Genomic DNA, 121,896 nt, shown 5'->3' with positions numbered 1-121,896 from the left:
TGTTTATCTGGAGGAAGTTGGGGCAATTCATGAACTAGGTAAACATAAAATCTTCAAGTTGGGAAAAATATTTTCGCGTTGCTTTTAATCCATTGTTTGGCCTATTGCGTGTACATGTTATCGTTATTGTTTGTATGATTGGTTGCTTCTGAAAGTTGAAAAAAGTCGCTATCGGTTTTTTCTGATGAAACCACAGCCGTATCGGAACCGTTCCGCTATAAATATACGTTTACACACTTAAAAAACGCAGTAATATTTGTCTTGCATGAAACGTGCCGTGCCGGTTACGTTACGTGCTGGATAGTATAATATTACCTTAGAACCGTACTTTTGAGTTATCAATACGAGTAATCGAGATGTTTGCTGGCTTGGCAAAGCAGATCTTTCGAATTTCATTAAAACGTTTTTTTTCTCAGTATCTGTTCCATAGATTTATTCATTGAATGTGGTAGAGTTATTTCTTTCTTGAATGAATACCAATTTACACGTAATGGTCTATTTATTAATCACTTATAATATATATCGTATCTCTATTCTCCTCTGATATAATGATTACGGATGGGAGATGTTTCCAATGTTAGATTTTATTCCATAGCTGAATTTATAAAACTTCCGAAATTGTCGTATTACGACGTGTTTGTGCATTGATTTGTTTCGAATTCATGTCTGAGTTCTGAAAATGGAATAAGTAAGATACATATTTATGTGTAAGATATTTTATGATGGAGTCATGACTTTCTTAGAATTGTTAGTTTTTAGTTAATTATCAATTTCACACGATAAAAATAAAACGGCGTATACAGTAAACCCTGTTTTTATGCGGATTTTTTTCGCGTATGAATAATCTCGTGCGACTTTTTTTGTGCGGTATTTGAAAAAAAAAGAAGTCATTTATTTATTTTTTCTATCTTATCTTTGATATGTAATTCATCGCTCTACATATGGACTGTGTCATCTAATTTCTATTCACATGTTTTGTTTTGTTTGTTTTATGATGTCAGGAAGAGGCACAGAGTTGATTTTATGATCTGCGCAAGCGAGTAAGCCGCTTATTAAAGTGAAAAAAGGGAATGTTGATCACGAATGGAATCATTCGGATTTGGGTTATTTTCTTAAGGAAACTTTTTTCATAACGTTCCTATCTACCGTATAAAAAAAGTCGCATTACAGGTCTGTCCAATTAGCCAATTAGCTAGATGTCCAATTAGAGGGGAATCCATTTATATGTGACCGTCAATCTCAAGAACTCGAGAATCGGATTGATAGATCTGCAATGTTCCTCCTTTGTTTTGTACCATTGTGAAAGATGGAAAATCAAGAAAAATTAAAAGCCATGAATCAGCCACGTATGCTCGATACGAAGACGTGAGAGAATTCGCTGTTCATATATGTCCTTCCATTTGCTTTAATTTCATGAAACTGCAAGTCTCTTTCTAGATTCCATTCAGCCTCTCAAGTGAGGAGAATGAGGTCCTTACCAGGTATACCCATGCTGATAATGGAACCTCACCGCCCTTCATTAGCAAGCCGATCGGCTTCCTCGTTCCCTGGGACCCAGTGTGACTCGGAATCCAACATAGGGTCACGTTATTATCTTTCAGCTGCTCTTCAATTTCTTGAATGAGGGGGTGTTTGATTTTACCACCTTCTACAGCTTTGAAGACATTGCCCGAATCCGAAAAAACCACAACGCTATTAGCATCGGTGATGCTCTCTTGTGCCAACTTAACCCCTTAACGTTTTATTTCATATGTCACACATCAAGTGATTTCACTACTATGCTGAGCGTGATTTCACTACTATGCTGTGATTTGTCTGAAAAAGTTGCTGGGTTGAGCCAGAACTTGTATGAACCTCTATAAATCTGAAACCGTTTATCACGATTGTGTTTTTTTTCTCTTTCCAACGATTGTGTTTTTTTCCCGCCCAATTCCAGCTTCACCTATCCGGCAAAACGATCCAACACTTTATGTTTTTCAAATACCTGGGTGTATATTTTGATTCTAAGTGTACCTGGGGGAGACACATTGCGTATTTGAAACAGAAATGCCAGCCAAGGATCAATTTTCTCCAATCAAACAATTACCGGAACATGGTGGGGTGCCCATCCAGGAGACCTCATTCAGTTGTACAAAACAACGATATTATCAGTGTTAGAATATGGCAGTTTTTGCTTCCGATCAGCTGCCAGGATTCATATTCTCAAGCTGGAGAGAATACCCACGACGTGCACCCTTCACCAGGCATCTCCAACCAAGTTTGCTTCCCATACTTCTGCAATTCCTCTGTCATTTTTTATCTGTCCATGCGACAAAAAATCCATGGAATCCCAGATCACCTACGCTCCGATTCTATTCCGCCGATATTTTCGGCAGAAAATGGGAAAGTTAGATCTGATAATGAATGAGAAAGCGGACTCGCTAGCTAAGGTGGGCGCTTTAGAAGGCACACTTTTTGAAAGGCAAATTGCTTATAATGAATTTTTCCACATTCCACGTCAGTATACGCTCGTAAGTTGGCAGCGCATGTGGAGTGGTGATGAGTTCGGTCGTTGGTTACACACGATTATCCCTAAGGTCTCGACGAGTGCATGGTTCAAGGGATTGAATGTAGGTCGTGATTTCATTCGCGTGATATCTCGGCTTATGTCCAATCACTACAACCTAAACGCGCATCTCTATCGCATTGGGCTCGCAGCAAACAATCTTTGTGATTGTGGCGATGGCTACCACGACATCGAGCATGTTGTCTGGTCGTGTATCCGGTTCCATGCTGCTCGCTCTCAGCTCTCTAGAGCACTGAGAGCACAAGGCAGACAATCGGACATCCCCGTCCGGGATATCTTAGGTAGCCGGGATCCTGATCTTCTGCTTCATCTATACCTGTTCCTCAGAAACGCCGATGTCAACGTTTAATGATGTTTCCTTCGTTGTGTCCCCGTTTCATATCCCTCCTATCCGATCGATAAACTTTTACTTAGTCGCGGCAATACATACACACACTCTTTACAGATGCACGGGCCGATGGTTGTGCAGTCCACTGATCATTCAACAAGAGCCAAAGGTTGTACCGCTCATGACAACTCTACACGAGCTGATGATTGCGCCGGCTAGTGACCATTCTATCCTGGATTCCTCGAGTCGAGAAAGACGCACCACGCTAGATATGGGGTACAGACTAGGGGGGCGTTGCTGATTAATGGTCAGCTGCATCCCAATAGGAAGTATCTCGTGTCGGGCACACGTACAGAGCATCGAAGACTGCAACATACCAATTATGAGAACACTTGTAATACTAACCTCGAGCCAACCGCGAGTAATCGGTTACATATTACTAACATAGTTGTAAGCAAACATTGTCGAAATATTGAACTCCCGGCCCCGTTAGGCTGACGCCATATGAGCCTTAATAAAAATATATATTTTGGATAAAAAAAAACGGTGCTTAAATTTTAGGGATCGTTATAACGAGACACGGAGGCGATCTGGCGTAGTGGTAACATCCATATCTCTCACGCTGAAGATCACGAGTTCAATTCTCACTCCCGACATTTTCCAAAAATGGAAGTAAAAGTGACGAACCAGCCAAAAGTGTTGAAAGGCACTATAATACAGATAAAAAAAATATAACGAGACATGTGTCGTGATCGAACGATTGTTATTGGGAATATCGGTTTCAGAAGAAGCGATTCCAAGCTGCAACGATACCGTAGATTATGCCATTCCCGAAATGTGGCAAAACCCATCATTTCATAGTCCAGTGGAACCAACCAACCCAGCAACGGAACCCCACAATTAGATCAAAGGTATACGTCCAATATATGTGCTATCACCGAGAACAGAGAGAGTCATCCATTGAAATGTGTGCTGGTGCATATCCTAACTTCAAATCAATCTCCGAGAGTTAAGATGTAGTTACAACTGCCTACGTAAAGGACATCAGAGCAGTGACTGCAACTCGATCCAAACCTGCTAGCGGTGTTAAGGTAAGCCCCACACAGTGTTGCATTTTGACGAATATCCATATTCTCCGCCATCCATGCCTGTTACCAATTTCAATCCTTCTGCCACTGATGTGGTTCCTATATCCACACTTTCCACCACTTGTTCAGTAAGTGATTCTTCCCGCCTTGGAAATAGCCTTTGATGGCTGACCAAGGACCATGATAATCATTAGTAACCAGAAACAAAATGCGCAAAGGAAATTGTGCAAAATGTTAACCAACATTCATATGTGTAGTAATGATACGTCCCTACTCCAAAGCCATGATCTTTTTCCAGATGATAATTCCATAGAATGGATGCCAACTTTGGTGTCATTCTCGAGACCGCTAGGTGACTTTCCCGAAGTTCAATTTGTTCCTGTCACAATTTTTCAAAACAGATTGCTAGATGAGAAACATATTAAAGGACTTCTGTTGGCAACCCGAGGTTATCTGGAAGTGCACCCCTTCCATGATCTCTATCATAGATACTGGCTTTTTGTTGTAACTCCTACCCCTATCTTCCGCGGTGTCGACTGGAGTACGAGTAACCATAGGACCCAAGTGGGATTCCGGGCGTAAGCTAACAGAGGAGGGTGCATATCGTCATGGAGGTGTGGCTCAAAACAACGTCTATTCCCTATGTCAGGGGTGGCTCATCACAGTCATCGTGTCAGCGTAGAACTCGGAACAGAGCTATGCACAACGGTTCACCACCGACACAGGAATTGATGTAGGTTAAAGCACAGGAAAATTTACTAATAAATTCGAGACAGGACAACCGGGCTAGAGACACGGGATGTAAACCGCAAGTTTCTCAACTTTTTTCCGGAAATACTTTCTACATCGTAGTACTGGAAGGGTTCGATGGTGCGATGGTTTCGAGTTGGTTAGAAGTCGTGCACAAATTACGTAATGCGAGAAGGGGGAGAGGGATCGATGTTGTGTTACTTATTTTGTGTTAGAGATAAGAATTGCGTATGATATAACGTACGTATAATGGGGGAGAACGCAAACACATCTCTTCTGAAAAAAAAAGTTCCTCCAGGAAGAGAGTGTTAAAATATGGAGCTTATCGTTCTCGAGATTCGCGGAAGTTCTTCAAGAGACTAAACGCCTCACACAAAGGTTTTGAGCCGCGGACCGGAATGTGCAGGAACAAAGAAGGAAGCATCTTACTGAACGAACACGAGACCACCTTGCTCTCGGTCTTCCTCTTCAGCTTCTGCTGCACTTTACGGTCGCGCAGCAACAGCGGACCTCCAGAGCCAGCTTCTGAGAGTTAGACTCTCGCCTTTCTCCAGAAGAAAGATGATGTTGTAAATGCCAGATCGGTTATATGCGGCGAATGCGAAGTGTCTCGCGTATCCAACTTCTTCGTATCGGGGTGGAGCTGGCAATATGAACAAAGCACAGAGCGTAGTTTTTCGTCGTTGCTGCTGCAAATCAACTGTTAAGGGGGTCGAATCATTTTTGTAGAAGGCTTAACATATTAAGGACCGCAAAGAAATCTGTAAGACATACGCCTGGGAACGCACGATTTGGGGCAAACTTGTACGCTTCATTTGTTCGAATTCCACGAGATCGTTTCCTTCGGTGTGGATGAAACGAAGGCGAACCATCGGTAGGCCTTGTTAGATTCTTGGCAGATCAAGTGTAGAGTGTAGTATAGTGTAGTGTAGAAGACACGAGTTATTTCGTGATCCATCGGCAACAGACGGAACGCGAAACACGAGAAAACTCGAGAGCGGTCCGCAACAGATGAGATGCGAAATACGAGAAAACTCGTGAGCGGTCCTTAATCTATATATATATATATATATATATTTCGGATGGATTTCTGTCTGATGTCTGTCTTTCTGATTTATATGGACTCGGAAATTACTGAAACGATCGACATGAAAATTGGTATGTAGGGTTTTTTGGGGTTGGGGAAGGTTTTTATGATAGTTCGAGACCCCTCACCCCTCTCTAAGGGAAGTACGACACCCCTCCCTCTGGAATGGAGAGGGGGTCCTATAAAAATTATACACTTATTTCAACCAAACATGTATCAATCAACATGTCAATTTAAAATTTTTGGAAAACTCTGAAGGAAAATAGGAAAATTTGGAAATTAAATTTGCATATGTTCTACAATTACATAGTGACAAGCGATGTTAGCTAATTTGATGTCTGCGCTAATGAAATTGATCTTTGTTCGTAATTGGAAATGTATTTGAATGTGATAAAACGAACTCTTATATCTTCTACTATCTATATAAATAAAAACCGAATGTGTTGATAAGAGCAAGTAAGAAAACGTGAATGTGATAACGAAAACAAAAATTTTGGGCAGGACGAAGGATTCTAGGAAAATACGTTCTATTGAATTATGTTTTGTTGTTTTTTTTATCGCCATCCGGAATAAGTTAATTTTTTAAGGGATACGTTATTCACGAATCTGTTAACATATTGAGGAGTTTTCTCGTGTTTCGCGTTTCGTCTGTTACGGATGTATCACGAAATAACCCGTGTTTTCTACACTTGATGGTAAAATCCTTGGTCTGTCAAGAATCTAACAAGGCCTACCGATGGTTCGCCTTCGTCTCATCCACACCGAAGGAAACGATCTCAAACGTGGATTCCGAACAAATGATGCGTACAAGTTTGCCCCAAAATGTACGGTCCCAGGCGTATGTCCTACAGATTTCTTTGCTGTCCTTAACCCATTAACGACCAAGCTGTAAAAATTTTTCTTGAACGAAAACCATTGATGTAGTTTTGATTGTTGGTGTTACAGAAACCCCCTCAAGAATGTATTTTTCCGTTCTTCCGTTTTCCGGAAAAAGACAAAATATTGAAAAATCGCCAAACAGAAACATTGGACAAAACCTACGTTTTAGTTCCTGTAGGAAGTTCAATCGCATGGTTTTTTCCTACATCACAATGTAACAGTTCGGCTGAAAAGTTCATAAGGTTGGCGTCTAGATGTCGCCTCTTGCAAAAATATACTTGACTATCACAAAGCACCATCTTTCAATGGATTCGTGTCAAAATTTGACAGTAGTCGGTCGATTGTTTCGTGAGTTACAGCATTGAAAGTGAAGCATCTGTTGTTATTGTGAAAAAAATGGAAAAACCACAAATCAATGAAAACGATGGCAAAATTGCATAAATTGGATTTCGAATTGCTTCCGAATCCACCGAATTCTCCACATCTCCAATGACTATTTTCTGAAGAGAATGCTCGCTGGTAAGAAATTTAAGACCGATGATGAAGTAATTACATTTCATGTCATGAAAATCAATAAAATAAAATTGTGTTGATATCAATACAATTATTAGTTTTACGTTTAATAGGTCTATAATGTAAGTTTTGTAACTTTAAGGTAAAGGTGGAAGCTAGCCACAAATGGCTGCCATAATGGCACTCATTTCTTTCATTTCCCTCGCTCACCTAAAATCAATAATTTTGCGAAACAGTGTGAAGAAAATTATCGTTTTCGCACACTTCTCATTAAGTAATATCAACCAAACTCTAATCGATTACTCACAAGATATTAAATTTTCATCAGCTGTCACACTGTATAGTGAAAAACGTCGGAAAACTCGAGGAAGTGCTCTGAAAGTCAAATTTTCATTTTTCAATCTTCGGCAATGGTTTTGTTTGTATTGGTAAAAGCATCGTTATTTTTTCGACACTGATGCCAGACAACATCATCGAAACAGCTATAAAAACTACTCAATAAAATGTTATTCCTGAGTCATAGCGTTTTATGTCATGAAAATCAATAGAATAAAATTGTGTTGATATCAATACAATTATTATTTCTACGTTTAATGGGTCTATAATGTAAGTTTTAGCAACTTTTACATTGGGTAAGAAAATTGTATTGCAGAGCTCGGAACACTGCCACGGCTGCCTATGCTTTCAAAAACATTACACGGAAAAGTATTACATCCAAAAATGCCTCGGCCAACGAAGAGAAGGGTTAAGCCTCTCCAACGTGAATATGTGAAAACAATACCATCAACGAAGGGAAATATTAAGGAATTATCAACATCGAGTTACTATGCGGAAGAACTTGTTAATACCAAAAGAGCCCCAATTCGCATGCGATATAAATTTGCTCATGTTACGCTCGCGTATAATCAGAATTTTACTTCATATGCAAATGCACCTTGTATATATATTTCTATTTGCAATTGTTCATCGGTGCATATAGTTCATACATTTTACTTTAGTATTGAATTGTTTTTTTTTTTTTGAATGTATTCAAAGACTCGTGTCAATGAAGCGCCACACAGTCTGATAAGTGAATTGACTATTTACATGCGCTTTGATTTTCTCTCACAAACACTATTACCCCATTTTTACACGTGGGTTTACCTATACTACTACAATGGCTAGCTTCCACCTTCACTTTAAGTTGGTTAAGAAAATTTCATGCAGAGCTCGGAACGCCTCTGCAGAGCTTGGCTGCCTCTACTTCCAAAAACAGTATACGGAAAAGTATTACATTCAATCAAAATGCCTTGGCCAACGAAGAGAAGGGCTAAGACTCTCCAACGTGAATGTGTGAAAAAATACGACCAACGAAGGAAAATATTAAGGAATTATCAACATCGAGTTACTATACGAAAGAATTTGTTAATACCAAAAGAGCCCCAATTCGCATGTATTATAAGTGTCAGTGAAGCGCCACACAGCTGATAAGTGAATTGATCTTTTTACGTACAAAAATCAAAACAAACGCTCTTCTCTCACAAAACTATTACCCCATAAGAACACATGGTTTTACCTATACTATTACAATGGCTTCCTTCCACCTTCACCTTAAGGTGAAGGTGGAAGCTAGCCATTGTAGTAGTATAGGTAAAACCACGAGTAAAAATGGGGTAATAGTGTTTGTGAGAGAAGAGCAAAGCACATGTAAATAGATCAATTCACTTATCAGACTGTGTGGCGCTTCATTGACACGAGTCTTTGAATACATTTGAAAAAAAATAACAATTCAATACTGAAGTTAAATGTATGCACGATATGTTCCGATGAACCAAGCCAATTGCAAACATAAATATATAGAAGGGGTATTTTTGCATATGAAGTAAAATTCTGATTATACACGAGCATAACATATGCCAATTTATAACACATGCGAATTGGGGCTCTTTTGATATTATCAAGTTCTACCGCATAGTAACTCGATGCTGATAATTCCTCAATATTTTCCTTCGTTGGTCGTATTGTTTTCACATATTCACGTTGGAGAACCTTAACCCTTCTCTTCGTTGGCTGAGACATTTTGATTGAATGTAATACTTTTCCGTTTATTGTTTTTGAAAGCATAGGCAGCCGTGACAGTGTTCCGAGCTCTGCAATACAATTTTCTTACCCAATGTTAAAGTTGCTAAAACTTACATTATAGACCCATTAAACGTAAAAATAATGATAGTATTGATATCAACACTATTTTATTCTATTGATTTTCATGACATGAAAGGCTATGACTCAGGAATAACATTTTATTGAGTGGTTTTGATAGCTGTTTCGATGATGTTGTCTGGCATCAGTGTCAAAAAAATAACGATGCTTTCACCAACACAAACAAAACCATTGCCGAAGATTGAAAAATGAAAATTTAACTTTCAGAGCACTTGCTCGAGTTTTCCGACGTTTTTCACTATACAGTGCGACAGCACATGAAATTTTGATATCTTGTGAGTAATCGATTAAATTTTGGTTGATATTACTCCATGGGAAGTGTGCGAAAACGATAATTTTCTTCACACTGTTTCGCGAAATTATTGATTTTCGGGCGAGGGGTGAGGGACGGAGATGAAAGAAATGAGCGCCATTTGTGGCTAGCTTCCACCTTCACCTTAAACCAAATGTATTGCCCAATAAAGTTCACCTTGGCAAAAACTAGTAATTTGCTAGGTATCTGGCGATTGAATAAATTTATGAAGAAACGCAGGGTGAATGATTCGTCTATGATTATTTAATCAACATTATAAGGATAGTACCAATTTATAACAACAAATCGCATGTATCAAATTTGAGAAAATAGGAAATAGGCGCATATATCATATCATAAAAAAAACAAATAGAACAAGTAGTAAAAACACATTCTAAATACAAGCATATCATACATTCTACAGTACTTGAACGAAAATGTATATCCACTACAATCTATAGTAATAAAAAAATACAATCTATAAAGAAAACGCAATAAAATAGTTTTGAATATGTTTTATTTTCTTGTAAGAATCCTTATATAAAAACCGTAAAACAAATAATTTGTCTATGTTTACTTGATAAACACAATAATAATAATAACAACAAATTATAAATACCAATTGTTTAAACTAAACTTTAGTTGAAGAATAGTACTTTTGGTTCTGGAAGATAAAAGTCAAATTTAATGGAAAATAACAAAAAGCATTTCAACATAAGCATCATCTAAATAAGCAACAGAAACACACATAACGTAGTTTACACATTCTATTGAGCGGAAATGTTCATGAATTACAAATTAAAACTGATTGTTACAACAGCGACATAACCACAACAATACTAGGGTTCTAGTGAATTCTACAAATGTGTGGATTTCAAAGTTCCATAAATCGCATAACAATTCTGGCGCATATATCGTTCATTTTTCGTATGTTCTCGAAATTCGGAATTGGGGTATAGTACGCAAAGCAAGAGTTTCGGTAGAATGATTGATTTTGGCGCGACAATTAGCACATGCGTTTATTCACCGTAGAAGTAGAAGTAGAAGATGACGGGCGAAGCAGGTGTCAGAAAAGATGATAAAATTCAACGGCTTAACAATTAACTATATCATCGTATATTAGAAACCATTACCCGACGAAATATTTTATAGAGTAAAACTCATTGAAGGAATTTGCATAAATAAAAATTGTATATCAAGGAGTTTGTGTGATGAAAATGGACATCGTGTCAAAAATGTTACAGCTATAGGAATGCTCCACTTCAAATAAGAATTGGTTTCACTTTCTTTGGCTTTACCTGATTTGACCAATCTCCAGTTGGAACCGTTGCTTTATAGAAACGAGAACTTGTTTTGTTGAATATTGGCAATAGTTCGTTTGCCTCGTCAGACAGAGCCTAGAATTAGTATCCACTTTTATTTTCTGCGGCATACATTTTTTTCGTCTTACAAACCTTTAAATATATTACAGCATCCGACCCGTAACCTTCACAAGAGAATAGAACCAGATCACCATGAAAATATCGGGCATAAAGTCTCGAAATTGGCAAGCCATATCCATAACCTGTAAAAAAATGAATCGGATTAGTGTTTATCTCATTTTCATCGATACTTTCAAATTTGATACATTGCTCATACAATACTTACCAGCTAGGGGAACAAGAGGCAGGTCTGATTTGGTTTTAGGAGGTTGCGGTGCTGTACTGTACATATATTTGAAAAGTTGATCAACCTGAGACCTTGGAATACCTCCGCCACGGTCAGACATCTTCACGCAAATATCCTCCTTGCCCTTGACAATAGTAACTTTGATTGGTGGGATGTCGTTCTCAGCTCCGTGATATTCCATGACTGCACGCATCGAGTTTTTAAACAGCTCGAATAACATGTGATAAAGATGTGACGGTACATACACAATTTTAATTGATTTGTCTTTCTCTAGATCTGTAAATAGATTTGTAGATCGCAAACAGTGTCACATTGCGAATTGAAAATATTATTATGATATTAAGGAACAAATTAATAAATGGGAAAAAAGCAATGAACGATATTATATTGATAAGATTTATTATTCAATATATCATATGGAATATCAATGCTAAATACGCTTTTAATTGTACAGGTAAACCTTTTTTTCGTGCGGGACTGCACAAAAGGTTTGCAAATGACTCTTCTGTCCCGGGTGCGAAAGCTTCACTCGACGCCACTGTTCATACGGAAGCGACTTCGGAAGAACTTTCTAATTCAGGCAGCCCGCAGACATAAAAAATATAATTGTACAGAATTTATTGGAGTTTTCTGCCTGTTAGCGCTACGCATAGCGAGCGCATACGTGTTCTGACCAATGTTGCCACATTGAAATCTGTATTTCCGAGCTAAAAAATTGTTTTTATCTGTAGAGAAAATAGAAAATCTGTATTGGAATCTGTATTGTGGATTTTGTACCTGATATGATTTTACGTTAGAAATAAGTACGAATTAATAAGTGCGATTCACATACAACATCCACGTCACGTTCACGTTCCGTCACGTCACGTTGCGTCAATTATTCTTCCTTGGAATTCCTATTGAAGCATTCACATACACCAACAACGGCAAGTCGAAGTTCCCGTTGCCGGTGTATGTGAATGTTTACATGAGAACTGCTTGGAAGAATAATTGACGCAACGTGACGGGACGGAACGTGAACGTGACGTAGATGTTGTATGTGAATCGCACTATAATTGCATACTTGCAGTAAAGTGTATATATTCTGATAGATTTTGATTATCCCGATTTTTAAGCTTGTGATCACTGGTATAGCTTGCTAATAGTTTTCAGAATAAAACTATTTTTCAATTTTCAAAGCGAATTCACATCGCTATAAGCGTCTTTGCCCAGTCCTGGTGGTACTAGGGACTAGAGATGGGCAAACCGTTCATGAACTGTTCAAAAGAACTAATTCACCAAAAAGAGTGAACGAACGGTCGTTCTTTTCTACTGGGCAACAGTTCATATGAACTGTATACCCAGTTCAGAACGAACTGACCGCTGACTGAACTGTGTATACAGTTCAGTTCAGAACGAACCGTGTACGGTGAACGATGAACTGTGTATGCAGTTCAGAACCAGTTCAGAACGAACTGTGTACGATGACCGCTGGCGGAACTGTATATACAGTTTAGAACGAACTGACCGCTGGCTGAACTGTGCATACAGTTCAGAACGAACTGTGTGGGGTGATCGATGTATAAGAGGAAAGAAAACGATCGAGTGATAGATGAATGGTGTTTGCAAGGTGAATGGTCTTCAAATTAATGAAGGGAAACAAACGATAGCCCCATGAAACAACAAAAATAAGATGTCTGTATTGTCGTTTTCATAATAAAACGCAGCATTTCAGGATACGATGGTTTTTAAATTGAATTGTTTGATTATTGATCAAACAAAATTATAATTTCATATTTTTGATTTGAGAGTTGAGTTGAGTTAACATTTCAGTAAGATGATATGTGAATCGACCTCCCCAAGAAAATACAGTCGAAAACGAAATGTTCCAAACAGTCTTGTTAAACAGTAAATGAATATTCGGGTCGCTGATATGAAACATTCTTTCTATCATATCATATTGTGCTCCATAATTTTGAGATAGGCGTTCGTGTTTTGGTATAGTTTTACTATAGCAGCTATTGCCAAACATCGCAAGAAGAGCAAGGCTAGTTTGTGCTGAGAAAAGTAAATCACGGTTCGAACTAAATCAAAATTTCAAAATCAATATTTGATTTGAGATATTTTTCACAAAATTCGGAGAATAATTATTTGCTAATAAATAGCATTTTATGAATGAACAGAACAGTCTTACATAACATCCCACACTTTTTTATACTTGCTTTGACAAATCCCTCTACTGTGCAAAAGAGTGAGTGAACTACTCAAAAGAACTAGTTCTCCTAAGTGAACGGTTGGTCAGTGAACGGTTCATTGAAGTGAACCGTTTTGCCCACCTCTACTAGGGACGTAAAGCAGCAGTATCACGATGGTCCTCCTGCGAGATAGTGAGACTAGTCGCAGGCCTTGCAAGCCGCCACTAAAACACTAAGCAACGAACGATTCACAAGAAGATTTGAACCAGACTAATCGGCACAGACATTGGCGACGAAAACGGACTAACGATTGGAAACTCGGGACATGGAATTGTTGATCTCTCAATTTCATCGGAAGTACTCGTGTGCTTTCCGAACTATTGAAAAACCGAAAGTTTGACATCGTACCGCTGCAGGAAGTGTGTTGGAGAGAATCTATAGTACGAACATTTCGCGATGGCCATACCATCTACCAGAGCGGCGGCAACACTAACGAGTTAGGTATAGCTTTCATTGTGATGGGCAATATGCAGAAGCGTGTGATTGGATGGTGGCCAATCAACCCAAGAATGTGCAGATTAAGGATTAAAAACCCATTCTTCAACATCAGCATCATTAACGTGCACAACCCTCACCTTGCAAGTCCCGATGAAGACAGAGACGAATTCTACGCGCAGCTGGAACACGAATACGAACGCTGCCCAAAACATGATAATAAGATCATCATCGGGGATTCCAATACCCAGATCGGTAGAGAGGAGGAGTTCAAACCAGTAATTGGTATGTACAGCGCACACCGGTTAACAAATGAAAACGGCCTTAGATTCATCGACTCCGCCACCTCTAAGAATATGGCCGTACGCAGTACCTTCTTTCAACACTTATTCCTCTATCAAAATACCAGTCACCAAATCAAACAGAATCTCAGATCGACCATGTTCTGATAGACGGTCGGCATTTTTCGGACATAACTGACGTCACAACCTATCGAGGCGCTAACATCGATTCGGACCACTACCTAGTGATGGTTAAGATGCGCCCAACACTCTAGGTAGATCTAGGTAGAAATAGGTAGTGGACCAATTTGCTCTACCTTGGCTCAATGGGAACGACTGACAATGATACCAGCCGTGAGATCCGGAGATGCAAAATCAATGGGAGTCGTACCTACTATGGTCTCCACAAACACTTAAGGTCAAACAGATTTAGTAGTCGTGCGAAATGAACCCTGTATAAAACGCTAATAAGACCGGTTGTCCTCTACGGGTACGAAACTTGGACAATATTCGAAGAAGACCTGCGAGCACTCGAAGTCTTTGAACGACGGTGCACAGGAGGACGGCGTATGGAGGCCAAGGATGAACCACAAGCTCACGCAACTCACCGGCGAACCCAGTATCCAGAAAGTCGGACAACTATCCTACAAAAATGGTGTTCATCGGGAATCCGACTGGTACGAGACGACGAGGAGCGCAACGAGCAAGGTGGTTAGACCAAGTGGAGCATGACATAGTGAGCACGGGGTGCCCGCGGAATTGAAGAGAGATAGCCACGGACCGAGTTAGTTGGAGAAAAATTGTAAATCAGGCCATGTTGTAAAGACGTTAAGCCAAAATAAATAAATAAATAAATTCAGTCATCGAAACACTTTTAATAGCAGTATTCAGGAATTGCAACGAGTTCACGCAGCGAATTCGTTTTAATATCTTCAATGCTGTTGAAATTGGTCCCACGAAGCGGTAATGTAGAAATACAGGAAATTATTATTATTCGATTAGGGTTTCTGTAACGCCAATGGTCAAAATGACACCAATAGTTAAAAAAAATAATTTTTACAGCTTGGTCGTTAATGGGTTAATGACGCTTTAAACAAAAACTAAATGACAAATCGTGCTCAAAATTGACATTAAGACCACTGACAGTAACAAAATAATCGGCGGGAAGATTTACTCCCTTATCCTGGCAACACACTAGACAACTCTCCCGCGCGATTTTCGCAATGACAAGTCGCAGCAGGAGCTTGAAGTAAAACACATTCAGCGGCTTGAGCATGCGAGAGGATGAGAGAAGTTGATCACAAACGTCTGAAATATTACATTTAATTAATTTGGTTGGAATTCGAGGATCCGCAGCTACATGACCGCAGAGTGGTTTTCACGTATTGGCTCACCTGCTAGTACATTTCTTATTGCCTTGCCTAATGTGTACCTTTCAAAAGCGCATAAACACTAATACTCTCACAAAACCGTTGCGGCGCATCATTTCCATCGAACCAGCGCAACAATCATTCCGCGCTGAATGCGCATCTCTTCCGCATAGGTCTTGCTACTAACAATTTGCGCAATTGTGGTCAAGGATATCATGACATCGAGCACGTTGTTTGGTCATGTAATGAATTTTTCAATGAAAGAATCAAACTGGTTGCCGATTTAGAGGCTCAAGGAGTACACTCATTCCACTCCAGTTCGCGATATCTTAGTTACTCGCGACCCTAACTTTATGTTTCCCACATTTAGGTCGCATCTCCAACTCCCACTTGTCCATTCTCCCAGCAATATCATTTCATAATCAAGAAGAATGGAACGTGGTACCTGGAATGTACTAAGATATTCAACTAAGTAATCATCACGAATTCTAATGTATTATTTTTTCCAGAAATAAAACGTTTAACTAAAGGACTTGGCGATGATGATTGTGGACAGGTTAAAATCTGGCCTGACTCCTTCAAGATGTTTAGGCCAGGAGCCAGTAATGCCGAGTTTGGCCAAGAAGCTGAAATTTACAATCTACTTATCATCGATCAGAATACATTCGAGGTGCTAGATGTACATCAAATCATGCAAACGAATTATACTATGTCACTGTCACTTTCTGCGAAGTTGGATAACGATTCGAATACTTATTACATCGTCGGCACAGCACTGGTTAATCCAGAGGAAACGAAACCCAAAGTAGGACGGATCTATCACTACGCAGATGGAGCCCTCAAGTTTGAGAGAAGGAAATTAAGGGCGGGTGCTATTCTCTCGTTGAGTACAACTGCCGTGTATTGGCTAGCATCAATTCAACCGTACGCTTGTATGAATGGACTGATGATAAAAATTTGCGACTTGAATGTAATCATTTCCATAACGTGTTGGCATTATATTGTAAAACCAAGCGTAAACTAGATTAATGCAATCATTTAGCTTCCTCAGAGTAATGTTCTTTTTTTAACAGACTACAAACGTTTAACTAAACGACTGATTTGTATGACTCGGAACTTGGCGATGATGATTGTGGACAGGTTAAAAACACTAAAGCCGTCAACCTGTTCAACACCAACGAGTAGTATTTCATTTAATCCTCAACGACCAAATGATTTTCTCTGACAGCAAAATTCAAAATATCGGCAGACGAAAAAATCATCTTTCCTTCTGCTTCAATAGAAACTTCCCACCGTTTTTAACATAAATATCAGAGAAAATCAATTTCAGTATTTTTCACATACCTCATCGTCTAAACAACAAAAAACATAAACATTGGACCTGATCATGAACATCACTGTCACAAATGCTTTCACGTCACTTACACTTCACTTAATCTTTTTGTGTCTATCATCATTGTCACGGACAGTTGCGTGTAAAAATAAACTCCGTGAAGTGAAAGAAAGAGTTCATTCCCGTTTACGAGAGACATGTCAGTTGCATAGTTTCGGGCGTTTGAACTTTATGTCGGTTGCATAATTTCGGACGTTTGAACGTTATGTAGGTAAAATTAATAAGTGTATCTCATATTCCATTTAATTGAACGTATGTTTTAGAATGACAAGTTTGCGATTATACCTCGATGATTCGATATTTCAATCAGTTTTGGTAATGGTTACCATCGTATCACTAATTATGGAGACGTATGTGTTGTGTCATTAATGAACATCATAACATGAACAGTCAAAGTACCGTCGACCTAAAAATGTCATATGACATTTTGGTTTTTTTCCGTCTTATTCATTAGCTGTTCATCGTCCCGTAATTAAACAACAGTGTTCACGGGGAACGCTCACCTCTTGAAACGTTCATTCAACACATTCGCACTTGATAGGGAATAGTTTGTCGGTTGCTTTGATCAAAACAAACCATCTAAATGTCAGCCATCGTGTATGGATGTGTGAGTGAGAAAGTGGATTTATGTGTGCAGCTACGCTTGAATGCAGAATAAAGAGAGAAGAAGAATGCATACCACTGCAGTTTTAATGTCAAATGACATTAAAAATACAGTTAAAGTAGCCGGAATTAAAGGATGGTTATGAGCACGAATGGTAGAATGGAAATAGCATATTTTCACCGCTCTTCTGGGTACGTTCGACAGAAAGAGAGAATTAGAAAACGTTCAATTGATTGTCGTGATTGCGGCTGTGCGTTTATTTCAGAGGTGACTGTTCGAACCGAGCAATGCTTTCTTGGTCACATTCGCAATACATATTGAGCTGTGACTCTCGCGCAAGAGAAGTATGTGATGGTTGAGAGAAATGTCGACCGTTTACAACACTGATTTCAATGCCAACTATTCGGACTTATTCCATGAATCATTTGCTTGGTGCGTTAGTTTGCTGAATCAAACGCTGGCTCAAAGATGAGGGGGAATACTTGGTTGCTCTTGAATGATGTAGTTTTTGAACATATGGGGATGTAATTTTATTTCCTCTTCCTATAAATTACTCTAGAGATAAAGCAGTAAAGTAGTTCTGGTTATGTTATGAAATAATATGTACATTAGGGTGCCAATGAATGTATGGGAAAAAATCGACCCTAAAATTTCAAAAAGTTACCCTATACAAAATGTTCACCATCTCGAAAAAACGCCCTATGCCAAATTTCAGCTCAATCGGACTTAAGGGAAAGTGGCGCAAAGCGGTCAAAGTTTGAGTTTTTTGAAAATCGAAAAATCACCCAAGGGGATAGTAAAGGAAATCGGGGTTTTCGAAAAAATGCCAAATGTCTTAAAATTGCATGAAACGTCGAGATCTAGTGTTTTCTCGAAATTTTTTTTTGTCAAAAATCGGCACTCTGGGACTTATTTTTTTTTTCGGCATGCGAAACGAAAAGTATGAAAAAAAGACATTTGGCATCAAATTTTTTTTTAAAACCTTGATTTTCGGTGATTTTTAATTTAAAAAACAGGAAGTGGGTTATATCTATGGTATAACCGCAAGGGCGACGTAGGACTATCGTTGATTTAGAGATCATTTGTTTGAAGTTGAATCTAAATCCATCCTGAATGAATGAATAAATAAATATTTGGGTGACTTCAAAAACGAGAGTGTTACGTTGGAGACTCAAGGTTTTATGCATCCAATATTGGATACAAAAAACCTTGTTCTGAAGAATAATCTTCAGAAGCTTTCCTGCTAACTGCACTTGATTGACAAATCACAAAACCAAATGTATGTGGTAGCAGTATTATATGGATAGAAAACATTAAAATAAACTCGCTTGAATGTAATTCTCAATTCCAAGGGGAACTGGCAGATTATTTTTCAGCAACGATCATTTCTTTCCAGGTTTCCTCTCGATAACCAGCAAACGAAAAGAGTTGCGCGCGTGTATGTGTGTGTGTGGCGGCTGCTTCTATGTCTTCCCGAGGAACCGTATTTCGATGCTGATACTCTCTTGGTCACGAGAGTATCAGCATCGGCTTTTCTGCGCTCCCTCACAGTTAAAACAAACTGATTGCATTTCAGGTCAGGTCAGGCCAGGTAATGAATCCCTCGATCCCTCGCCGTTCAGCTCGTTCAGTAACGATGTTGTCTTGTCGATGTCCTCAGGCGTCGTGCACAAATTACGTAACGCTAAAAATCCGAATTTTGAACCGCCTCTCCCCCCCCCCCCTTTCGTAACGCAATTTCCTATCTCTAATAAACAGAAAGTAACGCAACATCTACCCCCTCCCCCCTTATCGCGTTACGTAATTTGTGCACGATGCCTCACGAAAAATGAATCGGTTTCACCACCAGAATATCATTTCAGTATGCTTTTCGTGCGTGATTGAATCGAGAGAAGGTGTGGTTTACGATGGCAATTTGGAAGGCAAACTAGAGGAGAATGAACTCTCTGAGTATGAAAATTTCGGCGACTGAGCAATAATCGATTGAAAATTATATAATTTTCGCGATACGAAACATTTTCCGTTTTTCATGTTATGCATCCAATATTGGATACGAAAATATCCTACTGATGGGAAAGAATAATCTTCAGAAGCTTTCCAGCTAATTACACTTGATTGAAAAATTACGAAATCAAATGTATTTGGTCGCTGTGTTCGCCATATAATTAGAAAACATTAAAATAAACTCTTTCGCATGGATGTATTCTTCAATTCCCAGGGAACTGGCAGATTATTTTTCAGCAACGATTAGATCTTTCCGGAATTTTCTCGATGCTGTATGGCATCCAAACGAAAATTCTCGTTTCAGTTTGGCCTGCAAAAAACTTTTCTAAACTCTAATCCATCAAATTTGGAGCCCTGAAAAGGGCCGATGATTATATGCTAAGCTAATATAGCACCCTCTCCTTGGATTCGATGGGCCAGCTGAATGTCCTTGGGCATGATGTGACGCGTTTTGCGTGGATAGCACACAAATTTGTATCTTCGAATAAGCCTCCTGCAGCGTCATAACCGCGGAACTTTGGAAGCGCAAGTCGGTTTTGAAGTCCTGAGCAATTCCACGATCCAAAAGCTGCAAAGGTAGCTTGCGGATCAGCAATTCGGTCGACTTCCGATAGCGATGAATTTCACGCAAAGTTCCCGGTCGATAGCGATGTGGCTTCTTCACCTATCCTGCGGCTGGTGCGCTTATCCGAGCTGCTTTCGTGTGCCTTACCACTGAAAGACTAACTATCTATCTACTTGGTCCCAAACAAACGAGTCGTCACGGTGCGAGAGTAGAGTAAGAAATGAACGAAAGCAAAGGAAGCGTCATTTTATAAACCATAAATGTATAGAATCTAAACCCCACCCTTATTATATTCGTTGCTTACCCTGAGAGAGAAACGAATAACATCGAAGTAAGTATACAGTAATGTATTTGAATCCGGACACTTTACGTTACATTTAATACCATACCGCAGCCACAACATTTTCTGCATGTTGAATTAATGCGATTGATAAGTAACTATCAAGAAACTATCAGTAACTATATTAGCAACTATTAATCGCATAAATTCAACATGAAAAAAATGTTATGGCTGTGGTATGATGTTGAATGTAATGCAAAGTATCCGGATTCAAAAGCATTACTGTAAAAAAGAGTTAACTCGACTGAAATTTTTTCGGTTCGGCCTGCAAAAACGAAATTAAGAGCCCCCGCCGACTGCAGACTGACTTGTCGACCGATAGTTCGGTCGGCTTCTTAATCAGTACGGAGAAAAAAAGTCTGTAGTGTACAGCATAATGCATAGACGTAAGTATGAGCTTCCCCATCTCACATTCCAATAAGATTAATGGGTTTCCAAGTGGGCGCGCTACATACGGATACGAATGATTTCAATAACCTGTTTTCGAAGCTATCATTAAGCTATTGAAACAATTTTTCGACTCAATAAATAGCAATCATATAACTCTTGGACATTTTATCTTTTGTATGAAATGATTATCATACTGTTCCGTTGATCCGAAGCAGAATGAATCACGCTTAAAGAAGGAATGGATTTTTTCTTGGAATTTAGTCAGCAGAAATAATGCCCTTTCCCAACAATTAAAAACGACAAACGATAAACAGTTTCATCAAAGTGATTTCTTCGATATGGGGATATATTCACTACATCATGTCATATATTTCATATTTTTCATTATGAAATCCATATCCATGGCACCTATCGGTATCGAATTATCATCGACACCACGATTTTCGCTAAATGCTCCTTTCAGTTCGGCCTGTAAAAAACTTTTCTGAACTCTAATCCATCAAATTTGGAGCCCTGAAAAGGGCTGTTGATTATATGCTAAGCTAATATAGCACGCTCTCCTCGGATACGATGGGCCAGCTGGATGTCCTTGGGCATGATGTGACGCGTTTTGCATGGATAGCACACACATTGGTATCTTCTAATAAGCCTCCTGCAGCGTCATAACCGCGGAACTTTGGAAGCGCAAGTCGGTTTTGAAGTCCTGAGCAATTCCACGAACCAAATGCTGCAAAGGTAGCTTGCGGATCAGCAATTCGGTCGACTTCTGATAGCGACGAATTTCATGCGAAGTTCCCGGTCGATAGCGATGTGGCTTCTTCACGCTTCCTGCGGCTGATGCGCTTATCCGAGCTGCTTTCGTGGTGCCTTACCACCGAAAGATTAACGAGCTGTCTGCTTAGTCCCGATGAAACGAGTCCTCACGGTGCGAGAGTAGAGTAAGAAATGAACGAAAGCAAGGGAAGTGTCATTTTATAAAACATAAAAGAATCGAATGTAAACCCCACCCTCTTTATTGTATAAGCTTACTCACGAATATAATAAGGGTGGGATTTAGATTCTATACTTTTATGGTTTATAAAATGACACTTCCTTTGCTTTCGTTCATTTCTTACTCTACTCTCGCACCGTGAGGACTCGAGCTCGTTAGTCTTTCGCAGACAGCTCGTTAGTCATTCGGTGGTAAGACACACGAAGTCAGCTCGGATAAGCGCACCAGTAGCAGGATAGGTGGAGAAGCCACATCGCTATCGACCGGGAACTTTGCGTGAAATTCATCGCTATCGGAAGTCGACCGAATTGCTGATCCGTAAGCTACCTTTGCAGCATTTGGTTCGTGGAATTGCTCAGGACTTCAAAACCGACTTGCGCTTCCAAAGTTCCGCGGTTATGACGCTGCAGGAGGCTTATTCGAAGATACCAATTTGTGTGCTATCCATGCAAAACGCGTCACATCATGCCCAAGGACATCCAGCTGGCCCATCGTATCCGAGGAGAGCGTGCTATATTAGCTTAGCATATAATCAACGGCCCTTTTCAGGGCTCCAAATTTGATGGATTAGAGTACAGAAAAGTTTTTTACAGGCCGAACTGAAAGGAGCATTTAGCGAAAATCGTGGTTTCGATAATAATTCGTTACCGATAGGTGCCATGGATATGGATTTCCTTATGAAGAATATGAAATACATGACATGATGTAGTGAATATATCCGAAGAAATCACTTTGGTGAAACTGCATTATAAAATTATTTGTGTACGAATGCCGCAATCGATAGTCGACTCTAATTTGCGCTGGGTAATTTCCTCGGAGGACTCGATTCATCCTTTGAGCATTAATAATCTCTTTCTGGCAAAACGATGTGGTATGAATCACATTATTTGAATGATAGAATGAAGAAGTTTCTGCCAATTTCCTTCAACCTCCAAACGTATCTTTCTCCCGTTTGTCGTTTTCGCGTTCGCTAATCCTCTCTCACAACACCCATTTCTAGTTTGAGAAATTGTTGAGTAAACATTGTTTGCTAGTGCGCGTAGAGCGGGAATTCCTAAAGATTCATTGCACCTCTAATAAATTGCCGAAAGACGTGGTCTTACGTTGATCGCACTTGATTGAAAAAATCCAAAACGAAATGTATTTGGTCGAAGCATTATATGAGTAGAAAGCAAATAATCGCTCGAAAATGACTTGATTTTCGCGATGTGAAACATTTTCCGTTTTTCATGTTATGCATCCAATATTGGATACGAAAATTTCCACTGATGGGGAAAAAAATATTCAGAAGCTTTCCTGTTAATTGCGATTGATTGAAAAATAACAAAACCAAATGTATTTGGTTGCAGTGTTATATGGATAGAAAACATTAAAATAAACTATTTCGCATGAATGTATTTTTCAATTCCCAGGGGAACTGGCAGATTATTTTTCAGCAACGATGATAGCAACGAGAATTCCACGCGTGTATGTGTGTGTGTGTATGTGTGGCGGCTGCTCCGATGTTTCAAGCGGAACCGTGGCATCACTCTCCTCCTGATGGATTCCCTTTTGGCCTTAGGTGCACAAACAGGCTCTTGGTGACACCGTTCATCAGCGCATTCATGATAAACGAAATTAGCTTCACAACAACAGCGACAACATGCTCCAATCGCTGTTCAATCATAACTGAGTGGGTTAACGAGCGCCGCTCGCTTATATACCGATTTTTAATTTCAATAGCCTGTTTTGAAAGCAATTTTAAGACTATTGAAACAAGTTTTTGGATGAAAAAGTAACAAGTATATGACGCGTAGACATTTTATCTTTCAAATGAAGTGTTTATCATACCATTTCGTTCAGTTGTTTAAGAGCTATTAACGCTCAAAATCTCGGTCTCCAGCGTAACGCTTTCGTTCTCGAAACTTTGGTTTTACACCCCGGTATAGAAATGAAAGACATAGTCCTACGTCAAAAAAAAAAATCAAATTTTATGGTTTGTGACGCCAGTAAATGAAATCCGAATGAGCTAATATTTTGCATAGGGTATATTATTGTGCAAATCAACATTTCGTAGCAAGTTCCGAATGAAAAATCGAGATAACTATTTTTATTGGCACCGTAAACCATACTTTTCGTTTCGCATGCCGAAAAAAAAAGTCCCAGAGTGCCGATTTTTGACAATTTTTTTTTCGAGATGACACTAGATCTCGACGTTTCATGCAATTTCAAGACATTTGGCATCAAAAAAAAATTTCGAAAACCCCGATTTCTCAAATTCAAGCACCCCCCTTGGGTGATTTTTCGATTTTCAAAAAACTCAAACTTTGACCGCTGTGCGCCACTCTCCCTTAAGTCCGATTGAGCTGATATTTTGCATAGGGTGTTTTTTCGAGGTGGTGAACATTTTTATGGGGTAACTTTTTGAAACTCGAGATGACCATTTTCATTGGCACCCTAATGTACATGTTTAAGTAAGTTTGCATAAGTTACTCACCATTATGCTCTATAACCTCTAATTCAGGACTAGCGAGATAGTATTGATCACACATAAATCGAGCGTTTTCATATGCATCACGAACAACCATGTGCGGATCGCAGAGAGGATCTATGCATCCTACATGTCTACCAGACTGTGGTATTTCGCCAAACAATATAGCTGTAGGACGGCACAGGAGAAAATACCGAGTAAATCATAACCATTTCTCATAGCGAGATGTAGGTGCAATTGGAGCTTACTGTGTTGATTGATGAGCATACGAATGCTGATACGTGACATGTACAACCGGTCTAAAAAGTATTGCATCGAGAGTTCTGTTGATGGTTCGATGTGACCGTTTCGTGATTCCTTCAATTCCAGTATACCCTGAGCCATTGTCTGTACTACATCCGAATGCCTTTCACGTATTTTGATGAGAGACTTGCAGAATCTGTTTGCAATAGGGAGATGTGCAAGAAACTTATTATAATAAAACAAATCTTAATACTTACTTTTCTAAATTGTCAATTGATGGTTCGATTTTCTCAAATTCAAGCACTTCTTCGAAACTCTTCACGTACCAAGCGCTGACCAAACCCACCGAAGGCATCCGTAATAAACTTTCTGGAAGCAATGTGATTTCTTTCATAATATTGGCCAATCGTACTGGCAACTCTTTACGTAAAAATATATAGGACTTGGTAGGGCAGGCATTGAGACCTAGAAGTAAAGTTAGAACATTATTTAGATTGAATTGAAATATTTCTGAATGCTGAATGCTGAAGACTTATCGAGACAGTGTCCGAGAAAATATGAATACAACCCTTATTTTTGTAGAGATATCAATGCTAAACATTTTGAGGACTTTTGCACGAAGCTCAGTTTAAGAACTACATAAGTAAACTCATACCGGGTTTAACGTCTAAAACGATAATCTACATAAATGTTATTTTAATATGCTCTTGAATAAGCATAAAAGCTTAAACGTTAGGAACTGAACATATATTTGCGGCTCGCAGCTGCGCGATCCATCAAACTGCTCATGTTCTGGCTTCATTATTGAAATAATCTAATGATAACAAATTGTTATCATTCAATATGATAGAGATGGGATGCTGCAATACATCTGCATTATGATGTACCGTTCACTTGTACACTCACCAAAATCAATGAATTGTTTGATACTCAAGGGCGATGGGTTAAACTGGGAATAAAAGTCCAGCATCTTGTTGACGCTGGACAATCGTATGGGAAACAGACGCATTTTGTTACTTAATAGTATTTATCTTATCTGCTAGATTCTAACACTTTTCAAGAACTCTGCACATTAAATAAGAGCACTGCGAACCCAAATTATATCTTACAAAATAAATGCAAATGACAATTAGTTTCCCTATATTTAAAATAAGTTTAACCAAATGCGGTAACAAATTTGCCGCCTCTAAAAATTTACAATGAAATAAATCCTTTTGCCATAGCTCTTTGGGATCTCAATGACATTTCAAAAACATATAATACTGAGACTGTGCGATATGCTCCATCGGTTTCAATGGTTTCAATACAATAAAGATTATTTCTCTCTTGCTTTAGCGCCGATGTTTGATTCAAAACAAATCGGTGACAGTTCAAATTATACGACCAAGGTTGATAATAGATACGAAATAAGTTTATTTCTCGCATAACTTTCGAAAAGGTACAATGTTGCGTCAACCCGAGAAAAGCGAAGTTGATGATCGGAACATTTTGACCAGGTACTATGTCTAACCTTTCAGTTTAAGGGCCCATTTCAATGTTTCGGGTAAACAGTGAATGATTTTGAACGGTAATATCTTTTCAATTAATGGATCATTTTTAGCCCAAATTAAGAGAAAATATCCACACCTATGTTTTTTTCGAGGCAATAGCAATTGGAAATAGTTAATCAAGTGAGCGAATAAAAGAGGTCGATTTTACTCATACATGCTTCACAATGCAACAACCATTCATTCATTGCATTCATTCTAGAGTTAGCTACAATACAACATCCTCGCCATGCCACGGCAAGTTCGCCGTAGGCAAAATAAATCAAAAAGAATAGTTGACAAAACATTGACGGAACGTTGTGTGTGTGGCGCACATAATTGGACATTTTTGGGAATTCGCGATGACAGTGGCGGGCAATTCGCGTTGACGGCGGAATTGTGTCGATATCTGGACACGACATTAGTTTGTATGAGGGCAACTATTCTCTATCAAATTAGTCGGCCCTAATGCAGTTTTAAATTGCTGAAATTTGTATGTTTTTTTTTTCTTGGCGTTATTTACCTACTAGAAGTATGTTGTTCTGACCCTACCCAGCAAACATTAAATCGCATAACAAGCGTATATATAATATCATATGCCCTAAAATTTGGTTAGCATATAATGCGCCTAACTGGCATATGCATGCAAAAGTGGAGGCCATATACATACATGGCAAATGCCTACCGAATTAGTTTGGATGAATATGCAACTTTGACCGGCTATAATAGCGATTATGTTGAAATTGAATTGCGATCTAATATGAATATATTCATGAATTGTCAAAGCACCAAATACAACATTTGCTATACTCTTATACGATTTATTACATATATAGAAAAAAAACAAATGGCGCAAAATATTTTGGTGAAATGTTTATTATAGCCTCACGAATTGCCATTTTTATATATGAGTATTCATGTTTGTAAAAATAATAATTGTTTGATTGACTTATGTTGGGAGTGGAATATGAATGTTTAAAATGGCACAGATTGATGTTTGGTGAAAACTGCTCCGATGTGGGTTCGAACTCCGGTCGTCTGGATTATCATTCACCAGCTATCTCGCGCGGCTATCTGAAGCTATCTGAATTTAATTCAACAGCGGTTAAAAGTGCATCAGCATTTCATTGACATTTCAATATGATGTAATATGTTCTTTATTAGGATCTAATATGATTTACTGTTTCATGATTTTCTTCAGCATGCAACATGATTTACTACATTACTGAATCGATTTAAATTATACGCTTATACGACACACAAACTGCATCAGCGTAATATACGCATATGATGCGGATTAAATATATTTTACGACAATGTACATCATAAAATTGATGTTTATTATACCTAATTGCGACTTGATTTGATGATAGTATTTAAAATCGAGTTTTTACATTTAATGCCATTTCAAATATACACGATACATATTTTGATTGATATTATATGCGATTATGATTTATTCGGATTTCTTGTAAGACTTGGCAAGTGCAAAATTATACGATTTAATGTTTGCTGGGTAGCTTTTAAGCTACCCTACTATTAAGAAAATAGTTTACTATTTTCTATGAATTTTCAGATATTCCCACCAAAACTTACCATTACTATATGAAATTATCTTTAGACACAATTTTTGCATGATATTTTTTCACTATTTGCAACCAAAAGTGATTTTCATTTATATAGGTTACTAATTGGATTTGGAAAAAATAATTTTCATTCGTAATTATTATTTTAAAAGTGTGTTCATTTCTTCTGCAAATCCATATTGTCATGCCTACTCCCTCATTTCGTAATATGAAGCTCAATGCCGTCAACGCGGATAATAACTCTGAAAAACCAATCGTAAATGTTGCAACGTGATTTTAGTTTAAAGTTGGAGCCTCTGAGTGAATGTTACATGTTACGTTGTACGACAAGAATTTGAAAATAACTACTAAACAACAATCCAAATAACTGAATTTCGTGCTAAATGTGAATTAGTATTGTTATTACTCGTTGAATTGCACTAAAACGATAACAACACCCGAAAGTAACCAAAAATCAAAATGACCGAAGTACGACCTTTCGAGCGTTGGAAAAAACGGCGTGCGAAGTAACATTTGTTGGTTTCAACCAACGGGACTGGAGGGTTGATTCCGGGATTATAATGCTCCAAATAATAACACACGGGAACTTGGTGTAGTTCAATGGAGATTATAATATACCTAATTTAAAATATATTTTTTCTTAATAAAACGTACATAATTTAGCGTTTCGATAATGTTTGTGATTATGATAAAATGTTGTGAATCTTTTGTTCTTATTGCTTCCCAGCAAACATTAAATCGTATAATTTTGCACGTGCCAAGTCTTACAAGAAATCCGAATAAATCATAATCGCATATAATATCAATCAAAGTATGTATCGTGTATATTTGAAATCGCATAAAATGTAAAAACTCGATTTTAAATACCATTATCAAATTAAGTCGCAATTCGGTATAATAAACATCAGTTTTATGATGTACATTGTCGTAAAATATATTTAATCCGCATCATATGCGTATATTACGCTGATGCAGTTTGTGTGTCGTATAAGAGTATAATTTAAATCTATTCAGTACTGTAGTAAATCGTGTTGCATGCTGAAGAAAATCATGAAACAGTAAATCATATTATATCCTAATAAAGAACATATTACACCATATTGAAATGTCAATGATGCACTCGAAAGTTTTAACCGCTGTTGAATTAAATTTCAGATAGCCGCGCTGGTGGATGATAATCCAGACGACCGGAGTTCGAACCCACATCGGAGCAGTTTTCACCAAACATCAATCTGTGGCATTTTAAATATTCATATTCCACTCCCAACACAAGTCAATCAAACAATTATTATTTCTACGAACATAAATACTCATATATTAACATGGCGATTCGTGAGGTTGTAATAAACATTTCACGAGAATATTTTGCGCCATTTGTTTTTTTCTATGTCTGTAATTCGTATTTGGTGCTTTGACAATTCATGAATATATTCATATTAGATCGCAATTCAATTCCAACATAATCGCTATTATAGCCGGTCAAAGTTGCATATTCATCCAAACAAATTCAGTAAGCATTTGCCATGTATGTATATGGCCTCCACTTTTGCATGCATATGCCAGTTAGGCGCATTATATGCCAACCAAATTTTAGGGCACATGATGTTATATATACGCTTGTTATGCGATTTAATGTTTGCTGGGCAGTTACTTGCGCAAGTATCGCACAAGTAATTGGCCTCGCCAGCGAATAGAAAATTTTCTAGATACTGGCGCCAATAGATAAATGACAATTGCTTCCGAACGTCATATTACACATTTGTGTGAAATAAAAATGCCAGGAAGTTTCAGTGTTGCCACATATTTATTCGTATTGGAAGGGGAAAAATCTTTTTCGGCTATGGTGTTTCTTTTTTGACGTAGAACTACGTCTTTCAGGAAGGGTGCTAAATCAGAAAACAGGTCACGTTTCTATGAAATAAAGTTAACGTTAATTACTATTTTCACTGTGAACGAATTCTCATGATTTGCATACCAATCGAATCGGAAGATTCGTTTGATATGCTATACATTACAATTCGCTAATCTCTAAACGGTTTAAATTCATGTAAACTGGAAGAACTTCCTTTTTTTCCATACATTTGTTCTGCCGATTTGTGTGCTAACCCTACCCGTATTTCGAATGCTTATAACTCGAACATTTTTTAACAGATCGGAAAGATGTTTGCATCAATTGATAGGAAATATTTCTACGCGTCTATCACAATTAATAAAATGATATTTTTAATGAGATGAACAATTGAATAACTGTTAAATTTCAAGCGTTATCTAAACGCCCTAACTACCAAGGGTTGATTGGCCCGATTCAAGGTTTCCCCAACACAGACTTCAAAATCGATGTACCGGTGGAAATCCGTTTTGCAAATATACATGCAAGTCGGGGGTATTTTTTCCCACTGAGCTGTGTTTCCCTAACACGGACTTCAAAGTTAATGTGCCTGGGGGAATCTGCTTTGCAAATACATGCAAGTCGGGGGTGTTTTTTGGTGTTGAGTACTTTTGTACTTGCTTGTCGTTGTGCAGACCGGAATATGTTCCCTAAAACGTACTTTTAAATTGAGACACCTGGGAAAATCGTCATTTCAGATACGAGAGGTAAATGAACTTTTGCGGTTCGAGAACTACGTAAACATGAAATGTGCAGTAGTTTCAGAGGGAAATATAAAATGCAATGATCGTTTGACAATTCCTCCGTTCACATATTTTGTTAAACCTAGACATAATATCAAACGTAAAAGGACGTTCATCAAATTTATTTTAACGAAAAACATAATATTAGGCTGTCAAAAAAGTCCTGCGGTATTTTTTTTGAATTTTCATTTGTTCATAAAATTAGTTACAATCATCTGTTTTAAGTCAAATATGCACCGTTTTGTTCGATGACTTGTTCCCAACGAGATACCAAATTCATAATACCCCTGTTATAGAAGCTCGCTTCCTTATTGGCAAAAAACTCGGATAGCCAATTTTCACAGGCCTCTTTTGTGGCTAACTTCTGACTACCTAGCTCGTTCGCCATGGACAAAAACAGGTGGTAGTCACTTGGTGCAAGGTCCGGACTATACGGCGGATGCAAAAGAACCTCCCATCCGAGCTCCCGGAGCTTCTGGCGCGTCACCAAAGAAGTGTGTGGCCTGGCGTTGTCCTGATGGAAGACAATGCGGCCTCTGTTTATCAAAGATGGCCTCTTCTTCATGAGTGCTACCTTTAAGCGGTCCAGTTGTTGGCAGTACAGGTCCGACTTGAGCGTTTGGCCATAGGGAAGCAGCTCATAATAGATTATTCCTTGACAATCCCACCAAACACACAGCAGAACCTTGCCGTTAATGAGGGCTTGGCCACCGTCTGGGCCGCTTCAGCGTGCTTCGACCACGACCGTTTGCGCTTCACGTTGTCGTAAGTGACCCACTTTTCATCGTCAGTCACCATCCGCTTCAGAAACGGGTCGATTTTGTTGCGATTCAGCAGCGATTCACATGCGTCGATATGGTCAAAGATGTTTTTTTGCGTCAACGTGTGTGGCACCCATACATCGAGCTTCTTTGTGAATCCAAGCTTCTTCAAATGGTTAATAACGGTTTGATGACTTATCCCCAGCTTTTGGCCGATGCTACGGCTGCTACTATGTCGGTCTTTCTCGGCTAATTCAGCGATTTTGTCGTAATTTTCGACGACAGGCCTTCCGGAGCGTGGCGCATCTTCGACGACCTCTACACCAGAACGAAAACGTTGAAACCATCGTTGTGCGGTGGAAATGGAAACTGTATCGGGTCCATAAACTGCACAAATTTTATTGGCAGCTTGAGATGCATTTTTGCCTTTGTCATAGTAGTACTGTAAAATATGTCGGATTTTCTCTTTATTTTGCTCCATATTTGCGACACTATAACTCACGAACGACTTAACCAAACTATTAACAAAACACTGTACTATATTATAGCGCGCAAAAATACCTTTCCAACAAGCTATAGTATGACTCGATACAATGAATACAACTAGAACTACGCGCTTACAACGACACCTCGCGGAAATACCGCAGGCATTTTTTGACAGCCTAATATATTACAAAAATTTCGATGCAATCTAAAATAATATAGGAAGTGTTAAACGAGTGGACTGCATAATATAATTGCGTAGTTCAACGTCGAAAATATGCGGTCGTGTACTAGATACAACCCCTTACATTATTTTTCCTTTATTGATTCAATTAGGCTCAAGTGGATAAAGAGCCACCATCAAGCAATACATTTTAAAACTATTTGAATGTATTATAACTACATAATTATTAACTTAAGTCTCATAAGCTAAAACTACAGTGCATCTACAGTGCAATATAAAAAAAAGTCACAGGAGGGTTGTGTCCGAGACACGACCGCTTAGTTGACGTAGGATTCCGTTAGGCTATCTGTTGATTTTGGATATGTTTGAAGAATTATATCGTTAAACTCTTTGATAATGATTTGGTTTTAATGTCTTTGTTAGAGAACACATTTCGGTAGTAACAAAAATTCCCCTTCTTTCATGTATTTGCAATGCCGATTTCCCCCAGGCAGCTTGGTTTTGATGTCTATGTTAGGGACCCGCCGTATGTGTCATCAATTTCGACCAATCAGAAGTGGGTATTTCCGTTAGGATAGGGGTTGAGATTTTTCAATTGTTCGATAGTTAGTTTCATGACATATATTATTTTCTTCGATATAAAAAATTGTTATGAAGTGCCGAAATCGATTGACGCAAAAATTTAATCAATCCATCATGAAATGGCTGAGCAGTAAGCGTTTGAAATTGGAAAAATTCAATTTGGCCGTCGCAAAAAAGTGGCTGAATGACTAGACTTGGAGAACACGAAACATAATAAGCAACATATATTCAAATTTTCATTCATTTTCATTTTCATTTCATTCAACAATTCATTTGCGCCGGCTAGTGACCATTCTATCCTGGATTCCTCGAGTCGAGAAGACGCACCACCCTAGATATGGGGTACATACTAGGGGGGCGTTGCTGATTAATGGTCAGCTGCATCCTAATAGGAAGTATCCCGTGTCGGGCACACGTACAGAGCATTGCAGACAGCAACATCCCAATTACGAGAACACTTGTAATACTAACCTCGAGCCGACCGCGAGTAATCGGTTACATATTACTAACATAGATAATAAGAAAAACTCCGGTCCCGTCAGGCTAACGCCATAGGAGCCTTGATAAAAATATATATTTTGGAAAAAAAACAAAATATTCAAAAAAGTCGCCGCCACTAAATGGTCGACTATGTATTTTTTGCAATCCCCTCAATATCGGCATTGAATGAAATGATTTGACTAATAGAATACAGTACATCATGAAAATATTCCGAAGAAAATTAGGTAAGAAATAAACATTGGATTTTCATTATCCACAGTTAGTTGTTTCACCGTATACCCCACGATTTTATTTCGAGTCTCATCATTGCCCTAGATTAATGAAGGAACGGATGTGATAGCTACTAACTGCTACTTGTCTTATTATCTTTTAGTACATTAAACCGTAAACTAAAAAAGTTTTTTTACTTATTTTATTTTCTAGTTTTTAGTAAATTATCTGTATCATTAGTATACTTCTCCACATTAAAACATTTTTTTTAAGTTTTTTCTCACTTAACTTTCTTCGGAATATTTTGATGGTCTACTGTATTCTATTAGTCAAATCATTTCATTTGATACCAATATTGAGGGGATTGCAAAAAGACATTGTCGACCATTTTGTGGCGGCGATCTTTTCGAATTTATGTTGTTCATAGTGTAGTGTATTCTCCAAGTCAAGCCATCCAGGCATTTTTAGCGACCCAGTTTTATAATGACAGTAGAATCAGAGGTATGTTCCAAATTTTCTGATCAATCAGTCATCAGGAACGGGGTCAATTTTCTATTTTCATTTGATATACATATTGATGGGGTTCTGAGAAAATATGAAATCCACCATTTTGTAGTGGCCGCCATTTTGGATTTGCATTTTTCATAAATAACTGCATTCTACTAGTCAAGCCCTTTCATTTGATACCCATATTGATAGGGTTTCGAGAAAATATGTGATCAGTCATTTTTGATTTGCATTTCTCATGAATAACAGTGTTCTATTAGTCAAGCCCTTTCATTTGATACCCATGTTGATAGGGTTTTGAGAAAATTTGTAATCCGCCATTCTGTAGCGGCTGCCATCTTGAATTTTAAAAATTATGAAATACGCAGTTTTATAATGACTGCAGAGATAAAGGTGTGTACCAAATTTCAGAAAAATCGGTCAACAGGAAGGGGGTCAAATTTCTATTAATGTGGTAAAGCGCTACAGACAAACATGTTACAAACATGTTATGCCCTGAAAAATACAGGGCAAGCTAAATAAAACTGTTTAAAAACAGTTCCTCTCGGTGTTTTATGAGAAAAATCTGTTTCCTTACCGACCAGCAAAGTTGCACAAAGAACACACTGAATGGCGCTTGGGAGTAGCAAAATATTCTCATTGTGCAATTTTTCTTTCTATTTACCTTTTTTACTATTCAATATTATATTGGATCCCTTAAAAGAAATACTATTTTCACTGGGTTTCATACATCATTGCTTTTCATTTAATTGTTCGCTCACCTCGTACCTAAATATATTGTGTTGTCCTGTGGAATTCTAACTCTAGGATTCTCAAATAAGAGGTTCTTCGAGACGGGGGTGAGTGGAGGGCATTACAAAAAAGTTTCGGTGATTCGAGCTTTAAATAGTTCATAACGACACCAGGCACGGCCTTGCAAGGAAGGCAAGCCTCTATACATGGTTTCTTTGCGATTATCATGGAAGGAGAAATTGTACGTGGGAATGGGTAAGAAGAATCAGGATTCACTGTGGTTTGTGATGTGATTCATCTTGCGTAGTACGTAGGTATTTTTCCTGACCTGATAAGGTCAGCTGTTTTAAAAACTTAAAACGATATATAGTTCGAATTTTTATTTATCACTCGTATTACGTTTAAATTTTTTTTGAAAACACGGTATATACGAATTATTTTTCAACCTGAGAAGGTCACAGAGGAAATTTCTGGCTTAGAGGTTTAACCATTTCTTTCTTTGTATAATAACTATGGATAACAACTATTACAACCATCCTCCTCATGGGATTTGGACTCTCTGTTCTGTAGAGATGTGCCATCCGCTCATGAGCTGTTCCGAAGAATCGACTCTTTGAAGTGAGTTGACGCGGAACAGCTCGCAAAAAAAAATCAAACAGCTCTTCAGCTCACTTTGATGATGATGAAGGAGAGAAAAGAGCTGTAGAATTGAAGAGAGTGTGTGAGCTGTAAGATTCAAATGAACTGACCGTCTCTCGCTCTTCGTGTTAACACATCAGTTTAGTTTCATTTGTCCCTCGTCTTTTCAACTGTTATATTCGCGTTGACGGCATTGAGCTTTGTTTACCAGTTTAGGGGGCGCCAAAAATAATAATTGGCTCTCAGGCAGAATGAACACGTTTTTAAAATTCAAATTATTAATGAAAATTAACTTCTGTGTATCAAATGAGTATTCTATTTCAATGAAAAACACTTTGTTTGCAGGCGGTGCAAAAATCTCATAAGTTTTTTTTTTTTGAAGAAAACTTTCTATTGTAATGTAAAGCCTCAGTAAAAATGTCGGAAATGTTGTACTCGCCGAGTCTGTTGTAAATAATAGTCTGGAATACGTGTTTCAAGTAATTAATAATATGGTGTGAAAAATTTCATTTGAATTTTAACATTTTCAAACTGGCTTCGTGGCTATCGAGTTTGGGACCCAAATTGAAAGTCGGCACTGACAACTGAGCTGAAGAGCTGTTCATAAAGAACAGCTCATTTAGATGAGCTGATATGATCAGAGCTGTTCATCATGATGAGCTGATTTGCACACCTCTACTGTTCTGGTTCTCAATAGTTTCAGGTTCTTTTTCGCATCGTGCATACTATAGAGATCCTTCATTCGCAGGCTTAGTTCTTGATCTTGAACTTCGGAATTAATGACCGAATGGAATTTAAAATGCGGTAAAATATATTGACATCTATACTTTGGAATCAAGGTGTGTATATCTATGTATAACAGGTGAAGCATCATCGTCACTTCAATAGAAAGGGGACTGCGGTTTGTGGAGCGGGGGTTGTTTGTTCTGTTATTGTTAGGATACGCCATATTTGCATTTTCTCATGCGAGTGGATGAGAATGAAATTCTATAAAATCATCCCTTTTTTCACATAAATTCGAAAAGACGTACTCATTCTGTTCACTTTACTACTATCGGAACAAGCAAGAAAGTTTATTGTGGGCATTATTTTACATATTTACATTATTTTATTTACCGTGCTTATAGTGGTTCCTGCATTAATAACTACGGGTAGATTATCGTGAGATAGTCCAGAGTTCATATTGGTAAACTTGTTCAAGATTGATATCTTGAAATTAGGTTGCACAATCTAGCATCTAGCATTTGCTATTGTAATATCCGCCAACGGCCCAAAAACGTTTATATTCGATATAAATTCAATAGTTGGGGTTGGTCGGAATAATACCGGTCGACTCACGTCACACTAGTACACTAGTATCATTTCCATCAAGTTTGAAATACAATACCTCAATAACTTAAAATTTTGCTGGAGATACATCATGTCTGCATTCATTCGAATGAGATATAAAGCGTATTCTATTAGACATGACATCTATAATAAACTGAAAATGAAGAGTGTTATTAAAAACTATACCGCAACAGTACCTATAAAGAGAGTGCATACCATTTTTCAGAATCACAAATAGACGATTGCCTCATCTAAACTCTGCACAGCCTAATATTTTAGCATAGTCTTAAAAAACATTGGTGATTGTACTCCACGTAAAACATTTCTCAAACAAAATTATTCGTCTGGGATCCAAGCGCATAAACTTTGTCATGTCAATTATAGTTTCGTGCAAAGGGTGCATTATTTTTCATTTCATTTTTAATAAAACCGTTTGAATAGATATCTAGGAGAGAAAAAAAACGATATATTATATTCACAAAACGTACCGAAGTTATTTTTTGTTTAGTAAGAGTATCGTAATAGTTGCAGTATTTGACGAGCGTTCTTGGCTTTTTTGACTAAGGCCACTCTTGGCATGAACCTCACTCTGCCAATGTCTTTGTGAAAAATATTCAGTAGGTGGTTTGACAGGAATCGACCTTTTTCTTCTATCAAAAACGATCTGGAATGAACAAAATAATTAGAGATCATGGATGTTTTTATTAAGTAATACTTCCACAGCAGTCTTGTTTTTTTCTCTAATACATCTATCCATATCTTCTATTTGTCATTTTGCCCACGCGTAGCTAGCGGCTCCGATGCAGCCGATGAGAAATTCAATGATACCAAACATATGAGGTATCGTTCGAATAGGCGTCGTAGCAGATTGCAGAGAGCCGCCGGCAGGGCTCTGATGATTTTCTTGTTCTTCCGACTGGCAACAACTCTCGTCGTTTGCAGTTGTTGCTGACTACCAGATCCACTGGGCTGAGTCAAAATAGTTACTTGATTGCCTGCTTGATCTAATCATCGCTATCCGCGCTTGTTCGACACTTTTATATCACTTCCTTCATACAATTTTAAGCGTTAAATAGAGATTTTCACCAGAGCTGTTTGTAAACAATACCGACAGCAATTCCAATATGGCTGAAAGTACATTTCACAAGATTGCTTCACCAGGTGTATATATATTTATACGCACCTTGTTTGGAATTAATCAAGCTGACCTATTAAGCAAGGCGCCTAGAAGTATATACTAAGGTGGGCCAACTTGCTAAAACCACTCTTCAGTTATCTTGGAAGTCTACTGTGTTTTGTTTGTAAACAAAACACAATACGCTATTGCCAAAGCTCGCTGGTGATCAGTCTGTCTCTTTCACGCTACAAGCAAATAACTCCCCTTCTACTTTCTTCCGTGCTGTTTTCATATACCGCTCCCCTAACCAACTTAGTGTCGAAACGGCCTCACCTAGTACCATAGACCCGTCTTGCTATTAAGTGCGATTCACATAAAACATCCACGTTGCGTTACGTCAATTATTCTCTCATGGAATTCTAATCACGTCCCGTTACGTCAGTTATTCTACCATGCAATTCTTACGAAAACATCCACATACACCGGCAACGTAACGACCCGTCAGCATACGTTCAACGAAAACGACCGGCAGGATTTGTAGAAAAGAATAATTGACGGGGACAGACGGTTCGTTGGGTTTTTGTCGGGGCTTTGTGTATCGACTTTTGTTTTGATTTTGGTTGTATTTTTTATGCCAACAAATCTCTTAGTTCCAAATTTCGGAATCAAACTCAATCGCGACTAGCTGAGAAAAATAGTCTTTGTATTATTATTGTTGAACAAGGGTCGGGACTACGGAGTTAAGCATATAATTCAATGATTTTCATTGATTTTTTCTATATTTAGAACTGATTCTGGGCATTTCTAGGCATTCGATAGAGAGCATTGCAATCCTAAATTGTTGTAGGTGGCGACACCATGAATAACATTAAATAAATCTCCCGTTTGACATTTTACGTGACTTTGCTGGTGCAAGTATTCACTGCATGTGTGAATTGGTCGAGACGTGGACGGAACGTAGACGTTCTTTTCCGTAACGTTCTATGTGAATCGCACATCAGGCGGCGGTGACACTGGATGCAGAGAAGTGATCGTACGAATTGTATGCAATAGTGAAAGTAAACAACCATATTGAGTTGTATTGGTGTGGTTACATTGCTTCCCCCTTGCTTCGTTCGAATTCGTCTGTTTCTATCGAACAAAATTGTTTGTTTCTATTCGTACAATCAAATTTTCGTGCGTACTCCTATCCAAAGTAACCTTAGCCTTAATTTTAGATGAAAATCTGATACCGTAAAGAATTCTGTACTTTTTGTATACAGTGCGTTTTCAAACACATTAGAGCATGACACATGTCCGACGAGTTCGTATGTTATATAAAACGATTTTAAGATTGCACAAAGGTATCTAATTAATGTAGTATTTGAGCAAAATGAATCACTTTTATTTCAGGGTTACCTGAAAGTTTACAGGGCTTAGGCAGTCAATATGTAAAAGATGAGTTCCGAAGGCACAAAGTGTGTACACAGCATGAAGCAGCGCTTTTTATGGATGCATGGACGGTAATGTATAAATGCGTTCTGTGGAGCGATATGTAAATATTGTGTATTATATATATACAGGATTACGCCATTCAAATGGCGAATCAACTTAGTGTTAAAGGTAAACCGCATTCAGTCGAATCTTATGGAGAGCATTTGGATGTAAACCAATTGGGAAACTTCAAAGATGAACAGCTAGCGCAACTCTATGAACTTTTATTGGCGGCAAAAGGAACAATTGACCATACGAAAAATGGTTGAATTAGAAAATTACATGGAACACAACACATTTAATTCGTAATAAAAATTAGAATCAATTCGATAAAAATACTTGCATTATTATTGGATGCCATGCCATTTTGATAAACAACAAAACATAAGTATTATTTCATCCTTATATTAATTTCTGTTTTCAGTATGGTTCATCCGCGTATATAGGAATGTTCGAGTCACATTTAATTAATTTTTTCATACACCTTGTATCGGTATTGTATGCCATTTTCTTCTTGAAGTTCTTCCGGCACTTCGCTGTCCTTAACCGCTTTGAAATCCGTAGTAATTTCAGGAAAGAATGCATCGCATGTGAACGTTTTCATTACTTCCGTCAGGTAAATACGATGGCAACGAGGTGACTCCATTGCTTCCTTATAAACCACATTACCACCGACAATCCACACGTTTTCAATATCATCGGTAAATTTTGGATCATCAAGCTTTGCGAGAGCATCTTGCATACTCGTGCAAACCATAACTTCAGATGGATAGGAATTGGCATTAGGATCTCGGGTCAACACAATGTTTAATCTTCCAGGTAAAGGACGTTTCGATTCCGGAACACCGAAATACGTTTTCCGGCCCATTATCACAGCATTTCGTTTTGAAGGATTGTTCACCTTCTTAGTCATTGATGAAAAATATCGTAACTCATTTCTGAAATATAGAAAAGCCGGTTAAAGATAACAGAGTTGAGTAAACTGATAACTCACTTCAGTCTCCAGGGTAAATCTCCATTGATGCCTATTCCGCCGTTCTCACAAACAGCCACGATCAGATTTAGTTTCCTCATGCTTAACGTAAACGAATAACGTAAAATAATGCGAACTAACAACAAACAACTCTGCGCAAATTATCAATAACAGCAAAGCGTCATCATCGAAATTCAACGGAATTCGCGACATAGACAGGGGCAAGGCGCCTAGAAGTATATCCTAAGGTGAGGCCGTTTCGTCACTTAGTTGGTCAGGGAAGCGGTATATGAAAACAGTACGGAGGAAAGCAGAAGGGGAATTATTTGCTTGAAGCGTGAAAGAGACAGACTGATCAGCGAGCGAGCTTGGGCACAAGCGCATTGATTTTGATTTTGGGTAGCCTATATTCAATTGATGTCTAACCCCTGGACATAGAAGGTACGGTGTCGCCGTCTAGCGGATTTTAAGGATGTATGAGGAAAATGTGAACAAACCGTGAGTTTTTCACAGGGGTTAGACATGAATTGAATATAGACTACCCAAAATGAAAATCAATATGGCGTCATTTGTTTACCAACATATCATTTACGAGGATTGAAATCGTTGAAATCACTGAAATAGTAAAAATAAAGAAAAATGCGCATGAGCGATTTTCATATTTCACATGGAGGTGTTTACATTTAACATGGAGTTTAAAGTTAGCCACTATTCGACTATATAACCGGACCGAGCTGTAAACAACAGTAATTGAAAGAACCAAAATGTCAGTGAACCGCAGCAATATTGGGTACACTGGCAATATGAGGGATTTGACGTTTTAGTCATACCCCTGGTTTTTCAACTGTATTTTGAGTGCTATTTTTTCATCGAATTCTTTTGTAGTTTATAATGTAACGAATAGGTAGTGATAGAGTCGAGCTTAGTAGAGCAGTTTTTACTTTAGGAACCGTTTATTTATTTCGTTGACACACAATATAGAATCGAAAAAGAGTACGTTCATTGAGATCACCATGCTCAGAGGTAGTTGTAAATTTTCAAACATTGAATGAAAATTGTGTGGAGGGTGAGTGTGATCCTCCCATTACATTCAATGTATTTCGCTTGAAATGCGTTGCGTTGTCCCTTTCATACATACCGTACCTTTGCGACGCAGCCCTTCCAACCCTGCATCGCCCAACCTAATTACGCAGCACGAGATCTCACCCCCTTTCGGAATTCTGGCGGTGGTAAAGGTGAGACGTGTGCTCTGCGGATAAAAGGATAAAACATCTCCGAAATAGCTGGACTTTTGGTGGCTAAAATCACACATTGGCGATCCTGCCAGGAGATGGAATTTTCTGCAGTTCATCGCGGCTAATTAACCGTTGGCCGATTATTTTAGCGTGGTGTGGAGCGAAATCGCCTAAAAAAATTTGAAAAAACAAATAAGTTGAAGTGAGAAAAACATGGCTGTCGTCCCGGCTTATACCAGGGACAGACATACAGCTGTACTTGCGCTGTAAGAGTAGAGCGTTGTACAGGTACTATCGTACCATGACAGACATACTTTGGTTGTACATTGTACCGTATGTCAAACTGACAATCAGAAATTTTCCAATTTTCACCACATATTTCAATGAAAAAGGTTTTTATATAGTGTCTAAACTATCAAACACAACAAACAAGTTTCCAATCTGAGTTATTAACTCAAGAGAAAGTCAATGAAAAGAATATTTACCAAGTGTTTTGATTCAGTCCGTTCATGCTACCCACCACTAACCATTTGTGGCGCTGCGCACAGTACAACTGTAGCCATGTACAGCGGTAAAATAGGTCGGTACAGGTACAGCGATTGTACCGAGTTGCTTGCATGGTTCTAGCGCTGTACATGGTGACAGACATACAATTTTCGAAGTACAACGGTAGTACAGCTGTATGTCTGTTATAAGTATTAGTTATTGTGATTGTTGTAATATCGCCCGTAACTGGAAAGATGGTTTAACACAAGTGTTTTTTCTCACATTTCGTTTGTTTGTTAAATGAGAAAAAAATGTGTAGTGATGTACATTTTTTGTTTGAAATGTGTAGTGATGTACATTTTTTTTAAAATGGGTAGTGATGTACATTTTTTTTTGAAATGTGTAGTGATGCACATTGTTGATGGAAGGGATCGGAATCGTGGTAATTAAAAGCGGATCGCGACGACCGCGCTAATCAAAAGCGGATCGTGACGACCGCGCTAGGTGTAATTAAAAGCGGATCGCGACGACCGCGCTTGGTGCTATTAAAAGCGGATCGTGACGGCCGCGCTTGGTATTAATAAAAGCGGATCGCGACGACCGCGCTAGATGTAATTAAAAGCGGATCGTGACGACCGCGCTTGGTGTTATTAAAAGCGGATCGCGACGACCGCACTTATTGTTATTAAAAGCGGATCGTGACGACCGCGCCTATAGCGAATCGAGACGACCGCAGTATTTGTAACGGATCGAGACGACTGTGCTTTGAATATTTGTAGCGGATCGAGACGACCGTGCTTTGAGTGTTTTTAGTGGATCGAGACGACCGCGTTTTTATTCAATTAGCGAATAGAGGCGACTGCGATGCTTGGAACGAATGATAGCGAATTTCGACGACCACGTTTGATAGATGTGGTAATTATATACGATGGTTGATCGAGATTACCACGCGAAAAACGTAATGGATTTTGAAAATATTTTGAGAGAGCGAGTTTGAAGAACCAGTTTGACGAAAGATGCGGAGGAATAGATGAAGTTTTTCATTTTTGCGCAATCACCAGAGAACTGCATGATGCCAGTGAAAAAAAAGACATGATCACAGCGTTTCCAAATGGAATAAGCTACCGAGAGGAATTGAACGCAGCAGTTCATGTATATAACTCTGCTGCGCATTCCGTTAAAAGTATACGCCAGAGGAGATAACGGAAACTCAGATGAGGACTCCCTGATTTGCAGTGGAAAAACAGCTTTCGATGTTAACTTGCTTGACGCGAGGGATCGGAACTCAAAAACCGATGCAAAGGCTCGAAAAGACACAAGGTCGGGAGCTCGTCAATATCTTATTAAATTAGGTGAATCAGTCGTTGTTGAACGTCAAACTCGTGCAAAAGGGAAATCATGATTCCACCGTCGCAAGTATACCGCAACGGATAAACGGAATGACATGCTGGTTTCGAGCGATGAAAGCATGTGTCGCAGACAAATGAAGCATACAATGGGAGGTACTCCGAAGGAGCTATCTCTACAGAACATTAGGAAAGCAGAAGAAACGATCACACTGCTCTACAGCCACCCCAGTATGAAATTCACAGCCTATAGTTGTTGAACGCCCAAAACGAACGAAGAGAACACCTAAACTTTCGAAAAATTTCATAACAGTAGTTGAAAATGAAGCATTTTAAAATCTAGCATGTTTAAAGTATAAATTTGATCATGTATTCGACAACACAATGAACTATTTATCCCTGAGTTTCGTTTTTTTGGAAGAGGGGGATGTGTGGAGGGTGAGTGTGATCCTCCTATTACATCCAATGTATTTCGCTTGAAATACGTTGCGTTGTCCCTTTCATACATACCGTGCCTATGCGACGCAGCCCTTCCAACCCTGCATCGCCCAACCTAATTACGCAGCACGAGATCTCACCCCCTTTCGGAATTCTGGCGGCGGTAAAGGTAAGACGTGTGCTCTGTGGATAAAAGGATAAAACATCTCCGAAATAGCTGGACTTTTGGTGGCTAAAATCACACAAAAATCTTTTTCAAATGTTGTTCGCATGGTCAGGTTACATTATCCGGATCTGTATATAATCATCACTAAAAGAACTCCTACATCTTTTCACCAGATCTTTTGAAATGTAGACCTCAAAAATTGGACGAATTGCCCTAACAATAAGGAAATTGCTTTTGTTAGTGATACAGAAAAATATGATCATAACGCTGAACATAACTGTCGCTCAATAAGTGTAGTCGTTCCTGATTATAAACTGAAATATTGGCCAAGAATATTATAACCTTTCATTGAGAACGGTACCTCGAATAACTTCAACGGCTCAGGATGGAGATTGAGCCGTTGATAACCAACCGTGCCTGAAATCTTCATATCAGCGTGTTGTATATCCTTCCACCAAGTATGTAAAATTACCCTCGACAACCAAACGACTTCCTCCGGCAGTGAAATTAAAAATATCTGCCAGGCCAACAAATAAATTGCAGGTTGCGTTTTCTTCCAATAATGGCTCCTGAAAAAAAGGCAAAAAAAATCATTGCCAGACACTGTTTTCGTTCACGATTTTTTTACAACTTGTACAAAACTCGCTACACTTTTACTTAGAAAATTAATTTGATACTAATAATTTGATTTTCATTAATTATTTTGTCCCTGAAGATGTGTTTATTTTTCCCGCCGCAGAGAAAGCGTTATTTTCTACAGCAATAAAAAGATGTTTCTAATGTTGCTAATATATATATTTTAACCTAATTAGCTCTGCCAAACATTCTTTCATTTAACGCTTACCTATATCAAAATTAAACTCATTACTTTTGTTAAACTACTTGTTATGGGCACCTTACACGATCAACCGGATTGACAATAAGTGTCTTCAATATCGTGACAGCTAGGCTTTCAACATCTGATCTAACCTCAATCAATATTTTTCCACATTATACGGTCAATATCGCCCTCAACCCGAGACAACGAAAATATCCGCGATGGCTAGTGGCGACATTCGAGTTTGGGATCCAAACTATTCTCCATCAGATTAGAAGGCTAAAAGGCAATTTTCAATTGGTCAAATTTGAATGAAAATATCTACTTGGTATTATTTAATTAGTTGAAGCGCTTAGTCCTAACTCTAACTTAACCTATTTTCTATGAATTTTCAGATATTCCTACTAAAATTTATTATTATTATATAACGTCAGTTTCAGATACAATTTTTGTATGGGATTTTCTCACCACTTGTAGAAAAAAAGTGATTTGCATTCACATAGAATACTAATTTGATTTGGAAAAGTTAATTTTCATTCATAATTTACACTTTAAAACTCGTTTTTCCTTCTCAAAAACACATCATAATACTCGCTTCACAAATACAGACTGATCCTTTCAGTTTCAGGGATGCCAGATTATTTTAGATTGCGAAAATATATGCAAATTATATTATCTGTAAGCAAATGTTTTTATTCGATAAATAAGACTATGACAGTAGAACCCCGATTATCTGTATCTGTACCCCGATAATCTGTATCTGTATCTATTTCTGTATTGATAAAACATAGTTTCTATGTTTAAACATCATCCCGACTATTCGCGGATAATCGGGATTCTACTGTAACTTGAATTATCACGTGATGTTTTTTCACCTGTGATTTTCCCAGATCTTCTCATTCTCCAAATTTTATAGGGGAGTGCGAAGAAACACACAACTTAGACTAAAGCGGCTGCCCCGCTCGCTAGCGCAAAGAATGACCGAGTTCAATGTTAAAAAATTCCTAAGACGTTGTTAATTTTCATTCACTCTCTCTCACATTGTCTGTTTACTTTGAGGTTTTGATTTGTATCGCGAAAAGTACTGTACTTTGCTATTTTAGGTACAGTAATTTACATTTAATGCGACATTTTTCTAATTGGACAGACCTGTATGCGACACGTTTAGTTAGACATTTTTGTAAACATCGAGTTCGGGCCCAAATTATGGCCCCACATTGAAATTCGCCGCCAGACGTCGACGCTGTACCACTCTCATCTTCAATGTCCAATTACAGGTCAAATCGCCTCCAATGCGACACTGAGTGGTTCCTCGGCATGTCGCATTAAATGTAAATTACTGTATCAGTTTTCCAAACCAAAAGCTTTCATTTACGATTCCTACAATTTCAGGAGTTTATAAATTTTAATTGCAATCGCAAAAAAGACTAACAAACATTGAATGTCCGTTTGCAAATCTGGCAACTCAGTCTGGAAGTCCGTGAGGTAAAACGTCATCATCATGCATCCATATGAAATGTCACGATATTGATGCCCGAAAATCAGAAAATCCGGATTTCTGCGTTGTCGGCCATGTTCAGCTGTCATTATGCTCTCAAATGTCATCATATTGTCAATAAATTTGACCGTGTAAGGTCCACCACTTTTTGCTTTGCGTTTTGCGTTATGGGCACCTTACACGATCAAACTGATTGACAATAAGTGTCTTCAATATCGTGACAGCTAGGCTTTCGAAATCCGATCTAACCTCAATCAATATTTTGCCACCTTACACGGTCAATATCGCCCTCAACCCGAGACAACGAAAATATCCGCGATGGCTAGTGGCGACATTCGTGTTTGGGATCCAAACTATTCTCCATCAGATTAGAAGGCTAAAAGGCAATTTTCAATTGGTAAAATTTGAATGAAAATATCTACTTGGTATTATTTAATTAGTTGAAGCGCGTAGTCCTAACTCTAACTTAACCTATTTTCTATGAATTTTCAGATATTCCTACTAAAATTTATTATTATTATATAACGTCAGTTTCAGATACAATTTTTGTATGGGATTTTCTCACCACTTGCAGAAAAAAGGTGATTTGCATTCACATAGAATACTAAATTGATTTGGAAAAGTTAATTTTCATTAATAATTTACACTTTAAAACTCGTTTTTCCTTTTCAAAAACACATCATAACACTCGCTTCACAAATACAGACTGATCCTTTCAGTTTCAGGGATGCCAGATTATTTTAGATTGCGAAAATATAAAATATATTATCTGCAAGCAAATGTTTTTATTCGATAAATAAGACTATGACAGTAGAACCCTGATTATCTGTATCTGTATCTGTACCTCGATTATCTGTATCTGTATCTATTTCTGTATTGATAAAATATAGTTTCTATGTTTAAACATCATCCCGACTATTCGTGGATAATCGGGATTCTACTGTAACTTCAATTAACACGTGATTTTTTTTCACCTGTGATTTTCCCAGATCTTCTCATTCTCCAAATTTTATAGCGGAGTGTGAAGAAACACACAACTTAGACCCCGCTCGCTAGCGCAAAAAATGACATTCACTCTCTCACCATCACATTGTCAGTTTACTTTGAGGTTTCGATTTGTATCGCGAAAAGTACTGTATTTTGCTATTTTAGGTACACTAATTTACATTTAATGCGACATTTTTCTAATTGGGCAGACCTGTATGCGACACGTTTAGTTAGACATTTTTGTAAACATCGAGTTCGGGCCCAAATTATGGCCCCACATTGAAATTCGCCGCCAGACGTCGACGCTGTACCACTCTCATCTTCAATGTCCAATTACAGGTCAAATCGCCTCCAATGCGACACTGAGTGGTTCCTCGGCATGTCGCATTAAATGTAAATTACTGTATCAGTTTTCCAAACCAAAAGCTTTCATTTATGATTCCTACAATTTCAGTTTATGAATTTTAATTGCAATCGCAAAAAAGACTAACAAACATTAAATGTCCGCTTGCAAATCTGGCAACTCAGTCTGGAAGTCCGTGAGGTAAAACGTCATCATCATGCATCCATATGAAATGTCACGATATTGATGCCCGAAAATCAGAAAATCCGGATTTCTGCGTTGTCGGCCATGTTCAGCTGTCATTATGCTCTCAAATATTGTCAATAAATTTGACCGTGTAAGGTCCGCTTTATAAAGTGGCTGTCAAACTCAGCTACGATGTCCCGAATGGAAAGAATGTCAACAGAAAATCAATGTTGCCAGCAATTCAAAATTGGATGTTTAGCGAATTCGTTTTTGTTCAGTTTCAACCCCAGTGTCACACTAACTGCTGTCAAAACGTTTTTTATTCACTCAGCTTCAATTCAGTTTCGCACTAGGTTCAACCCGAAAGCTGTTAGTTTCGCACTGAGACGTTTCAAGGGTTCGCACTCGGGTTCACCAATACAACTATACTGAACTGTCAAGTTCCGAGTATTGTTTTGGGAAAATATAAAAAAAGACTATGAAAATGGAAAACCTGCTGCTTTGGCTTTTGTATTACTGGAATCGTAATCCAATTCGGATTCTGATTTTGAAGTATATTCGCGTAGATGGCATTAAGCTTCGTGTGAAACCTCATTGGGAGGCGAAAAAATTATGGATTTTCAGGTGAAATAAACATGCTTTCCAAATCAAAATTATGAATGAAAATTTACTTTAACGTATCGAATACTTATTTTATGTGATAAAATAAGAGGTTTTTTTTCTGAAATTGCTAAAACATATTGAATGAAAACTGTGTCTGATGATGATTTTATATCATAACTAGCTGACCCGGCAAACGTTGTTCTGCCATATAATGTATTTCTAGAGAATATTTTGGTTGGTAAAAATAACAAATATCTTCAAGAGAGTTTATATGTTATCGTTCAGATCTGTCAATTTGATCTAAATGATGATTTTCATAGCGAAACATACATATGCGTACCTCTTATTTTCGAATTTTCCTTTTTTTTTAAATATCCTTCTTATATATAAAGATATGCATAGTAAATTTTCTCGAATTTTTCAAATCATCTCAAATATTATCCAAAGTACTCTATTATTCTAATTTGGGTGAAGACAAACTCACAAAATATATGGACGACGTAGATATGATCAACCGTTCTTCCGTGATGCTGAGTTATACGTACGTGGGAAAAAGTCTCTTTTATAAAGGGTGTGTCACATCAAATTGCATCACGGAAAAAACGCTGTAGAAATTTAATTTTTAGGAATTATATCTTCAGCTTTCGCTTTAAAATCAGATAAGAGTGTATAGATCACGTTGGCCATGCTTCACTGTCAATTTTTCGTAAATTTGGAAAAATGTCGTCGAACGAAAAAGAGCGTCGTGAATTAATCCTGTGCACTCATTTTGAGAATCCGGAGTTGTCACATCGGGACAACTGATGCTGCGAATCGTCCAATCCACGGTCAGCAGAGTACTAAAACGATACTTCGAGAACCTAACCATCGACCGGAAGGTGAAGAACTGCAAAAATGGATGCTCCGTCAGTGAAAAAGATCACAAGCGCGTAGTTAAGCAGTTTAGACGTGATCCGAGAAGTTCGGTCCGGGATGTCGCCAATAAGCTGAATTTGTCAAGTTCATTCGTCCAGTGGACCAAGCAGCGGGAGGGCCTGCGTACATACAAGGTTCAGAAGGCTCCTAACCACGACGAAAGGCAAAACATGGTGGGGAAGACGCGAGCCCGGAAGCTGTACACCGAAATGCTGACGAAGCCGCATTGCCTGGTAATGGACGACGAAACCTACGTCAAAGCGGACTTTCGTCAGCTGCCGGGCCTGTTGTTCTTCTCCGCAGAGGACAAATTCAGCGTTCCGGAGGAGATTCGCAAGCAGAAACTATCCAAGTTTGCCAAAAAGTACATGGTGTGGCAAGCGATCTGCTCTTGCGGAAAGCGGAGCGCCCCCTTCGTGATGACCGGCACGGTAAACGGGCAGGTTTACCTTACTACCACTATTGAAGCAGCACGAGGGCCCGACCATCTTCTGGCCGGATCTCGCTTCGTGCCACTATTCAAAGGACGTGTTGGAGTGGTACGAAGCCAACGGGGTCACCTTCGTGCCAAAGGAAATGAACCCGCCCAACGCGCCGGAGCTTCGCCCAATAGAGAAATATTGGGCGATTATGAAGCAGGCCCTCCGGAAGAACTCAAAAGTTGTCAAATCGGAGGCGGACTTCAAGAGAAAATGGATTTCTGTTCAAAAAAAACTACAACCTGACGTTGTACAGAACCTTATGGACGGGGTAAAGAGGAAGGTACGAGCATACGGGCTTGAGCTCGAAGTATGAAAAATGGAAAATGCCAAAAGTTTTTTAATAGTTTTTATTTTACTGTCTAAAACTTTCAAAAGGATCGGTCTATTGGGCGAATTTCTACAGCGTTTTTTCCGTGATGCAATTTGATGTGAAACACCCTTTATATAAAGATAGTGATTATTTGTGGATAGCGTTTGGATTTCGATCAATATCGAATGATACACAATGTGTCATGCAAGTAACCTCTCACGAACATATAAATAAATATGAGTGGATCATTCAGATACTTGTATGAATGACAGTAATCACTTGTGTTACACCAAATGATTAAACCAAGAGAGAAACGAAGACTGTTGATTGCATATCCGAACTGTACTAAACATCGCATACCATTTTCGAAGCCTGCATACTACATATATATATATATATATATATATATATATATATTTTTTTTTTTCCAAAATATATATTTTTATAAAGGCTCATATGGCGTTAGCCTCACGGGGCCGGGAGTTCAATACTTTGACACTTTTTCTTATTATCTATGTTAGTAATATGTAACCGATTACTCGCGGTTGGCTCGAGGTTAGTATTACAAGTGTTTTCGTAATAGGGATGTTGCTGTCTCCAATGCTCTGTACGTGTGCCCGACACGGGATACTTCCTATTGGGATGCAGCTGACCATTAATCAGCAACGCCCCCCTAGTCTGTACCTCATATCTAGCGTGGTGCGTCTTTCTCGACTCGAGGAATCCTGGATAGAATGGTCACTAGCCGGCACAATCATCAGTTCGTGTAGAGTTGTCATGAGCGGTACAGCCTTTGGCTCTTGTTGAATGATCAGTGGACTGCACAACCTTTGGCCCGTGTGTCTGTAAAGAGTGTGTGTATGTATTGCCGCGACTAAGTAAAAGTTTATCGATCGGATAGGAGGGATATGAACCGGGGACACAACGAAGGAAACATCATTAAACGTTGACATGGGCGTTTCTGAGGAACAGGTATAGATGAAGCAGAAGATCAGGATCACGGCTACCTAAGATATCTCGGACGAGGATCTCCGATTGTCTGCCTTGTGCTATCAGTGCTCTAGAGAGCTGAGAGCGAGCAGTATGGAACCGGATACACGACCAGACAACATGCTCGATGTCGTGGTAGCCATCGCCACAATCACAAAGATTGTTTGCTGCGAGCCCAATGCGATAGAGATGCGCGTTTAGGTTGTAGTGATTGGACATAAGCCGAGATATCACGCGAATGAAATCACGCCCTACATTCAATCCCTTGAACCATGCCCTCGTTGAGACCTTAGGGATACTCGTGTGTAACCAACGACCGAACTCATCTTCACTCCACATGCGCTGCCAACTTACGAGCGTGTACTGACGAGGAATGTGGAAAAAATCATTATAAGCAATTTGCCTTTCAAAAAGAGTGCCTTCTAAAGCGCCCACCTTGGCTAGCGAGTCCGCTTTCTCATTCCCCGGAATCGAGCAATGAGAGGGAACCCATGCTAAGGTAATCTTGAATAATTTTTCGACCAAAACACTCAATTGTCTTATTCTTGTTAGGAAATAAGATGAGCGTTTATCAACCTTCATTGAGCGGATTGCCTCTAATGAGCTGAGACTGTCTGAAAAAATAAAATAGTGGTCGATGGGCAATGTTTCAATGATCCCCAGTGCGTAATATATCGCACCCAGTTCAGCAACATACACGGAACAAGGATCTTTGAGTTTGAAAGAGGCACTGGAATTTTCATTGAAGATGCCAAAGCCAGTGGACCCGTTTATGAATGAACCGTCAGTAAAGAACATTTTATCAGATCTAACTATGCCCCCATATTCTGCCGAAAATATCGGCGGAATAGAATCTGAGCGTAGATGATCTGGGATTCCATGGATTTTTTGTCGCATGGACAGATAAAAAATGACAGAGGAATTGCAAAAGTATGGGAAGCAAACTTGGTTGGAGATGCCATATATATATTATATCATATATATCATATATCATATATCGTCTCGTTCTACTATAGCGAGCAAGTGCAGAGCGAGAAGTGATACCAGAAAAATGACGTTACCATTCGGTCACCATTTGCGGAGAGCAGCAAATGAGAAAAGAGCTAAAACGAGAGAGTATTTGTTTCTCACTAAAGCGGTGTTGCTAGTAAAACTATGCGGTCTATATGAATATTAGGGTGGTAATGGATGTATGGGAAAAATTTCATTATCGAATTTCAAAAACCGACTATGTACATTTCGTTTATTGGCTCAAAAAATGTTCTGTGCAAAGTTTCAGCTCAATCGGACATGATTTAGGGGTGCCTCAAATCGCCCAAAGTTTTGATTTTTTGATCCTCGAAAATCTTCCAAGGGGGGAGTAAAGGAAATTTGGAAAATCGATTTTTTTTTGACGTAGGACTACGTCTAACCGTTCAATATAGGGGCCCATTTCAATATGTCAGTGTGAAAAAGTGTTCTGTTTTTGAACACTAATACCTCCTCAATTAATGAATTGATTTTGGTTCTAAATACACACATTGATAGGAAATATTCTCAGCAATTGTTTATATGCTTCACATTACGGGTTCTCAGCTCATATAAAGAAATTGATGAAAAATTGGAAGAATGAATGGCGGATTACATATTTTCTCAAAGCCCCAAATGAAGGACTTGACTAGTAGAACACAGTTATTCATGAGGAATGCAAAACCAAATTATATCACGATACCAGACGGTAAATTCCTATCACGATATACTTGCCATCAAGTGTGTATGCGATGCGTGCTGAACAAAAAAAAATATTTTTCCACGTTAACTCGGAGGCTGATGCCTTGTTTCTTCAACAACAACTTGAAATTTTCCAGAAATGGTGCGTGGAAAATCGTATGACACTGAATCCAAGCAAATGTTCCACGATAACTTTCACAAGAAGGAAAGATCCTATTCGCTACAACTATTCTCTCGACGATGCTCCTCTAGCTAAACATGACTGCGTGAAGGATCTAGGAGTGTATTTAGACTGTAAACTGGATTTCAAAACTCACGTCAACTACGTGGTTGGATAAGCTTCCCGTAGTCTTGGATTAATCATGCGCACTGCGAGGGATTTCACCGATGTACACTGCCTCAAATCTATGTTCAGCGCTCTAGTTCGTTCAAGTCTGGAATACTGTTCAGTAATTTGGAATCCGCACTATCTGAACGGAGTCAACAGAATCGAAGCTGTACAAAAGCGATTTGTCCGGTTCGCCTTAAGACGATTACCCTGGAGTAACCTCCATCAGCTACCTAGCTATGAAAGCCGGTGCCAACTAATGGCTCTTGACACGTTGCACGTGCGAAGGGATGTGAACCGCGCCTTATTTGTATATGATGTGCTATTGGCTAGGACAGAATGCCCAGTTATTCTGGAGAACATCAACCTTCTGGTTCAACCTCGAACTTTACGTGACCACGCTTTCCTCCGAGTTCCTTTTCGTCGTACCAATCATGGATACAACTCAGCCATATTGGGTCTTCAACGTCTGTTCAACAGAGTAGCTTCTGACTTCGACTTCCACTACTCAAGGAATGCGGTTCGGCAAAATTTTTATGAACAAATAAGTAGTTTTCATTAATATCATTGGGGCGAAATTCCGCCTGTTGATAACGATTAAATAAATAAATAAATCAATAAATAAATAAATAAATCCTACAACATTTGCACCGCGTTTGAGTGTTTAGATGCAAATACGAAACAAATCGAAACAATCAAAAATTGTCGTGGGCTGAGGTTTTATTCTATCCTTTCAATTTTTTGTATAATTTTGTGCATGAAAAGTTGGTAATTCTTGGATCTGTGCTCCATGATATTCGAATAATGGGCACCCCTTGGTGTAGTCCTACGTCTCTTCGGTTATGTCTACGACATTACCCAACCGTTTTTTTTTCGATGCCAAATGACTTAAAAATGCATGACACGTCGAGATCTGGTGTCATCTCGAAAACAAATTTTTGGCCGAAAATTGACCTTTTGGGACTTAGCCTTGAGAGGCAATGAAGGGGTATCGGAAAAAATAATTATCGAACTTATAGAACCGACCATGTACATTTTGTTTATTGATCCGCTAAAATGACCTGTGCGAAATTTCAGCTCGATCGGACATGATTAAGGGGTGCCTCAAAGCACTCAAAGTTTTGATTTTTGGCCACTCAGACTAAGGTCGAGGACATAGTGAATGCAATGCGATGCGGGCGCGGGCGAGGAATCGTTTGCGGAAAAGCTCTTTTGTTTACGACTGTGGAAATCAAATGCATACCGCTCGGACCTGACATAGTAAACGCGATGCGAACGCGATTTCAATGCGGTGAAACTGTGTGTGGAGTGTTTTGCCGCGAGTGAACGCAAGTGGTGGTTGCCAGACGATTGCCATAAATATCTTCACAATCGAACTCATCGAACGAAAATCAAGGTTGAGTTGTAAAATTATTATTTTCGTTTTGTTCGATCAATTATATAACTTTATTCTAATTTAAATAATGCATATAATGAAAAAGTTACGTTGATGGCTTTCCATTTTCCATGTTCACAGATAAAAACGACCTCACAGTTCAACTGTTTACAAACTGAAGACATGTTATCATATATGGCATACTTGTGCTGGGTTGTTTACATGTAGAATGGAGTGGAATGAAACATCAAAAAACGCGCGATCTGAAGCAATCAGTATGTCATAGCATGCGATGAGCTCCAATTCATCGCTCCACATCGCATCGCATCGCACCGCACCGCGTTTACTATGTCCTCGGCCTAAGTCCCTAAAAGTCGATTTTCGGCCAAAACTTTTTTTTGTGATAACACCAGATCTCGACGTTCTATGCTTTTTTGAGTCATTTGGCATCGAAAAAAAAACAGGAAGTGGGTTATATCTATGGTATAACCGCAAGGGTGACGTAGGACTATCGTTGATTTAGAGATCATTTGTATGAAGTTGAATCTGAATTCATTCTGAATGAATGAATATTTGGAGAACTTCGAAAACGAGAGCGTTACGTTGGAGGCACAAGGTTTTATGCATCCAATATTGGATACGGAAATATCCTACTGATGGGGAAGAATAATCTTCAGAAGCTATCCTGTTGATTGCGATTGATTGAAAAACCACAAAACCAAATGTATTTGGTCACAGTGTTACATGGATAGAAAACATTCAATTAAACTCTTTCACATGAATATATTTTGAAAATTCTCAAAGGAACTGCCAGATTATTTTCAGTAACGATTAGATATTTCCACATTTTCCTCGATACTGGAAGCCCACCAGTGGTTAATGCCAACTCGATAACCACCTGTTAATAGCACTTGATTGAAACATATTTGGTCACAGTATTACATGGATAGAAAACATTCAATTAAACTCTTTCACATGAATATATTTTGAAAATTCCCAGAGGAACTGGCAGATTATTTTCAGTAACGATTAGTTATTTCCACATTTTCCTCGATACTGGAAGCCCACCAGTGGTTAATGCTAACTCGATAACCACCTGTTAATAGCACTTGATTGAAACATATTTGGTCACAGTGTTACATGGATAGAAAACATTCAATTAAATTCATTCACATGAATATATTTTGAAAATTCCCAAAGGAACTGGCAGATTATTTTCAGTAACGATTAGATATTTCCACATTTTCCTCGATACTGGAAGCCCACCAGTGGTTAATGCCAACTCGATAACCACCTGTTAATAGCACTTGATTGAAACATATTTGGTCACAGTGTTACATGGATAGAAAACATTCAATTAAACTCTTTCACATGAATATATTTTGAAAATTCCCAAAGGAACTGGCAGATTATTTTCCAGCAATGATTAGATCTTTCCGGAACTTTCTCGATGCTGAATGGCATCCTAACGGAAAGAGTTCTGCGCGTGTATGTGTCGATCCTTCGCCGTCCACCTCCTCCAGCACGTTAGGCAACGACGTTGTCTTGTCGATGTCCTCACGAAAAATGAATGTGTCTCACCACCAGAATATCGCTTAAGTATGCTTTTTGTGTGTGATTGAATCGAGAGAAGGTGTGGTTTACAATGGCAATTTGGAAGGCAAACTAGAGGGGAATGAACTCTCTGAGCTCGGAACTTTCGGCGACTGAGCAATAATCGATTGCGGGCGCATACAATATTGGATACGGAAATATCCTACTGATGGGGAAGAATAATCTTCTGAAGCTATCCTGTTAATTGCGATTGATTGAAAAACCACAAAACCAAATGTATTTGGTCACAGTGTTACATGGATAGAAAACATTCAATTAAACTCTTTCACATGAATATATTTTGAAAATTCCCAAAGGAACTGCCAGATTATTTTCAGTAACGATTAGATATTTCCACATTTTCCTCGATACTGGAAGCCCACCAGTGGTTAATGTCAACTCGATAACCACCTGTTAATAGCACTTGATTGAAACATATTTGGTCACAGTATTACATGGATAGAAAACATTCAATTAAACTCTTTCACATGAATATATTTTGAAAATTCCCAGAGGAACTGGCAGATTATTTTCAGTAACGATTAGTTATTTCCACATTTTCCTCGATACTGGAAGCCCACCAGTGGTTAATGCTAACTCGATAACCACCTTATAATAATAGCTAATAGCACTTGATTGAAACATATTTGGTCACAGTGTTACATGGATAGAAAACATTCAATTAAATTCATTCACATGAATATATTTTGAAAATTCCCAAAGGAACTGGCAGATTATTTTCAGTAACGATTAGATATTTCCACATTTTCCTCGATACTGGAAGCCCACCAGTGGTTAATGCCAACTCGATAACCACCTGTTAATAGCACTTGATTGAAACATATTTGGTCACAGTGTTACATGGATAGAAAACATTCAATTAAACTCCTTCACATGAATATATTTTGAAAATTCCCAGAGGAACTGGCAGATTATTTTCAGTAACGATTAGTTATTTCCACATTTTCCTCGATACTGGAAGCCCACCAGTGGTTAATACCAACTCGATAACCACCTGTTAATAGCACTTGATTGAAACATATTTGGTCACAGTGTTACATGGATAGAAAACATTCAATTAAACTCTTTCACATGAATATATTTTGAAAATTCCCAAAGGAACTGGCAGATTATTTTCCAGCAATGATTAGATCTTTCCGGAACTTTCTCGATGCTGAATGGCATCCTAACGGAAAGAGTTCTGCGCGTGTATGTGTCGATCCTTCGCCGTCCACCTCCTCCAGCACGTTAGGCAACGATGTTGTCTTGTCGATGTCCTCACTAAAAATGAATGTGTCTCACCACCAGAATATCGCTTAAGTATGCTTTTTGTGTGTGATTGAATCGAGAGAAGGTGTGGTTTACGATGGCAATTTGGAAGGCAAACTAGAGGGGAATGAACTCTCTGAGCTCGGAACTTTCGGCGACTGAGCAATAATCGATTGCGGGCGCATACAATATTGGATACGGAAATATCCTACTGATGGGGAAGAATAATCTTCTGAAGCTATCCTGTTAATTGCGATTGATTGAAAAACCACAAAACCAAATGTATTTGGTCACAGTGTTACATGGATAGAAAACATTCAATTAAACTCTTTCACATGAATATATTTTGAAAATTCCCAAAGGAACTGGCAGATTATTTTCAGTAACGATTAGATATTTCCACATTTTCCTCGATACTGGAAGCCCACCAGTGGTTAATGCCAACTCGATAACCACCTGTTAATAGCCGCGCGTGTATGTGTGTGTAGCGATGTCTTCCCAGGGAACCGTTTGTGGCATCCTTCTCCTCCTGATAGATTCCCTTCTGGCCTAGGGTGCACAAACAGGCTCTTGGTGACACCGTTCATCCGCGCTTTCATGATAAATAAAGAGCTTCACCGCAACAGCGACAACATGCTCCAATCGCTGTTCAATTAGAACTGAGTGGATTTCTTCTTCTTCTTCTTTTTGGCTTTAAGAGGGTTTAAACTTTTCAGTTCATTCGCTTCTACGTAACTGCCGATTGCTTATATACCGATTGGTGATTTCAATAGCCTGTTTTGAAAGCAATTTTAAGACTATTGAAACAAGTTTTTGGATCAAAAAGTAACAAGTATATAACGCGTAGACATTTTATCTTTCGAATGAAGTGTTTATCATACCATTTCGTTCAGTTGTTTAGGAGCTATTAACGCTCAAAATCTCGGTCTCCGGCGTAACGCTTTCGTTTTCGAACCTTTGATTTTACACCCCGGTATAGAAATGAAAGACGTAGTCCTACGTCAAAATTCGATTTTCCAAATTTCCTTTACTCCCCCATTGGAAGATTTTCAAGGATAAAAAATCAAAACTTTGAGCGCTTTGAGGCACCCCTAAATCATGTTCGATCGAGCTGAAACTTTGTATGAATATATTTATTTCAAGGGATAGCAGCGTTAAAAATGGAAAATATAATCTGATTACCCTTCTCTTAGGCTCTATCGAGCTAAATAATCATATAGTTTGCGTTCTCTGAGACTTGAAAATCAGGATCTGCTACATTAGTTGAATATGAACCATTCGCTTTGCGTAGTCCGTATGATTTTGCTGTTTCATGATGCATGGAGAGGTTCGATATGTATATGTTATATCATGGACAGACATACAGCTGTACTAACGTTGTACGTGTACAGTGTTGTACAGGTACCATCGTACCATGACAGACATACTTTGGTTGTACATTGTACCGCATGTCAAACTGACAATCAGATTTTTTTCCGATTTTCGCCACATATTTCAATGAAAAAGGTTTTTATTTAGCGTTCAAACTATCAAACATAACAAACAAGTTTAAAATATAAGTTAATAACTCAAGATCTTTGATCGGTTTGTTCATGCTACCCATCACTAAACATCTATGGCGCTGCGCACAGTACAGCTGTAGCCATGTACAGCGGTAAAATAGGTCGGTACAGGTACAGCGATTGTACCGAGTTGCTTGCATGGTTCTAGCCAAGGCGGTATAATAAGGTGGAACGTTATGTCAGAACTGCTGTTCAGCCATTACTTGAGTTCGAATTGACAGCGGCCAAACGAACGGCTAGAGTTTTCCGAGAAAGAGGATAACAAATGGCATGCAATGAGGAGTGCATGCCGCTATGTGTTTGCTGCGCATAAATGTTGGTTTTGTTTACGCTGTGGGCATCATTGTAGTGTTTCGGTGACTGCTGCAAGTTATTGTCTGCATTGCTGTTCTACGGGACGTGAGGGTTGTTGCCGTTGCTGCTGGGATTGGAAACTCAGCGATTATGGGAGCTTTGCTAGTGGGTATATAAAAGAGGTGGCTCTCAATAACCGGTGGGCTTGTGCCGTATTGCTTTAGCTGAAGACTCGCCTGATCGTTCGGGTTGTGAGACACAACAGCTAGTTCTATTGAAACCAGCGTAGGTATATGTTGGTGGGGACCGCTATGTAGCATAAAGATTTGATCTACTTTGTTTATAAACAAAAAAAGCCGCTGTCATTTTTCATCCCCTCTCGCATCATCCATGCCTTATCCTCATACTGTCGAAAACGAACCACCTGTCAATTCCAGCTCCTTGGTTCTAGCGCTGTACATGGTGACAGACATACAATTTTCGAAGTACAACGGTAGTACAGCTGTATGTCTGTCATAAGTATTAGAGGCAAAGAACAAAAAAAAACTTTCCGCACCGAAAGCGTAAGTGGCGGTTTAACTTGCGTGATGATGTATCATGAAGGGCGAACCGATGCAGAGTTGTCTCGTTCTCTTTTGTGTCGTGATTAGTAGCACGTAACAAAAAAATAATGCCGCTGGGGGAAATGATTTCTGTAAGATCATATTTGGACGAACGAAAGCGATATTTCCAGTGAATGGATCAACTGGCAAACACTGCGTTAGCATTAATGCAAAACCAATTACTTGTAAGCTCTTTCCGCTCTTCTAAATCTGGTAATCTCCTTCCCGGTATATGAACAGCATTCTCCTCCTTCCTGAGCAAATTAGTGGAGCCACAATCAGCGTTTTTTCTTGTCACCATCGCCGTAAGCTGATAGTACTCTTTTCCCCGCCGATGGGAGCCAAACAGATCTACATCTTGCTTGGAAAGAAAGGCACTGATTGCGCGGATAGGAGTGAAAAGATACACTAAAAACATCCTTCCGCACTGTTATGATTCGACCGCTAATTGTGAAAAAATAGAAGTAATTATGAAAAAAATTATAATAGACATCCAAGCTACAGTAAAGCCCGAGCAGCTATTTGCCAACGAATACATTTGTCACCAATAAATACGATTTGTTTTGGAAACAAATTTGTTTTTCACGAGCAATGGCCGAACAGCAATTTTGACATTCCGGTCCACCTATAGTGCAACGCCTTGCTCTTGATATTGTTGCCGGGTTGTTGACATCCGCTCGCGTCATTTTGCTTCGACGTTTCGCGAGTCATGTCGAACGCTTTTGGGTCATCCGCTTTTGGGTTATGCGATAATGCTGCCCATGTTTGTATAGGAGACGCAAACGACGAAATGAACAAAATCGACTTTTTCGCTGTTTCGCATTCTACACAATGTAATACGTTTGCTCATCATTCGAACAAACATTTTTTATTCGAAAACATTTGAGCAATTTTCAAAAAACGTTTCCGAAAAATCACTGCTTGTCCGCATAACAGACGTAGTTCCACATACTCAGCATTTACTCATATCGTTGGAGTAAGTTACTCCACCATCTTTATGCGATTGATCGTGATATCGGTAAATAATGTTGCTGAAATTACCAACATTGCAGATTGATTTTACAAATTCAATTAATTGAAAAAACACGAATCTGCTGTTCTTATCATATCCCAGAGTATTATTCAGGAAAAAAGTACTATCATAGACTCGCACCAAATCAAGAGCACCTTCTCCAGACATTTCACTAAATTTCTTCCAAACCTTTTTGATTTTATTCGATAACAACTGAAAATACCGACAGAGACGTTTTGACTGTTAACAACAAAAATGCGTTTTCCCAAAACTAATGGTGTTGTTGATTACGTCTCCTATGCAATCATGGACAGAATAGTACCGCTTTCGTTGGTGTTTCATGTTAAGTGGAGGAAACGCGATGCCAGTTCGCCAAGCAGTTTCAATCCACTATAACGAATGCTTGAGAAAAGGAACCGAATTTCAGATTTTGCCACCGTTTGCTCCACATATCGGAGGACTTTGAATGGCGGTTGTAAAATCTTTTAACACGTTAGCCCCGTTTTGCTTCCTTGGGACTGACGTTGAGCTTTTCATTAGAAATTTGATTTCACACATTGAACGTTTCAATTCAATTACACAAATACTGTGTGTCGCGGATATTCGTTTAAGCTTTATTAAGCTTCAACTGATTGCCTCAAACAGTAGCAAAACACATGAAAACATCAAACAGCATTATTACTTCACTTTATAACGGTAACGCAAACACCAAAAATATGCCATTTTTGAAATTATAGTTGAGCCATGTATATAAGGCTCAACACGAACTATTTGAATTATCTTTTCACAGTATCCGGTTTTTACATACTGCGTGTGTGTCTGCTGAATACGACAGCTTCAAATGAGCGTGAGATTGAAATACAATTGCCGATTAAAGAAATGACAATTTACGTTGGCTGGCATCGGAAAGCTATATAAAGATAGCTGGACATAGCATTGTTGTACACGATAGCCTATTAAACTAAATCTTTGCATGTTGAACGGTAATGACTTAACGATATATTTATTCAGACAAATTAAATAAATTGATTTAACCCTACACATTATCTGCATGTGTGTTTAAATTTTAATTTTGTTGTTCCGCTACTTCATGGAGAGACATCAAAAGGTTATTCAAAGCATGATTGTTACTTGGGATAGTTGTTGAAATTTGGGAAGTAAAGTAGTTTTCAGAAACTTTAGGCAATTTAAAATAATTCGTTTGGTGTTAGTGTTCAAATGACGATATTATGATGGCGAATTATTCGAATGTTCTAATTCGTCCTAGCATTGCTCCATCTCTGCTGTGGGCTCGCAACAATAGTTATGTTATTCCTGGAGTGTACGATTTGACCGTTGAAGATACAAACTGGGTTCTCACATCTTCATTCATTATATTCACAATGCAAACTGGATTTGGAATGCTTGAATCAGGATGTGTTTCATTGAAGAATGAAGTTAACATTATGATGAAAAACATTATTGATATAGTGTTAGGTTGGACATCTCTTGTGAATTCAAATCGAGTTGAAAGATGATGTTTTGCATTTATATTCAGGAGGTTTTACATACTGGTTGTTTGGATATGCCATGTCTTTCGGGCGAGGAGAGCTGAACAATCCTTTCGTTGCATTAGGAGATTTTCTTATTGATCCAAGTGTAAATGATCCTCTTATCGGACCAATATTCGCTGCTTTTCTTTTTCAACTATCATTCTCGACCACTGCAACAACTATTGTGAGCGGTGCGATGGCGGAAAGGTAAGTTTTTTGCGTGTTTAATTATTCTATATGGAATGCATCGTCAGTATATATTAGGCTGTCAAAAAAGTCCTGCGGTATTTTTTTAAAATTTTCATTTGTTCATAAAATTAGTTACAATCATCTGTTTTAAGTCAAATATGCGCCGTTTTGTTCGATGACTTGTTCCCAACGAGATGCCAACTTCATAATACCCCTGTTATAGCAGATCTCTTCCTTATTGGCAAAAAACTCGGATAGACAATTTTCACAGGCCTCTTTTGTGGCTAACTTCTGACTACCTAGCTCGTTCGCCATGGACAAAAACAGGTGGTAGTCACTTGTATACATCGTATACATCGTATACATCGAGCTTCTTTGTGAATCCAAGCTTCTTCAAATGGTTAATAACGGTTTGATGACTTATCCCCAGCTCTTGGCCGATGCTACGGCTGCTACTATGCCGGTCTTTCTCGGCTAATTCAGCGATTTTGTCGCAATTTTCGACGACAGGCCTTCCGGAGCGTGGCGCATCTTCGACGACCTCTACACCACAACGAAAACGTTGAAAACATCGTTGTGCGGTGGAAATGGAAACTGTATCGGGTCCATAAACTGCACAAATTTTATTGGCAGCTTGAGATGCAGTTTTGCCTTTGTCATAGTAGTACTGTAAAATATGTCGGATTTTCTCTTCATTTTGCTCCATATTTGCGACACTATAACTCACGAACGACTTAACCAAACAGAACACTGTCAAGGACTATATTATAGCGCGCAAAAATACCAACAAGCTATAGTATGACTCAATACAATGAATACAACTAGAACTACGCGCATACAACGACACCTCGCGGAAATACCGCAGGACTTTTTTGACGCCCTAATATATGACTATTTAACTAAAGCGATACAGGATGATAATTTCATAATCAAACAATCGAACGAAACACGAATAATATTTTTAAGTTTGAATCATCATTGGAGACACGTAAATAACTGCTGTTAATAGTTTTGAAATGAAATCATTCCAATGATTTTTTTTATCTCTTTCGTTTATCGTTTATTTTAGGCTCATAAGCAATTCAGCTGTAACAGAGCCGAATTTGAATGGTGTATATGTCACATTTTTATCATATCTATAATTAGCACATTACACAGTTGCCATTTGCATATTTAGGCCATTTAGGTGTAAGAGTTTTCCCTCTGTTCTTCCATTATCCAGTTAGACCGGACAGCGGAGACAGTTGATTGATCATTGTTGAGTTATTTATAGAACAGCAGCCCGATGTGTCTTGCAGAGCAGAGCATTTGTATGGATGAATCGATCTTATTTCGACCGTGAATCGATCTCTATCGCTGATGATTGTTGCGTGGACGTAGCTATTCTGTAACAACACAAAGATGGTCAATGAGGGCCCTGAGTTTTGGACTCACGATCGATCGCTTACTAAGCGAACGCGCAACCAATGTGGTTACGGAGACTCCCCAGATCACTCCATTGATATCATAAACGAGTCCGACATTCCTCAAAACTATTTTAGTAAAAGGACTGCACTTAAAAGAAGCGCTGTTGCCCTGTTAACTGATCCATAGTAACAAAATTTGCGGGACACTGTTGTCCGCCGTTGCCATTTTCTCTCTCTCGCTATTATAAAGGAGCGTGATAATATTACACCTCATCATAAAATGAAGTTGGAAGGTGTTTTCTAAGACGATAAAGAAGAACATGAACGAGAATATATCTTTCTTTGTCTGGGCCGTGTAGTATCGCACAGCCGTCAAAGTTTCAGTTTTTTGAAAACCGAAAAATAACCTAAGGGAAGAGTAAAATCCCGAAGTCAAATATCTTCAAATTGCATAAAACGTCGAGATCTACTGTCATCTCGAAAAAAGAAAAAAAATAATGTCAAAAATCGACACTCTGGGACACTCTGTTCGTTCGAATACGAGGCAAAACCTATGGTTTAGTGTGCCAATTAAAATCGTCATATCGATTTTCCATATGAGACTTCCTGCGAAATGTTGATTTGCACGAAAAAATACCCTATGCAAATATTAGCTCATTCATACTTCATTTACTATTGTCGAAGATGTCAAAAATTAAGTTTTCTGAAAATCGAAAAATCACCCAAGAGTAGAGGGAGACCCGATTTCTTTTACTTTTTCAAAACTTTTTCGAAAAAAAATTGATTCCAAATGTCTTAGAAGGTCTTAAAACGTCGAGATTTACTGTTATCTCAAATCTCTTCAAATCGAGATGGCCCTTTCCATTGGCACTCTAATGAACAGTTATGATTGTAAGCAGTCGTATTACCCCGGCGGTATTATTAGACTGGTTTGCACCAAGCATGGGAAAGTTCATACGCTCATTTCTATACACCTAGTTATAAATCTGTCTTGTATCTGCTAGGAAGAATCCAAGGCGCGTAGAAATATATCCTAAGGTGGGCCAACTTGCTAAAACCACTCTTCAGCCATCTTGGAAGTCTACTGTTTTGTTTGTAAACAAAATACAATACGCTAGTGTCGAAGCTCGTTCCTGATCAGTCTGTCTCTTTCACGCTTCAAGCAAATAATTCCCCTTCTGCTTTCTTCCGTACTGTTTTCATATACCGCTCCCCTAACCAACTTAGTGACGAAACGGCCTCACCTAGTACCATAGACCCGTCTTGGAAGAATCATGGCGAAGAGAATGCAGCAAGCAATCATTAGATTACACGATGAATCATTTTCAACTCTCCGACCTTCTTCATTCGGGACTGTGAGTGAACCTAACATAACAAAGAGTGGACAACAACATTCGAAAGAATCGTGCGAAACAAAATAACGAATGAGTCAAAATAGGCTCAAACTGCGTGCATGTATGATTTTATTTTCCCTTCTACTCTCTTCCTTATTAGCATTCAAACCAAGCAATGCACCTGAATCTGCCTTCCCGCTCACCAATAACTTGCGTTAATATGTCCTTTTGTGTTGGTTTAGATCGTATGAAATACTATGAAAAAGAATTTTACTGCTACGATCTATGATCGAGGCTTCAATGATTGCTATTTGAGTGAAAAACGAATGATTTTACTTGTATGAGAATTCAATCAAAACTGTATCACAGAGACACTATTTGTAAGTAAAAGTAAAGAGTAAAAGATTCCAATCTGATTCTCTCACCATCTAACGTCGTTCCGAGAGACAAATAAGAGAATGCAAAATTCTCTGAGAATAGATGAGAGGAATCGAGACAATATTTTTTCGATGAATTCGTGAATGAACTTTGCGTAGAAGATAGGATTGTGTTCTGTCTCAAATATAGTGAGACATAATCGGAGAATAGAGAGATGAGTTTTATCTGTGAATGAGTGTTGCCGAACGAATTTGGATACGATTCTTCCATACCTGGTCAGCACTCTAACCGAGACGTACAACTCTACTTCAGTTGTCACGTGATAGAAGATTTCCTTTTCAAGAATCATTACGGAAAGTTTATGGCACGGAGAAGAACATCAAAGATGGTTGTGCAGTTTGTGCAGTATACCAGCATGAGTAATGAGTTTTCGGCACTGGTGGTTTGTGGTAAGCGTGACTCATGCCAAATGAAATACTTTGACGATGATAATGAATATAGCCCATTCGGGCTTTTCCTTTCCAATTTCAAAGGCATTCGTCTTGGATGCATTCGTTGCGACAATACGCGTTCTCTATCGGTGCGATTTACTCCGGTTAATATCAGATGCTTCCGTGTTATTTCATTAAAAACTTACCGGGAAAGTATTACCGGATTGGAACTACATCTCCTAACCGGTAAATAAACTGTTATCACGCGCGGGGGATAGTGATTTTATCCTGAATATATTGTCGGTGGATGAAAGAAAACACAGTGAACATACGCCATAACTCTTGTTTATATTTACTATTCATACATCTGATCCAAACCCGTGTTGCCAGTTCAGTTGACACGCGCCTTTAAGGTGCGTTTTCATCAGTTCAACAAACTGATATAAATTTGAATTTAGAACTGCGAAAGAATTAAGTGAATAAAAAGTGAAGTCTTTCGAATTATAATCGGACTCTGTTTCGCGAGTATTTTACTCTTTTATATCGAGTGTCGGCAGAAAAACAAAACCCAACGGTAGCCGTCCAACATGGCAACGGGGGGTTTCCCCCCCCCCTCAATCCTCATGAGGATCCTGGGGATCCCGGCCCAACAAACAAATTTGAAGGGTCATATACGGGACGTACCTTTCCCGAATATGGTGACTCCAATGGCGATTACGGTGAATTGCAAATACTGCGACTGGAGGGTGTGTCAAAAGCACTCCCTAAAAGACCTTTCGAGATACGCAAATCAGTAGAGACATTCTTGCGCACCAAAATTGTTGACGCGAGGCCCGAAAATAGAGGGGCTTCCTACATCATAAAAATGCGGAATCAAAAGCTTATCGATACCATCAAAACAATGACCAAACTTATTGATGGAACGGAAATAAAAATAAACGACCACCCCACACTGAACCAATGTAGATGTGTCGTCTACTGCCCGGAAACCACTAGCTATAATACGGAAGAGATAAAAAAAGAGCTACAAGATCAAAGAGTTAAAGACGTCCGAAGAATCACCAAAAAAGAAGGCGACATGGTAGTACCTACACCCACTTTGATCCTGACTCTCAGTGGAACCGTGGTACCGCAAACCATCAATTTTGGTTGGATCAGAGTTCGAACCCGGCCATACTATCCAACACCAATGTTGTGCTACGGTTGCTATGATTACGGTCACCCTCGAAAGCGTTGTCCTATCGAAATTCCAGTATGTGGCATATGCTGCGGTAATCACCCAATTACTCCAGAGACCCCATGCAAAGCTAATCCCTACTGTAAACACTGCTCAAGCAACTCACACGCGGTAAGTAGCAGGAAATGTCCAGTTTACATGAAAGAGTTCGAAATTCAGCACCTCATGGTAGACCAGGGTATCGGCTACCCAGCCGCTAGAAGAATGTACGACTCGTCCCATCGAACTAAGACCACTGTTGCCGTAGTCACCGAAAGCAACGATGCTCGCTTTGCAGAACTCAACACTAAATTTGAACAATTACTTTCCGAAACTATGAAAAAGGACCAACAAATTAAACTCCTCCAACAGGAAGCTACGAAACGCGATAAGAAAATGGATGCCCTCATAACGGCAATGAAAGCAAAATTCAAACAAATCGCCGAGAAGGATGCGCGGATTGCTGAGTTGGAGGCCGTCCTAAATGCCACCAATACACTTACTTCAACCCCCAAAATCATAACTGCCTCGAAAAAACAGAGTACACCAACGACGAAAGAATCCAAAAAGGAATTAGTTTCAATTGAAAAAACCTCGACCAGCAACATCACTAGTAACCTGATAACATCCAACCGCAGATCACGATCCCGATCTTCTCAACGATCAAACTCGCAGAAGCGTGGCAAGGAAGGACGTCGGACCAACGAAAATTCCAATGCGGAAAGACCTCGCTTCTTGCAATAATGGTACCACACAAAACAATTCATCGTTCAACAAACCCGCCCCCAAAAAGCACAAGAAATGCACATCTCCTACAGCCGACCAGGCCATACAAATCTCTGACGAAGAGGCAGAAAACTCTCAATCAGTCAGAGATTTCAGCATGGACTTCAACGTCTCTTCTGATGATCCAGAAGACGATGAAACACGGGAACATATGGAGATTTTGCCGTAGCTTGCAGTAGGAATGTCCTCTCCAGTCAATAGAAAGACAATAGACCACAATTGAGCAATCATCAATGGTCCTCACACGTAACAAAGCGAAAAGCCACACTAGAGAGCACAGAGAGGACAATGCAATGCAAAATATTGTCACACCCAAACCGACGAAACGAACTCCCATTTCACCACTGACAACACAACCTTGGGTAGCCGAGGCCCTGCCAGTGCGGAAGTCTTTGGAGGACCGGAACTGACAGACAATCCTCGACACCCAACGGAAACAAGCGAGACGGACAAGCGGGTTTTACTCCCGTATTCCTCGCAGGACAGCGAGGGAAACATGAATATACAAATCGAAAGCGAGACGGACAAGCGGGTCTCAATCCCGTATTCCTCGCAGGACAACAAGGGAAGCTTCAGTAAACAGATCGGAAGCGAGACGGACAAGCGGGTCCCACTCCCGTATTCCTCGCAGGACAACGTGGGACAAAATAAGAGATACGTAGTCCCGGTCAGCCGGAGCGCTCCTAGCGCAGAAGTCACAGAAACCAAACCACCCCTCCGACGACCTGTGAGAATTACGGGGTGGAATACCATGCCACCAGACGCAACAGTTGATGCCAAAAAGTACGACCAATGGAGGGCAACTATCGGAAACTACACAACACCAGTTCCTGGACCTTCACGAGTACTTTCAACTTTCTCCGCGGCTCCCTCACCTCTGCCGGTAGCGGGGTCTCCCTGGACTGCTTCCATCGGTGGAGCTCTGTCGGGGTCCGCAACTCGTTCGACAAGCCACAACATATGGCGAGCCATAGAAAGCGAGACGGACAAGCGGGTATCACACCCGTATTCCTCGCAGGACAGCGAGGGAAGCTCCTATGAAAGCGAGACGGACAAGCGGGTTACACCCCCGTATCCCTCGCAGGACAACGGGAAACACATCAGGAAGAACACAGTCCTGGGTAGCCGAGGCCCCCCTAGTGCGGAAGTTATAAACAAACCGGAACTAGGGACCACCCCCCGGCGCCCGGTGGACTTTCTCGAATCATCGAAAGCAGAGTCTAAAAAACCCCTTCGACGCTCAGCAAGAATTGCGGAGCGAATGACCGCTACAGTAGATAAACGGAAACACAACTCGCGACAGGCAAAGACCGGCAATTCCACAACACCTTCAAAACCATCAACACTTCTTTCTGCGGCTCCCTCACCTCTGCCTACAGCGGGGTTCAATCAGACTGCTTCTGTCGGTGGAGCTCTGTCGGGGTCCGCAACTCGCCTAACAAGCTCGAACGTCCAATCGCCAAGCTCACTGTTGTCATCTGACCCAGTACCACAGCGGAACCTCAGAAACAGCCACCTTACAGGCTCAACGCTAGCCATCCAATGGAACATGAACGGCTACTTCAACAACTACTGCGATATTGAACTTCTGGTTCAGAAGTACTGCCCAATTGTGTTAGCCATCCAGGAAGTCCACAAAGCCGATACCATCAAACTTAACAGATCCCTAGGTGGCCGATACAGATGGGTCCTAGGGGTGCACCCCAATTTTTATCATTCCGTCGCAATAGGAATTCGTCAACCGTTTCAGTTCACCGAAGTGAGTCTATACACAGAGCTTCCAGCGGTTGCAGTGAAAGTTCACCAACCATTTCCGGTGACTATCGTTTCACTATATTTACCAAATCCGAGAATCCTCAACCTACGAAATGAGCTCATTAACACACTGCGCAATATCACCGGTTCAACCCTCGTCCTAGGAGACTTTAACGGACACCACGAGACGTGGGGAAGTCCCAACCACAACCAGCGTGGAGTTACCATCACAGAAGCCATGGAGAAGGTGGAACTCGTAGTGTTAAATGACGGGTCTCCTACCTTCGTACACGGTCGTATCGAAACAGCCATAGACCTAAGCTTTTCTAGCCGAAATCTTCTTCCCCGCCTATTGTGGCGAACACACTCTGACCCGATGGGGAGTGATCAGTACCCGATTATCATTCGGACTGATGACAAACCCTCAGTGCTCACCAGGCGGCCACGGTGGCAGTATGACCAAGCGGATTGGACAGTCTATCAAACCAACGTCGAAAGTTTCCTGGATCAACTCAACCGGGAGCCCGGCCCAACAACCATGAATCAACTCTCGAAAGGTCTGTTTAATGCAGCTCTCACATCCATACCGAGAAGCAGCTCAGTCCCTGGCAGGAGGGCAACCCGATGGTGGTCCCCCGATGTAAAAGCAGCAGTTAAATCAAGGAGGAAGGCTCTACGGGCGGCAAAACGAATACCCGCTGGGCACCCCGACAAAATGAAGGCGGTAGAACTCTATCGGACAGCTCGGAACGAATGCAGGAAAACGATACGCAACGCAAAAACAAACAGCTGGCGAGAGTTCATCGACGGTGTGTCTAGTGAAAGCACATCGGCTGAGCTATGGCGACGAGTTAACGCCCTCTCAGGGAAAAGGAAATGCAAAGGCATCACCCTGTCCGTGATGAACGAGACTACCACTGATCCACTCGTAGTCGCAAACGCGCTGGGAAACCACTTCCATACTATATCAGCGTTGGATGGCTACTCTGAAGACTTCAAAAGAAAAAACGATGTCAAGACAGACTCAATACGGAGATACAAAATACCAGACATAGACCCAAACCCGAATCTCAACCAACCATTCCACATCCGCGAACTTAACCTGGCGCTGGCCGTCGGCAAGGGCAAATCAGCGGGACCGGACGATGTTGGTTACCCACTCCTTGAGAAACTCACCGCAACAGGCAAGTCGAAATTGCTGGAGGTTTTTAACCGGATCTGGACTGAGCGCGATTTCCCTCGAGAATGGTCCAGCAGCTTGGTTGTCCCGATTAAAAAACCAAACAAAACCGGACACTCGCCAGAGGACTATCGTCCCATATCACTGACATTCTGCGCCTCCAAGGTCATGGAGAGAATGGTGAACCGACGACTGACTCAACACCTATCCGAAAACCATCTGCTAGACTTCCGACAACACGCGTTCCGATCTGGCTGCGGGACCAACACATATCTGGCCACCCTGAGCCATGCTCTAAACGAGGCAAGGACGGAAAACCTGCACACTGAACTAGCGGCACTGGACATTGCCAAAGCATATAACCGAGCTTGGACCCCGGCAGTTCTGCAGCAGCTGTACAGATGGGGCATCGCAGGCCACATGCTTCACTTCGTGAAGGGTTTCCTGAGCCATCGTTCTTTCCGAGTAATAGTTGGAAATCAAAAATCGAGAGAATTCGCCGAAGAAAGCGGAGTTCCCCAAGGGTCCGTGTTAGCCGTGACACTTTTCCTGGTAAAAATGAACAGCATTTTCGAGAACCTACCAAGGGGCATCCGTGTTTTCGTATACGCGGACGACGTGATGCTAATGGTAATGGGCGCCTTCATCAAGCTTGTTAGATGGAAGCTCGCCCAAGCCATTTCATGGGTGGCGAAGTGGGCCTCCTCAGTGGGCTTCCAACTATCTCCATCTAAGAGCGAGTTTATCCACATATGTAATACAAATCACAGAATTAGTAACACCCCGATCCGGATCCAAGGAACAATCATCCCAAGACGAAAAACAATCGGGATTCTCGGAGTCACCGTAGACCGTAAATTGTCTTTCAGCCAGCACTGCGATAGAGTCAAAAATGATTGCCAAAGTCGTATCAACTTACTTAGATGCCTTGCCGGTCGACACACGAACTCTAATCGGAAAACGAGGATGAACGTCTGTAATGCTATAGTAAACTCCCGCCTATCCTATGGATTGGAAATCACGGTATTGGGTATCCAGACCCTACTGGACAAATTCGATCCCACATACAATCGCGCCATCCGCACTACCTCCGGTCTTCTCCCGTCTACCCCCGCAGACGCAGCTTGCGCTGAGAGTGGCATACTCCCGTTCCGGTTCTATATAAGGAAAACATTATGTCACCGTGCGATCGGATTTATAAATAAGACAGAAGGATCGAACGGGGAAGGTTTTCTCCTTGTCGAGGCTAACCGCCTCCTCCAGGAAACAACCGGTCAGAAACTTCCGCCGATATTCGGAATCCAGTGGAATGGATCGAGAAGCTGGAATATGAAACGATTAAAAATGGATACAACGATAAAGGACCACTACAAGGCCGGTTCTAACCCCATAGCCGTTCGGAAACATATTGCGGAACTTTTAAATACCCGGTACGCGGAACACACTGTTCGCTACTCGGATGGCTCCAAAGCTTCAAAAAGAGTCGGGATAGGAGTGACAGGTCCAGACATATCTACCTGTCATCGCCTTCCAGACGCTTGCAATGTCTTTTCAGCAGAGGCGGTCGCAGCGTACATTGCTGCAACCCATCCATCGGACAGTCCCGTCCTGGTGCTGTCCGACTCGGCCAGTGTGATATCAGCGATTGACTCGGAAAGACCGACACACCCGTGGATTCAACAAATTCTCATGGACACACCTCCAGATACCACATTCATGTGGATACCGGGCCACTCTGGAATACCCAGGAACGAAGAAGTGGATCGTCTTGCAGCATCGGGTCGACGAAGGGCACACTTCACAAGTCTAGTTCCGGCAGATGACGTGAAAACATGGGTGTCCAAACAAATTGAGCAGAGATGGGCTCAAGAATGGTACGATGCTGGTCGACGTGGAACTCGGGAATTCTTTCTACGCAAGATTAAAGCGACAATCTCTAAATGGGAGGATCCCCGGGGACACCGCGATAAGCAGATTATTTCCAGACTCAGAACCGGGCATGCCGCTTTTGCCTACAACATGGGCGGAAACAGAGACAGCTTCCGAATTCAATGCGGTTTGTGCCGCAGTCACCAGTCAGTAGAACATGTTTTATGTCACTGTCCACAATACGATGGGTCAAGAACACTCCACGGTGTCCCTGGAAATATCAGAGACGCTTTAGGCAATGACACATCCACAATTGCTGCAGTGATTGCATACTTAAAAGATAACAACATGTACAACCGGACGTAAATCACACCACCAAACACACACCACGCGAATGGAGGAGGGTGATGGCCCGACCGGCAGTAGACTCCTCTGTGATGCCACTTGTAGACACGATAAACGGAAAGGCAACGACGGGTCAATAAAATGAAGACGAGACATGAACTAGAACAACGAGAACGGAAACAAGTTTCAATGGATAAGCACGACGACGCGAACAATAGAAAGGACACGTAAAGGATACAGCAACAACGGATCTACAAGGTAAAGACCAGGCATGGACTAGGACAACGAGAACGGAAACCAATATAAAAATAGAAAATAAGGAAAATTTGATGTCCCCAATTCATAGGTCTAGCCCACTCATGGCTCCATGTTTAGGGTGTAACATAATAAGGGGTACAATTACCCACTATTTGGGAGAGTCCCCTCAGGCCTCTCCACTCTCGCGGTTAGAGATGAACCAGCCTTTGGCTGAAAATCTCTTTAATAAAGAAAGAAAAAAAAAAGTCACAGGAGGGTTGAGTCCGAGACACGACCGCATAGTTGACGTAGAATTCCGTTAGGCTGTCTGTTGATTTTGGATATGTTTGAAGAATTACATCGTTAAACTCTTTGATAATGATTTGGTGGCCCTGCGAAAGGCCGTTTTGTTTGGTTGTTGGGTATCGTTTATTCACTCCACCTGTGTTTACCGAGTGATGATGACAGATGGATGGTAAACAGTCGTTCGATGGTGCGTATCAGATAAAAGAGGCCGAAATGGAACAAGATATGATGAAAACCGCCCTCTGTGATCCTAGACGAAATGCCTCCTGTGTTATGCATGGATGAAATAAAAAAAAACTCACCAAAGTAATATAAGATAATTAACAAAACCGAACACAATTATCAATTTTTCTCATCAGTAAAAACATGTTACTTTAATATAGAGAAACCATATTTTAAATGGAAAAAGTAATTTTCTTTTATAATTTTTACTTTCTGAGTGTTTGATCAACCCAATGTGAATTTTAATCAGACTAGAAACACCTCATACTATATCCAGAGCATATGAGAAATCACTTTTTGTAATATTTCTTCACTTTTCCAATTTTTCTCGCCGTATAAACTTTCCTTGGGTGAAAATGAACACAACAAAACAGACAGCTTAAACCAAACGATCCGTTCTCGAGCGGGAACACACCTTGGTTTTTATTTGTGAAAATTGAAATAAATCATTTCATATACCAAGTCATTTTAAACACAACTGCTACCATATATAATTTTACACTTGTACAATTGTGCTGAATTTTTCACAATACACGATCGGTCATTGATATGAAATTTCACGAAGCAACCAACATTAAAGTTCCAAATTTTAAAATTTTATTTGCTAGAATTAATCGTATCACTCACCTTACTTGCAACATAAAAATGCCCCCAACTTGCATATATTTGCAATGTCGACTTCCCCCAGGCAGCTTGAATTAGAAGGAACACTTTTCGATGGGAACAAAAGCTCCCCCTACTTTCATGTATTTGCAATATCGATTTCCCCCAGGCAGCTTGGTTTTGATGTCTCTGTTAGGGAACCGTCGCATGTGTCGTCAATTTCGACCAATCAGAAGTGGGTATTTCCGTTAGGATAGGGGTTGAGATTTTTCAATTGCTCGATAGTTAGTTTCATGACATATATTATTTTCTTCAATATAAAAAATTGTTATGGAGTGCCGAAATCGATTGACGCAAAAATTTCATCAATCCATCAATAAATGACTGAGCAATAAGCGTTTGAAATTGGACAATTTTCCCGATGTGCTAGATTTTCGATTTTCAATTTGTACCCCAATATGTTCCCGAAAGACGTAATTCTACGTCAAAAAAAAAAAAAAATTTCAAAGGGAACTACAGTTGTTCTGATGGAACACAACACCTCTTCTGTTGATCAACTCTGGCCGTTGCTGGTCGATCGCTAGCTTTAAACGGCCCAGTTGTTGACAGTAGAGATCTGGATTCATTGTTCGGCCATACGGAAGCAACTCATAATAAATTATATCTTTCAAGTTCCATCAAATACACAGTAGAACCTCACTGGCCGTTAGTCCTGGCTTTGACACGATCATTTTCGTATCATATTGTCGTATGTGATCCATTTCTCGTCCCCAGCCACTATCCGTTTAAGAAATGGGTCGATTTCATTCAGTTTGGCCAAGGTTTCGTAAATCGAAATTCGATCCATTATGTATTTGTGATGTTAATTGATGTGGTACCCAAACATCGAGCTTTTTTTGTGAATCCAGCTTTGCGCGAATGGTTTAAAACTGTTTTATGGTCGATATTTAACTCCTGGGAGATGCTACGACTACTAAAATGGTGGGAAACTTCGGTTTTTTCCTCGATTTTGCCCACATTATCGATGGCGGGTCGCCTGTGCGAGGTGTATCTTTAACATCAACAATTTCAGTGTTGGCACCATAAACATCATTTACAATATTAATGGCCTGGCCTACATTATCACCTTTATCGAAGAAACCGGTAAAATGTATCGAATTTTCTCTTTGTTGAATTTCATTGTTAACACCCTGTAACTCACAACTGAATGGAACCAAAAAAACAGTAAAATATTGTCGCCTTTACAACGATTGTAAATAAAACAGGAAGTGGGTTATATTTATGGTATAACTGCAAGGGTGACGTAGGACTATCGTTGATTTAGAGATCATTTGTTTGAAGTTGAATCTAAATCCATCCTGAATGAATGAATAAATACATATTTGGGTGTCTTCAAAAACGAGAGTGTTACGTTGGAGACTCAAGGTTTTATGCATCCAATATTGGATACAAAAAACCTTGTTCTGAGAATAATCTTCAGAAGCTTTCCTGCTAACTGCACTTGATTGACAAATCACAAAACCAAATGTATGTGGTCGCAGTATTATATGGATAGAAAACATTAACATTCCAAGGGGAACTGGCAGATTATTTTTCAGCAACGATCATTTCTTTCCAGGTTTCCTCTCGATAACCAGCAAACGAAAAGAGTTGCGCGCGTGTATGTGTGTGTGTGTGGCGGCTGCTTCTATGTCTTCCCGAGGAATCGTATTTCGATGCTGATACTCTCTGGTCACGAGAGTATCACGGCTTTTCTGCGCTCCTTCACAGTTAAAACAAACTGATTGCATTTCAGGTCAGGTCAGGCCAGGTAATGAATCCCTCGATCCCTCGCCGTTCAGCTCGTTCAGTAACGATGTTGTCTTGTCGATGTCCTCAGGCGTCGTGCACAATTACGTAACGCTAAAAATCCGAATTTTGAACCACCTCTCCCCCCCCCTATCGTAACGCAATTTCCTATCTCTAATAAACAGAAAGTAACGCAACATCTACCCCGTCCCCCCTTATCGCGTTACGTAATTTGTGCACGACGCCTCACGAAAAATGAATCGGTTTCACCACCAGAATATCATTTCAGTATGCTTTTCGTCCGTGATTGAATCGAGAGAAGGTGTGGTTTACGATGGCAATTTCGAAGGCAAACTAGAGGAGAATGAACTCTCTGAGTATGAAAATTTCGGCGACTGAGCAATAATCGATTGAAAATTATATAATTTTCGCGATACGAAACATTTTCCGTTTTTCATGTTATGCATCCAATATTGGTTACGAAAATATCCTACTGATGGGAAAGAATAATCTTCAGAAGCTTTCCAGCTAATTACACTTGATTGAAAAATTACGAAATCAAATGTATTTGGTCGCTGTATTCGCCATATAATTAGAAAACATTAAAATAAACTCTTTCGCATGGATGTATTCTTCAATTCCCAGGGAACTGGCAGATTATTTTTCAGCAACGATTAGATCTTTCCGGAATTTTCTCGATGCTGTATGGCATCCAAACGAAAATTCTCGTTTCAGTTTGGCCTACAAAAAACTTTTCTAAACTCTAATCCATCAAATTTGGAGCCCTGAAAAGGGCCGTTGATTATATGCTAAGCTAATATAGCACCCTCTCCTTGGATTCGATGGGCCAGCTGAATGTCCTTGGGCATGATGTGACGCGTTTTGCGTGGATAGCACACAAATTTGTATCTTCGAATAAGCCTCCTGCAGCGTCATAACAGCGGAACTTTGGAAGCGCAAGTCGGTTTTGAAGTCCTGAGCAATTCCACGATCCAAAAGCTGCAAAGGTAGCTTGCGGATCAGCAATTCGGTCGACTTCTGATAGCGATGAATTTCACGCAAAGTTCCCGGTCGATAGCGATGTGGCTTCTTCACCTATCCTGCGGCTGGTGCGCTTATCCGAGCTGCTTTCGTGTGCCTTACCACTGAAAGACTAACTAGCTATCTGCTTGGTCCCAAACAAACGAGTCGTCACGGTGCGAGAGTAGAATAAGAAATGAACGAAAGCGGTAAGCGGTAATGTATTAGAGAGACTTTAAACTCTGAGAGTTCATTCGTCTCTAACGAACGAAAGCAAAGGAAGCGTCATTTTATAAACCATAAAATATAGAATCTAAACCCCACCCTTATTATATTCGTTGCTTACCCTGAGAGAGAAACGAATAACATCGAAGTAAGTATACAGTAATGTATTTGAATCCGGACACTTTGCGTTACATTTAATACCATACCGCAGCCACAACATTTTCTGCACGTTGAATTAATGCGATTGATTAGTGACTATCAAGAAACTATCAGTAACTATATTAGCAACTATTAATCGCATAAATTCAACATGAAAAAAATGTTATGGCTGTGGTATAATATTGAATGTAATGCAAAGTGTCCGGATTCAAAAGCATTACTGTAAAAAAGAGAACTCGACTGAATTTTTTTCGGTTCGGCCTGCAAAAACGAAATTAAGAGCCCCCGCCGACTGCAGACTGACTTGTCGACCGTTCGGTCGGCTTCTTAATCAGTACGGAGAAAAAAAGTCTGTAGTGTACAGCATAATGCATAGACGTAAGTATGAGCTTCCCCATCTCACATTCCAATAAGATTAATGGGTTTCCAAGTGGGCGCGCTACCCACGGATACGAATGATTTCAATAGCCTGTTTTCGAAGCTATCATTAAGCTATTGAAACAATTTTTCGACTCAATAAATAGCAATCATATAACTCTTGGACATTGTGGCCACATCGCTATCGACCAGGAGCTTTGCGTGAAATTCATCGCTATCGGAAGTCGACCGAATTGCTGATCCGCAAGCTACCTTTGCAGCATTTGGTTCGTGGAATTGCTCAGGACTTCAAAACCGACTTGCGCTTCCAAAGTTCCGCGGCTATGACGCTGCAGGAGGCTTATTCGAAGATACCAATTTGTGTGTTATCCATGCAAAACGCGTCACATCATGCCCAAAGACATCCAGCTAGCCCATCGTATCCGAGGAGAGCGTGCTATATTAGCTTAGCATATAATCAACAGCCCTTTTCAGGGCTCCAAATTTGATGGATTAGAGTACAGAAAAGTTTTTTACAGGCCGAACTTAAAGGAGCATTTAGCGAAAATCGTGGTTTCGATAATAATTCGTTACCGTTAGGTGCCATGGATATGGATTTCATAATGAAGAATATGAAATATATGACATGATGTAGTGAATATATCCGAAGAAATCACTTTGGTGAAACTGCATTATAAAATTATTTGTGTACGAATGCCGCAATCGATAGTCGACTCTAATTTGCACTGGGTAATTTCCTCGGAGGACTCGATTCCTCCTTTGAGCATTAATAATCTCTTTCTGGCAAAATGATGGGGTATGAATCACATTATTTGAATGATAGAAAGAAGAAGTTTTCTGCCAATTTCCTTCAACCTCCAAAATCTTTCTCCCGTTTGTCGTTTTCGCGTTCGCTAATCCTTTCTCACAACACCCATTTCTAGTTTGAGAAATTGTTGAGTAAACATTGTTTGCCAGTGCGCGTAGAGCGGGAATTCCTAAAGATTCATTGCACCTCTAATAAATTACCGAAAGACGTGATCTTACGTTGATCGCACTTGATTGAAAAAATCCAAAACGAAATGTGTTTGGTCGCAGCATTATATGAGTAGAAAGCAAATAATCGCTCGAAAATGACTTGATTTTCGCGATGTGAAACATTTTCCGTTTTTCATGTTATGCATGCAATATTGGATACGAAAATTTCCACTGATGGGGAAAAAAATATTCAGAAGCTTTCCTGTTAATTGCGATTGATTGAAAAATAACAAAACCAAATGTATTTGGTTGCAGTGTTATATGGATAGAAAACATTAAAAAAAACTATTTCGCATGAATGTATTTTTCAATTCCCAGGGGAACTGGCAGATTATTTTTCAGCAACGATGATAGCAACGAGAATTCCGCGCGTGTATGTGTGTGTGTGTGTGTGTGTGTGGCGGCTGCTCCGATGTTTCAAGCGGAACCGTGGCATCACTCTCCTCCTGACGGATTCCCTTTTGGCCTTAGGTGCACAAACAGGCTCTTGGTGACACCGTTCATCAGCGCTTTCATGATAAACGAAATTAGCTTCACAACAACAGCGTCAACATGCTCCAATCGCTGTTCAATCATAACTGAGTGGGTTTACGAGCGGCGCTCGCTTATATACCGATTGGTGATTTCAGTAGCCTGTTTTGAAAGCAATTTTAAGACTATTGAAACAAGTTTTTGGATGAAAAAGTAACAAGTATATGACGCGTAGACATTTTATCTTTCAAATAAAGTGTTTATCATACCATTTCGTTCAGTTGTTTAAGAGCTATTAACGCTCAAAATCTCGGTCTCCGGCGTAACGCTTTCGTTCTCGAAACTTTGGTTTTACACCCCGGTATAGAAATGAAAGACGTAGTCCTACGTCAAAAAAAAGGTTTTGAGCGTTAATATCTCTTCAGTTAATGGATGGACTTTAACACAAAATAATAGGAAATATCTCCAGTTATATTCTTACCTAAGGTATATAGAGTGGAAATTGTAAAACAAGTGAGCAATGTAACAAGTAAAATAGGTAGGTTTTTCCTATATTAATCGCTCACATTCTCTCACAATGCAACGAGTAGCATTCTTCCATGCTTTTCGCCGCGCAGTGGGATTACGAAATGTTTGCTGTTTCTCTCTTCTGATTAGCAACTTGATCTCGAACATGTCACGCTGCATTTAGAGAGAGGAAGTATAGAGGGCTGGTAAATGAATCCGAAATGGGAGTCTCCGTAGCCTGAACGGTTGCATATTCGTTTAATCAGTGAATGACTGTGGGTTCAATACCAGGACCTCCTTTGATTAGACTTTTTCCAATGTAAGAGGCGAATGAACCTGGTAGTTTGAAGCAGGGGTGACAACAGTCATTCCCGTTACACGAAGGAGAAGCATAAAATAAAATATTCTCTTCGTGGTGCAGACAAACGATGAAGATAGTCGCGCGGCAGCATGTTGCAACTATTTCTAACCATAACTGAACGTAGCCATTCTCGGTGCACAAAGAAGAATAGGAGACAATCGTTACGCTGCTTCATTTATGCTACGAGCCTAGCAATGGAATCGTTAAGTTGCATAGAATCTATGACTATTCGCATTGAGCTTTTTTTTCGAGCGTGGGGAGCGAGAATGGTATAGATGTGGTTTCGGGTGGATAGAGTGGATGGGGGATGTGATTTCGGATGGAATGAACACATTATTTGCTCCTTTCTGCCGGGAGCGCGGAAGCGTTGTTCTTGTTTTATTTTATATTATTTTAAATTTATATATTTTTCATGTTTATTTTATTTTATCATTATTTTTAGCACTTTTAACGTACGCTTTCGTCGCTACAGAAGATGAAAAAAATCGTAAATTCATAAATTCATAAATTCATTAACTCTTAAATTCATAAATTTCATAAATTTAAAAATTCACAATTTCACCTTGGCACTGAAGAACCGACTACTTTGTTTTTTGTTATCAATACCTTCAAACATTCACGTTTTCTTACTATGAGCAAGTTCATCGGTCCAATCGCAGAACTGTTCATTGATTGATCTTCTAATCGACTCCGTTTAATTTTGTATGGCAGCTCCCCCTGTGGAGTGTGGAGTGTCTAACCGCGGTAAAATCATTTATTGAACCCTAAAACCTACGCATGCCAAATTTGGTTTCATTTGCTTGATTAATTCTCGAGTTATGCAGAAATTTGTGTTTCATTTATATGGCAGCCTTACCTGAGAGAGGGGGGAGGAGTATCTAACCACCATAGAATCATTTATTGCACCGTAGTTTCGTAGTTTCCATGCAGTTATCCAACCAATCTGCCAGTTTTCTGAAATAGTAAATAATAAATGGTAAATAGATTACAATCTAATTTATTGCGTAATTCAAGTAAATAAATTGAACCTACAGCATCTAGTACTTATATACGGGGATCATTTGAAAAGTCCGTGCTATGTCAGAGAGTATGTCAAAGAGATTGCACTACTGGCGCGTATCGAGATTATATTTAGAGATGCTACTATCTTGGAATAACATACATTTTCAGCTAAATTGGTCAGTTTCCTATGGGAATTGTTCAAATTGTATTTCCTTTATCATTTGTTCTGAATTCTGCATAACTTCAAACATTTTTAACTGATTTTATTAAATTAGTAACGTCGGCGAGATTAGGTCAAAAACGAAGAAAGTTACTACTAGTAATATCTTGACAAATTATTCGAAGATTTTTTAAAGCTGTGAATCGTTTAGTAGGAGACATATTTTCACTACTTCCAATACATAATACATAACTGTACTACAAATAGTTATTATTTAAAAAATTATCAAAATTTGATGTGCGAATAGCCATCAAATAACCTCTCAGAAAAAAATCATACTTAGTATTATACAGAACTAATACAAGGTTAAATATTTCATAGAATGATTCTATTATGCCATGTCTATGGGGGTGAGAATAGGTCAAGTATAAAATTGAACATTTACAATTAAGCTGCAATGTACATGCGAAAATGCATCAATACACCCACAATTAGTAGCAATTCTCCAAATTCAACGCTAATTACACCGCTATTATCGGCTATTATCAGATCTATGAAGAGGAATTGGAGGTAAACTCTTTGCACGTATAAGGAGCGTATTCCTCAGCTTCAACTTTGCAAAAGCCACGTTTTCCAAGATTGCTGAAGCCGCTAATTGAAAGCCTTGAAGACAATCAAGCAACTGGATTTCGGGGTTCAAGAAATTTTGCATTTATCCGATTACTGTGAGACCGCCACTAAACAGCATCTCACACGTTCCAAATTCACCAGAAAGAATTGAGAGGAATCGAGGAAGTCCCCAATTCAAAACGAGAGATATTTGATGAGGGCTTCGAACGAAAGCGGCGAAAGAAGTTTGATATTCTTCTAGGAATCAGCATCACGGCTGAAGACATCGTCGACGGCAGAATTAATCTTGAACTTGTTGAAAAATTTATTTCAAAACATAATTCTTAAAAGAAAACAATATTTATTACTTTGAGTTATTGTCACCCTTCTAAAGGGTGAGAATAAATTGCCCCAGAAAACAACTGCAACAGAAACAACCGCTCGGAAAAAGTGTAGTAGACTTCTAAATATTGCGAAAAACATCATGGGTATAAATGTCTCAGAATAGCGTTATTTCTATTATAAATTATTTTTTTCGTTCTCGTTTCTCGAAACTTTTTTCTGAGATCAAAGTAAGGGGAGCGAAGTCCCCATTTAACGAGGATAAAGAATCGAAGCCCAGACCGCCAAGATTACACGATCCCAGTTGATCGTCGACCCACCGACTCGCCGTCGGAAGCGGTGGTTTCTCGCACTCAACTGATTGTCCGGTTAGTTTGAAACATAGGATACGATCCTTTAGCAAGGTCCGACCAAGCTTTAGCGAGCGTTAGACAGCTTACGTTTGTCTGGTGCATTACGTTTGCTCGGTTAATTTTGGTTCCGAAATATATCATTCATTGCATATCAATACTATTGCATCACGATCTGAAGAAATTCCTATAATTAGGGGAAGACGGGGTAAGACCGCCCGGAGGGGTAAGACAGATCACTTCTAGTTTTATAAGAAATCCTCAGTATTTTGGAAAATATGCAAGAAGTATTAATAGCATATTTTTGTCATTTCGAAACACCTTGCAACACTTGAGCGCACGAAATATTGGGTTGGGGAAAAAGAAATGTCGTATTTCTGATCGAAATTTGACGCTTTATATAACATACTTAAAATTATCCAATATAAGTCAAATATGCGCCGTTTTGTTCGCAAACTTGTTGCCATTTAGAAGGCAATTTTATTATCCCCCCCTTATAAAACCCCCCATCCTTATTTGCACAAAACTCAGACAGCCAGTTTTCGCAAGCCTCTTTTGAGGCCAACTTAGTATCACCAAGAGCGTTTTGCATGGACCGGAAGAGATGATAAACACTTGGAGCCAGGTCCGGACTATACGGTGGGTGCCATAGGACATCCCATCCGAGCTCCTGTAGCTTCTGGCGGGTCATCAAAGATGTGTGAGGCCGAGCGTTGTCGCGGTGGAATACAACACCATTCCTATTGCTCATTTCTGGCCGCTTCTGGTCAATCGCCTGCTTCAAACGGCCAAGCTGCTCACAGTAGAGAACCGAGTTGAGGGTCTGGCCATAGTTGAGCAGCTCATAGTAGATGATTCCCTTCCAATCCCACCAAACACACAGCAAAACCTTCCTGGCCGTCAATCCGGGCTTGGCGATGGTTTGGGCCGGCTCACCGCGCTTCGACCACGACTTTTTTCGCTTTAGGTTGTCGTACGTGATCCATTTTTCATCATCAGTCACCATCTTTTTTGAAAATGGGTCAAGTTCGTTCCGTTTCAGCAGTGCATCGCAGGCGTTGATTCGGTCTAAAAGTTTTTTTTGCGTCAACTCGTGTGGCACCCATACATCCAGCTTTTTTTGGAATCCAATCTTCTGCAAATGGTTCCAAACGGTTTTATGGTCTATACCCAGTTCCTGGCCAATCGAGCGAGTGCTCACATGCCGGTCTACTTGGATGATATCAACGATTTTATCGGATTCCACGACGATTGGCCTACCAGTACGAGGTGTATCTTCGACAGCCACTACACCAGAACGAAATCGATCAAACCAACGCTGTGCTGTGCGAATCGTTACAGTATCGGGTCCATAAACTACACGATTTTTTTCGGCCGCCTTCGTTGCAGTTTACCTCGCAAGTAGTAAAAACGTAAAATATGGCGAATTTCTTGCTTGGTGGACTCCATCTTTGACGCGCTATAACTTGAGACTGAAAAGGACAATCACAACACTGTCAAAACGACACTTGAGCACAGATTGTCGTCTTTAAACAGCCGTATAGTATGACCCGAAGCAATAAGTACAGCACAAGATATGTTTAACTGTTGCCATATATTGACAATATACGACATTTCTTTTTCCCCAACCCAATACATACACTGCGTTTCACAACTATAGAACCACTCATTTTTTCTGAGTTTCCAGAGATATGTAAGAAATCGGTTGAATTGAAGTATATAGTGTAGAGTACCATAACTATCTTCATTTGTAACACTGGCCATTTCAACTTTATTGTTGTGTTCATGCGCGAAACATTCAAAAAACGGGCTCTTAACATTGCTATTTTTAGTTTGACCTTCCTCGATAAAGTCGATGAATATAATGCCACGTACGCACCACGTCACACAAAACCAATTACATAACCTTGCCCGCTGACATTTGGATTTTCCTATTGCTTCGGTAATCAGTTACAGGTCGGACTCGATTATATATAGTCGAACATTTTTTTTCAACAATTATTTTTAAATCTTATACATAATCGAATCTCAAGAAAACATTTTTTCATTAATTAATGTAAACATTGATAGAAAAATAGCTTTTTGTGATTCGATTATGTATTGGATTCGAAAATTAACGTTGAAAGTGAAATTGCGATTATATATAATCGAGCCCGACCTGTATAACTATTTAGTGATCATTGATGTTCGTACGAGCGTTCAGCATTCCAATTATTAATTTTCTGTTTGGATTTTCCTGTTGAAGAAATGTTTCGTCAACAAACGAAATTCTTTTCATTTTGAAATTTGTTGTTGTGTAATTGCGTGATGTGCAATTTATGAACCAAACGTCAGACTGTAATAAAATGTTGATATGAATAATTTTATGGTTATTATTGTGTTGCCATCATGTGCTATTCTAGCCAGATATTGTACTTTCAGTTAATCACTTGTACTACAAATTTAATCACTGTTAATCACTGTGCATTTTTTTTTCAAGGGCTTGAATTTCTAAAAAAGAACTACGACAAGTTATCCGAAGAGATACCAAACAAGTTTTTGGAGTATTGAATTTTTCACCGTGATAGATGGCGATTGTGTAACAAAACGGTGCATATGTAATTGAATAAATGTATGTCTATCTAAAAAAGTGAGGCACGAACACGACATGAACTTTCCGGACAACACAATATCATACAAATATTATATGCTTATGTCAACAGTATCCATGCGCCCATGTGAGGCACCTATTAAGGCCGTTACAACGGGTTCATCAATCGGAAGGCAGAACACGAGAACCGGTGATAATTACGAGACCAGAACAGATTGAATCTCAGAAATTAATTTTGACAATTTTGAATTTGACGCCTTATTTGGTGTGTTGGGAACGAACATACTGTTCATTAGTACTTTACTTAACAGAGAAACAGCTAACGTTTGAAGGAATTCTAGTATTCTAATCTTATTTCAATGCTCATTCCAATGTCGTATTAATTCAACACAATTCAATGTAAAACTTCTATACTTCTCCGAAACGTGAGAATTGAAACACTACATTAGTGTGACAAAGCTTTATAATGACACTCGTAATTTTTCTGCCAATTATGATTATTAATGGAATGGGTAGAATAGACATTACACGAATGTGTTTTGTACAGGAAGAAAACAAAGTTATTGAAATGGGAATGACAACAGGTGAGCAGCACTCGAATCAGTTTGAATGTTGCTGTTTATCGCGGCGGATGGACCCATTCCCAACGAACTGACTATAAAATGTTAATTGTCGTGTTTATTTTATAGAGAATACAAGTTAAAGTGTGAAACAATTAATTCATTAATGGCCATGATCAACGTGCTCGCCAACATAACCGCGAATGATACGAATGGCTTCGTTCCCAAACTTTACGATTTCGGTGAAAATGATGGTGTTTTCATCATGCTGTGTGCATTTCTTTTGGTAACTTTACAAACAGGGTTTGCACTAATTGAATCGGGATGTGTGAGCGCAAAAAGTGAAGTCGATATGATGATACGGAATGTGGTGGATATTGTACTTGGTGGCATTTCCTTTTGGATTTTCGGATATGCATTCATGCTTGGGATAAGTAGTCATACCAACCCGTTCATTGGCCTTGGCGATTTTCTTGTTGATTCTTCACTAAACAATCCACTAATGGGACAGATTATGGCAGTTTATCTCTTCCAGATGACCTTTAGTGCTTCTGCTACGACAATTGTTGGAGGAGCTATTGCGGAAAGGTACGTGTTTGAACTACAATAGAAAATTTATTGGACGACTAGTAAAATTGGTGTTGATATATTGTATACGTTTAAGAATTCGGCTCCTTTTTTTTTTTTTTTTTTTTTATTTAAGTCATTTATTTTTACAGGCTCAGTTACATAGGTTTAAAGGAGTCGAACTCTTAGCTATACTTTTATTAGTATATATCAACATGTTTCCTTAAATCTAGGGTTAATAAAGTAGGAAACCGATTACTCGCGGTCGACTCGAGATTAGAAGGGTGACATAGTTTCTTTTGGAAAAAGGAGGGGATATAAGGATATTCGGCTCCTTTAAACTTAAGTAACTGAGCCTGTAAAAATAAACGAATTAATAAAAAAAATTAATATTGTATACGAATCAAAACACCTAAGATTCAGATTATAAGTTATATTTATTGGCGTATGCATTAAAAATGGATCTATTTCGAATGGCGACTACAAATAATAACTCAATGGACCATATGGTCGGTGTTAGGTCAGACCGAACCATGTGACATTTTTATTTTTTTTATCCAAAATATATATTTTTATTAAGGCTTATATGGCGTCAGCTTGACGGGGCCGGGAGTTCAATATTTCGACAATGTTTGCCTTACAACTATGTTATTAATATGTAACCGATTACTCGCGGTTGGCTCGAGGTTAGTATTACAAGCGTTCTCATAATTGGGATGTTGCAGCCTCCAATGCTCTGTACGTGTGCCCGACACGGAATACTTTCTATTGGGATGCAGCTGACCATTAATCAGCAACGCCCCCCAGGTCTGTACCCCATATCTAGCGTGGTGCGTCTTCTCGACTCGAGGAATCCAGGATAGAATGGTCACTAGCCGGCAGAATCATCAGCTCGTGAAGAGTTGTCATGTCATGTGACATTTTTATGATTTCGAGAAAAACGAACATGAAGTTCAGTGATCTGCGATTTACAAAGCATTTAATTTTTTCGTTCAATATTGTACTCAAAAATGTTAGCTACTCACTGGCAATACTTTGACGTATGATAATTGTAAAAAAAACAAAAACATGCCAAAAAAGGCAGTTATTTGACTGCCTATACGTACATGTTCCAATCTGACTGAACCAAATCGAGCATTTTTAATACTTGATTCACTAAGACTGAACAATTTCGAAATATTTCTCAATCAATTAACAGTTTTGAGTCAAAGTACCGTTTTGTCTCAGATTCCAAACAATTAAGCTTTAGTGGTCAATAAACAGTGTCTCATTACTCAAAATGGTATTCTTTCATGAAGTTTAATTGCTTTTTGTATAAGATAGAGCCTTCTTTTTAACTTGACTACAATGAAATTGATTTACAAATAAATATTCATGGTGAAAAACTAAAAATATGTTTAATCATTTTTGTCTCAAATTGCGAACGCCATTTTTGTCACTGACTCATATTCCAAACACTTTCGTCACAAATTGCGAACAGCAAAGATGCATTTCTTAAAAAAATCATACCTTTAGAACTACTGGACCGATTCATATGATCGATATATCAAATTAAAGTCAATAAGCTAGTTTTTTTTCGGAAAAATGTTATACTCGCAAAAAAAATTTGGATTTTGCTTTCGTTATTATTGATTGTATTTGCTTTTTATAGTTTACATGGTTTCGGGACAAAGGGCGCTATATCGGTATCGATACCTGTAAATGATGTTAAAATGAAGTATATAACCACACGAATGTCAAGGTTTTGATTATTAAATTATTTATAACATGAAAGTTCATTAAATTCACATTGAGAAATGAAGTGTTCGCTATTTGAATCATGCGTAAAAACTTGATACATATTCCGAACACTACTTCAATATTAATTTTAATGAAGATTTCTGCATAAAATATCGTCCTCCATTTAATGTAGATTCGTACAAATTCTAGCACTTACCATAAAAACAACAAACAAAATAGTTGAAAAAATTACTAAAACTGAAAAATTAACGATGCTTGTTTTTTAACAGAATTTGCTAACGTAAAAATTTAATCATTGGTTTTGACTGTCACTTTTTTGCAAATGCTCAATATTATAAATTTTAGGCTATATCGATGTTAAAATGGAGGCTATAACCCAAATAATTTGAGGGTTTTGATTATTCAATTATTTATAACATGAAAGTTCAGTAAATTTACATTTGAAAATGAAGTGTCCGGAATTTGAATCATGCGTAGAAATTTGATTCATATTCCGAACACTATTTCAATATTAATTTTAATGAAGATTTCTGCATAAAATAGCGTTTTTTCACCCAGTTATTGTAGGTTCTTACATTCTCTAGCACTTAACATGAAAACAGCAATCAAAACAGTTGACACAATTACAAAAACTGAAAAATGAACGATGCTTGTTTTTTACGGTATTTGCTAAAGCAAACATTTTACCATTGGTTTTGACTGTCATTTTTTTGCAAATGTCTAATATTATAAATTATAGGATGTATTGATACCTGTAAATGATTTCAAAATGAAGTCTATACCTTAAAGAATGTGTGTGTTTTCGTTATTCAATTATTTATAACATAAAAGTTTAGTAAATTTATATTTAAAAATTAAGTGTTATGAATTTGAATCGGCGTAATGTGCGCACATGCATACCTCTCCGTTCTGATTAGGAAGCCGATCAAACTATCGGTCGACAAATCAGTCTGCAGTCTGCGGGGGCTCTTAGAGCGATAAGGATTGTGAGTTTGAAACTGCATAAACATTTGTTTTCCTTCAGCGTAATAGTCTAAGGCTGGCATGAATATGCTCGGGAAACATGTCAAAGCATAAACTTCCCATTTTCAATCATCTTAGACAGTTTTCGTCAATAGAATCGTCAAATTTGAATTCATTGTCATCGTTACAGCCTGAATCGCACTCTGAAATAGTATATTTTGCGATCATTCACACTGAAGACCAGCATTTTTCACTGATCTGTTCAGTCATAGTGGACCAAGTTTAATTTTTTAATACACTCAGAATGTGCACATTTTAAACTAACGGGTTCAAGCGCATTTCGACAAGGTACTTATTAGCTACACGAAAATATTTTGTTGGTTTGAATTCGGCGCTTGGATATTGTTTAAATTCAATATACAAATGATTGTCACATGGTCCACTCTGTTTGCACATGATATAGAGCCATTTCGCCATGGTAAATGGTACATGGTCCGCTCTGACTGCATACTATGACGGATTTTCGTTGATCAATCATAACAATCTCGATACGTTATTCCTGCTGTATGCGTGATTTTCAAATCTGATAAATGTGATATGCAGCTTACTTAATGCTTAACCAAATGTAATCAATAACTCGAAATTTTCAATTTTGCGACTTGGTTCCCTCTGACTTAACACCGACCATATTTTCCTTCATCTTCTTCGAAGATTTTTTGGCTTAATGGGCCGAGCGAAAAAATCACATCGATCAAGAAGACTATATACTTCTTGATGAAAGCGGCAACTTCCAAAGGGCACTTCCTACTGTATATCTCCCCGTTCACCGCAAGCCCTGAAGGAAATAACAGGGGCTTGGACATTCCCTTCTTGCTGATCCTCAGCCACAGAAGGACCTTCTTTGGGAACTTGATGTGGAACATACATCGTCATCGCTTATCTCTTTGTTGGGGGACGTAAAGTACCCGTTCTTCTGCCAGTCGTTGCCGTCCAGCGTCAAATTGGTCTCATTATCCATTATGACCACGATGTCGCGTTTCAGTACTAGCACCATCAGTCGCTCCATCTGGGTGATTGCTTGCTGTTCGGACACGGCTGGTCGCGACTGACGTTTCCACATTAACAAATATAAATTTTGCCCAGGTCCTTCTTCACCGTTTGGCCGGTTGCTCCGACATTCCGGCATAAGGTGAGGGATGATGAATTTGACTTTTTCCTTTATCTCATATATGTTTTGAGCATCAAAGTTCATTCGCATCTAGCTTTGAAAACGATTAATTAGAAGGATCCAACCCAATTATCTCGTAATCTTTAGCCTGATTTTACATACAGCAGTTCACTCGCAGTATTTATCGCGGCGGTCGTTTTCGCAATTGACTACAGTCAAGCTTCACATTTCAATACCACAGAATCGTCGTAGATTTATTATCCGCTTATAATCGAGAACACGTCTAGTCTCTATAGCGTGGTTCGGACAAGTCGCGATTCGCTCCAACCGGAACCTCTTCGACCCGCCAAATCCGGGTTGGTTTTAGTCGCCTTCAGCACTTCCAACCGCAGCAATGTTTTAATGTGTCGTGTAATGTTGTTTGTGCTATATACAGTGTCGGACAAAACAATAAGACCAACGCTCATCAAATCATATAAAGCTGCGATACTCATAATAGAATCAATGAAATCAATGGTTTTAATCGTGGGAAACTTGTTTATTATGACCATAAAAGAAACAATACAGTTTAAAAGTGTTTAGAACGTTGTAAAAAAATTGCCCTTCTAGCAAACAAAAGGATAAACAAAACATAAGCGACAAAAAAATAGGACCAACTATCACTTTCTTTGGCAAAGTGTTCTTTTTGACCCCAATCGTTAGTATTTGGTGGTATAACCATTGTTCCGGATAACTTTACGTACTCTCCGCGGCATAGACTCAACAAGGCTTCGTCAAGTCGTGACAGGAATAGCGTACCATGCTTCCTGGATTTTGGCCCACAGTTCTTTCTTATTCTTCGATTTCGCCGGACTGATGGACTTCTTAACGATCTGCCATAGGTTCTCGATTGGATTGAGATCAGGTGACTGTGCCGGCCACGGAATAACGTCAATTTTGTAATCTGCTAACCTTTTTTTGACCGATCGGGCAGTATGCTTTGGGTCATTATCTTGCATAAACTGTCACTTCAGTGGCATTTCCCATTCCGCTGCCACATGCATTAGTTCTCAATATCTCAGCATAGAGGAACTGATCCATTATCAATTTTATCCAGAAAATTGGACCAACCCCGTACCACGGAAAACATCCCCAGACCATAATATTTCCTCCCCATGTTTGAAAGTTTTTATTGTGTACTGAGGTTTGAAACGATGCCATCGTTTTCCATCGGATCCAATCAAATTCACTTTTGTTTTATCAGACCATAGTATATTCCGCCTTTTCTTACCATTCTCGGTTCTAATCCAGTCTAGATGTTCTTTGGCGAATTTCAATCGGGCTTGGAGATGCTTACGTGTGAGCATAGGAACTTTTCTTGGAATCCTACCGACGAGCTGCTTCTCAACAAGCCGTCTCTGAATTGTTCTGGAACTCACTGGCAAGCTCAGTTCATCCCTGATCTTCGACGCTGCCTTGAACGGGTCAATATTTGACAACCGTTTGATATGACTATCATCCATGTTTGTGGTTTTCCAGGGACGTCCAGTTGCAATACGAGGTTTTGGGTCGCGAAGAGCATTGAGAACAAATGTTTTTGATCTACCAAGAAAGGCTGCGATCTCTCGTTGAGTTTTACCTTGCTTGGACATTTGTCTGATAACTGCTCGCTGAGTTTCCGTGCAGTGATAGCTCCGGCCCATTTTGTTTCAAATTATATCTGTAATTTAAGATCAAGCACACGTTTTTGACTGTTAACATCACTAATTTTATTAAAACACTTCGAAAAAGGACTTACTTTAGGAATAACATCGCAAAACCCGGTAGAATTCAAGATTGGTCTTATTTTTTTGTCGCGCGGTTATTGATGCTTGCGCAGCTTTCGACGCGTCGTAATCGAAATGATTGTTTCCGGTGGCTTGAAGTGTGTGTAACATTTTGTCATAGTGGTACACGTGCTCGCCACGAGGTGTCGCATGAGCATAATTCAAATTGACGGTTAAAAGGCTTGATTGAAGATTTCATTAGACTGCGGTCTTATTGTTTTGTCCGTCACTGTATAATCCTTAATTCGTGTTGTGTATGACTATGTGCCGTCTTTCTTTTAACCCTTAAATAGCTATTTTTTAATCTGTCGATTTAATTTTATTTTAGGTTTTATTTATTGAAATATAGTTTAGGAAATAGGTATATGTTTTAAATTTTATGCGAAGAACCCTATTTAGCTATTTTTTTTATAAATGTGTGTTTTCTCCTTTTTTTGTTCTTAATGAATACCATGAGCGGGGGCAAGCTTCAATAGGCAGCAAGACCCAACAAGTGACTTGTCACAATTGAGAAGCGTATAGCGCTCGTGAGATAACACGAGATCACCAACATGACTCATATGTGCCACAAACGTGGTGATGCGTATATTGAGTCGCAGTTTGGTGTGAACAACGTGTCACTCGCATACAATGTCTGATTCACACAGAGTTGCGCGATATACTCATTTACTAACACAACCAACCAACGGGCACAACCATACAGTGTCAGACTCAAGGCGTTATATGATTGTTCATCAACACAACCACCATAGCCGGTACGATCATCACCAGAAACTGTGGTTCGGGCACAGAGTCACGCGAGTCGTGTCTCACGAGCGTTGCGCCATCTCGTGTCACCTGCTCAATTTGCGCCGTTCTGTGCCGCTATATCGCACCATGTTATTCGCGCTATACGCGCCTCAATTTGCGCCTTGTTTAAGAGGAAATGCTTAGGGAAAATGCGGTTAAAATGAACAGGGTCGGTAAACTGAACCGATAATTCAACTAAAAACCAATTATACTTCTTGATTATCCTATTGTTAGAAAATATAAAGCTGTTCAAGACACCCTGTTATGTATGGAACTGTCAAATGTTGAAAATAATAAATAATACAGAAATTTCATTCACGGTAGCCATTCGGATGTAATTTTGCACGAATCGTATTTAAGGAATTTCCCGTGAAATTTATTTTATCCGACCTGATAGCTTCGACAAATAATCGGTTTGAATAACTGTTCGCATATTCTAGAAGAGGAAACAGATATTTTGTTTGATTCTAGCGATTAAAGTGCGATTCACATACAACATCCACGTCACGTTCACGTTACGTCACGTCAATTATTCTCCCATGTAATTCTTATGGAAACAGTCACATACACCAGCAACGGTAATTTTCATAATTTGCGCTACACATAAAACGTCCTGTCACCGCTCCGTCAACTATTTTGTCGACGGCGAATGTATGTGAATGTGAATGTGAACGTTTCTCTGTTGTTTGAAGCAAAACGAGACATCACTGGAGAACGACTTACAATGTTATGTTTTCTAAAGCCTGATATACCTAATCGCATGTTGCTCTTCAAGCGGTTCTTTTTGTGACTTTGACCTTGGAAAAATGTGCCACCCCAACCGAAACCATATCTCAATACGTGAAGCGTTATGTGTTTCTTACTACGTTTTTGTACTTATGTACTATTGTATTCTAATTCCTACTCTAGGCGAATAGGCAGATTATTTCATACATATACCTTCTATCTTAACAACAAATTAAACAAATTTGAACTTGGAACAACGTATAAATCTATCCCATTTAGGATGATAAGTGCAGGTGCTTATTTTACCACTCCAGGTGATCATTTAAATCGCATACTAAAAAAAATGTTCGATTTCACACCTTTTTTTCTTTTAATGAAAAATTTACTATTTTTATTTTTTATAATAGAAACAACAATTAGCTAATCTATAATATTCTTCGAAGAAAGGGGATTGTAGGGGTCTGTAGACGCAGTAAATGGTCGTAATCCTTAGGGTGTTCATTTTACCTGCTTTTTCTCTACTCGTTTTCTAATTGTTTGATATTCATGGAAATTCGGCAGAATTGTGATAGATGTATTGGGGGCAAATTGGTCACGTGGGGTAAAGTGGTCAACTACTTGTTTGGTAGTATAACTATTGACTTTCAATACCGTGTTGATAGTAACCTTATGTTTGAGGAATTTCTTGACTTTTAAGTCACCCTGGACATGGAGCTATCGCATGTCAAAATATAAATAAAAACAAAAATCGCTCTCTCGGCAGCCATTCAGTCGTAGTTTTGTGCGTTTCTAATTTGAGGAATTTCCAGTGAAATTTAGTTCATTTGGCCTGTTGGTTTTACCAATCAACAGTTTAGTCGACTGTTCATATATTCTAGGAGAGGTGAACAGATATTTTGTTCAATTTTAGCGGTTAATTCGCATACAAATTACTTTGTTGTTTGGGGGCAAAGTGGTCAGTAGAGGATTACAACTGACAAGGTTCTGTATACACATTATCACCTTCTGACCCAGGCAAAATATACCACTCCAACCAAAACTAAGCCTCATTAGGAAAAACGTTATGTGTTTTCTACTACGTTTTTGTACATATGAGAAAATTTTAATTTCGACTCTAGGTGAATAGGCCTTGGTCATTTCATACATGTACCTACTATTTCAATGATGATTTAAACAAATTTGAACAAGAAAACACGCATAAAACTATCCCTTCTAGCATGATATGTGCGAGTGACCATGTGTGAGCGACCCCCAGGTCCACTTTACCTCCTCACTAAAAAATGTTCGAAAACCGCTTGCTGTCTTGAACAACAATAGGTTGAGCTACAATATTCTTCGAAAAATGGAAATTGTTGTGGTATGTGGACACAAGAAATGGGCATGTTCCTTAGGGTAACCACTTTCCTTCCACTTCCCCTACTCTTTTAACTAAGTCTAACACGAAGGGGTGGTTCCAGAAGCATGTGTTATTTTTCAGCAGTCTTGATCGACCCTAATATTTAGTAAGGTAAATGATTTTGGTTTGCCCAGTCGAAAACATGATCACCTGTGTCAAATCAGGTATTCGAATATTTCAAAACATATAAATAAAATGGTCTTTTTAATGATTTACACCAGTTTTATGGTATAGTTTTACGGATTCACATGTTTTCAAGGATTATGAAATCCACCTTCTACAGGTAAACTTCGATATAACGTACATTTCACTTCCAAATTGTACGTTGTATCGAATTGTACGTTATATCGAAGTACAATAAAGTACTCACAAACGTAGTCTATAATACATTATTGTGTTGCTGTTTTAGTACAGTTAATGAATAGCTTCAATCAGAAGACGAACCCAGCCTTTCTCATGATGTTTCCCTTCGTACTGTTGAGTAAAGCTTGATTCATTTAGAATCCGGAATCATAAAACCAGCTGTATTTCGGAATTGATTGAAGGTACAAAACTTGTCTTAGCATCACAATACAGATAATTTATTGTTCTATCAGAAAAAAAATATTGAAAATTTTTTTCCTTTACACTTTGGAAATGTGTACGTTATATCGAGGTAAAATGTACGTTATATCGAGTGACGTTATATCGAGGGTACGTTCTAACGAGGGTACGTTATATCGAAGTTTCCCTGTATTAGTTTTTCGAACAAACGTGACCAGAGGTGAATAAACCATGAACATAATTTCTCTTTGAGGGAAATCGTTAAAAAAGTAAAAACTTGAATAATTTCAACATCTTATTGTAGTATTAGCAACTAGAGACTTGGGGCTTTCCAACAAACCCAAACTTGTGATTTTCAAGAAGAAAAATCGATTTGCATTTACTAGTTGCGTGAAAACACCCTAAATCGGACAAACCAAGATCATTTACCCTGTTCGCTTCGTGGAGTTTTCTCATGTTTGTGCAGAAGTGCATTTAGTTCATTGAGAATATGGTTTTTTTTTTTTGAATGGCGTTAACGTTCCCTGTGGAACTTTTGCCGTCTCAACGTATGCATTAATTAGCGTCATTTATTAATACTTAGTTGAGATTTCTTCAAATAACACGCCTTGAATGTATTTCGAGGGGCAAGCTCTTGAATACGCGTGACCACAGTGCAAGTCGAAGGAAATTTCTTTGACGAAAAATCCTCCGGCCAGAACGGGAATCGAACCCGAACACCCGGCATGACAATGTGAGACGCTAACCACTCGGCCACGGGTGCACGAGAATATGGTTTTATTTAAACTAATAAAAATTCTTCTATACGAGACTGAGTTTTTTTTAACATGTCGGTATCGCAGAGGTTTGATTCTAATTTTTTTTTTTGTTTTATGCTAAAGAAATGTTTAACAAAACTGATTTGACACGTTAGCATTTCTATCGTGTAATAACATCTGATTCTGACGTTTCGATATATCGCTTGTGCACTCATTGAACACAATGTTGTTATTAATGAGTGGAAGTATCCAATTGTGATAGACATTCAGTAATTGAATAACTAACTTTAAATCCTTCTACATATCAATTACGTTGCTATCTTATATCTTCAAACTGCTTTGAATACCTAGTCATCAAAATGCGCTTTGACCACAAATACAGATGTTTTATGTACTTTGAGCATCGAGGCAGCGTTCGATTCTTATCTATCTCACAAATCATTACTGATGGGTGTATTTTAGTTAGTATTTTCTCTGTAATAGGTCTTGACCCTGGCTGAAAAACTAATTCTTCTAAAATTGTTCAAGTAACATTCATTCTTGACTGATGATCTCATACGATTAGTTCGTTTCTTGTGTCGAATCACTCACTTACTATGAGCGTAAACACCTGAAGATTACCCGCAGTTCAAATGTTAGCCATATTTCTATCCGTACTGTATAAAACTTGAGGACACAATTTTAAAACTTCCATCAATTCAAGTATTTTTCAACTTTTATGATGAAGGAACTCAAGATCTAGATAGTGGTCTAGAGCATTTGATGTAATTCCGACACGACACTTAGCGGAAGCGTTTCGTTTAATACAAGAGAAGTGTTGTATATATAACGGGTCTGATCAGAACAAAGATATCACGGAATTCTCGAAGAGAACATTTCGTCGGACCCGCGTCGTGCCGTGTTGGATAATATAATACCGACTCAAGACATGAAGTGCCGTGATCTACTAAATAAACTATTATAATGATCAATGATCATGGTATATGAGATCTTGTACAGATGCTACTACAGGAGGAATTATTTCCATACAGTTATTAAAATAGGAGAAATATTATGTACAGTTATTAAATAGTTTAATCAATGTGTTTCCACCATATAGAATATATTAATATTTACGTTTACTATCATTTCAGGTGCAATTTCAAAGCGTACTGTCTGTTCTCTTTTCTAAACACAATTGTGTACTGCATCCCAGCTGGTTGGGTGTGGGGTGAACATGGATTTCTCAATAAACTGGGAGTTGTCGACATTGCAGGAAGTGGTCCAGTTCATCTCGTCGGGGGATCATCAGCATTCGCATCGGCTATGATGCTTGGTCCACGACTAGGACGCTACGCTAAAGGAATTGAGCCATTGCCACTGGGAAATCCTGTTAACGCGTGTATGGGTCTCTTCGTGTTGTGGTGGGGATGGCTTGCATTCAATTCAGGAAGTACATATGGTGTGAGTGGAGCTAAATGGATTTATGCGGCACGCGCTGCTGTCATGACTATGATGGGATCGTTCGGCGGAGGATCCTTCAGTATAATGTGAGTATTTTAAAAATAGGTAGATATATCATTATCGAATTCATGAGTTACTGTTTGTCTCATTGTACAGTATCTTTGTACAATGTGTCTTCGAAGAAGAAGAAAGTATAGGTTTTTTTTTATAGACGCTTTGCAGACAAACTCGTCGACTTTGCCAAATGTAGCGGACCGGGTCTCCAAAGACCTACGGCCATCTCAAAGAAAGCTAAAGGCTTAGCTTTTCCACCCATCCTCTCTTAAGCGATTGGCTTAAGCGCCACCTCCTTCGAGGATCAATCGCCGCGTTCGTTGCCCAGCTAGAGACCTGACACGTAGGCCCTAATTGTAAACTTTTGCAAGGATTGGAGAACGGTCGAGCTGTATCAATTCAAGTCAGCGAAGGCTGACAGAAGACACTCGTAAGAATCACAAGACAATCAAGAATCACTCAGAATACGACGGAAAACCACTATAGGAATTTCTCATCATAGGCAATGCTCGACAAACAATACACCAGACTGGCCCGGGCATCTGGGAAACAAAGGATCAGCTAGGAAAACTTTGAACATTTACCTCGGAACACGATAACGGGAAATCTTAATGAAATAAAATGAACCATTACAGGCTTGCATTTATATTCATGACATTTACTTCTAATCTACCAATGACGATAAACATTGTGGTTGGACTACGGATTTCATAATTTACATTTATTGTACATTCAACTTTGCTTAAACTAACGGGACATCACCTGTGCACATATAACATTTGCTACATGTAATACATGGGATTTTTTTATGATAACAATCGTTTTTTGGGCAAAGCTGTATTTATTCCTCAACGTAGTTTCCTTCGAGGGCAATTCACTAGGTATAGCGTGTTTCCAACATTTTGATTCCCTTTCTGTAGTACGAAACGTCTAAGTCTTCTATATATGACTCAGTGGCACTCTGCAGGCTGCCTGTTAGACTCAGGAGTGTGTTAATGGATTCACTTTTCAGCCATTCTCACGAAACGTCGAAAGAAGTCCACTCGATTACGCTTCAACAACGCCAAACTGACTGTTGAATCTTCAACGCGCCGCAGTTTTTGGTCGACGGTCAGTAAACGCGGCACCCATCGCGCGGATAGCTTTTTCATGTCCAAAATGTCGTGCAAAATATACATTTTCGTTCTTTTGAAATGCTTCAGTTAACTCGCGTAACTTCACTTCACGATCGTTCAAAACAAGTCGATGCTCTTGTTTTAAAATTTCTTGATTCGTAGTCTGTTTTGGCCTTCTAGAGCGAGATGCATCTGCGGTTCTTGCACGGCTAATTTTACATTCACTAAACGACCAAAAAACTGCTGCTCTCGAAGAAGCAGAAGTGGAATAACATTTCGTCAACCACTGCATTGATTGTTCAGGAGTTTTCTCATCAAAAAACAATGTTTGGTCAAAATACGATATTCCTCTTTTTCCATTTTCTATACGAATGCTCAGGTAGTGATACTTAAACAACTGTATTTTGTGAACGAATGAACGAAATGTCATGAAACTTCACACATAAGCTAGTGACAGATGTACCTCTCGTACCTCTCGGAGTCTTGTTCATTTTTAGTGGCGCCATCTGTTGGAAAATCCCGGGACTTTTCAGCCCATAATTTGAATGGTAGATGAAGTTTGATTATCACTCAGTAGATCAAACTAATGGTCGTAGTGGTTCAAGGCTCCTACGGAAGAAGTTTGATTAGGGGAAGTGGGGGCGTAGTGGTCATCCTATGGAAAATTCCCATTTCTAGCGCCTACATACCGATTCAATTCCCGTTTCTCGAAGAATATTATAGTTCAACTCATTGTTTTTCAAGATAGCAAACGGCTTTTACTATAAAAATTCAAAATAGTACACTTCTCATCATTAGAAAAATAAAGTGAAAAAACGAACTTTTTTTTTGCTTGGTGGTAAAGTGGTCACCTGTGGGGGGCAAAGCATATATCAAGCCAAATGGGATAGATTTATGCGTTTTTTTCGTCCAAATTTGTTCAAATGATATTTTATATAGTGGGTACATGTATGAAATAAGCCTGGTCTGTTCACCTAGAGTCTCAATTTAAATTTTCTCTTGCATACGATGCAATGCGATGAGGTATATCAGCTTTAGTAACCAGAACATTGTAAGTTGTTATTCACCTATGACCACTTTGCCCCCAAACATCAAAAGATTTGCTATGCTAATTAATCGCTGAGATAAAAAAAAAATATCTGTTCACCTCTTCTCGAATATGTGAACAGTTGTCCAAGCTAATGATTTGTCCAATATATCAGATTGAATAAACTAAATTTCACGAGAAATTCCTTAGATACCATGCGCACAGAACTACGACAGCTCTACTGAAATACAGGGTGACTCAAAAGTCATTAAATTCTTCAAAAATAAGGTGACTATCAATACGGCATCTATAGTCAATAGTTATACTACCAAACAAGCAGGTGACCACATTGCCCCCCATGACCAATTTGCCCCCAATACCCCTATATATCATATCATAACGTCCTCTGGATGTCACTGCGTTTCACAATTATAGAACCACTCATTTTTTCTAAGTTTCCAGTGATATGTAAGAAGTCGGTTGAATTGAAGTATATAGTGTAGGATATAACAAATATCTTCATTTAAAAGAGTGGTCTTTTAAACTTTATTGTTGTGTTCAGGCGCGAAACATTCAAAAAACAAAAATTCCAGTGTTCCATAACTATAGAACCAGATGAAAAAACTATCACTCCTTTACAAAATTAACGTCAATTTCACATTAATTACAATATGTTTCTATTTCATAGGTCATCTTTAATTCTCAATCAGTTGTAATGCGCCATGTTGTAATGTGTATCTCGTTCTACGCAGAGGATACTGCTCATTTAAGCTCTTCTAATCACTCATACTGTTTGTAAGCTGAATCTACTATTCGTACGATCACTCCTCATAAGTTCTTGATAGAGTTTTGATCTGGTAAACAAGCTGACCAGTCCAGAATCTGAAGCCCCTATTCATTAAACCATACCATGACCTTCCGGATTATATGAATTGATGCCAAATTACCCAATTATCAAATTGTTTTTGATGCAAAAACAGCAGTAAATGATTCTGAAGTACTTCATTGCACTACTGACTGTATACTGACAAATTCTATCAAGAACTTATGAGGAGTGTTCGTACGAATAGTAAATGCAGCTTACAAGCAGTATGAGTGATTCGAAGAGCTTAAATGAGCAGTATCCTCTGCGTAGAACGAGATACACACTACAACATGGCGCGTCTTGGTCAAAACCACCCCGAATGGGTTATTTGAACTGATTGGGAGCTAAAGATGACCTACGAATTAGAAACTTATTGTAATTCATGTGAAATTGACGTTAATTTTATAAAGGAGTGATAGTTTTTCCATCTGGTTCCATAGTTATGAAACACTGGAATTTCAGTTTTTTGAATGTCTCACGCCTGAACACAACAATAAAGTTAAAATGGCCTATCTTTTAAATGAAGATAGTTGTTATATCCTACAATATATACTTCAATTCAACCAACTTCTTAATTATCTTTGGAAACTCAGAAAAAATGAGTGGTTCTATAGTTGTGAAACGCAATGTATAATGGATATTGTTTTAATAATTTATTTTTATTTATTTCATTTTCTAGATACTCAATGATTCGCAACGAAGGACGATTGGATATTGTCGATCTCATTAACGGCATTTTGGGGTCTCTAGTTTCGGTGACCGCAGGTTGTTTCCTTTACCATGCATGGGAAGCCATACTTATTGGGGCGATTGGATCAGCTCTTTGTTGTCTAAGTATGCCTCTATTCGATAAGATGGGTGTCGATGATCCCGTTGGTGCTAGCGCTGTTCATGGAGTATGCGGAGTATGGGGTTTGGTTTGATATACATGCTAGAGTGCTCTTAATTCAATAATACATGTTTTAGGAGTTCTTGCAGTCGGATTATTTGCAGATAATCCAATCCCTCTGGAAACTACAGGTGGAAGATCTGGGCTTTTGAAAGGAGGTGGGTGGTACCTACTAGGAGTGCAATCTCTCTCTGCTTTATGTTTAGCTTGTTGGTCGATTTGTACCACTTTCGCATTACTGTGGATAATCAACAAAATTGTGCCAATAAGGATGGACCCTAATGAGGAGTTGTTGGGAGCTGACCTCATGGAACACAGGATAAGACATTCACAAGTAAGCAGAATAGTCAACGGGTGATGTTTTGTTCCACATTGAATTAATACAATTTTCCAACAGATTGGCATTTCGCGGGCTTTATCTGCATTGGCTCCTATAAAGGTTGACTTGGATGATGTAATTACTGCTGATCCTATAGGTCGGAATCCTGGTCATGATCAGTGTGTTGACGAAATTCGCGCTGCTGGTAAAAAATTGTACGAATGGCGAAATTTTATGGACACCATGTCCCTGCAAAAGCACAGCAAAGGTATCGACGCTAAAAAGGATTCCTTTCAAATGAAGAACGTTGAGCAGAAAACGGTTGAAACTTCTAATAACTACTCAGCGGTGAATTTTGGATTCGAAGGAAAAAGTAAGGAGATCGTTGCCGGAGGCTCCGGAGCTGGGGGTCTTTTTTCTATTTCTAACGATTCCACCGTGATTCCACCAGGGAAGAGCGATCAAAACTTCGCGTGGATAGATTAAGAATCAAATATATCATAAATATTTATTCCCAATCATGTTAATAAGATAAGAATTACATCCCTGAAAATTATGCTGTGCAATGATGCGCTCAATCATGTTTGTGTGTCTGTCTATCCCAAATTAAAACGAAATTGTAGTGTCGGCTAATATGTTTGAAGTATTTGAAGAATTCTAATTAGTTATCAATATTATTCATTTAATATACTCTATTATAAGGCGTCATGCTTAAATTACGTAATACATTAACGGGGGGACAGCGTTACCTCATGTGACATAGGGGTGAGGGAGGAATACTTGATCCAGTTAAACCATATTGACGATGGAGGTGACCATGTGTTTGGCGTGGTGTGGTTAAAGGAACACAGATTTCCATCGGAGTGATCAACTGAAAATAGACTGAAAAAGAATAACCGATAGGGGAAGTGGGGGGAATGTGGTTACCCTAAGGAACATGTCCATTTCTTGTGTCCACATACCACTAAAATTCCCGTTCTTTGGAGAATATTGTAGTTCAGGATAGTAAGCGGTTTTTATTATGAAAATTGAAAATAGTACATTTTTCATTATTAGAAAAAAGGTTGAAAGATCGAACATTTTTTTAGTGAAGAGGTAAAGTGGTCACTCGCACATATCACGCTAGAAGAGATAGATTTATGCGTGTTTTCTTGGCCAAATTTGTTTAAATCATTATTGAAATAGTAGGTGGTTGGAGTGGCATATTTTTCCTGGGTCAAAACCACAAAGGGGACCCTTTTAGGAGCAGAAGGTGATAAGGTATATCAGCTTTTGAAAACAGAACATTGTCAGTAGTAATGCTCCACTGACCACTTTGCCCCCCAAACAACGAAATGCGGAATATGCGAAATAATCGCTGAAATTGAACAAAATATCTGTTCATCTCGCCTACAATATGTGAACAGTCGTCCAAACTGTTGATTTGTCAAAACTAGCAGGCTAAATGAACTAAATGTCACTAGAAATTCCTTAAATTCGAAACGCACAAAACTACGGCTGAATGGCTACCGAGAGAATGTCTCGTGAACAACTTTACTAAATTAAATCCGGCGATAGCAACGCGCTTGATAACCTGATAATTTTGGCCCCAAACGTATAGATGGGTGTCGGGAAGGTTGATATGGAAGAGCAGCGCGTCTATCGATTGGACATGAGTTGGGAGAAAGTGCGAATAAAGTCTCGATTCAGATACCGCAATGATTTGTAGAAATCCTACTATATTATCGCTTACAGAAACTCTAGGATCCTGATAATAAAATTTTAAAATTTTAAATATTTTTTTATATTGGTTCGTGCGGTAGAGAATTGTATAAAGATTTATTCAAGTTAAATTCTAAATAAATCGGTTCAGTAGAAGGTGAAATATTGTGCTTGAAAACTTTAGTATCGAGAAAAACGCGTTTGAAGCTTCCAGTTGAGGCCAGATTAAATATAGCATCACTAAAATGGCTATAAATAGGTAAATAATGGGAATTTCTAAAAGTTCTTCCAAAAGCATATATTTGAATAAACTTCAGGAATATGAAGAAAATAATTTTGATTTTTTCCAAATTTCTAGACATGAATACACTTTCATTACAGGTAAACTATTTTTGTGTGAAACGCATTTGAGAGATTTTTCATTTGTTTGATCCTTTTGACGGGGTTTTATTAGTTGAGCGATTAGTTGATGCGATTCATGTTCCAATTCAATGATAAAAACGCATAGAAAGGGTAGCACAAATGAGGAAATGCTCAAAAAAGAATCGTACAAAAACAGGCTTGCCTGTATTTTTTTTATCCCATTTATTTATTTGTTATGGCGGGTTTACATTAGGGAGATCTATAGCTATAGATGGATTTATTCACGTGAATATAGGTGTAAACGGGTGAGAATAAATATGATACACTTATTCGAGGTATATATAACTTGAATAAATTCAGCATATGTAAACGCTTGTGAATTTCTCACTGATGAGAAATCACTAAAGTTGGATGCAGTTCTACTTCAGGTGAATAAATTCACCGAAAATATGAATATATTCATTATAGAAGTTCACGCTAGTGTAAACAGTTGATGCGATTTCTATAAATCTCATCATATTTCTTCACATGAATATATCACTAGTCTAAACCCAACCTTAGGCTCATTTAGCTGTAACAGAGCCGGGTTTAAATCGTGTACATGAACATATGTTCATGTTTCTATAAATTGTAAATTACACAGTAGTTGGTAGTATCCATTTAGGCGTTATGTTTTCTGTTCCATTACATTATGGTAAATTACTCAGTAGTAGCCATTTAGGCGTAAGGGTATTCTTTCTGTTCTTCCATTGTTCAGCAGACCGGACAGCGGAGACAGTTGATATTGATCATTGTTGGGTTATTTATAGAACAGCAGCCCGATGTTTCTTGCAGAGCAGAGCAGTTGTATGGATTAATCGATCTTTGTTCCACCGTGGATCGATTTCCATCGCTGATGATTGTTGCGTGGACGTAGTTATTCTATAACAATACAAAGTTTTTTTAAAAATAAAACAAAAACGGGTTTGGATATCAATGAAATTCTTTATTCATGTGAAAGTATATTTGATGCCATTACCACATATTGTTCAAGTCCATATCATCCAATCCGGGCAAAATATTCGGTTATCATTGAGCGGTAGCGATTCCCATTTACTGTAACGTGCCGGTCTTGATCATCACGGAAGAAGTACGGCCCAATGACACCGCCGGACCGTAAACCACACCAAACCATAATTTTACAGGATGAAATGGTGACTCATGGAGTACGTGTGGATTGCTGCCTGATCAATAACGCATATTGCCATGCAAGATGATATTGACGAGCTACTCAAATGGTGTGAGGAGAATAGAATGTACTTGAACATCAGCAAATGTAAGGTGATCTCGTTTACCCGGAGTCACGCTAGTCTGTGACACGCTTATAAGATCGGAACGATAACTCTTGAACGTGTAAATGCCATCCACGATCTTGGAGTAATCCTCGATTCTGAATTACGTTTCAACGAACATGTCACAACTATAGTTTCTGAGGCATGTTCTTTCCTAGGATTTATTCGTCGACACGCATCGTTCATCAACGACGTTTACGCATTGAAATAATTCTTTTGTGCTCTTATCCGCAGCATCTTAGAATATACAACTCCCGTTTGGGCGCCGTATCACATGGCCCAGATTGTCAAAATTGAGCGGATCCAAAAGCACTTTATTCGTCTCGCCCTTCGACAGTTGCCATGGCTGGACCCAGCTAACCTACCTCCCTACAGATCACGATGTCTGCTGATTGACCTTGAAAAGCCTTTCAACTAGACGATTGAAATTACAAACAGAACTGATTGTTCCGCTTTGCTCCAGCAAGTTAAGTTGAACGCTCCATCTCGTTTGCTTCGCAATCATAACGCGATCAATATTCCCCTCTACATGATGAACTACGGGTACAACAACCTACTCAGTGCGAGTTTACGAGCATTCAACGATGTCTCCGACTATTTTGACTATAACATAAGCAAGGACGTTTTCAAAAATAGGGTAAGGAATATAAATTAATAACAGTCTGTACAATTTTTTTCGAAGAAGATGATTTTTCGATGAAAATCCGGATCATTTTCAAATTGTTGCTCAGCCCAATTCACGAACATACCACGCTTCTGGTGATCAAGCGGCTTCAGTTCTTGCGTCAATTTGATCTTGTGAGGATGTAGTATAAGATCTTTTCGCAAAATTCGCCACAACGACGTCACTGAGAACGCTTGAGAACGACATGTGAGGGACTGATTTGGGTCTTCCTCAATTGTTGCGTTAGCGGCAGCATTATTCTCGACACTACGGGCACTTCTTTGTCTCACTGGCACGGGAACATTTTGTACTGTGCCTGTGGATTCAATTTTTTTTCACTAAACGCTCAATTGTTTATCTGGCAGGACGATTATGACGACCATAAATTGGACGTAGCGCTCTTAAAGTTGAGGCCATTGATATAATTGTTGAAAACTAGTTATAATTCAAACAAAATATGCCAATACGTTACGAATTCAGCTCACTAGTCTGAAAATGGCCTGTTTGACGTGAATTTCTGACGCGTGTCCGTGTCTATTAACATGTTTTGATTTACTATAAATCATCACTCAGCAAACTCGTGATGAGTAGACTAATTGTACTAATTTGTTTTGTTTTATCAATCTCCATTAGATTAATTAGTGCGATGACGTGCTTTCGGGTTTTGCAATGAATTGTTATTTACATTGTTTTGTTGTAAACCGAATCTCTGAGGTAGGTACAAAGCTTAGTTCATTTCTACGTTCTGAGTATATTAAATAATATAAAGAAATGAATTTTAGAAAATATCTGCCAATTCCAATGACCGGAATATCCGGAAGGTTTTTGAAATGATTAGATGATGAAAAGATGAAATATTTCGGCTATTGCCCCTTTTATATGGACAACAGTCGTGTTTTGAATGTTTTGCTTGTAAATTCCTTGAAGCCATAAATGTTGCTCTATCATCCCATTATGTATGTTACGTTTGTAATTTTCGTTTGTTTTGATAAAGAAAGTCTACAAGTCTACATGAGTATATCGAAAAGTAGACATAAACTTTCAAAAACAAACAAAATCGGATAGGTTGTTGAAATTTGCCACTTCGAAGTGAGTGTTGACAGTTTCTTTCGTTTAAAACCGCATTTCACAGCAAACTTGAGCTTATTCGTGGAATATTCCTGACCTGCTTAAAATCCGTTTTGATGTAGGTCTCATCAATGACGCTGCACGGGTATTTCGTTAGCGGCTTCGTGTTTTGGCAACACTTTTTTTGTCATTTGGTAATTCCCTTTATTCCTGGTTTATGTTCAACTCCTGGTTTGTGGTCCACTGTCATCCGATCCTGGAGCCTGGATAACCATTATGACAATCGAATGATGGATTCTTATTAGTTTTCCTTATACGCGATGCGACAACCCAGGAATTGGCATGTGGGTAAACAAAATCATTTCGCTAACCGGTTTCTGATTTTATTTCATTCTTTATTTCAAAGTGCAATAATTATCGACACGTCCTTAACCCCAATTCATTAAGCAGATGACGTCTACGATGTGCAAAATTACAAAGGGATATCTGTTCTAAGCTGCATATCGAATGTTTTAAAAAGTATGCTGTTGGACCTCATATACCCATCTGTACGCCGCATTATCGCAAACAACAACATGGATTTATCAAAAAAACTACCTATGGTCAGGGCGATTTGAACTACGTGCCCCTGTTGATTGACAAGATTATGAAACGAAACAGGCCAACGCCAATTACGATAGCTTTTCGAAAGCTTTCGACTGCGTTCCCCATACCGTTGCCTTGGAAAAATGGAAGGGATACGGGTGCATGACATTTTGGACATGAAAAAGCTATCCGCACGATGGGTGCCGTGTTTGCTGACCGTCGACCAAAAACTGCGGGGCGTTGATGATCCAACAGCCGGTTTGGCGTTGCTGAAGCGTAATCGAGTTGATTTCTTTCGACGTTTTGTGAGAATGGATGAAACGTGGATCCATTACCAAACTCCTGAACCCAATGGGCAGCCTGCAGAGTGGCACTGAGGCATATTTCGAAGACTTAGACGTTTCGTACTACAGAAAGGGAATCGAAATGTTGGAAACTCGCTATTCCAAGTGAATTGCCCTCGAAGGAAATTATGTTGAGGAATAAATACAGCTTTGCCAAAATTGTTTATCGTAAGGATTAGATACCGAATCTTAATCTGGACGATACTTTTTGTCGAAGACTGGATACATATGAATATCAATCGCTCTGTGGATCTTTTTGATCTTTAGCACTATGGGTACTCATGTACTCAATGGAGAATACTTTGGAAAAAAGATGGGACGTTATACTGATTGTATGAGGATAATCGTATGTTCAATATAAAAGCAAGGCGGGATTTTCAGTTTCGAGTCATCGTTTCACATCTCCGTATGAATCGAAACGCTTCTCAGTGAGTGCGTGACCTGTTGGTTTAAAATAGTGATAATCAGAAGAAGTCTTGTTTGGCGAGTTGGTCACATGGTCTCGGATTTCCCAGTCTGATGCTTTCAACGTGACGTAAACTGGGTTTGTCGTACAATGGTTTGTTTTTTTGAATGAAATTAATTTGTGTCGTTTTTTGTATTTGGTACTCGATGGGCAGCGATATATATACACTATTTCCTGACTTCAGCAGCTCATCATATAACACACCATTCAGGCTGCACCAAATACAGAGCACCGTCTTTCTGTTAACGCGATTTGGTCTTGAGTCAATGCGGATGGTGTGCCTGTGGACCTATGTTTTTTTTTCTCAAAACAAATTGACGACAAGATTTGTATCGTTTGAGCAAAATATTGCATGTGTTTTAATCACTTCTGCACTAGTTTCTCGTTCAACATATACCCATGGTATGGTACCGCCAATGGTGCACAACTTGAAATTCCTCAACTTCGTATTCATAGAGATAAAAACTTTCGGAACACCGGAACCATTATTCACACGAATCTTACGATGGAGCATGTTCACGTTAAGCTTCTCGAAGTGATCTCTATGATTCAACAGTAGTTTGTTTTTCAAATAAAGAACAATACACTTTTGGTCTATCTCTCATGCTGTGATAATGGTCGATTACATGTCTGTAAATTCTACAGTACATATCCCAGCACAATTCGATGTCACAGTATCAGATGCTGGTTATATTGTAACGAACTCTCTGATCCTCATAATAATGCAAACAGGATATGAACTTGTTGATTACAACAGGTTCATAGCAAATTGGCAGAAATGTCGAATATTGATACCACGAAACACATTATTACGCCATTTGTTTTCCGAAATCCTCATTTATGAAATGCACATGGATTAAACATTCATTACTCTTACATGATTTTATGCGAAACGACTAGGACTCGTAGAAGCTGTTACACTAGATGAATTAGAGTACTATCGTACATACTAAGGCCAAGGTCTTTGGAGGAATTTTATTTTGACTTCGATACCTGGAAGTCTCACTGGAGACACGCCGCAACAGGAACCTATCCTGGTACGATAAATCAATATTTCAATTGACAATTAATGATATTACTTTGAGCATTCATAAAAGTACCTAGCTGAGATTCCAATTCATTGATCGTATTTTTGAGCGGCGAATTGAATAATGAACTTGTATATCGGCAAAACTTCCGATCTAGACTGAACTACCTTGATAAGTATGACTAGTACTGGTGTCGCTAGCTACCCGCGATAAATTGATTGAAATGTTTTCTATTAGAAAGGTTCAGATTTTTATGAAGAAGTGAAGAAGTATGTGAATTTTGTGGCAGTTTTACTTACCATTGTAAAACGATTAAAATTCAGTGATTGAGTATCACAAAACATTTGTCTTCCGTACGGTGGTGTCACTCACACCTCCTTCATTGCTTCTATTTTTTGGAAGTGTGACTGACTCAGGATGCTAATATAATGATTAGCATCATTTGACATATCAGCTTTCAATCAAATTAAGTTAGCGAACCTGGGTGAAGTGGTGTCTTTTGGACGGTTGTCGCAGTTTATCCAATTCACAGTGATTCGTTCACTAATTGACATCGTTCAAATTCGCAACACATTTTCATCAAATGTTTGAGCTGCTTCCTTTCCTTTTGGTTGAGTATAATTAGCACGTGTTATAAAATGAAACAATCATGTGTTCCGATACCTAATCTGAATGTATTTAAAGTTGACTGGAAATGGGAACGTTAGTCAGAAGATATTCGGTTTCCAGTGGCAAATGGTGTAGTTCGTTCAGTGATTGAGTGTGTAGAAATAAGCCAAGATGGCGAACGACACTGACCTACCGGTGATCTTGGTCGACTACATGTCTGTAAATTCCACAGTCCATATCCCAGCACAATTCGATGTCACAATTGCAGATGCTGGTTATATTGTAACGAACTCCCTGATCCTTATAACAATGCAAACAGGATTTGCGTTGGTCAATTCGGGAACTGTGAGTGCTAGAAATAGCGTGAACATGATGATGAAAAATACGGTGGATACAGCCATTGGTGGATTCGCTTTCTGGCTGGTAGGATTCGGATTGGCTTATGGAAGGAGCAAATACACCAACTGGTTCGTGGGATGGGGAGATTTTTTCGTAGATGTCTCTAGAAATGACCCACTTCTCGGTGGTGTAATGACGGCCTTTATGTACGAAATCTCATTTTCTTCATCCTCAAGTACGATAGCCAGCGGTGGAATGGCTGAGCGGTAAATCACTAAATCAGTACATTCTCCAATCATCATTTTCACAAACGTAGTTTTTTTTATAATTTAAAATTGTAATTGTAACAATTGTAACAAAACGAAAAATAAGAAACCGCTCAAAATTGCTCCATAATAGTTTGAAATGTCCATTGTATTGATATAATCATTGTAATCTCATTGTGGATTGGTAATGCGCTATATACAAGTGTTGTCATCATTGGTCCTTTTGAGGATCAGATCGTTGATTAAATATTGCATAGCTTTTAACCGATTATTGTTAATTTAATTTCAGATTCAACTTCAGAGCCTATTGTTTCTACGCGTTTCTGAATACAATTGTATATGCACTGACAGCTGGTTGGGTATGGCGAGAGAACGGATTTCTTGGAGCACTTGGTGTTGTGGATATCGCTGGCGCAGGTCCGGTTCATATGTTGGGGGGCGTCTGCTCATTTGCCGCCGCTTTTTATCTTGGACCACGCATAGGAAGATACGACCGCAATAGTAAACACCCTCCAATGGGTGACGCTGTTATCGCGTTCTTGGGGCTCTTCATTTTGTGGTGGGCATGGCTTGCCTTCAACACAGCTAGTGCTTTCGGTTTAAGTCGAGGACGTTGGGGTTATACAATCAAATCGGCGGTTATGACTATGTTAGGCTCAATGGGCGGTGGAGTTGTTGCTTGTTCGTAAGTATTTTTGACAATATTGGACACTTTCGTGGAATAATTTATGTTCCTATATTAGCTACTCACTGATTGAGCATAATGGCCAAGCTCAACCTTTTCAAATTATGAATGGAATTTTAGCGTCCTTAGTATCCGTAACTGGCGGCTGTTACCTATTTGATTCATGGTCTGCTGTAATCACTGGAGCTATTGGATCACTTCTTTGTCTTCTTAGTATGAAGGTGTTAGATAAACTAAAAATAGACGATCCTCTATATGCTTGCACTGTGCACGGGATTGGAGGAGCATGGGGTAGAAGAGACATCGATGGATGTGGAGCAGTGAAGATTATATTATATTTTGTTGTTGCAGGTCTTATCGCTATTGGACTATTTGCCGTGAGTCCCGCAGGGCAGCCAACTACGGGTGGTAGATCAGGACTTTTAATGGGCGGAGGTATGAGTCTTATGAAATGTCAGCTTATTGCGCTGTTCACCGTGCTTGCATGGGGCCTGTGTGCAACTTGGGCAATATTATGGTCGCTCAATAAATTCGTGAGAGTGAGGCTGACACCCGAAGAGGAACTACTAGGTGCTGATTTGGCAGAGCACGATGTGGATCATGCAATGGTATGCCTCATTACTAATGATATTATATCAAATCCCTAACATAACTCTATTCCAATAACTCAGAATGCACTTGAAAAACTGAAGCCCTTGTGGGAAAGAGAAACTAAGCTTAGTGACGGATTGAGCTACCGGTTATCTAAGACTATGGTCTCGACGAGAGATGCTTCTTCGGGATTATACAAAGGCAATATCAACACAGCTTTTACTGATAATAATGCAATACCGTTAGATAGGCTCCGGAAAACTGATCAGACAAATGTTAACCTTACAACGAACTGATATTTGATTGGTTTATCTCGATGAGTAACGGTATACAAATTATTAAGCAAGTGTAAATGAACAACAGTACAACAATATTTCATGTGTAACTAAGAAAAGCTGCTATTGAAAAAATAAATTAATGATCAATTGAAAAAAACCTAACTTGTATCATTCGTTGCTGGAATTTTAAGTTAAGTGAATACTATTGGGATTTCGAATCGCTGCTTCACGATGTATCTTCCTCATCTCCTTCAATAGCACTAACATTCCTGAGGAATTTTGCCGTCCAAAAGTAGATTATTATTTACGTTATTTTCATTAGTATTTAGCTGAAATTTCTATATTTTTTTGAATGAACTCTGAGTGGCAAAATCTGAAATATGCGTGACCCCACGGGAACACCAAGAGTTTTCGACGGATGATATAGCGAAAAAATGGTGCAGACACCGATGATGAAGAAATAACAAATGAGCGTCCCCGGAAACTTCCCGACCAAATTTCTGGCTTTATACTATAAAGCTAATATATTGGGTTGGGGAAGAATAAATGTCGTATATTGTCAATATATGGCAACACTTAAACATATCTTGTGTTGTACTTATCGCATCGGGTCATACTATACGGCTATTTAAAGACGACAATCTGTGCTACATGCTGTCGTTTTGGCAGTGTTGTGATTGTTCTTTTCAGTCTCAAGTTATAGCGCGTCAAAGATGGAGTCCACCAAGCAAGAAATTCGGCATATTTCACGTTTTTACTACCTGCAAGATAAAACTGCAACGAAGGCGGCCAAAAAAAATTGTGTAGTTTATGGACCCGATACTGTAACGATTCGCACAGCACAGCGTTGGTTTGATCGATTTCATTTTGGTGTAGTGGATGTCGAAGATACACCCCGTACTGGTTCGTAAAACGTCGTGGAAACCGATAAAATCATTGAAATCATCCAAGTAGATCGGCATGTGAGCACTCGCTCGATTGGCCAGGAACTGGGTATAGACCTTAAACCCGTTTGGAACCATTTGCAGAAGATTGGATTCCAAAAAAAAGCTGGATGTATGGGTGCCACACGAGTTGACGCAACAAAATCTTTTAGACCGAATCAACGCCTGCGATGCACTGCTGAAACGGAACGAACTCGACCCATTTTTGTAGAAGATGGTGACTGGTGATGAAAAGTGGATTGGAGTGGAGCCCGGATTGACGGCCAGGAAGGTTTTGCTGTGTGTTTGGTGGGATTGGAAGGGAATCATCCACTATGAGCTGCTCAACTATGGCCAGACCCTCAACTCGGTTCTCTACTGTGAGCAGCTTGACCGTTTGAAGCAGGCGATTGACCAGAAGCGGCCAGAAATGATCAATAGGAATGGTGTTGTTTTCCACCAGGACAACGCTCGGCCTCACGCATCTTTGATGACCTTCTACGGGAGCTCGGATGGGATGTCCTATTGCACCCATCGTATAGTCTTTACCTGGCTCCAAGTGATTATCATCTCTTCCGGTCCATGCAAAACGCTCTTGGTGATACTAAGTTGGCCTCAAAAGAGGCTTGCGAAAACTGGCTGTCTGAGTTTTTTTGCAAATAAAGAGAAGGGGGTTTATAAGGGGGAGAGGGTGGGAATTAAGTTGCCTTCTAACTGGCAACAAGTTTGCGAACACTTAAATTGGATAATTTTAGGTATGTTAAATAAAGCGTCAAATTTCGATCAGAAATACGACATTTCTTTTTCCCCAACCCTATATGTTAGTTTATAGTGTCGACACTCTGGCTGGTCTCTAGAAATCTACAAGGAACACCAAATGGAATAATCCAATGGATTTTGATTCGAAGATAGATGAGGACTATTTTTGGATGGCGATTAAACATGGAACGTTGGTTATCAGCCATTCTAGTCTGTCCAGAAGTATAGGTTGGAATTCTATGGTTTATGTGTTAGATGTTGCTAGCAGGGTTGTATAAATTCCTTCGATTTGACATATATGTAATTTTATTCATTTGACATTAACCTTCGAAAATATTTGTCATTTTGCAAAAAACCAACCAAAGTAACTCGGTTGTTTGGCGTATCAAAATGTCGAGTTTCGTTCCAAATGAAGAGCATTTGTGGCATCCGCTAAGGTCGAAGCACATCATTTGCATGTGCAAGCATTTGGTGGACATGTTCAGTTCAAAAGCATTGATCTCGATCTGATGAACAATCGACGCATGACTATGTCCTTGGAGACAGTGAAGTCGATAAGTTTTAGATCATTTTCATTAGTGGGCACTGGTGCGAATGGGCGCTGAACCTACCAATTACCGGTCTGAACTCATCCTCTTGACCGACCTGAGCATTCAAATCACCGATAACGATTTTGATTTTGTGTTTTGGGCAGCGATCGTATTCACGCTATAGCTACGCTTAGAATTCACCTTTATCGTCATCGGTGCTACCTAGATGAGGGCTGTGGAGGTTCTTCTTCTTCTTGGATGACACTAACGTTCCCAGTGGATGTGGCGTTGATGATACTGATTCTATAATGGGGAACAGACCCTGCCGCACCTCAACGGTGAACAGGCCCCTTCTCTTTCAGCATACGACCAGAATCCCACCGGTGTTGGTTATCCGATCTTCACCAAGGTTCCTCGTACCGCTGGGAGGCAGTGTTGCTACAAGTACAGATTCATCTGAAAAAGTAAAGTTTTTTGCGATTTTTCCGATACTGATTATAGATTTTTGTCCTAAAGTACAGAAGGCATGGGGCTAAATGTGTGCTAAATTTATAACAAGTGGGTTGATCAAGCAGATGAGAAAAAATCGATTTTAATACCTCAAGGCTGTTTCAATGTTATGTCTTAGGAAATTTTCCAATCTAACAAGCATCAATATAGTATTGGAGGCATTTCTAGGTTTTTACGATTGGGATTCGCAAGAGCTGGAAAACGAATAAAAAATGTAAAGAAAATATAAATGAAATTGCTCTTTAATGAAATCACTGTTACAGAGAACATACTTGTGGATAAAAAATGTCTGAAAAAAAAAAATACGATCAACTCGTATTTTCGGCTTCGGAGCCTCGTTTTTAATATCCTTACTATTTCTCACTGATTATAACAACAAGGAGGTTAATTCATAAATCGGCTCAGGAACGTTACGATAAATAAAATTTTGAGATCTAAAGCAATCTTGAGATGGGGCAGCTCGAAACTTTTAACAACTGATAGTGTTCGACTAAGTTTAGCAAAAGTATGTGTAAGTATCGTCAAACAAATGAGTAATTTGAGGCTTGAGTAATATTTTTTATGTTAATAAAACAGATTTTTCTATGCATCACATATTTTAGTGTTACAGATTTTCGGTACAGATTTACGTACAGATGAAAAAGATTTTCAAGCCTTCCTGTACAGATGAATGGTACTGCTGGGATACTTCTGATAGGTAATGATAGGAGTTACTGGACAAGAAGCTAAGGGCCACGAATAGGATCTACTTTCTGCCTGCAGATAAATAATGTACCGATTGTACGCTTTGTCGAGGGTAGTTACACGTCGTTTACTAACTGCATGTGATCTTGCGCATGTGATTCATGTCTCCTGCGAAGCAAATTAACTGACTGAACTTTTTGAAAATCGTGACTTGCTTATTGGAATCCGCTCAGAATACTTTTGGAGGATACGCTACAGGGTTAAAAATTTATCAATTGTCGAGAAACCGGGCTAGATATGGTCAAATACTTCCCACGAGTTTGCTTACGATTGGCGTTAGAATGAGTTTGTGATAGAATATTGTAGATCTCGCAAAATTCTGAGCTTACCTACCCGTGCCGTCAATAACGAGCAACTGATCGACGAGCCACGATGCGATATATTTACTAACGTATAGCTCAGCTGAGATAAACTTCAAGAACGTCGTTTGATGTTGTAGAAAGCGGACTCAATTTGCTGACGAGCGTCGACGACAATGAAGTGTCTTTTTCAAGGAAGGTCGAGGAGGATTTTAAAGTAGAGTCTTCTTCACAAGGGCCTTCAAGAAGAAGAATAAATAGAAGGTAATCTTTCAGTCTTGTTCTATACCTGATGCGATAAACATCGCTTGTTCTTCCTTGTTTTGCGTCATCACATGTTTCACATGACGCGATCAAATTACTCACTCGCTGATGTGTTTCTGACATTGCAATCATTGCATCAAACTGATGACATTGCATTCAGGTTCTGAGCTGCACAATTGTGTGGGGAATCATCAAGCTAGGCTAGCGTTGGTTCATCACGAAAATATTTGTTCTGGAATTTTGTGTGTAATTTGGTTTTGCATATCAGTCTTTCCATCAAGAAGAACGGCTCTGATCTACTTAGGCAAATATTAAGTCTTTTTCTATATTCGAAACAGTGACATCGCTTGTTTTTCGTTGGTGCCATTGCCGTTACATCAGTGCATCGAACATAATTATTTGGGAAATATCAAGCTAAACCATAGTGAATGCCGTGCTGGAATGCTATGAGTTATTTGGGTTCGCGTGCCAGTCGCAAAATTGCTTTCAACAAGGATGACCGTGGGCCCTCAAGCTGGGTATCGAATTCTCTACGGAGAAGACTGAAATGATCGTTTTTTCTAGGAAGCACGAACCCGCCCAATTCCAGCTTTACCTATCCGGCAAAACGATCCAACACTCTATGTTTTTCTAATACCTGGGTGTATATTTTGATTCTAAATGTACCTGGGGGAGACACATTGCGTATTTGAAACAGAAATGCCAGCAAAGAATCAATTTTCTCCAAACAATAACCGGAACATGGGGGGGTGCCCATCCAGGAGACCTCATTCAGTTGTACAAAACAACGATATTGTCAGTGTTAGAATATGGCAGTTTTTGCTTCCGATCAGCTGCCAGGATTCATATTCTCAAGCTGGAGAGAATACAATATCGTTGCTTGCGTATAGCCATGGGGTATTTGCATTCGACACATACGATGAGTCTCGAAGTTTTGGCAGGAGTACCCCCGCTTACTCTTCGGTTCACAGAATTATCCTACAGATTTCTCATCCGTTGCAAGATCATGAATCCATTGGTGATTGATAACTTCGAAAATCTACTACAACTGACTTCTCAGTCAAGTTTTATGTCTTTATACCATGAGTACCTTACCCACGACGTGCACCCTTCACCAGGCATCTCCAACCAAGTTTGCTTCCCATACTTTTGCAATTCCTCTGTCATTTTTGATCTGTCCATGCGACAAAAAATCCATGGAATACCAGATCACCTACGCTCCAATGTTATTCCGTCGATATTTTCGGAAAAATATGGGAAAGTTGGATCTGATAAAATGTTCTTTACTGACGGTTCATACATAAACGGGTCCACTGGCTTCGGCATCTTCAATGAAAATTCCAGTGCCTCTTTCAAACTCAAAGATCCTTGTTCCGAGTATGTCGCAGAAATGGGTGCGATATACTATGCTCTAGGGATCATTGAAACACTGCCCATCGACCATTATTTTATTTTTTCAGACAGTCTCAGCTCAATAGAGGCAATCCGCTCAATGAAAGTTGATAAACGCTCATCTTATTTCCTAACAAGAATAAGACATCTATTGAGTGTTTTGGTCGAAAAATTATTCAAGATTACCTTAGCATGGGTTCCCTCTCATTGCTCGATTCCGGGGAATGAGAAAGCGGACTCGCTAGCTAAGGTGGGCGCTCAGAAGGCACACTTTTTGAAAGGCAAATTGCTTATAACGATTTTTTTCACATTCCTCGTCAGGACACACTCGTTAGTTGGCAGCGCATGTGGAGTGAAGATGAGTTCGGTCGTTGGTTACACACGATTATCCCTAAGGTTTCGACGAGTGCTTGGTTTAAGGGATTGAATGTAGGTCGTGATTTCATTCGCGTGATATCTCGGCTCATGTCCAATCACTACAACCTAAACGCGCATCTCTATCGCATTGGGCTCGCAGCAAACAATCTTTGTGATTGTGGCGATGGCTACCACGACATCGAGCATGTTGTCTGGTCGTGTACCCGGTTCCATGCTGCTCGCTCTCAGCTCTCTAGAGCACTGAGAGCACAAGGCAGACAATCGGATATCCCCGTCCGGGATATCTTAGGTAGCCGTGATCCTGATCTTCTGCTTCATCTATACCTGTTCCTCAGAAACGCCGATGTCAACGTTTAATGATGTTTCCTTCGTTGTGTCCCTGTTTCATATCCCTCCTATCCGATCTATAAACTTTTACTTAGTCGCGGCAATACATACACACACTCTTTACAGATACACGGGCCAAAGGTTGTGCAGTCCACTGATGATTCAACAAGAGTCAAAGGTTGTACCGCTCATGACAACTCTACACGAGCTGATGATTGCGCCGGCTAGTGACCATTCTATCCTGGATTCCTCGAGTCGAGAAGACGCACCACGCTAGATATGGGGTACATACTAGGGGGGCGTTGCTGATTAATGGTCAGTTGCATCCCAATAGAAAGTATCCCGTGTCGGGCACACGTACAGAGCATTGGAGACAGCAACATCCCAATTACGAGAACACTTGTAATACTAACCTCGAGCCGACCGCGAGTAATCGGTTACATATTACTAACATAGATAATAAGAAAAACTGTCAAAATATTGATCTCCGGCCCCGTCAGGCTAACGCCATATGAGCCTTGATAAAAATATATATTTTGGAAAAAAAAAGTCGGGTGGGTAATGTCGGGGACATAACCGGAGTGACGTAGGACTATACAAAGGGGACAGCTTTTGTTAAATATATATTTTAAATATATTGTTTTATTTTCTTCTCCTACGTGAATACCTACCTATCTACCTGAAAAATGGATTAGTTTACTGTTTACTCTTTATGAATATGTTGATGGTTCTCAAAAGAACCTTTGGTGTTGTGTTTTTGTTATCACTCGATATTCCCATCTTGTTCGGTTAAACCTTCCTGTTTAGCTCTTGCGTTTGCCACTCGCCACAGCTTTCACAGTTGGAAAATTTGGCCACAGCTTTCACAGTTGGAAGTTGGAACAGTTGGAAATTTCACAGTTGGAAATGTTGTCTTGATGTCCGCCGAACCGAATGTGTTCTGTTCCGAATGCGGGTTTTCTTATCGTCGCGAGCAGCTTTGCCAGCTAACTCGATCACTTCGGCGGCCGAAACTATATAACGCCGACTAGGTGGACTGGTGCACTGGTACTAACGCGCTCGGCCTAGCTACCCTTGCGGGGAACTCCAGATCAACACGGTTCGAGCGGGATTTTGCCTTTCCCTTCACTTTTCCTCCTTTACCATGTCCAGACATGGCTGCTTGGGTTGGTTTGTTGATGTGTTGTGATGCGAACCGATGTGGTGTACGGTTTGAATGAGAATGATCGTTACGGCAGCGGAGCGGGGATTTTTAAGCTGACTGGCTGGCTCGAGAATTACGCATGTGTGAGACTGCGACCAATGTTTCGTTCATTTTTTTCTTTTTCCTTTCCAATCGTGCTTCATTCTACGATTTGAGGAGCACAAAATGGACCAATAAAAAATGGGCACATAGTGCATTTTGACAATGCTTGATATTTCACAATTATTCAATTATTTATCTCAAGAAAAATGAAATGTTATTCGTTATGATAGATGCGTAGATATATTTCCTATCAATTGATGCAAAAACCTTTGCGATCTATTGAGAAATGCTCGAGTAATAAGCGTTCCATATCTTGCATTTTTTCCTACTTGTTCAGTGCCTAGATTTCCATTTCACCCCCTATATCTTCCGGTTAGACGTAGTCCTACGTCAAAAGGATGACATCAGTGCTAATCTTGACCATAATGAAGCAAGGATGCTCTTTTCGAGGTTATCAAGATTAACAGAAAAAATGTATTTCATTTGTTGACGTGGGACTACGTCTTACCGGAGTATATGGCGGGTAAAATGAAAACCTAAACGCAGAACATGCGGGAAAAAATGAAAGATTCCGAATGCTTATAACTCGAACATTTCTTACTGTATCGGCAAGATGTTTGCATCAATTGATAGGGAACATTTCTACGTATCTATCGCAATTAATAAAATGTTATTTATAATTAGATAAACAATTGAATAACTGTAAAATGATAAGCGTTATCTAAACGCCCTAACAACCTCGTTTTGATTGGCCCGATGTACGGGTTCCTGAACACAGCCATCGTAACCAAGGAGCCTTGAGGAAATCAGCATTGCAAATACATGAAAGTATGGGGATTTTTGTTCTCATCGAAATGTGTTCTCTAACACAGACTTCAAAACCAAGGTGTCTGGGGAAATCGGTTTTGCAAATAAAGGCAAACTGCGAGTACTTTTGTACTCGCTTGCCTTTGTGCAGGCTAGAATATGTTTCCTGAACACGGTATAAGTTGAAGTTGTTGAGTCATGTTTTTTTTGCACTACGAAAAGTGTATTCCTAACACGGATTACAAAAACGGGTTCGAGCACAACGCTTTGGCTCGGTTATTAAAGATTGCATTGAAGGATATGCCTTCATATCTTCTGCTCCCTGAATTTCTGGCACTGAGTACCTGAAGTTCATCAAATCGAGCAAATTCGCGGTACGAGAAGTACGTACACTTGAGAGATGCAAACTTCAAAGGGAAATGTAAAATAAAATAATCGTTTGATAATTCTTCCGTTCACATATTTTGTCCTAGGCATCATACCAAACGTAAAAGGGTTGCCATTAAATTTACTTGTAACGAAGAACATAATCTATCACAATGCATGAATTGACCTTACTTGGCATTTATTCAATCTCTTTACTCACGAATCAAATATATTGAATTCGATCGAATTCGGAAATTGTTTCATTTAATCAAAAATTAAATCAATACAAACAATTGATTGCTAAGCTAGTCCCACGTCAACTTTAACCCACCCATTTTTTAGTCACCGAGAAAATAAACGTTCAGGATTTTCGTAATTTGGTTTCGCTTGCTAGTAACAAAACATTCTCCACTAAGCATAACAGCTGCACTTATCTCGTAAGTAATGAGAAAGTAATGCAACTTTTTTCTATGCTAGAGACAGAGATCGTCTCTTTTGAGAATAGCGCAAAACGGAGAGATTTTTTTGACGTAGGATTACGTCTTTCGGGAACATATTAGGGTACAAAGTGAAAATCGAAAATCGAGCACATCGTGAAATTTGTCCAATTTCAAACGTTTATTGCTCAGTCATTTCATGATGGATAGATGAAATTTTTGTCAATCGATTTCGGAACTCCATAACAAGTTTTTATATTGAATAAAATAATATATGTCATGAAACTAACTATCGAACAATTGAAAAATCTCAACCCCTATCCTAACGGGAATATCCACTTCTAGTTGGTCGAAATTAACGACACATGCGACAGTTCCCTAACAGATACATCAAAACCAAGCTGCCTGGGGGAAATCGACATTTCAAATACATGAAAGTAAGGGGTGCTTTTTTTCCCACCGAAATGTTTTCTCTAACAGAAAGATCAAAACCAAGATGCCCGAGGAAAATCGGTATTGCAAATATATGCAAGTCGGGGTAGGGTGAGTGATTCGATTAATTCTGGCATATAAAATTTAAATTTGGAACTTTAATGTTGGTTGCTTCGTGAAATTTCATATCAATGACCG

The 121,896-nt window shown here is 39.2% G+C and overlaps 4 protein-coding genes and 2 long non-coding RNA genes across 10 annotated transcripts; 3 read left to right on the top strand and 3 right to left on the bottom strand.

Annotated features, from left to right (window-relative positions):
• Window positions 1–480: 480 nt before the first annotated feature.
• On the bottom strand, window positions 481–26,018 carry LOC129777441 (pyruvate dehydrogenase (acetyl-transferring) kinase, mitochondrial). Of its 3 annotated transcripts, none has more exons than XM_055783701.1 (8): window positions 25,597–26,018; window positions 24,948–25,155; window positions 24,696–24,886; window positions 24,454–24,615; window positions 11,350–11,646; window positions 11,157–11,266; window positions 11,001–11,099; window positions 481–673 (listed from the first exon to the last, which is right to left on the bottom strand). In XM_055783701.1, the coding sequence occupies exons 1-8, from the start codon at window positions 25,697–25,699 to the stop codon at window positions 602–604; spliced, it is 1,242 nt and encodes a 413-aa protein (XP_055639676.1). In that variant the 5' UTR covers window positions 25,700–26,018; the 3' UTR covers window positions 481–601. The 3 variants fall into 3 exon arrangements, with proteins under 3 accessions (XP_055639676.1, XP_055639679.1, XP_055639678.1); XM_055783704.1 differs by lacking the exon at window positions 25,597–26,018 and adding an exon at window positions 25,346–25,501; XM_055783703.1 differs by lacking the exon at window positions 481–673 and adding an exon at window positions 10,203–10,366.
• A 10,097-nt stretch (window positions 26,019–36,115) lies between these two features.
• On the bottom strand, window positions 36,116–37,477 carry LOC129777380 (uncharacterized). Its single transcript, XR_008743238.1, has 3 exons — window positions 37,083–37,477; window positions 36,578–37,025; window positions 36,116–36,515 (listed from the first exon to the last, which is right to left on the bottom strand). It is a non-coding gene; the product is annotated as an uncharacterized LOC129777380 (long non-coding RNA).
• Window positions 37,478–38,530: 1,053 nt separating this feature from the next.
• Window positions 38,531–39,089, top strand: LOC129777379 (uncharacterized). 2 transcript variants are annotated; one of them, XR_008743236.1, is made up of 3 exons: window positions 38,531–38,821; window positions 38,891–38,980; window positions 39,041–39,089. It is a non-coding gene; the product is annotated as an uncharacterized LOC129777379 (long non-coding RNA). The 2 variants fall into 2 exon arrangements; XR_008743237.1 differs by having other exon boundaries at window positions 38,884–38,980; window positions 39,041–39,081.
• A 187-nt stretch (window positions 39,090–39,276) lies between these two features.
• LOC129777378 (dihydrofolate reductase) lies at window positions 39,277–40,193 on the bottom strand. The gene is made up of 2 exons (XM_055783620.1): window positions 39,946–40,193; window positions 39,277–39,889 (listed from the first exon to the last, which is right to left on the bottom strand). Exons 1-2 carry the CDS (start codon window positions 40,023–40,025, stop codon window positions 39,415–39,417), a joined length of 555 nt encoding a protein of 184 aa, XP_055639595.1. The 5' UTR covers window positions 40,026–40,193; the 3' UTR covers window positions 39,277–39,414.
• A 21,411-nt stretch (window positions 40,194–61,604) lies between these two features.
• On the top strand, window positions 61,605–102,590 carry LOC129777377 (putative ammonium transporter 2). 2 transcript variants are annotated; one of them, XM_055783618.1, is made up of 6 exons: window positions 61,605–61,947; window positions 62,009–62,210; window positions 97,388–97,783; window positions 101,438–101,670; window positions 101,725–101,981; window positions 102,045–102,590. In XM_055783618.1, the coding sequence occupies exons 1-6, from the start codon at window positions 61,701–61,703 to the stop codon at window positions 102,450–102,452; spliced, it is 1,743 nt and encodes a 580-aa protein (XP_055639593.1). In that variant the 5' UTR covers window positions 61,605–61,700; the 3' UTR covers window positions 102,453–102,590. The 2 variants fall into 2 exon arrangements, with proteins under 2 accessions (XP_055639593.1, XP_055639594.1); XM_055783619.1 differs by lacking the exons at window positions 61,605–61,947; window positions 62,009–62,210 and adding an exon at window positions 85,859–86,387.
• A 7,648-nt stretch (window positions 102,591–110,238) lies between these two features.
• On the top strand, window positions 110,239–112,418 carry LOC129779659 (putative ammonium transporter 2). The gene is made up of 5 exons (XM_055787250.1): window positions 110,239–110,730; window positions 111,020–111,415; window positions 111,474–111,706; window positions 111,767–112,023; window positions 112,087–112,418. The coding sequence occupies exons 1-5, from the start codon at window positions 110,297–110,299 to the stop codon at window positions 112,300–112,302; spliced, it is 1,536 nt and encodes a 511-aa protein (XP_055643225.1). The 5' UTR covers window positions 110,239–110,296; the 3' UTR covers window positions 112,303–112,418.
• Window positions 112,419–121,896: the final 9,478 nt, after the last annotated feature.

This window comes from Toxorhynchites rutilus, chromosome 3, assembly GCF_029784135.1.
Source record: "Toxorhynchites rutilus septentrionalis strain SRP chromosome 3, ASM2978413v1, whole genome shotgun sequence".
Taxonomy (NCBI): domain Eukaryota; kingdom Metazoa; phylum Arthropoda; class Insecta; order Diptera; family Culicidae; genus Toxorhynchites; species Toxorhynchites rutilus.
The sequence above is the reverse complement of the archived record's forward strand: the minus strand, read 5'-3'. Positions and strand labels throughout refer to the sequence as shown.

Coding starts and splice junctions, on each gene's coding strand:
- LOC129777441 (XM_055783701.1), bottom strand. CDS start 25,699: ATGCGTCTGTTTCCCATACGATTGTCCAGCGTCAACAAGATGCTGGAC. Junction 24,616..24,695: donor TATGCTCATCAATCAACACA/GTAAGCTCCAAT, acceptor GCCGTCCTACAG/CTATATTGTTTGGCGAAATA. Junction 674..11,000: donor CTGGAGATTGGTCAAATCAG/GTAAAGCCAAAG, acceptor TTCCATTTTCAG/AACTCAGACATGAATTCGAA.
- LOC129777378 (XM_055783620.1), bottom strand. CDS start 40,025: ATGAGGAAACTAAATCTGATCGTGGCTGTTTGTGAGAACGGCGGAATA. Junction 39,890..39,945: donor GATTTACCCTGGAGACTGAA/GTGAGTTATCAG, acceptor TCTATATTTCAG/AAATGAGTTACGATATTTTT.
- LOC129777377 (XM_055783618.1), top strand. CDS start 61,701: ATGATGGCGAATTATTCGAATGTTCTAATTCGTCCTAGCATTGCTCCA. Junction 101,671..101,724: donor TGGAGTATGCGGAGTATGGG/GTTTGGTTTGAT, acceptor TACATGTTTTAG/GAGTTCTTGCAGTCGGATTA. Junction 101,982..102,044: donor ACAGGATAAGACATTCACAA/GTAAGCAGAATA, acceptor ATTTTCCAACAG/ATTGGCATTTCGCGGGCTTT.
- LOC129779659 (XM_055787250.1), top strand. CDS start 110,297: ATGGCGAACGACACTGACCTACCGGTGATCTTGGTCGACTACATGTCT. Junction 111,707..111,766: donor CGGGATTGGAGGAGCATGGG/GTAGAAGAGACA, acceptor TTGTTGTTGCAG/GTCTTATCGCTATTGGACTA. Junction 112,024..112,086: donor ACGATGTGGATCATGCAATG/GTATGCCTCATT, acceptor CCAATAACTCAG/AATGCACTTGAAAAACTGAA.